Consider the following 135,600-nt stretch of genomic DNA (forward strand, 5'->3'; position numbering starts at 1 on the left):
GTTCCCAGAATAGCCATAGTCTTTTGTTTCTCTGCATTCCTTTTAGTTTTACTCCTTCCTGGCCCCAATTAAGGTGATTTCCAAAACCCTTTCCACCTCGGAAGGTCCGTGCTCTTAACCACTTGGACGGGGCACAGGGTGTCATCCGTAAGCCATACCTAAAGTCCAAGCAGGAGTGAACTGTCACCAAAATCCAGAAGAAGCCCCAGCTATGAACTGGATTAGGTTCAGGCCCTCCAAATCCCAGCTTGATTCTGTCACAACCATTCAGATTCATAGAGAGGTTTCCTGCAAATCTATATCTGGGTGAAGACAAATGATGTTGACCTATATCATTTCTGGGCAGGGTTGCAGATAAATGTTTGGCAGTGACTTTTTTATTCCAGTTTAGGATAACACCTTAAGTTATCTTACTTGTTTGTTTTTGTTTTTTGTTTATCTTCAGTTAGCCCCGAGAACAGTTGAGTTGAACCCTCTGTGGTTTCTTTTTCCCATCTCACGAATGAGTCAAATAATGCCTCCAGGGCCACGGGGGAAGTGTGCCTTAAATTCTGAGAATGCCACTGCTGGGGATAGTTTCAAGCTGCAGTCATCATATCTCAGGTGTTGTAGGCTGCCGCTCATCCCAAATTAGAATTCTGCTATCAATAGAGCATTTGATGCCACCTCACTTTAAATAAGCAGTCAAGGTTAAAACAGGAATCGATGAGCTGCTCTCGTGTTTCCAATAAGTTGGGCCCCACACAGAACTGCACCAGGCTTGGTTCTCACCGCCAAAAGCAGAGAATTCAAGACCTGAATGTGAGTGTCCCTGACAGTTTCCTTTTTTTATTATTTTTCTTTTATTTTTTCAATTAAAATTTTTTTAATTGAAGACTATATAGTTGATTTACAATGTTGTGTTAGTGTTTGGTGCCCAGCAAAGTGATCCAGTCATACGTATACATATATATATATATGTGGAGATATATATATATATAGAGAGAGAGAGAGAGTGTATATACATATATTCTTTTTCAGATACTTTTCCATTATGGTTTATCACAAGATATTGAATATAGTTCCTGTGCTACAGAGTAGGAGCTTATTTATCCATTCTCTACATAATAGTTTGCATCTGCTAATCCCAAACTCCCAGTCCATCCCTCCCCCCCCCACCCCCTTGGTAACCATAAGTCTGTTCTCTGTGTCTGTGAGTGTGTTTCTGTTTTGTAGATAAGTTCATTTGTGTCATATTTTAGATTGCACATGTAAGTGATGTCATATGGTATTTGACTTTCTTTTTCTGACTTACTTCACTTAGTATGATCATCTCTAGGTCCATCCATGTTGCTGCAAATGGCATTATTTCATTATTTTTATATGGCTGAGTAGTATTCTGTTGTATATATATACCACATCTTCTTTATCCATTCATCTTGTTGATGGACATTTAGGTTGTTTCCATGTCTTGGCTGTTGTAAATATTGTGAACATTGGGTGCATGATATTTTTGAGTTATAGTTTTGTGTGACGGTTTCCTTCTGATGGTCTGGTTTTTTGTTTCCATTTTTATAGTTTTACAAGAGGAGTGGGCTTAAAGGAGGGGTAAGGTGGAGATGGAAGGGGCATGTTTTAGACAGCATCAAGGAAAGAAAACAAGCTTGAGACAAGGGGGCGGGGAGAGTGAATTGTGTCACACTTTGTACATTTGAGCTTTCGGAAAGTAGAGAGAATGGATCAGACCAAATAAATCCAAGCTGAGAAGTATTTATAATAAACAATATGTAATGGGTATACACAAATCCACTAATAAAAAACTATGTCTAATAATAATTTCCACCCCGTGCTCTGAAACGGAGGTGATGGGGCAGCAAGGAGCCCAGCCAGGATGCAAGGCGATGGCCATCCTCTCATCTAAGACAGATGCTGTCCCATTAGCCTTTTCACTCACACACGCTCAAGGGCAAAATGTAAAGCTACTTTGAAGCAGGAATGAAAAGATGAGGGAGAGAGAGGACAAGGAAAGATTTCACTGAGATTGGAGCCAAGGCAGAAGCAGTCAGGTCAAGGCAACTGGTCATTGCTGAGTCCAGGAGAGCTCCACCCAGGTAGGAGGGGGACCAGTGCCTCTCACCAACTCAAGAGCTTTCAACATCTGCGTTCCTTCCCTCCTGCAGGAAGAAGTCAACGCTGTTAATAAAGCCCCTTTCTCATCCTACCTTCTCTTTGCTCATTACTAGCATGTTCTGAAAATTTACACAGCAAGGATATAAAAAGGATGTGAGAAAGCAAAATATTTAAAATACAGAGAACGGAACTGTATATTTATTTTTGATATTATAATAGACACTTCTGCAAAGACAGAGGAACAATGGCTTTAAAAGCACGGATGTAAAAGGTTTTCTATAAAAAGAATAGAAATTGTCTAAATATTTTAAAAGAAAAACCAACCACACCATTATTTTATGCACTCCTGTACATGAAGACTTTTCCTGTTATTACTAGCATTTGCATCTGTTTACAAGAGACACATTTTTAGACCCTTTAAACCATTCTTGAGCATCAAGATTGGTCTCAATCTCGTCCTCTACTGAAGAACATTGTCCTTTAGAGAAGTGTCAAGGAGAAAGTGAATGAATCAGTATTTTTATTTGTGGTGGTTAGAAAAAAAATGGGGAAAAAGTAGTAGCCTATTTAGTTTTTTTCTGAATATATTGTTTATATATATGTATAGTTTTTTCTGAATATATTATATATATTTCATCTGTATCTATATATTATATATATAGTTTTTTCTGAATATATTATATATATATGAATATGAATGACATCATCTGCAAATGTAGGAACTACGTAGTATATGCAAAGATCATATTGGATAAAATGTGTAGTTTGCTTTTTCTCTAGAACTTTCCCTGTGTTACTGAATAACTTGTTGTAAACTCTTTTGTGTAAATACAGCATACTTTATTTCCCATTTTCCTGCGGTTGAGCATCTAGGTTGTTTCCAATTTTACTTATTAAGAAGAAAAGTTGGATGAATATCTTTGTAATATATCTCTATTCACAGCAGATGATTTCTTGGGGAAAAATTTCTGCAAATGGAAATAGTGGGTCATAGGCCACAAAAGTTTTTATTCTGGAGGAATTTCAATAGATTCTGCCAACTTTCTGAGAGGGTATATTTTTGCTCCCATCAGCAGTACACGGAACTTCCAAAGATACTCATCTTAAAAGCGAAACGGGGATTGACAAAAATCCAAGAACAAATTTTGAATAGATAATTTCAAAAGGTTTCCATCGGCTAAAAACTCATACTTGTGTTGACATGCTGTGGCGAACCTAAACCAAGCCTGTTGGTCTCACCAACGAGTGCTCTGGGCGGGTCGTGAATCCGTTGCCTCAGATGTGCCCTTGAAGCAGTGAGACGTCACCTTTGTCAAAGTGACAAGGAGTTATTCGCTGGAACGTAGTTTTGGAATCCACAAGACAGAAATACTCTAAGGCCACCGAGATAATTTTAGGAACAGCTAAGCATGCATTTAACCCTCCAAACCCCATTGGGGCTTTACGGAAGCCTTAGGGCTTGCCCCCTTGCTCTACATTAGCCCGTCATTTAGGGGGAAAGCCGTAACTAACTGCCTCAGTCAGGAGTAGGATGTAGCCTCCTGACTCTGGCCTCTTCTTGCTTTTGTCCAAAACTGATGGGATCTTTTCTTTTAGCCCCCAAGCAAAGAACTGACTTGGCCTTAAGCAGGATTTTGCAAAAGCAAGCAAACAAACAAAGAGGTGTGTTCCCTGCATCTGATTAAATTTTGGAACATCTATCTCCCTTCGTCCTGCACCTGCTCCTCTGGGGACCGCTGCAACCACGCCCCCACATGCCCAGTATAGGTCAATAGATATCTTATGCAAAACAAGGCAGAAAGGAGCCATTCTCAGTGCTTTCTGGGAAGACACAATTGTTTCTTTGGAGCACTTTACACTTTTGGGCCAGTGGTCATTTGGCAATCATCTCTGGCAGGCCCAGTTGTCACTCTCGCGCGGGGAGCGCACAGAGAGTTCCAGTGGACTCGGTCAGCTGTGCTCCGAGGTGTGGCCTCAGCATGTCATGGGTGGGCGGTCACTGGTCAGAACTCACCTTCATCGGCACCAAGCAGGAAGCACACCCCCGGGAACCGTGTATACGCTTCATTGAAGCCTTTCAGCCAAGTGATTGGTAAGCGAGAGTTCCAGAAAGCAGGAATGCTAGAGCCACGCTCTGGTCCCTCCCCGACCAAGAACTTGGCTTTCCCGGCCTCCACCAGGGCCCCCCTTTCTCTGAAACCAGAGATTGAGGAGGCAGAAAACAGCCAGAAGCCAGGGCAGGGCCTGAGGGCTTCTGAAGAGAGCAGCTTGGCCAAGGATGAAACCCTCTGCCGAGAGCAATGTGATCTGTTCTTTGGGTGCGAGCAGAGGGCGCCAATAGCCAGAGGAAAGTTCCTCCTCAGGGAAAGAAGAGCCAGACCAAGACTTCAAGGAAGCAGGGCTAGCGAGGAGGACGATTTTAGGCACAGGAATTCCAGGGTCAGGTCAGCAGAGGACCCTTCCCAGGAGGCTTTGCTTGGCGAGGAGGTGGGTGGGCCTGGAGCCGGGGGTAGAGGAGGGGCAGGTGAGGGGCGTGTAGCAGCTGCTGGGACTGGGAGCACTTGGGGAGGGGAGGCAGCAGGTGTGTCGAGGAGGTCTCGGGCTCCCGTGTGTGATCCTGGGTGACCCCCCCTGCACCAGCCCTACAGGGAAACGCAGACTCCGTGTCCTTGGAGGCTTCTGGTACTTTTAGGATGTACGGAGGGGCATGGCGAGGCCAGGCTTCAGGAGGGCTGAGCTGTTTCCTGGATCCACCAGCCTAAACGAGGAACCGAGGAGGAGATCCAGGGCCACAGGAGAGGAAAGAAGCCAGTGGGGGTCAGGGACGGTGGGAGGAGCACACAGGGGGTTTGTTGCCTGGAGCTCCTTGAACAAACGGGCAGGACTTTCGCGTTTCCTGCAGGGGCTGTTTCCAGGGCAGGTTCAGGGTGCCCATCCTGACAGAACCTGCCTCTCGTAATCCTGCTGAATCTGCTTCTCTGGTGTCCGTGTCTTGTGCATGTCCACCACTGGCAGGTTCCAGCTCTTTCTGCCCTGGTGATTTTTCATCCCTTCCTTCAGTGGTGCTTATGGAGGCCCTGTTCGTTGGCAAGGTCCCCGTCTCACGGCATTTACAGCCCAGCAGGAAGCTGAAAAGCGTATACAAATAACTGCAGGGCAGGGCAGAGGGCATCCCTGCCTCAGACAGATGCAAGGAGTCAGATGAGGCCCTGATCTCAGAGATCAGAGCTTCTGAACCTCTGTCCACCTTGGAGCCTGGTCCTCACCAAACAGGGTCCTTGCCTGTGAGTCCTGACCTGCCTCGTGCTGAGTAACTTAAGAGTGGCGTGGCTCCTTTCCAAACGCATACAGCTTTCCTCTTTTCAAGCCGAGCCTGAAGGCCAGTCCCCTTGTTTCACCCTTGGAAAGAAACACCAGACAAGGGAGTCTGCCTGGGGTGTGGACGGGGATGTGATGTAGGTCAGTATCCTAGCTCCCACCCCACCGGGGAGGAAGAGCAGAGGGAGCAGACAGGAGGCCAGCTGTGGTCGATGAATCATCCGGAAAGTGGCAGGCAGCTATTTCTGAGCTAAATGCCATCGGATCTGTCTCCTCACCTTGAGTCCAGTGTCCTGGTCTCCAGAACACTTCCTCTGAGATGAAGCCAGTGGGGGGCAGAGAGCCCCGGGCAGAGGGGAATTGGCCAGCGTGGTTCGTCACTGCTGTTAGCATGGGGGCAGAAGGCCCAGGCCTGGAGGAGGGTGAAGCCCATGGTTCTAGAAGACTCTAAACTCTGCGTCCTGTGAATTTCCCCCTCCCTCCCTTCTTTCCTCCCTCCCTCCCTTCCTCCCTCCCTCCCTTCCTTCCTCCCTCCCTTCCTTCCTCCCTGCTTTGAGTACCTACTACATAAGCCGTACACTATGTTCAGCCCTGGAGATACAACACACCAGAGACATTCCCTCCCGTTAAAATAGTGCCCGATGTGTTCTGAGTGCTTCCCACTGGCCACACACTCTTGTAGTCACTTACCATGTATCAATTCCTTTACTTTTCAAAGCACCATCAGGTACCTGCTATTATTATCTCCATTTTAAAGATGGCTGAGCATGGAGAGATTGAACAACTCGCCCTAATGAAAGCATTTATAAGCAGGACCCCTTTCCATACTGACTCACGATGTTGGAAGGAATTTGTGGGCGCTGGTATGTCCATTTCCCAAGGTGGAAGAGAATGATCATTTCTTGACTTTACCTACCAGGGACCAGACATTGTGTGCTCCCTCTACACCCCTCAACTGTGCTGGCACCTAGCTAGGTCTCTGAAGTCCCAGGAGAGGGAGCCCCAGGCTTCTGCAGGTGTCCACCAAGCAGCACCCCCAGCTGTGCTGGTCTCCCAGGGTGTCTGCCCCCTGCTGTCTGCCCCTGCGCACAGGTCGGCCTAGGATCCACAAAGGAAGCTACCAGACGTCCTCTTCCCACCTCTGTGCCTCCCCCTGTGTTCATCATGATTCCAGCTCTGGGCAGAGCATGACCACAGGGCCAGCTGTTGTCTGGTCACCATGGAGCAGGCGTGGAGGTGCCTGGACGGGATGTGTCTGGAAGACCACTGGTGACATCCAGTGGTCCTGTCTCTTGATGTCCTGTCTGGAGTTATCCAACCTTGACATTCCTCCGTAGAGAAAGAGGAGAAATCCTGTGGAACTGTAATGAGTCTGAGTTTATCCTGGTGATACACATCACTGAAGAAGAGGAGGAAGATGTGAAGATGGGGAGGGCCACCGTCTTGTTTCCTGCACTTGCACTTGGAGTTATTGAAAAAGGTTATCGATTATTCCAGCTGGATCAGGGCAATGAGCTGCCCAATGCATGAGAGTTAATTTCTTTTAACCACTAGCCTTTCTCTCCTGTTGGAAATACCAATGTTTGCTCCACTCTGAAAGCTTCTGAATGCAGCAGACTGACTTATTTGGGTAAAAGTTCATTTCTGGTTCCTGGAACGACTTTAAGTGATTATTTTTAAACAATGGTAACCACAAAAATAATTTGTTACTCTTACTACTTAATACTGTAAAGGACTATAAAATAGTGTTAATATTTCAGAGTGAATTAATTGAAGTGGTGTGTTTTCCGGCTATTGAAAATCTTAGCTGGATTTTAAACTTTTATTATTTATTTTGAACAGTTTAAGTAAAGGTCTCTCACATAACTTACAAATAATATAATTGTTAACAGTATTTTTCAAATCACATGGATTATGACCCATGAATGAAGTATAAAAAAACCACCTTAGTTGACCACAATCAGCATTTTTTTTGCAATGAAAGAACAGAAAATAAGAGAACAAAATGAAGAATAGAATAGAATAGAATAGAATAGAATAGAGGCACCAAAACATGGTAAAAGGTATATTTTATTAAATATTAAAATTAATTAAATGTGTTTGTGTATGTAAAACATATCTTCCCAATTTTTAAAATGATATATAATTTATAAGCTGTAAAATTCTTCCTTTTTACTATACAACTTTATGAACTTTGACAAATGTAAATGTATTTCTGACTTTGTCCAAAAAGTGAGAAAACAACTTAAAGCAAGAGTGTACTTAACAGGAGGTATACACAAAGAATAAGATCCTTTTAAGATCTTTGGAGGTAGTCACAATTGTCTTATCTAAGAAGATAATTTCACACGCCCCAAATTTTAAAGCCAGACAGGATCTTGGAAGCTGTCAATTCAGTGGTTTTCAAAACTTTCTTTTTACAGTGACAACTTTTTAAAAATCAAATCTAACGGGGAACCCCAACAGGTAAAAGTAGTATTGTTTTACACAGAGACCAGGAAACACACTTTGAAAACCCTCTCACGCCCAGATTAGGAAACTGAGGCCAAAACAGGCTGAGTGACCACTCAAGGTTGGCCACTTCAGTTGGCAGGACTGAAGTTCAAACTCAAGCTCTTGGCTGTTGTTCAAGGCATTTTCCATGCTGTCTTTCCCTCAAGAGAATCTTAAATACCACTTAACCCCACCAAAGAGTTTGGAAGCCTTCTTGGAAGAGTGCGGGAGCTCTGTGGTAATTCACATGCCAGCACAGAATAGGCTGGTGAGCCCCGGGGCGGCAGAAATATGAGTCTGCTCAGGAAGGGGGTTTAACAGGTGGTTGGGGCAACACGAATTATTTAGGGAGGCAGGAGCCTGAGTCGAAGCCCAGAGCCGGGAGCCCAGTGCCAGGAGGAAGCCTCCAGAATCTGAGCAGTCAGCCAGACCCTACGTAGCAGCCCCTTCCTGGTGACTCACCCCAGGCTTATCCACCTTTTTGTTCCTAAAGGGTCATGGGTGGGCGCCCACCGCTAGGTTGCAATTGAAATAGAGCCACTTTGTGGTAGGAGAAACTGGCTGTTTCATCTCCATTCTTCTCCTTTCTCTCTTTCACTTCTTTCTCTCTCTCTCTCTCTCTCTCTCTTTTTTTTTTAGCTCTTTATTGGCATATAATTGCTTTATACTCTTGTGCCAGTTTTTGAGGTACACCAAAGTGACTCAGCTGTATTTATACATATATCCCCACGTCCCCTTCCTCCCGCGACTCCCTCCCACCCTCCCTGTCCTGGCCCTCTAAGGCATCACCCATCATCAAGTTTATCTCCCTGTGTTATGCAGGGACTTCCCACGAGCTGTCTGTTTTACATTTGGTAGTGTATATATGTCAATGCTACTCTCTCACTTTGTCCCAGCTTCCCCTTCGCTCCCCCGACCCCGCAACCCCGTGTCATCTTTCTCTTTGGTTTGCAAGTGGGAAGTGGGGAGATGGCAGGGAGGCTGTTGGGGACAGACCGGGGGGTGTAAAACTCAGGTGTGTGGTATGTAAGCTCTGCATCAAAGGCTTGTTACCCTTGTAACTATTCAGTGACCTCCCTTCAGTGATCGGGTAATACTTAGGACACAAAGACCATGTGGTCTTTATGAGCACACCATACCAGGCTGCCGCAAACTGCCATTAAATATCCCACCTCCTCAGCCGCATTGATGAAAAGGAAAAACAAACGAGTGACAAAGAACAGGCTTCAATCAGAACAGCTGCCGTCTCCTGTAGAGCAAGGAAAGGCTTGGCTTTGAGGAGCGAACCACTGTACCCTGCGTTTTTAAAAGATGACAGAGAGATCTGTTGTAAATATGACCTGCAAGGAGTCACCCCAGGTCCCCTTTCAGATAAGTCCCTGTAATACTAAATGTAAGACAGGTGGCTATCCTTCAGTTACTCGCTCACACTCATACCCTCCAAAGAGAAACAGAGGTCAGAGGTCAAATCATCCATCCTCTGGCCCAGATATTATTTATTTATTTATTTATTTTTTAATTTCCTTATTTATTTATTTTATTGGCTGTGTTGGGTCTTTTTTTGCTGTGCGCGGGCTTTCTTTTTAGTTGCGGTGAGTGAGGGCTCCTCTTCGTTGTGGTGCGCGGGCTCCTCATTGCTGTGGCTTCTCTTGTTGTGGAGCACAGGCTCTAGGCGCGTGGGCTTCAGTAGTTGCAGCACATGGGCTCAATAGTTGTGGCTCACAGGCTCTAAAGCACAGGCTCAATAGTTGTGGCACACGGGCTTCGTTGCTCCGTGGCATGTGGGATCTTCCTGGAGCAGGGATCGAACCCGTGTCCCCTGCATTGGCAGGCGGATTCTCAACCACTGCACCACCTACGAAGCCCCCGGATATTATTTATACAGAATTGTTTCCATTGATGTTTCAGGGATGATGTCTCTCTATTTGTTGAAAGAATTATTGGCACCTGTTTTTGGTAATTTGAGATTTAGGTGTTAAGTGGGGAACTTGGTGATTTTCTAGGTATTCCTGAGTTACAACCTAACTCCAGCATAAGTTTTAAATTGTTGGGGGCTTCCCTGGCGGTGCAGTGGTTAGGAATCCGCCTGCCAATGCAGGGGACACAGGTTCGAGCCCTGGTTCAGGACAGGGGTTCAAGCCCTGATCCGGGAAGATCCCACATGCCTCGGAGCAACTAGGCCCATGCGCCGCAGCTGTTGCGCCTGCACTCTAGAGCCCACGAGCCACAACTACCGAAGCTCACATGCCTGGAGCCCATGCTCTGCAACAAGAGAAGCCACCGCAGTGGGAAGCCTGAGCACCACAGGGAAGAGTGGCCCCTGCTCGCCGCAACTAGAGAGAGCCCATGCTCAGCAACGAAGACCCAATGCAGCCAAAAAGTAAAAAAATAAGTAAATTTAATAATAAATAAATAAATAGTTGGAATTCTCAAAAACCAGGACACAGTTAACTTTCTGGAATAATTTTATGTACGTGAGTTTTTAAATGTGTATCCCCTCACACCTACTCCCCAAAACGATGTGTGCTGAGGAGGTATCAGTATTTGTATGGAAAGCGGTGAGGACTCCTGATTTAAAAAGGAGTGGAGGAAGTTTGTTTTTTATTTGGGGGGGGGGCAGGAGGGGTTTTTGTCTTTGCTTTTGTTTTTTTGGTTGGAACACTGGGTGAGGGAGCACCCTAGGCTGATTGAGTTGAATATAGAAGAAAAGAAGCAGCACTCAGTACTTAAAATTAAGGGGAGGAAGTTGAGACTTGTTACCGTGTCTTTAGTAAGCAGAAATTGACAGCCATGAGGAGGTGATGATCTCTCAGGTATCAAGGGGTCCTGGGTATCCTGCAGGGGGAAAAAGGTTTAGGTAACAGTTAAATTAATGACAGGGGTACTTAATAATATTTAATTGTCTTTTTGACTTGTACATACCATTGCGATAAATAGAAAGTAGATACCTAAAAAATAATCAGACAGACATTTATTGGACACTTGGGTTGTGACCTGTGCAGTGGAGTAAGTGTGGACAGTCCAGACAAGCAAAAGCATCATGAACTCTTTCAAAACCACATTCAAATGAAAGGAAGTGGATTACAGATTACTTATGTCTCCCACCTCAGTTGGAATAGTTCTGTGGAATTTTTGTATTTTACATTTATAACGTAAGAGAATAGTATAGCGGTGGTAAGTGGTAAGTGCAGACTTTTGATTCATTCAGGCTTGTATTTAAATCCCTGCTCAGGGACTTTCCTGGTGGTTAAGAATCCACCTGCCAATAGAGGGGACAGGGGTTCGATCCCTGGTCCACATGCCGCGGAGCATCTGAGCCCGCGCCACAGCTAGTGAGGCCAGCACACCTACAGCCCCTGCTCTGCTCTGCAGCAAGAGAAGACACCTCGCTGAGAAGCCCATGCACTGCAACTAAGAGTAGCTCCCGCTGGAGAAAGCCCATCTGCAGCAACAAAGACCCAATGCAGCCAAAAAAAAAAAATTCCTGCTCAGCTTGTTGATATTTTAGTTAACCTGGGATATTTTAGTTAACCTCTCTTAGCCTGTTTCCCCATCTGTAAAACAAGGTAACAATGATCTTACAGAGTTTTTGCCAGTAGAAGATTAAATGATTTATGTAAAACACTTAGCACAGTACTTGATACAAAGTGCTCAGAAAATGGGTACTGTTTTAATGTGACTTTTATTTTAGTTATTGTGTGTATAGTGCACTGTTGATTGATGAACTTGATGAAACAACACAAAGAAATATAATAGGTTAGATTTTGTTTGTTTGTTTTTTTGCTTTAAGTTTGTGCTTAAGTTTTACGAAGAAGGGAATGGGTTAGTGACTTACGGTGGTGTCATCTCTCAGGATCTGGGGACAAGGTATGAGAGGCACATAGCGTGGAGGCTACCACTAGAGGGCTCTGGGGAGACCCTAAAAACCTTTTCTTGGCTATAAGGATGAAGCAGCAACTCTGGGAAGCCCTGGCTTTTTGAAGATACAGGAGCCATTTTATTCATTACGGCTGTTCAAGAGAGCAAGTAATAACAAGAACCCTGCAAGAGCCACTTGTAGGAACCACTTCTGCCAGAGACCTGGGAGCATGCAGGTGGATGTCACCAGAGACAGCTGGTAGGTTCCAGGCTAGGGAAACCCTATAGCTCTAAGATCACTGTGCACCTGTGCAGGGCCACTGAGTTACCCTTATGGAGGATGAGAATGACATCATACAGGAGAACATCAGCTTTGAGACAGGAAACCAGGTAGAGTGGGAGGTTCTGAAACTCCAGGTAAGGACTTAACCAATAATGACAGAACCCACCTTGAATCTGAGCCTTCAGATTCCCAGTGGCCACTGAGACCAAAACTGATAACTGATGGCTGGGCATGTGTGAATGAGATGCCCATAAAGCCCTTGGAGTTCCAGGGCCACACAAGTCCTGTGCATCGTACCTGCAGGAATGATGGCATTATCCTGGGACAAACACCCTGGAGACTGGGTAGTCACTCAGGAATCACCCAGCCAGTGATGCAAGAGGTATGTCATTGCTTTTTATCAAGCATTATTGGTCAGTAGCTTACAGGTGGATCTGAGTGGGAGCAGGGAGACCAGTGCCTGCAGAGGCAAAAGCTGCAGCAAAAACCTGGGATCTGAGCCGAAATGAAGCTTTCCCTGCTTCCTAGGGAGTTTGGCCTCTCCGGACTGGGGCACTGGTGCAGGGGCAGAAATCTCAAGCCTGGGTTTTCTTGTGCCTGCCCTGCTTCCCTGGGCTTGGCATCATCTTCAAAAGAAAAAAGAGCTGTCCACCGGGGTCAGGCAGAAAATGTGCCCTAGGCTCATTCAGAGAAGTTAATGCCAGTGGAGGGAAGCTTTGCTTTTTTCTGACTCTCCCGTAAACCAATCATTCAGGATTTTGCGCAGAGAGGAGGCAACTCTCCATCCAAAGTCGAACAGCTCCCTGTTCAAACTTGTGAACCGCTGAGGCTAAGTTCGGAGGGCCTCCCCTCCTGTGCGCTGGTCGCGGGACAGGGCAGGGGCTGCCGGGGAGCTGCGGGCCGGCCCGTTGCCCGGACCCGAGGCTGCACCCGGGGTCGGGCTCCGAGGGAGGAAGCCGGGCTGCGGGGCTGGGCGGCCCGGGGCGGGGGCGGAGCAGGTGAGCCCGCGGGGTGGGAGCGGGGAGTGCACTTGTACGTGACGTTGGAGTTTGCGGCAACCTCGGAGCGGGAGGCTGTGCGCGCGGGTGTGGAGTGGCTGCGCGGCCGGGGACGATGCGCTCCGCGGGGCGGCCGCCGCAGTGAGCCCCGCGCGGCCACGGGAGCCCGGCTGGCAGCCCGGGAGGCAGGGCCGGGGCGGCCAGCCGCTCGCGCTCCTCCCCGGAGGCGGCCACCGGGCCCGCGAGGCGCGCTCCAGCCGGCCCCAGGATGTAGGCGATCGGCGACCGCGCTCCTGCAGGCGGACGGCTCATCATGAAGAAGCACTCGGCCCGGGTGGCCCCGCTCAGCGCCTGCAACAGTCCGGTCCTGACCCTCACCAAAGTGGAAGGTAACGGCCCGGGGCGGCGGGGCCCGGCGCGGGGTCCCCGTACCCCCTTACCTGTGACCCCTGGGCAGCGCCGCGCTCCTGCGGGGGTGGGGACTCCGCCGCCCGGCTGCCCCGAGATGCTGCGGGGCTGCGGGGACTGCGGGCTGCCCACCCGGCTGCCTCCTTCCCGGGCGCCTCGGCTGCTTCCAGGCCTGTCCTGAGTCCCCTGGGTCTAGAGCATCCCCCCGCCTGCCCCCCCACCCCGGCAGACCAGAGGCGTTGCTCCGCTGCCGGAGGCGGGAGAGGGCTGGCAGCTGAAGACTGAGACATCCCCTCCCCCTGCGCTCTGACCCTTCCCCAGCCCACCAGCCAAGTGATGCCCCGCTCCGTGGCAGGGTCAGCAGGTGAGCGAAAAGCCACCCGCAGCCTGGAAAACGTGTTCTTTCCCCCCCCCCCACTTCGGGGACTTGAGGCAGAGATCAGGAGAAGGAGGAGTCGCCCCCAGCAGCCCCTGAGAGCTGTGCCTTACTCAAACCCAGTGGGCATCCTGCAGGAGGAAAGAGGACCTTGCTGTCCCACGGTGGGAGGGGGAGCAGAGGGAGACAGTCTCAGTCCCCAACTCCTCCCTGCAGGCAGAGGTGGAGTGGCTGAGTCTCCCTAGAGCTGGCCAAGTTGGCCAGGTGGGTGCTGGGAAGGGATCGTCAGCACGGAGAGGAAAGCGGACCCCTCAATTCCAGGCCCTGACGTTTCCTGAACTAAGGAGCCCGGTGCAGAGAGCAAGCCCAGCTTCTGCTGTGCCCCTGGGACTGCAGCCTGGAGCTGGGATCCCTGTTTGATGGTTTGCGAGGACCCTGGGTCCCCTTGAGACTCTTGGTTGTTGCAGTGAAACTGAGAACCAGTGGCAGGAAGACAGAGGCTCGCAGGGCAGTTGTGTGGGCTGTGCTCAGCCAGTCCACCGTAGCCATCCTGCCAGTAGCCATCCTGGTACCACTGCCCCCATCCTAGAGATGGTGACTGCGAGGCCCGGAAAGGTGGATGGACTTGTCCAAGACCTACAGCTAGTCGGTGGGGAAACAGGAGTGGAATCTCCGGCTGGCAGATCCAAAAGCCATGCTTTTCAGAACATCCCTTCGCACTAACTTGCAACTACTTACCTATTTCTCATTTCCTACCTTTAAGAGGTGGATTTTTTTTTCCTTCCCATGGCTGTCTCCTCCCTTTCCCTTCCCAGTCTTAGGAAAGACTTGGCATCCATGACCTACACCTGAATTTAGTGCATGAGCTACCTCTGGGGTGGGGGTGGGGCGTTGCATTTTCGAGCCTTCTCAGGGACTTTGCCCAGATATATATGCAAGTTGGGGATGGGAAGGGTTGGATATTTGTTTGCCTTGGGGAAGCTGGAAGTGTCTGCTCATTCCTGGGCTCTTCATGGGAAGTTGTTCTGCCCTCACGAAGTCAGACAGGTTGGCTCTGCTCTCCAGCGGCAGGGTACCTCCCCTCCCCCTGCCCCGGGGTGGCTCCCGGCCCACCTTAGGCAGGACATGTCCCAGGGGCACTCGGAGTCAGGCTGGGCATGGGTGGCAAGGCCTCCAAGGCTGGGCACTGTGACCTCAGATGTGCTGTAGGAGGCAGGGGGTGACACGCCAGGCACAGCTGCTCCCCTCTAGCCAGGCCTGGGGTTTGCCATCAGGAAGTGAAAATGGGGATACCCTCCCCCAAGTCCTTCAGGGCTACTGCCAGGTGAGCTTTGAGCCGCGTTCACAGGGACTGTAGGCCAGGAGCAAACCACAGGCTTGGTTTCTAAACCAATATTTACATGTAAATGTTTGTGGGTAATGGAAAATGTATTCAACTAAGGATCGGACAGATCAGGGGATCAAGACGGCCCCTGTGCAGTTTGATGTGTGTAAATCATAAACGCCAAGCCTCGGTGTCCTCAGCGGTAGAACAGAACTAAAGTCTACCTCAGCAGAATGTGGGGGATGAATGCAATGAGGTAGGTAGGTAGGTGACAATACCTAGCACGTGCCTGCCACACAGTAGGTGATTAATAAATGTCTGGCAATCCTTCAGTCAGAGACTGTCTCGCACCTTCAGCAAACCTTCTCCTTGCTCTCAAAGAGTGCATGTGTGGGGTGTCTAGAAGTATCTGGAAGCATCTAGAAGCATCTGCAGAGTCCCAGTGATACAAGAACGCCTCCAGCAGCCTTTTTGTATAGGATACCTGTGTATGTGTCAACAAGAGTCTGCAGGGTAGGGCTCATTAAACCTGCCCTGGGTATGCCTAGATGTTCATGTCTCTCTTTCTCTCTGCCTGCTTTTTTTCCCCCTCAGTATTTGTGTTCAATTTGGCTTCGGGTCTATTTTTTGAAACCATTTGCATCTCGCGTGCTTGTTTTAGAAGTGTTGAATCATTCGGTTTTGCCTTGAGTGCACAGGATAAGGTGGTCCCTGCACTGTGCTGTTTCTGTGTGGATGGCAGACAGACTCCAGTGATGGGACGCAGCCCGCAAGGAGTGTTTGTCAGCTCATGTGCGGTGTGTCTTCTGAGGGGAGGCAAGAAGGCACCCGCATGTGGTGCATATAAAACCAAAATAGAAAATACAGGGCTTGGTGGAACTCAAACACGGGACGGTGGACAAGATGACTTCATTTACTCAACAGAGCCCTCCTCCGACCCTGCTCTGCGTCCTTTGTCTGCTTAGCAAAGCCCTGGAAATGCAAAGAGGAGCAGTGCTAGCTTCATCCTCTTAAGGAAGTTTCATTCTAGTGGGAAAGAGACATACAGATAAATAAATTATCCAGTACACCGCAGTCCGTTCTGGTTCAGAGCTGGGGACAGAGTCGTGCAGGGACACTGATAACTGGGTAATCTGAGGAGGAGGAGGAGGAGGAGGAAGCCTTCCTGAGGAAGAAGAGGAGGGCTTCTGATGAGACTTCAGAGGTAGAGGCGTTGCAACTGAAGTGAGAACACTTGTCAGGCAGGGAGGGGAAAGGAGGCTGTTTCAGGCAGAGAGAAGGGCGTGTGCACAGGTCCGGCCACAAAGCGTGAGAAGGAGGCGGCAGCTGGGCCTCCGGTAGGAGTCGAGGCTTGAAAAGGGACTTCCAGCCAAGTTGATAGCACCTGTCCTGTCCGACGGCACGTGTTGTTTTCATATTCCTTTCCTGGCGTCTCCCCCCCGCACTCGGACACTGAATGTTGTGACACGTCTTCAGTGGAGCTGTATTTACTTGGATCGTTTATATTCACAACCAGCTAATTCCTGTTCAGTAAAATACATTCAAGAGGAATTAATGGTTGAGGACAAGACAGTAAATTCCCCCAAGAGGCCGGCCGCGTGTAGAATTGTGGAAAGAATGAGGGCTTTGGAATTAGATGGACCGGGTTTCGGGGCCACCACTCCTGCTGAATCAGGTAACTTTGGCTTAATGATTAGAGCTCTCTGGGAATCAGTTGTTTCCTATGGAAATGAGGGTTACAGTATAACCCTCTCAATAATGAGCGTAGGGAATTCCCTGGAGGTCCAGTGGCTAGAGCTCTCCACTTCCACCGCAGGGGGTGTGGGTTCAGTCCCTGGTTGGGGAACTAAGATCCCACAAGCTGCATGGTGCAGCCAAAAAATAATAATAATACGGAGAGTAATAGTTTTTGCTCATGAGCCTATCAAGATGGCTACAGTCTCTCCCTTCCTTCCAAAGGAAGGAAGCCTTGCTACTGCAGTTTCCAACAGGGATACTGAGACTCAGAGAAGTCGTTCACCCAAGGTCATGCGATGAGGAAGCGAGGGTACCAGGCTCCACATCCGTATCGGCCTGGCACCTTGTAAGGGCTCCGTAAATGTTTGCTCCCGAAGCTCCCGTCACAGTGGGACCTGGAGGTCTGGACCACCGCTGCGGCTCACAGGGCCTGCTGCTGTTGGTATTCTTCGTGCCTCCGTGCCAGGGCGGTCAAAGTCAGCCTGTCTCGGCTGCCCCGGCCTAGGTCTGGGTCCTTTGTTTTTATTAAAGGGATAAGACTGTCATCCTGGGAGACTTGATTATTATATATGTGGATACACAGCCTTGGGGGCCAACCCGAGAGGTGTCTTGTCTTGAGAAGCCCTGGGCCTGAAACCTCAAGGACAAAAATCATTCCTGTGTTGATCCAATATGTTACCTAACATGTGCAAGAGAATGAATGAGATATGACTGGGGACGTGAAGAGAAGCCAGTTATCATCCTTGACCGAACAAGTGAGAAATGTCACAAAGGCACGCAAAGGATGATTGCGTGTTGAAATGCAGTTTTTTTAAATTCCGTGAAAGGAATGTAAAAGAAATCGTGAGTTTCCACAGAGGGCGAGCTCACTTCTGGCTGGGACACAGACGGCCACTCTTGCTACCATTATCCCCAGTTGCCAAAATGACGAACTAAAAGGACATTCTTTCCTGCTGAGCCTGGACTTGGCCTCAGAACCTTTTTCATCACTGAACTCCAGGCGATGACTCTGTATTCATTGGAATTGGTCTTCGGGGAGCATAATTGGGGCACCATGGTAGAAGTCATGCTTCTGCCTTCTGCTTTCGTAGGTAGGAGGTAAGAACACAGGGATCCTGTCACGGACAGTCCCCAGACCAAGGTGCAGAGTTAGGAAAGGGTGGCACTTGGTCTGCTGGGACCAGAGCCTAGGTTATCTAAAGAAGTCAAGGGAGGAAGGGGCCAAGGTCAAGGCTGACCACGGGCAAACATGGAGGCCTCCCGAATGCTGGACTCAAAAGAGTGGACTGAAGCAGGAAGGAAGGGGGAGGCATGGGAGAGAAGGGAGACACCATCTGAGTCTGAGATGCATGGCTGTGATGTTCAGAATCAGCCATGAAGGTGATTTCATTCATCACAATAAATATTTTTAAATAAAGGAATTACAATAGAATCAAAAACACCAAAGTATACCACAGAGTTGAAGTAGGAGGGCAGAAAGGGAGCCGTTAAAGAGGACTCTAAAGATTAAGATGCTGTGACTTCCCTGGTTGCCTAGTGGTTAGGACTCCACGCTTCCACTTCAGGGGGTGCAGTTTCGCTCCCTGGTCGGGGAGCTAAGATCCCTCATGCCTGCCGCATGGCACAGCCCCCCAAAAAATGAAATAAAAAAAATAATAAAGATGAGGATGCCATTGGCAGTCACAGCAAAGGAGACAGGGGACATCAAATTTAGACAAGTTGAAGGCGAGGCTTTGGCAGTGCCTTCGGGTAAGGTGTGGCGTGTAGGAGGCAAGGACCTGGGAGAAAGAGGTGGTGAAGACAAATCAGGGGGGCGATGGCTCCGCGGGGATGAACTGGCTGCCCAGAAGCCTGCCGGCCACAGACGCTGGGGAGATACGGGAGGCAGCGAGGAGGCAGAACCCAGCTCATTCGGCATAATGGAAACCCCAGGAAGGAGACCAAGAAAGAGGAAGCGTGATGGGGGTACCAAATACAGCCAAAGGACGCAGGAGTGTTTTTGGTTCGGTTTGGTTCGGTTTTAGTTTGGTTTTTTTTGGCCGTACCATGCAGCTTGCGGGACCTTAGTTCCCTGCTCGGGGATCGAAGGCTCGGCCTCGGCGGTGAGAGCGCAGCATCCTAACCACTGGACCTCCAGGGAAGCCCCAAAGGATGCAGTCTTGTAGAAACAATTTTAAGTGGGTGCTGGTCCACGAGCCAGATTGCAAGGGGTGAGTGCTTGGTGATGGGGAAGAAAAGCGGGTCAAGGGGTTAGGCAGGGAGAGAGGTGAGGGAAGTTATGCTCTCTTTAGGGGACAGGGGAGAGATCGGGGGAGAGCTGGTGTTTCTGTAAACCGGAGGAAGGAGGCTGGTGCCGGGACAGGTCTGTGGTTGCCCCGGGAGAATGTGATTGAGGTAGCAGAGGCGTAGGGGCCGGGGAAGACAGACCGGACCAGAGAAGGGGTGGTTCAGCAAAGGAGAAGGAAGGAGATACAGAGAAACGTGTGCTGCAGGGGAGGGAGGCTGAGGACCTGAGCTGGTGACTTGGATCTTGTCATGTATGAAGGGGCACCATCTCCCAGGATGGGCATTGAAGGCTCGCAGAGGCGGGAGAGGGTTCGGAGGAGCTGTATGGGAGAGCCAAGAAGAGAGAGAATTCTTGAAAGCCTTTTTGACGAGTGATCCGTTCTCACTGGTTAAGACACCGTGTCACTTGGGGGCAGTGTGTAGGGGACGAACCCCGCGTGGGGGTAGGACGCGGATGGGACGCTTCGTGTCCTGCTCCCCCACCAGCCAATTCACGTGTCGGACGTGTCTCCTCACCTCCTGGAACCCCGAGCTTCTCTTGTCTGAAAAGAAAGGGGATTAGAATAGATCTTCCATCAGCTCTTTCAGCAGCGAAAGTCTGAGTCTAGTACGTAGCTTACTCATTAGCAGAGACTGGTTTATCTGATTAAAACCCTTTACTAGCTCCATTAAAGAGTGGAGCTCTGAGGGAATGAGACCTAGGGCAAGTTAGAAATTTGGCCTCTGTGTGTGTGTGTGTGTGTGTGTGTGTGAGAGCACGGCCCACCCATGATGAGGGTACAAAAAGAGGTCTAGAAAGACCCCGAAGAGGAGCACGCAGCTTCCCAGCTTTGTCTGAGGCTGGCCAGGGTGTTTCCGCAGCAAAGCCTCTGTGTCCCGGATGAGCTCAGCCCATCACCCTCAGCACATGCAGAGGGCCTGCCCTCGGGGAGGACCGAGGCCGAGGAGGACTCCTGTCATACCTTAAGGCCAAGTGCACTTGGGTCCTTGACCACGCAAGCTCAGTCCTGCCTTACAGATGTATGTTACACAACTCCACTGAGAATGGGATGTTTTAGATGACATGCTTTGTGCATCAAGATGAGTTTTATAACCACCCAGGCCCCCAGTTAAAACATCACCCTGTCCGCCTGCTCCCCTTCAAGGGGGAAAGGCTAAACGCACCCCTTCCTTCCTGGGGGGCCGTGTTGCGGGCAGTCTGCCCTCTTGTAACCCCCCTCTCCCAGTGAGACACAGCAGCCTGTCTCAACACATAGAGGTGAGGGCATCCTCACGTCTGATGAAGAGAAACAGCAGGGAAGTGGGGTGCGTACGTGTGTCGGTGTTTGTGTGCGGTCACCCGCAGTGCCGGAATATCCCCAGATCTGTCCCTGGTGAGCACCTGCTGTGTACAGAGGTGTGATGTGCCCAGGCGGGCAGTGGGAACGGTGAGACTTCTGGAGGCTGAACAGGTCACGACTGGCAGGCGTGGGGATTAAAAGTGATCCCCTCCAGCCCAGGTGTCTTCCGACCACAGATCCAAACAGGCCCTTGCTCCCCTCCCACGGGGCCCCTTCCCTCCCCTAAGGCGCAAAGGGCATTATTTCAAGCTTACCCACATCCAGTCACTTTCTCACAAGTCACGTTCGCCTAAGGCTGTGAACATTCCAGAATTGTCTTAAATCCACTGCAAGAGGCGGTGTGATTTGGACCCTGGGAGCTATTCGGGGACCTCTAAGGATGTGAGGAGTGGGGCGGAAAGGCCGGTACAAGAGTCTGTTCACTAGGGTGGTAATGATGGCAGAGGAGTGAACCAAATCTAGACCTGATTCAGACTAGCTCTGCAGCCCTGGGGGAATCTCAGAAAAGCCTCTCTCCATCCCCTACTCCACCCCCCAAAAAGCAGCCTTCATTCACCTCCCAATTCTGTACCCACACCAGGGAAATAATTTGGATTTTTAAAAACGGCTTTGCAGCTGCCATGTTTTCTTCTATCTCTAGAGGCTAATCTCCGGGAATCACAACAAAGGCTTAAGGAATTCAGGGAAGGCAAACAAATACAAGGTAGTACCTGATATTTCTAATCTAGTCATCCACGGCAGTTCTTTCTTTCTTTTTTTAAAAACATATCTTTTATTTTAGAATAGTTTAGATTTACACAAAAGTTGCAGAGATAGTACACGGAGTTCTTAAATACTTCACATCCAGTTTCTTCTATTATTAACATCTTCTATCAGTGGTACGTTTGTCACAATTAATGAACCAACATTGATACATTATTATTAACTAAAGTTCATCCTTTATTCGGATTTCTTTAGCTTTTACCTAATGTCCTTTTTCTGTTCCAGGAGCCTGTGTAGGCCACCACATTACATGTCTCTTTAGTCTTCTCTTGGCTATGACCTGGTAGTTATTTCTTCTTCTAAGAGTTATCACAACAAAACCTCACCTGCAGCTTGTCACCACATCCTGTCTTGCACAGTGACAGCTCTGGGTCCATGCTTCACACCTTCACAAGCAAAGCACACTCCCCTCTGTAACACCCTCAGGTCATTCTGCTCGGGCTGCCATGACAAAGTGCCACAGCCTGGATGACTTAACATTTATTTTCTCACTGTTCTACAGGCTGGAAGTCCAAGATCAAGGTCTGGGCAAATTTGGTTTCTGGTGAGGACTCTCTTCCTGGCTTGTAGACGAGTACCTCCTTGCTGTGTCCTCACTCGGCCTCCCCTCTGTGTGCACACAGAGAAAATAGGAGAATATAAGGCCACCAACCCTTTCAGATCAGGGCCCCACCCTTATGACCTCATTTAACCTTCCTTATGTCCTTAGAGGTGTCATTTGCAAATGCTGCCCCTGGAGGTTATGGTCTTAACATATACATTGAGGGAGGACACAGACACCCAGCTCATGACAGCCCTCATTCCGTGGTGGTGAGTCCCAGCCCAGAGTTTCCATACATACTCAGGATGTTCCAAATTTAAAAGTAGAAACTTGAAGTCCTTCTTCAGTGATTGGCAGTTCTGACTGGGGTGTTCAGCACCATGGCCCTGATCAGCTTCCAAAGGGAAGAATAAGGATGCTCTCCATTCCTCTGGAGGCTTTGGAGTGAGACAGATGCTTGGAACTGCATTCAGCCCCTCTCACTGGTCTTTGGCTTTGGGAGAGTAACTGTCAGACCCTCTGCTGTCCCATCTGCAAAGCAAGGATAGTCACACTCCGTCCACCAACATTAAGACAGGTTTTTCCAAAAAAAGGTATATTATCTCCTGGCAGAGAACATGACATATATACTATGTGTTTAACTGTCATGGGGAATTCCCTGGTGGTCCAGTGGTTAGGACTCTGCGCTTTCATTGCCAAGGGCCCAGGTTTACTTCCCTGGTTGGAGAACTAAGATCCTGCAAGCCACATGATGCAGCCTAGAAAAATAAAAAAAAAAAAAACTGTCACTTGTCTTTTACTTCCCTGTGCCCTCTTCTTCTCCCTTACTCAGAGTCAAGTTTAATTATCTGTGGATTGCATCTTTTCTCAGGGACCAGTGCCAGTCAGGAGCACGGCTGAGGACTCAGCATATGAGTCATGGGAATATTTCTGACCCAAAGTGCAAGAATCCAAACAAATGGTCTGGCAGGTGCAAGTGGACCTCATCGGTCAGGACATATGAAATCAGGATTGCTTTGGGGACACCCAGGGCCCATGGTGCCCTTATACATGTGACAGCCTTTTCTTCCCTTTCCTCCAAACCTAGGCTTGAAAAAACCAATCACACATAAATTCACTGAGCAGGTATTTAATGAGTACATGAGATAAACAAAACCTAAACTGCATTTTTGGGAGATAAATTGCATTTGCAAATGGCCATAAACAAAAGCTTTCTTCCCAGCTCCTGATTTTATAAAAGCTATTTAGTCGGGCGGCCGGGCCCTGAACGATATATGCGTCAGTGATCAATAAATGGGAAAATTATCAAGCCCTCTTCCCCTGGGCAATCCAGAAAAATAAAAGGGTGGGGGCTGTATTCCCAGAGCAGCTGTCAACTGTGTCTTGTTTGGATGGATTTGGAGACGCTGAACCGTCTGTGACGTGGACGCTGTAAGCCCTACCACTTGGACCGAGCAAGCTCTTCTAGGAAAGGGGATGTCTGTCTGTGCCCCAGTAGGCGTCAGTAAATGTTGATTGGCTGAGTGGTCTAAAGCTGTTAACTAGTCCACCCAGGAGAAACAAGAACATATCCACACAAAGACTTATATGTGAGTGTTCACAGCAGCATTTTTCACAGCAGCCAAAAAACTGGAAACTATACCCCTGTCCATCAGCTGATGACCGGATAAACAAAATATGGAAAATCCACGTGGACTCCTGCCCAGCCGTAAAAAGAGTGAACTCCTGATGCATGCTGTGCATGCCATAAAGGGACCCCAAATACAGTATGCTAAGTGAAAGAAGTCAGATGCAAAAGTTTACGAATTAAAAAAAAAATTTTTTTAAGTTTTTTAAAATTAATCTCTTTTTTAGCTGTGCTGGGTCTTCGTTGCTGTGTATGAGCTTTTTTTCCTCTCTAGTTGTGGCGGGTGGGGGCTACTCTTCCTTGCAGCGCACGGACTTCTCATTGCAGTGGCTTCTTGTTGTGGAGCATGGGCTCTAGGGACATGGGCTTCAGTGGTTGTGGCTTGCAGGCTCAGTAGTTGTGGCTCGCGGGCTCAGTAGTTGTGGTGCACGGGCTTAGTTGCTCTGCGGCATGTGGGATCTTCCCAGACAAGGGATTGAAACCGTGTCCCCTGCATTGGCAGGCAGATTCTTAACCCCTGTGCCACCAGGGAAGTCCCAAGTTTACAAATTTATATGAAATATCCAGGGGAGGCAAATCTTGTAGAGGTGGAAAGCAAATTTGTGGTTGCCTGGGATTAGGGGGCAGGGGGAGTGACTACAGATGTGCTTGAGGACTGATTTTGAGGTGACAGAAATGTTCTAGGACTTGGTGGTGATGGTTTCACAATTCTGTAGGTTTACTAAGAATCATGAATTGTACTCCCGAAACAAGTGAATTTTATGGTTATGAAAATTAGGCCTCAAGAAAGCTTTGAAAAATTAACTGTAGAGATCTTATTGATGGACGTGTCGTGGGGAGGTATCTTCTCCTGTTCTCTGCACCGTGATACCTCCTCTGTTTTCAGGAGGCTGGGACCAGGCCAGTCGGTGGGTGGTATTTGAGCCCAGCTCTGGGTCTGTCATCCCTAAGACATGACTCTTGCACTTTCTAAGTGCAAAACTTCCTGGACACTTCTTCAGAGAGTCATCAAGGATCTACTTAAGGTTTCAGGGGACCTCAAAAAAGAAACATTTGTGTTCTCTTGGAAGCTTGGAAGAGCCATGTTGTGGAAACTTGCAGTTGAGAGTGTCAGTGATTTTCCAATTGTTCTTGCTTTCTCATTGGAGAAATGACTTTTACTAAACAAACCTAAAAATCCCCCAATTCATCATTTTCTCAGCAGAAAGCAGTGGACAGCTCATGAGACAGGGCACTTACCTGGGTCCCAGAATGAGTTAGTGACTAAACCAGACCTCCAACTCACCCATTAGAAGCTAGAGTTTCCTTCTGCAGAGCAGACATTGCCTCTAGGTACTGCTTGACCAAAGAGTGCTTATGTTTTATAAATCCCTGGTGGGAGAGAAGTATCAAGTGTGATTTTGCAGGTAGGACTAATACACGGTTTCAGTAAATTGACTCTGAACACAGCTCGGGATGGAAGTTCACGCACAGGTATAGTTATATCTCCGCATGCTGTGGAGAATACACTGTATACAGGAGAACACTCCCCCTACACACACACACACACACACACATCTTTTTCCGAAATGCTCAATGGAAGCATCTCTGGTAATAGAACCGAGAAGAGCCCACCTGTCCCCCAGCACTTCTGAGTGAATTAAGTGGCATAAACAGAGCATTTAGAGGCAACACCGCCAAAGGGAAATGTGTGACTCCACAGTGACTGCATCTGTTCGCACAACCATTGGGCCAAAGTATATAATCTACTTTGCATTGAGCCCGGAACTCTTGGCTCAAGTGCAAGGTTAGGATGGAAAGTTCAAGATCATAAATAGAGGGGTTGTTAGTGGGGAGGGGGTGTTGGTGAATGAGGGTGACAGAAAGAGTATTTCCAGTGTGTAATAGTAGCCCAAGGAGCTGTGGTAGGACACAGCATGAGGCTGACTCAGTACTGTGTTCTTCGAACACTCTGCACTGCCTCTTTCAGGTGTCATACAGGAGTGACATCAAACACAGAGGAAGCATTTGCCTTGTAATTTAGGAGGGGAGAGAAAGTAAACCAAAGTTTCTTGCATGGGAAGATATGAGAGGCTCTTGAGAGGGGATACTGCCACCCTCAGCGTAATTGCTTCTCTCTGAAAACAGCATCAGTTGAACAGCTCATTGAAAATGATCCTGAGAATGACAGGATGCGATGCATTTGCTGGGGCTCAAATAGCAAGGAATGAACGCATCTGCTAACCAAATTCATTATGTCATTCTATATGTACGGTTCAACTAATTGTATCTGTCTGTTATGGACACTGGGGCATGTATAATGTATATTTACTTCCGAGAGAAAGTAAATTCCAAAATCTGAATTTGCTGAAGTCCCTTCTGCCAGCTGGGCAATTTCTCCTGCTGCGTGTCTGACCAAGGCAAGATTGGCTATTGCAGTGGGGCAAGGAGGCGGTGGATTTCAGATCTCACCATCTTCCTCTTCATTCCTGGGACAGACCAAGTGTGTTCCTGACCCTGAACTTTGCTTCTCTTGTCCCTCTGGCTCTCAACCTGCAAGGCACAGCTTCTGCCTTCTGTGACTCTTCTTACTGTGATCACAGCCTGCACTGGTTGCACTCTCTTTAGAATTTGCCTTACAGTCAAAATCTCTCCATTTGTAGTTGTTCTGTAATTCTTTCATAGATCCGTTTGTCACTTCCAGATAGACTGTCCATTCCTCAAGAGCAGGATGTAATCATGTTTTATATTTATTTATTGACAGCCCAAAGTTCTTGGCATAGGGCAGATGGACGCTTCATGGCAACTTCCTAGCGGATTGAGATACTCCTAGGATGCATTGTACTATACGGAGCCCTGTGAGATTTATAAAGTCCACGCTCTTATGCAACAGGTTAAATGACTGCTGGCCGAAAATACAGTATGACCCCAGTTTTGTTCTGTGTGTGTGCGTGCGTGCATGCGTGTTGTACAAAGATACAAAAGACTGGGGAAAATGCAGCGAAATGTCCAGTGATATCTCTGGGTACTAAGATTAATATACAGTGCATTGCTTTTTACTTATGCTATGCAGTGCTTTTCTCAAGATTCTGTAAAGAATATTTTTGGTTTACACGAGGTAGGTTTAGTTTAAAAGAATTATTAGGAGTGAGTGACGTACTGAAATTGGTAAGTGATTATTACTATAGGAGACTCAGTGCGGTGAAACAAAGTTCGCAATGAATTAGGTTTGGATACCTCTGATTCTTTATGGGGGTATTGCAGTGTTTCCCAAAGTGTGTTCCAAGGGACCCTAGTCCTACCATAGGTGTTGCATTTAGATGATGTGGGAAGCACACATTCTCTAGCTGCCTTTTGGAAATCCGCTACATCCATTGCCCCTGAATATTCCTACAGCAAAGGAACCTGTCTCTGACTCACCTAGTGTTTCCCAAACTTTTCTGATTGTGGGATCCTTTTTCCTTATAATACCTGTTAACTGCATTACACTTTGGGAAAGTGCAAGGTGATATTTTGCTTGTGTATTATCAATATTCCCCTGGTCAAATGAGCCAGAGAGGTTGCAAAGTTAGAGAATAACTTCTTTAATCCAAATCTATAGGTGCATTTTAACCGTACAATATTACATGATTTGGTGATTCTTCTCTTTCATTGTAATGGCGACACAGCATCAGCCATTGCTTAATTCTTTAAGCTGCAAAACTTAATTTGGTGTAATGCAAAACTAAATGAGAAAACATGCTGTGAGCCTGAATTTGTTCAGCCTCCTCCAGACTCCATTCTTAAGTGGCCAGTTAGTACCATGAAACTGCATTTCCTTTCTAAGTAGACTTTTTTTTCATCTCCATAATTATCTTTTCAGTGTGAGTTTTTGATAGTTGACGCAGCTTGAAAATTATCCCAGGGAAGGGTTGCCGAGGCTCACCCTGAACGTCAGGGAATCAGTGTATAAATTGAAATATGTGCGCTTCTATCTGAAAATGAATTTGCCGAAAGTCATGGGAATTCGCTGTGAACAAAGTCAAGATGTCCTGGTGGGAGGGTATCAAGAAAAAGGAGAGGAATCTGCCTTCTTTTGCCCCCTCTGCTTCTCCCTGCCCCGCAGCCCATGCCAGAAACAGACAACTTGCTGGAAGCTCACACGTGGACAAGCATTTGGTTTTCCAAGGGCCTTCTGGCTCAGATATATATATATATACACATGAAGAAAAAGAGGAAGAGGGAGATTAAATATTAATAAAGCGGGTAAAGAAGCACAATATAGATGGTGTCAAGGATTTGGGGCCAGTAAAGGACATTATCTCTCCTTGAGCAGCCACGAAGGCTTAGCATTACCTTTGGCTAAAAGAGATAAAACCAGGAAATTCCCTAGCGGTCCAGTGGCTGGGACTCCAGGCTTTCATTGCCGAGGGCCCAGATTCGATCCCTGGTGGGGGAACTAAGATCCCACAAGCAGTGTGGTGCGGCCAAAAAAAAAAAAAAAAAAAAAGGAGAGAGATACAACCAGACCTGGCAATTAATGATAGGAATAGCTAACGTGTATATAATAGGCTACCTTGAATCAGGATTTTTGCCTCATAGAAATGTTATATTCCAGACAGTATGATATACAAAACTTGGTTCCATGGTATTAGAGCTATTTAAATTACTATTACATTTAAACAAAATCCATAGAGTACATTTGACCCCAATATATTTTGCCCGCATCTCCTGTACCCCCACAGTGTATGTCCTCCTTCAGCTAAGTGCCTGGATGAACATATACAAGGCAAGTAGGCTGTCTCCTGGAAATTCGCATCCATCCACGGTCACACCTTATACAAATTACAGCTCTGTTTAAATTTCCATCTGGCTGACCTGCACACAATCATGAATGAAAACCAAACAGTGGAAAATAACGCCTTTTCCGCCTTCTCAGGGTCTGTGGGAACAGCACTGCCGCACGGCCACGCTCTGGGCTGCAGCCCGGTTTCCAGAAGTCACACGGTTCTCGAATGGAGCATCTGAGACCTCTCACAGCACCGGCTGCCGGAGGCTGTGGTTTTTAAGTAACACTTCAGAGTGGGACTGACGGCCATCCGCTGGAAGTCAGTAAGAGCAAATAGAGAAATAAGAGGGACAGAGCCATTTTTGCTCTACATGCAAAAGAAGATGAGACTCTTGGCATCCATGCCCTTAAGGAACAGGCAGGGAGGAGCTTCTCTCCATGTCCTGGCAGCTTTTAGAGGTCAAGGCCTATGACCTCCTCGGGGGGCAATGCCCCGCCCCTGGTACTGCTGCGTGTCAGGTAGCACATCACTCCGTGTGAGCTGACACTTGCTGAAATATTTCAGCCACTCTCTCCTGGAGAAATATTTACCCTTCTCCAGAAGTGCAGGGAGATCACCTGTTGAAGTGCAGATCCTGATGCCAGGGTTCCTGAGATGCTGCATTGCCAGCAAGCTGGGGTGGTCCTGATGCTGCCAGCCCACGAACCATCTTTTGAGGGTCAGGATTCTAAAGGATAAGAAAACCAGTGGCAATGTCTTTAAGTTCTGTTTCAGGAAGCTGCCTTCACGGCCGCATCCCCATCCCCCCCCTCCCCTCTCCAGAGTGGCTGGCCATGACAGCGACAGTGGCGGGTTGGTTGCCCTCTTGCTCCTGCTCATCCGGACTACTGTGAATGTGTGGAGACCCCGGTTAACCATGCCCCTCTCTTCCCCCAGGGGAGGAGCGCCCCCGGGACCCCCCGGGCCCGGCAGAGGCCCAGGCGCCGGCGGGGACCGACACCGGCGGGAGACCGAGCCGTCACTGCTGGAGATGCTCCCGGGCGCAGCTCAAGAAGATCTTCTGGGGTGTGGCGGTGGTGCTGTGCGTGTGCTCCTCCTGGGCCGGTGCCACGCAGCTCGCCAAGCTGACCTTCAGGAAGTTCGATGCTCCCTTCACCCTGACGTGGTTTGCCACCAACTGGAACTTTTTATTCTTCCCATTGTACTATGCGGGGCATGTCTGCAAGTCAGCGGAGAAGCAATCGGTGAAGCAGAGATACAGGTAGGCACCTCTGAGATGCCGGGATGCTGGGATGCTGGGATGCCCGAATGCTGGGATGCCGGCAGGGCACTTGGACTGCTCTCCCGAGCTCTGATACTGCTGGACTACCCTGGCAGTGGATGCCAGGAGGGGCCAGTGGGCATTATGGTGAGAAGTCACCGTGTCACCTCCTGTCTTAGGTTCCAGAATCGGAATTCTCTCCCCTCAGACCTTTCCTCTGCCTCAAGCCCCTCAACCCTAGGAACTCCTTTATATTAGACAGGAGAAGGCAGCATCTTCCAGAGATGGGCTGTGATAGGTCCCCAGAAAGGGTAGAAATGGAGAAACTCTGTAGCTCTGTTATCCCTCCTCAGACTGGGCTGAGGACAGGTCCATGGGGCCCGGTGACTGGGCTGCTTGCTGTAATTTACCTTCCCTCCTGGCGGTGTTCGTGGCGAAGACTTGATTACTCCGTTCCTCTCCAACCCACGCCAGTTCCTCCTTTGGTTATGTGGTTGCGTGGGTCTGAATATCTGGCCGTGTGGCCCTCAAAGTCAAGGCACTGTCTGAGTTTTGTTGACTGGATTTCCTCACACGTAATGTGACCTCCCTTCAAAAGAGGCCAGAAACCCTGACACCAGCCCTTGACCGCAGTGTACAGGAGGGCTCCCCGGACTCCTCGGGAGTTGGAATGGTCATCGTTGGCCCTGGGGGCTCAACTATGCCAGTCCCTGGATCTCATGGTCGCCCAAAGCTGAGGTCCTCCATGGCTATATCAAGGACTCACTGTTGGCCCAGATCACATCTACTCAGAAAAAAAAAAAAAAAACCAGGAAAGAATGCTGGCCAAGGTGACCAGGTAGGCCCTGGGAATATATCTTTCATCAGCCCCAGAAGTGGAAAAAAATTTGAAAGTTGGGGGCTGTTTTACTCTTTCACTACTGCCTTCTTCCCCGCTTTGCCCCCACCCCACCAAACACACACCCTCATACAATCACCACGTCCCGTTTACCATCTGCTTCAAACGTCAGCCCCATTCTGAAAAGTTGCCCTTACAAGGTGCAAGCTAGCTAAAAACATCATAGGGTCCAAGGAGCAAGGAGGTTAGGGAATGGAGGTTACACTCCAATCAGCAATTTTCTCTGAGGTTCTACCATTTTGTCACTGGAAAGTTAGACTTGGACGTGTGAAGGCTCAAACTTTTTTAATGTCCAGAGGGAATTTGGACCGGCTTCTTTAAAAGACAAAGTCGTAAGTTAGAGCACTCTAGTTTCTAGTAGGGGGTGCTGATGGAGCTCGGACTGAGTCACAAGACCAGCGTCACAAGTCCTCTTAGTGGAAAGGACTTGGAGGGGATTCTGAAGACAAGGCATGGGGCCGCCTGGAGCCTGGAACCAGATCCCAGGCCGGGGGCATTGCCAGCATTGACTTGAACCAGTGGCTTCACGGACCAGCCAGAAATCACGCAAGAGGCACTTAATGTACCTGTTCTGAACAGCAGCTAAAAGCAGACTGAAACCAATTGGTTTAGAAACTTTGACAGGGCCCCAGATTGCCCCAAAGGCAAGAGAGAAATAATGGCCTGCTTTTAGTCATGGAGAAAAGCAAGAATTCAGTAGATGATGTATTTAACAGTAAAGTAGCCCTGAGTGTATTCAATTTGTAATTAGGAGTTTGCCTTTCTTTAAACGGAGTAGAATGTTATGCTGCTGCATCTCATAAAGTGAGCTTATGTGCCCTTTCTTGATGGAGAATTACTGGAGGGAAGATGAAATGGTCTTTCCCTGCTTCCTTCAAACATGGCAGCTCAAAGAGGGGCTCCCCTGAGATCAGGACCGGCTACTGCCCTAAACGCATGTCTGCGACCTGCTGCTTACCTTGGGACAAGGCTAGCATTGCTAGCCACTTAGGCACCATTAACTAATTGTGCTGAAACAACACAGAAGGAATGAAGCTCCGTTGGTTAAAAGGTCAAGGAAGGAAAAAATGAAAGTTCATTGAAGCAGATTAAACATAGGAAGACATCACACCTTGATTTCATCTTAGCGTCTTCCTGTAAAAAGTATCTGGGAAGAATCATGAAAGATGATGGTGACTGGTGTGTCAGCTGGAGAACAGTGGAGGGCAGGGGGCAGAACCGTAACTTGATTAGAGAAGCCAGTTAAAACCTTGCCCAATTTCTGTAATAAAGCTTAGCTCACCACTTAAAAAAATTTTTCTGATTGTAAACTGTGTTCTCCCTGTGGCTAAACAGAGCGGCTAATTTACCAACCAATTATTAAGCCACGCGCACCCTTGGAGGAGTGAAGGAACATTCTTTCTCAAAAAGGGGAGAGGAAAATGTTAACATCACAGACTTCACTTAGGAAGTCATGACTGTGTCACAACTCAAACTGGAAGTTCTTTTTTTTTTTTTTTTTTTTTTTTTTGGCTTTTTTTTTTTTAATTGAAGTAGAGTCAATGTACAATATCATATAAGTTACAAGTGTACAGTATAGTGATTCCCAATTTTTGAAAGTTATACTCCGTTTATAGTTATTATAAAATATTGGCTCTGTTCCCCATGTTGTACTATATATCCTTGTAGCGTGTTTTATACCTCATAGTAAAGCCGAATCCCCCTCTGTACCCCAACACCAAAGTAAATCTCGGAGACAGAGTTTTGGGTGAAGTGGAAAAGAAGAGCTTTATTGCTTTGCCAGGCAAAGGGGGTCACAGTGGGCTAATGCCCTCAAAACTGTGTCCCGACCTGGAGGGGGTAGTGAGGCGTTTTATAGCAATAGTTCAAAGAGGAGGGTGTGATCCACTCGTGGACAGTCTTCTGATTGGTTGGTGGTGAGGTCATTGGGAGTCAGCATCATCAGCCTTCTGGTTCCAGCCAGTCTGGGGTCTGTGTGCTTGTGGGCGGCATACAGTTCATCTCTTCCACCTGGTGGGGGTTTCAGTATCTGCAAAACAGCTCAAAGATGTGGTTATGTGTATCCCTTGAGGGGGAGCCAGGACCCTGCTCCAAGGCTGCACTGCTGTTTCTTGACTGGTCTCCCTTGTCTCTGCATCTCCTCCCTTCCCTGATTAGCAACTGTTTGAATCTGCCTTTTGGAGGCTGAATGAAGCCTATTTCCTGTAATCAAGAAATGGGGGACATAGAATGGCTTTTATGCCCAGGAGCCCCACAGGGTCCTGCTGTGTATCCGTAGTTTGTACCTCTTAATCCCCTACTGAATTGGGAGTTCTTTAAACAGACTTGAGGATTCCCAGAAATCAAGGCACACTGAAATCACATCTTCCATGTTTGTGCTTTTATGGAAATGAATGGAGAAGCTCTAGAGTCCACTGAGGAGATGTGTCTCTGGCTGAAAGTGTTTCAGGAGGGAGCTGGGGAGAAAAGGAAAAAGGTAGAGACCGTTTTCAAAGAGGGAAGTGTCGACTTTAGAAAAATGCACATGTGAGAGTTACGATTAAGTTTTAGTTGGGGCAAAATGAGGACTACAGCCCAGACAGCAGCCCAGATAGCTCTGAGAAACTTTTCCAAAGAGACAGGGGGGAAGTGTATATGTGATCTTGGTAAAGAAGGAGTATATGCAATCAAACATATTTTGTTGGGGGTTCTGCCAGTCGCGAGGAGCAGACGTCACCATGTAGGGATTTAGTGCTTTTCTAGATATGAGGAGATGCAAGGGTTGGGCTCATGAAATCAGCTGCTGAAAACATCTAACTATCTGAAGACCTGTTCCTCCCATTTTCCAAAGCACAGAGTGCCTCATTCCTGGTCTCCACCTGAATTCCTTTCAGGGGATGTGGAAGGTCAGCTGCTGCAGCAGCACATGTGATTTCATCCTTGTGATAGAGGTAGATGGCAAGTGCCCGTGGCAAGTGCCAGTTTGTAGTTGACAGACGCTGGACAGATAAGCCAGCTTTTCTTGTGGTTTTCAAAAAGCAATCAGGGAGAAGTCTCTCAGAGCCCTCCCCATCAAGGCTGCTTCCCCAATGTGAAGCTAGAAAAGTCAGCCAGAGCACAGGGAGGAAAGCATATGTTGCCTCGCACAGAGCTCCTCAGATCCTGTGAGTCTCCCGAGATCTTGTTGAAGGGCCGACGATGATTCTGTAGGTCTGGGTGGACCTGAGGTTCTGCTTTCCTAAGGAGTTTCCAGGAGATGCTGGTGCTGCTGGCCCATGGGCTGCCCTTGGACTGTAAAGGCCCTGGAGTTGCTGAGTGTCAGTTTGCTTTGTTTGTTTAACTGGTATTTATTTAGCTCTTTATTGGAATATAATTGCTTTACACTGTTGTGCCAGTTTTGGCTGTACAACAAAGTGAATCAGCTGCATTTATACATATATCCCCATATCCTCTCCCTTCCGTGACTCCTTCCTACCCTCCCTATCCCAGCCCTCTAGGTCATCACCCATCATCAGGTTGATCTCCCTGTGTTACACAGCAGCTTCCCACTAGCTATCTATTTTACATTTGGTCCTAAGAAAACCATAATCCAAAAAGAAACATGTACCACAATGTTCATTGCAGCACTACTTACAATAGCCAGGACATGGAAGCAACCTAAATGCCCATCCACAGATGAATGGCTAAAGAAGATGTGGCACATATATACAATGGAATATTACTCGGCGATAAAAAGGAATGAAGCTGAGATATTTATAGTGAGGTGGATGGACCTAGAGTCTGTCATACAGAGCAAATCAAGCCAGAAAGAGAAAAACAAATACAGTATGCTAACTCATATATACGGAATCTAAAAAAATGGTACTGATGAACCCAGTGACAGGGCAAGAATGAAGATGCATGGTTTTTAAAATGCAGTTGATCTGCACGAGCAAGTAGGAAGCAGGACTCACGTGGAGCTGGCGAGTGACTGGCCTCAGGCCCCAGAGCTGTTTGAGTCCTGGTCCACTGCCACTTGCGCCAGAGGGAAGGCTCCTTGGGCAAGTCTTTTAAGCTCCGGGAGTCTCAGATGCTCATTTGTAAACGGAGGGTGATGACACATGTACCACCTAGCACAAAAGATTGTCATGGAATCAGATGAGACACGTACAAGAGCCCTAAGAGCTGTGAAATGCCATAAAAATGCCAGCAACCACATTGTGACATCCTCTGTGAGGTACAACGCGGCCCAGGCTCAGTTCATCGGCCACCCCTTCCAGGGCTCGAGAGTGGGCTCTTGTCTAACACTCGGAAATGAATTGTCCGAGGAGACACACGCGCTGACAAACCAAGAGACTGTATTGGGAAGGGGCGCCCAGGAGGAGGGCAGCAGGGTGAGGGAGCCCAGGAGGACTGCTCTGCCACGTGGCTCGCAGTCTCAGGTTTTATGGTGATGGGATCCGTTTCCAGGTTGTCTCTGGCCAATCATTCTGACTTAGGGTCCTTTCCGGTGGCGCGCGCATCTCTCCGCCAAGATGGATTCCAGCAAGGAGGATTCTGGGAGGTGGGTAGGACGTGTGGACTGACGTCTCTTTTGACCTTTCCCGTATTCTTCTGGTTGGTGGTGACTTGTTAGTTCCGTGTTCCTTACCAGGATTTCCTGTTGTAAAATAACTTATGCGAATTGTTACTGTCTACTGGCCAGGGTGGGCGATTTCAAATCTGCTTTTCTCCTAACCGTGGCCTGTGTAAACTGCAGGAGTGGGTCTTACAGGGAGTGCCAACCCCTGCAGTGTCTTGCAGGTGTTGCACCTTGCAGAAATCAACTTGCAGGTCTGCTGGCTGCACAGGGCATTCTAGAATGATCAGGGCTTCCCGTGATCAGGCACTGTTGTCAGAAATTAGAGTGTGGATCTGAAAACGTCCCAAGCCCAGCTGTCCTGGGTGTTCAGCCTCAAGCCTGTGGTCTCCCCCAGGGACCATCCCCAAACATCCGGGAGTAAAGCGAGCTCCTCTCTTTCCCTAGACCATCAACACCCACACCTTCACCTTCCCTGTTTCTCATTGACAGCCAGTGGCAGGGATGCCCCGAGGAAGCAGTAGTGTCCAGGACCCAAGGAGGGCTCCTGCCATCGAGATGTGTGTGGGCACTGCAGAAACTGCAGGCATGATCTGAAACGGGGTTCAGTTCCCAGGAGTCTCTGCAAAGCCGGGCACCAGAGGGAGGCACACAGGGGAGGCCATGTCAAGTTCACGGCCCTGGAGAGACAGTCAAGGGCAGGTGTGATGACACACAGTCTCCCAGACTCTCTGACCCTGGGACAGGAAGACAGCGTCTCTGATCCCAGAGGCTGCCAGGGCCAGCAGAAATCAGCCAGAGCAGATCTGGGGCACTTGCAGCCTTGTCAGAAGATCTTCCAGGAATTTCTCCCGGTAGTGACCTCTTTTCATGAGCAAACACTAGAACCTTCTGTCCTCATGCAGCTGCCAGAAAAGTGAACGATACTGTGGTGACGGATGTTTCTCTCTGCCTCTCGTAGTTCCAGGCTTCTGGAAGCTAGCCAGTTGATTCTGCTTCAGAAACGCCCACAGATGGTCTGAGCCAGGGAAGGGGAAAGGGTAGTTTTGATGCCTCCCTTCTGTCTTCAGTCCCACAAGGGCCCGGTGTGAGTTCATAGCTGCACAGACGTACGTGGGATCTTCAAGAGGTCTTGCAGCTGTAACTTTCAAAGTCTAAGGAGCAGAGCAAAGCGGTCACGATCTGGAGGCCTGTTCCTTCTGGAAATGGTTATTGCACATCTTCCCAGGGATCAAATCATAAATGGTCCCTCTTCTCGAGGAGCCCACGGCCCAGTAAGGGAGTCAGATAGCCACAGAGGGTGAGGATGTGCGCAGGGGGCCCGGGTGAGAGGCCCAGGTGCGTGGGTCCTGGGGCAGGTGGAAAGGTTTCCCGGAGGAAATGACCGAGGAGCAGTCTCTCGGAAGATGAACAGATGGTCCTGTAGGTGCTGAATCCTGAACAGGCAGAGTAGCGTGGGGAAAGCACGGGGCTGGGCAGAGAGCACGGTGTATGGAAGCGCTGATCCAGTGCGGGAGGCTGCAGAGGAGCGGGAGGGCAGGCGGGAGCAGACCCCATGACGCCTGCACGCGTGCAGCGAGGTTTGGATTCCGGTGTGAATGTTGGGAGGGGCTGGGGGTGGGGGACAGAGAAGCCATTAGACTGGACCTTTAGCAATACCATCGTCCCTCTGTTGAGGACGGAACAGAGGGCAAGTGGAGGCCAGGCCCGCTGAACAAGCACGGGCTTGATGTCTGCGCGTCGGGATGTCGACCGAAAAAAATGCACAGCCTAGAAGTTGAGAATTACATTTTATTCGGCAGACTTTCTGAGGACTTAAGCCTGGGAGACAGACCCTCAGATTGCTCTGAGGGACTGCTCCCAGGAGGTAAGGGAGGAGCTAGGATATAGAGGAGGTTTTGCAACAAAGACCAGGTAGTTGGAACATCAAAAGATGACTGTTAATTAAAGAAAACCAGATATCTCAAAGTTAAGGAACGTAGGGCTTTTCTGTGTATGGGAAGATGCACTGAAATCATTCCTTTGATACGCACCTCCGCTATCTGGGGCCAGTATGCTGTTCTTTACCACCCTGAGTCCCCTGAGGGTTCAGGGTTGGGGGTGGCTGCAGTGTCTGATGGTTTCATGGTGGGCATCCTGTGTCTATCCTGAGTTCCCTTGGGACTCACCATTGGGCGGCTGTAATGTGACAGCTTGATGACTGTAACATCCTTTGTTTACTGATATGGGAGGCGGCATTTTTCATTCACATGTGGGCACATGTGGGTGACACAGATGCTGTTTCCGACCTTAGGAGCTGACATCTAAGTAGGAGAGAGACCCGTATGAAAAACAGAATGAGGTATAAGGACAAGGTGGGCGAGAGTGGGGGCAGATGGGCTGGGCTGCAGCTTGGGTGCGAAGCCAGGCTGAATAGACAGCGGGACTGCACAGTCAGATGGAGGCCGGGATGTGGAGACCTTCGGGCACTCGGTCAAGGGCCTGGGGCTTTATTCCAACCAGGCAGTGGGAGCCACTGAAAGTTTTTGAATCCAGGATTGATATAATCAGACCTGCTTTCAATAGTAAGAGGCACCGTGCTAATTACATAACTGGTTGCAGAACACATGCCTGTTTCACAACAGAGGGAGAGTGACTCAGTATTTGGGTGTTGTTTGTTTCTTTGTTTTGAGTGTAGACCTTGAAGTCTTCCAAGGTCGGGTCTCTTGCTTTGAATTCTCAGCTGCTTCTTCAGCTAAAAGCAAAAGCTCTTGTGTTGAGGAAAAGCATTTCAGTGATTATTTTCTCACTGAACTCAGGCAATCTGGAAATTGGGGGTGGGGGTGGGGGGGGAATCTCCTGGTACATGTTTTTCACACCTGATGTGAATAGGAAGGCACGGTCAAGGCCGCCCTGATTAGCAATGCCCCAGCACACCCTGCCCTTCTGGTGCTGTTGGGTCTCCTACCTGATGTGAGCTGATGGGGCTCCTTGCTTGCATTTTCTTCCCTGAGCCCTGGGTGTGCTCCGGCCCATCACGGCCATCACCGGTTCTTCTGCAGAGGGTGAGGGTGCTCTGGAAACAAGTCCACGGGGACCCTCCGTTCTAGGAAGGGAGAGAGAGCCTTTCACTCATTCCACAAAATCTACCAAGGGTTTTCTGTGTGTCAGGCAGTATTTTAGGGCCTAGGGAAACAGCAGTGACCCAAGCAGGTGAAAATCCTTGCCTTCGTGGGGCTTACATTTTAGTGGGAAAAGAAACAACAAACAAATAAAATACAGTAGTTCACGGGGGGCTGCATGCTGTGGAGAAAGATGGGGCAGGGCTGGAGTAGGGGTGCTGGGTGGGGAGGCATTGATGGCAGGCTGGGGACCTGTCTGTCTGTCTTCCTGAAGGCGCTTGTAATTATACCAGCATCTCTTTGCCCTGTCCAGACCCAAACTGCTGGACTAGCCCCAGTTACTCACTCATTCATTCATTCTTCATCCATTCCTACAGTAATGTGCACTCGTGACTGTCAGCTCTGACCGTGCCCTGTAGGACCCTACCCTTGAGATGTCCAGAGCCCAAGGGTGAAGTGCCCCCTTGGAGCCCAGGATACAGGAGTACAGTGGCAAGGGTGCCTGAGCAGCTTGGCCTCTGTGGGGTCCAAGAGCCCTGTGTGGCCACCAGCTCCAGGCCCAGGGGTAGAGGAATGTCCTGGGCTCAGACATCCCTTGGCCTTTCCTCTTCCTCCTCACTTGTAGCAGTCTCATTTCCTGTCTTATTTCCAAGAACCAACAACCCAAAAAGCAACACGTTGTGTCCACAGCCCTTGCAAATTGCTGTTGTTGTTTGGTTTTGTAATTGGTTTAGAAGAAATGGGCAAAATATTTGGGAACTGCGGTTTTTCGTTTGTCTTCTGCTTGGTGGTAAATAATGGTAATCATGCATAAACACCTTCAAGGGGAAAGGGGAGGAAGGGATAAGTTAGGAGTTTGGGATTGACATATACACACTACTATATATAAAATAAATAACCAGCAAGGACCTACTGTGTAGCACAGGGAACTCTACTCAATATGTTGTAATAAGCTATAAGGGAAAAGAATCTGAAAAAGAAAAAATCTGTGTATGTGTGTATATAACTGAATCACTTTGCTGTATACCTGAAACTAACATCACATTGTAAATCAACTATGCTTCAATTAAAATAAAATATTTTAAAAAATATCTTCATACCGGGAGATTTTGGTTAGGTTTGCTGTTGATGCAAAGCACCTTCCCCCTACACACACACACACACACACACACACACACACACACACACACGCGCGCGCGCGCGCGCGCGCGCACGCACAAATGCAGCCATCTGAGCCTCTGAACCACAGCCACAGGACGGCCCGTAGTCAATGCTCTGAATCTGACTAGAACGTCACACTGGGCTCCAGGGTCAGCAAAGGCAGAAGAGTGATGGGGCAATTGACAAAGGCTTACATGGTCTCTGCCTGTCTTAAGACAGCATCTGAAATATTCAAGGATGCATCAGTGGAGAAACGAAACACAGAGCATCATTCCTGTGCCCCAGGTGGTGACGCTGACCTCACATATTTATGCCAGGTCCCCGCTCTGTCCTGTCATGTGATATTTGTAGTTTAGGTCACTCGTTTCCCCTTGGATGTCACCCCTGCCCCACCCCCACATCTCAATTCAACAGCCACCGGCCTCACCCCAGGGAAGTTCGGTGACAGCCAGACACAAAGATGAGTCCGGAACATTCAATGAGTGACTTTTCAGCTTTCACTGAGGCAAATAGGAAATATTGTATTAGCTCCTGATCTCCGTTCTCGTACTTCAGCCACCGTTCCACTCCCAGTTACCTGAGGTCTCTGTTCATCCTTGAACACCTGTGAAGGATTTGTCTTTGCCGTGCAGCACTTTAAGGAGGTGATTCTATTTACTCTCGTAATTTCAGAGCGTGTCTAATGCAGCTGCAGCCGTGTGGTTTTCTCATGCAGTTTCACTGAAATTTTGCCAAAGGTCGACTGCAATGCTGCTGTTGGTGGACTTGAAAAATGCCAGCCACTTAAAGAATTGTCATACCAGGGTTCGTATGGCTCCTTGAGGGTCCAGATAGCCTAGGCTGGGCTTTTAACAAGAGATGTAGTAACAGTTTTAGCACCAATCACCAGGGTCCCTGGCAAGACTGGTATTGCCATGTCATAAAAGATGGAGAGCAGAGGATCCCCAGATCCCAGAGGGGGATCCTTCAGCCAGTGGGTCTTGAGGGGCAGTTAACGTTGTACAGGTCAGACGATGGAAAAGGGCTCCTGTGCATAGCGTGCAGGAGGGTGCAGAGAGGAATGAGCAGGTGCGTGTGGGCTACAGGAAGAGGGACGCTGCTGATGGACCAGAAGGCACAGACCCCTGCTCATCCCACCATGTCAAGTCATTTCTTACTTTTTCGTGTGCTTCCTAATCAGAGTTTTAAAACCAGCGAGTCAGCTCACAAGCATGTTGGAATTTTAAAATCTTGCAATTTAGGAAAAAGATACCTGCGTAGAGATCTCAAGGATGAGAAAGGGACTTTGATGATTCTCTAGTCCAAATCATCCGTAGTAATCAAAGAGGCCACAGATGCTTAGAGAAAGGGCTGAGACCTTTGTTTGCTTTAATTCCAGACCTCTCCAGAAATGCTAGCAGGGAAGAAATGGTCAACACTCTTCCTCATAGGAAGGAACACGGAGGCAGTGTCTGGGCAGGATGGACGATGGGGGAAAGAATGGTACTAGCCCAGGCTTGGGGCACTGTGATAAGATGATAAGAAGACGGGCTTGCCATTAGTCAGCTTATGTTTGAAACCCAGCTGTGCCGTCATTTGGCTATATTGCCGTAACTTAGTGATCAAATACTCTAAGCTTCAGTCCTTACCTATAAAATGGAGACCTAATATCAACCTCTGAGGGTTCCAATTGGCATTTCCCTTCTTCCTGGCTCTCCCAGTTTCTACAGAGATCTTGTGTTTGAACGGAACAGAATTAAATATGATAGTGTCTGTAAAGCCCCATACCTTGCTTGGTCCAGAGGTCTCCTGCTCACCTTTGGTTGACTCCAAATGTGCATTCCCAAACTCACACAAACCCTGGCGCCTGCTCTCCGCAGACCGTAAGATGGTAATTATGGCGATGAATGTGCTGGTGTTGGTGGTGATGGTGAAGATGATGATGGTGATGGTGGTGATGGTGATGGAGAACATTCCAACCACGCATGACTGAATCTTTCTCCCCGTGAAGGTTCAGATAAGTCACATAACTGGTGTGGAGCCCACAGCAGAGAGGGCAGCTTCCTGTCTTGTCGTTATTTTGGGCTGTTGGGAAGGGGACATTTCTTGGCAGAGGTGAGCTTTGAGACAGATTTGCCAGGAAAAGAGCAGAGAACTCATGTGGTGCATGCCACGGTCACGTCATTCTAGAACGAGCTGAAAGCGAGACAGAAATGCAAGGTGATTCATGTGTCTAGAAAGGAATGTCCTGTCAAGCTCCTGATGGTCTTTTTGGGTTTTTGAAAGCTGAAAAAGGAAAAGCAGGTGGAAATGCTGGTACTCTGCAGAAAACTAAAGAAGACATTCCTTGTCATGTCGTTTTTCTTCTACGGGCACCACCCTAGCCTTGATTGTATGCAAATCAGAGCTAAATTGGAGCGGCCACCGCTGTCCATGGGAACAGCCATTATAAATGGCTTCCACAGCCCTCACCCCACTTCCTGCCTCATAGAGCATTCGCACACTGACTAGTGTGATGCTCGCCCCAGGCACCAAGGATGCAGAGAGGAGTGAGGCCACGTGATGGAGGGAAGGGACCCCAGGCATTGGAGTCTGGTTGGTCCAGGTTCTCAAATCTACTGCTTACAGATCTGCTCGACTCCAAAGTTTCGCTTCAGCGATCTGATATTGAACAATGGGCCAATGCTGCCTGTTTCCACAGGCTGGCTGCAGGATTTGGAATACTTGTCTGAACTTGGCTGTTGGTTGGCACTGAGTTACGGCACCTCCCGCTGCTGAAGCAGTGATCCCTGTGGTGGTGGTGGTTGCTAATTTACATTCTCTGCCTTAACAGCCTTACTTGCATGTACCGTGTTCCTCTGAGCAATTTCATTTCTGAGCCACAGAACGGAGGGACTTTTGGGCACTTGCATTCTCTCCTACATTATTTCATTGTATCACATTCCACATAGGCCCTCCTCTGCTAGGGAGTTAGGAGCCTGTGGGGAAAGCAATCACTGGAAATTGGTATGCCTGATTTTTTTTGTGTGGGTCTAAATATTATTTACATTCTTTTTTAATATTCTTTTCCATTGTGGTTTATCCCAGGATACTGAGTATAGTTCCCTGTGCTGTACAGGTGGACCTTGTTGTTTATCCATCCTATATATAATAGTTTATATCTGCTGACCCCAGCCTCCCACTCCATCTCCTTGTGTTATGCCTGATTTTTAAAGCAAATTCAAATCCCAGTCTCTTATATAGCCAGTGTCTACACTGAGTGCTTCAGAGAGTCAGCCCTCCCTTCACCAAAACACATTTTTTTTTCTCTTTTGGCCATGCCACACAGCTTGCAGGATCTTAGTTCCCTGACCAGAGATTGAACCCAGGCCCTTGGCAGTGAAAGTGCAGAGTCCTAACCACTGGACCACCAAGGGACTCCCAAAACACATTTTATCTACATCAAGCATGAGCCAGAGCAGACCAGGGCCGCCTCAGGCCAGTCTTCCCCTCCACCCACTATCCAGGTCTGGACCTGAAAGCTTGGCAGGGTGGGAGCGGGGAGTCTCCAGCTGAGGGACCCTGAGAAACTTCAGATGCAATTCCCAGCCTGGCCCATCATGTTCTAAGAGAGACCCCAGCTGTTGGTGGGTCCCCTGTGCCTCAGAGCCCATGAACCTGGCCCTGGCAAGCTCTCTGTCACTGAAAGTGCATATGGGTTTGATGGCCACACCCCGTACCATCTAGTTGAGTTTGTCACAAAAGATGACAAATCTGATTGCCTTCTTGATGTTTGTACAAATTCTATTCTCATGCTTCCTGGATCTTTTAAAATAGAATTATAGTCATTACATTTATCTGCTCAGCAGTTTTCTACTTCAAGTAGACAGAAAACAAAACGATTTATGTGCTTACTGTAACATTTAGGAGCACATCAGGATCCTGTCACACTTTTCTTATCTAAGTGACACTTATGTTGAATGAGTTACTCTCCACCATACATACATTATTCATTTGTAACATAAACTAAATTAAAAGCATTGGAAACTAAAGCTCGCTCATTGCAGGAACATCTCATGAGAACCACTCTATGGAATATTTTGCTGTGTGTTTCTCTGCGGGGGAAACGGAAGTGAATTTTTTCAGTGACGGGCTTTAGCTTCTCCACCTACAGGATGGAGACAGGTTTGTTAATATTTTATTATGGACTAAAGTTGGGGGCATTGGGTCTTTTCAGTGCTTTATTGGTTATTTTTCAAGTGTTTGGTTTTATGAAAGTTGGTATGTTTAAGCCCAGCTCAGAGAAAGCCTTGTTTCTTGATGAAGATGTTTTATCCTGTGTAGGGAGCAGAGGGAATTGACAGGGTGGACTGAGGGGCATGTGGACAAATGCATTTTACAGAATCCTTTTTGGGGGTTTATGAGACTTTGTAAATCTTCCCTGAAGAGGAGGAATGAAGCCGGGTAAGCTTCCTGGCCAAGCCTCCAGCTCTCGGGGGGAGCCAAGCCCCTGGCATTTCTTAGTGCACTGGCACCGTGGAGAACTCTGGAATCATCCTGCCACAGGGATGGGGAAATCCGTGACAAGATCCCTACTCTTCTACCACATTGTGGCGTTGTTGCCAGGAGGGAGTGTCCAGCCATGGACCGCATCTCCCAGCCTCCCTTGGCATCTGCGTTGGGCCAGGGGACTTCCTGCCAAAGTGGTATGTGTCGACCAAGGCAGATCAGGACCAGGCAAACAGTGCCCACCCTCCTCTTCCCTGCTCCACCAGCTGCATGCATGGGCTTCCCAGGTTCCCAAAGTTGGAGGAGCCTCTGGTTCCCAAATGTGATGAGATTTTAAGTAATTGAGGTTAAACTAAAACAAACAGAAGACTCCTCAAAAAGAGCTGTCTCTACTCACTGTCTCCCTTCTTTCTTCCTGGGTTCTTTCTTTTTTTAAAAAAAATATGTATTTATTTGTTTATTTATTTGTTATTTATTTACTTTGGCCACAGTGGGCCTTAGTTGCGGCACGCGGGATATTCGTTGTGGCATGTGGACTTCTTAATTGTGTCATGGGGGCCTCTTAGTTGCAGCATGCATGCAGGATCTAGTTCCCTGACCAAGGATCGAACCCAGCCCCCTGCATTGGGAGCTTGGAGTCTTATCCACTGGACCACCAAGGAAGTCCCCTGGGTTCTTCCCTGAACCCACTACTTTCATCCCCAATACTTGGTGAAAATGGATCATGGCAAAACCACCGGTGATCTGCACATCGCCAGTGTCAGTGATCAAAATCAGCCTTCATCTTCTTCAGCCTGGATGGAGCGGGACCAGTATCCTGTGGTCCTTTTTGAAAGGCGAAGGGTAGAAAGAGCATGATGTGCGTACACTTTTGGCGAAGCAAATCGGAGAACCACCTAGTGGTAAAATACCACCTGTCTACCAACACCATGAATCAGAACTGAACTTCTGTCGTGCTCAGCCTCTGAGATAGGGGGACTGACACAGCAGCCAATATGCTAATTAGTACAATCCCTATCTTTCTACCCCAACCCATAGAGTTGCAGTCCATCTGAAAACCTGTGTCCTCCACCAAGTGCGCTTGGGCATCCTCACTACCCAAAAGCTTCCATGGGGTTTTATTTTTATTCTGAATATATTAAAAATTGTAAAAGTGTACCTGGACAGAAAATGGCAGCCTCCAAGCACAAGGACGGGGTCTCACCTGCGTATCTCCAGCATCGAGCTTCGTGTCTATGTGTACCTTGTAGTACACACAGAATGGATGCTGGTAGGAGGGAGGGCAGGAGGGGGAGGAAGGGATCATCACGTGGGCAGTGTCAGTTTCATCATCCTCACGTTCACGGTCAGAGCGGCTGCTGAGACCAGCGCTCAGAAGGCGCTCTGCTAGGGGGCGGCTCTGGGAGAGACCCTCTATCCTTACAACAAGCCGATCCCCTCCCAGCCAGAATGATACACTGACCCCATTCTGAAAGAGCTCTTTAATGATGAAACAGTCTTAGAAAAAGAAGTGTTTGATTATCAGACATTTTTTTGGAAATTAGGTCTGAAATTAAGACAGTCCAGTTCAGGGGATGCTCCTTTCACTGTCTGATTAAAGCCAGAGTAAAAACCCATCCTCATGAAAGTTCAGTGTGGCATTTTTATTGGCTAGAATTTCACATTCTTTGAAAACTACATGCTCATTGCATCCCAGAACAGAGGAATTGAGAGGATTTGTGTATTCAGGGTCTTAGACGTCTTGCAGACACTTGAACATGCTGTGAGATTTGTGCTTTTACATCTGTTCTGGTTCCTGCTGCTGTTTAACAAGCTACCCCCAAACCTCATGGCGTCAGCACCCCTTTGGTTATGGTCTGTGGGTGCGGAATTCTGACAGAGCACCAGGGATGGGTCTCCCCGGCTCTGCGATGTCACAAGCCTCTACTGGGAAGATTTGCTGGGTGGGGTAACTCAACCCAGCTGGGGCTATAATTCTCTGGGGGGGGGGGAGGTCTCCCCTGCGTGTCTGGTGGTTGATGCTGGCTGTCACCTGCTGCCTTCACTGGGGCTGCCAACCCGAGCGCCTGCACCTGGCGTCTTCGGGTGGCCTGGGCTTCCTCACAGCATGTGGCCCAGGGGAGCCAGACCGCTTTCATGGTGCCTCAGAGCCCCCGTGGCGAGGGTCCAAGGGAAAAGAGGCCTCGTTCCTTTTAGGACCTGGCCTCAGAAGCCACCAGTGACATTTTTCCTGTAGTTATTCTGTCACAACCCCACCCCCCAGTTTCAAGGGGAGCATAGACCCCGCCCCTCAACTGGAGGATGGTGAGATCCCTGGAGGAAGAGTCCATGGAAGGGAAGGTTTTGTGGCCACCACCGCTGGAGAATACACAGCATCTAAAGCCAACGTGGTGCGTGGAGGAGGGTGGTGGACTCACCTGTGTCAGAAAGAAGTGTGTCTGGGCTACAGAAGCAGGTAGGAGCCTTGGGGTGGGGAGGCAGAGGGCGTGGTTCTGGATAAGAATTCTACCAGGGAAGCAGCAGGGCCTCAAGGCACCTCTCTCCCCTGACCTGGGGGAGACGTCAGAACCCTGATATCCTCCTGAGGCCGGTGGGCGTGGCCTGAGCACCTTCCAGCCCATCCGGGCACCTGCATCATCTCCAGGTCAGATTCTGCCCCAGCTTCATCCCAGACTTCCACCGCTGCCTCTGCCGTCTCCCTTCTTTGAGAAGCAGCGCCTTTATCAGTAAAGCAGAAAATAATATCAACCCGGATAGAAGAGGCTAATAAGAGTGATACTAACTGATTTACAGAGGGAAAAACCACTCTGGAACTGACATATTACAAGAGCAGACACATCATGTGTTTACCATGCAAGGATCTCCTTGATACCTTTTTGCATACTGATGTTTTCCCCTGCTGAAGATGTGAATTATTTTTATGCAAGTGATGTAAGGACTGCAGTATTACAGGCCCCTGACAGCATAGGAATTTACAATTTAAGTCACGTCCTTGTATGCACTGAACTGCCAGAAGACCTTGCGTTGGCCAAAATCACACACGGGAAAAAAAGCAGCCGTGTGATGGGTTAAAGCGTGAATAGGAAGTTGCTCCCAGAAGCGGCCAGGACGGCAGAGCAGAGTGTCCTTGTGGCTCTGTGGACTGAGAGCTCTGAGAACTGGGAGCTCTGTTGGCTTCCCTGTGTGCTCAGGTCAGGTGGTAGAGGTTAGGGATAAGGCCAGACAGTGCACCGTCCTGGGAGCCATGGGGGCACAGGAGAGGTGACAGACATGGCAGGGTGCAGTGGTCTCGGAGGAGGGAAAACTACGGCCGAGTCCCAGCCCTGGCGGAGTTTATGGGGCTGCACATCCAGGTGTGGAACCAGGTGGGAGGCGGCACAGGCACTAAGCAGTCAGTTCCAAGGGTAAGGGCATGCGTATAATGGGTGCTGTGTGCTGGAAACGGAAGAGAGAGAGAGAGAGAGAAGGACAGGGGGTGGGAGAAGGGGGAGATGAATAGAACAGTGTCTTTGGGTTTTTTTCTTTTTTTTCTTAATAGTAATCTTTGTTTCCATTGAAGCGTTGGCAAATCTCTTTTTCTTCTTTTTTTGGCCGCGCCAGGCATCATGTAGGGTGTTCCCTGCAGTAGAAGCGTGGAGTCTTAGCCACTGGACCGCCAAGAAGTCCCATGACAATGGTTTTAGACTTTGCTGTTTGATAGGTTGGTTAGTTGGTTGGCCAGTTAATGGGTTTGGTTGATTGGCTGGCTAATTAGTTTTTGGTTTGGGGTGTTTAGCCGAGAATCACTTTCTTCTAATTAAAAAAAAAAAAAAGCACACAGGGAAATGCTGTGTAGAAAACAAGATTCAAGAATCGCTGCTCCTCTATCCCGGGTCACAGTTCCTAGGTGACCTTGACACTTTAGCCGAGGTAGATAATCGCCATCACAGGTGTCCCCAGCAGAGCGACTCAGGCAGACCTGGGTGCTTATTGTCTTGGGGCTGCACCCCTCCCCCACCCCCCCAAATGTGTTCCCTGAATGCGAGGAGTGCAGGGTATTAATTAGGATTCTATGAAATACATAGTGTTTACTCCAGAAATTCTCGGTCCTTAAAGTGTTAACGTGCACTGGGACCTTACCGGTGACATATACGTAACACGGGCTGTCTCCCAACATAGGAAATTATCAAGCCCTATCGAGCCCTTTCTCTACTGAATGTAACACACGTACTACCATTCTAAGAAGCATGTTTTTAAAGATAATTTTTAAAATAATTATTCCAAATAGAAGAAGAAGAAATGGATGGAACTCTTAACTAAAAAGAGATGTAATATGTGGCAGTTGGTAGAAAAGAGCATGTTGTTGAGACAGAAGCAGAGGCAGAGAGCCAAGGGGCTGGGCTGTGGTCCCCAGCAGAGGGAGACCAGAGATGAATCCTGCTTTGTAGAGATGACAGTGCCGGCAAACTCCAGCGGGAACATGCAAAAGTGATGGGATATTCTTGACCACCACTGGATGCCCTGTTGAACTAAGCTTTGGACCTCTGATAAACCTCTGACCTTCTTTAGAGTAATTTCATTGCTCAATGAGTAAAGGAAATAGCTAGAAATGGTGTCATCTGACCAATAAGGAAAAACAATTTAGTGAGTGAGGATTACAGGGACGTAAGAGAAAGTGACCCTGTCATCCTAAAGTTTATGAAGAGGGAAACATATTTGTGGGCGTGCAGAGATCTTAAAATAAGAGATCACTTGAGTTCGACCTTTTGGCCCTATAGGCTAAAAATGGGACTAACCAACCAGATGGAAACTGTATGAAAGAAAGGAGCCCATTTACAAGCTCATCCAAAACAATTTGAAATCCCTAGTAATAAACATAACTTTTATAGGACCTCTATGAAGAAGCCTTCAAAACCCTGGAGACTCAACAACATAAAAACGTCGGTCCTCCCTAGGTTCATTTCTGAGTGTAATGGTACCCCAATTAAAATACCAAAAGGTTTTTTTAGGAAATGGACAAGAAAGCCCTGAGCAGGAAGAGCAGGAAGGGGAACTCGCTGTTCTAGAGGTTAAAATATGGTAGGAGGCTTGAGGGATTAAAGCAGCGTGGTGCTGCCACAAGTTTAGACAGAAGACCAATTAAACGCAACAGAACGTCAGCAAGTAGGCTTAAATATATAAACAACTTCAGTGTATAAAGGTGGTGTCTCATATAGGAGGAGGAAAGGTGAACTACTTAGCAAGTGATTTGGGACAACTGGGAAGCCATCTAGGAAAAAATTAATTTGACTGCTCTCAGCCTAGATAAATTCCAAATGGAATTTAATTGTAAAACCTAAAATTTTATGAGACCTGGATAAAACTTGAGGCTATCTTTTATTACTTTTCTTTTATTACCTTTCTCACTGTGATTCACAGTCTAGAATTCATCCAAAAATATTAATAAATTATAAATTAAACTACATTTTAAAAAAACATTTAAAGACGCGTGTTTGGCCAACAAAATAATAATCACTGTAAGCAAAGTGAAAAAAACAAACTGACAAATTGGGGGAAATGTTTGCAATTCACATAGTAGACAAAGAGTTAATCTTTCTAATAAAGAGCTCTTACAAATCAATATAAAAATGACCAACAACTCGACAGAAAAATGTCCAAAAGATGTGACAAGTAGTTCACAGGAAAGGAAATGAAAATAGTTTATCAGTGTGTGAAAAAATGCTTAATCTCACCCATTATGAGAGAGATGCAAATTAAAAACTGGTAATTTTTTTACCTATAATATTGCCAAAAAAAGATTTGATAATATGCTGTGTTGGCAAAACTGTGAGAAGCAAGTACTTTACTACATTGCTGGTGGGGTATAAATTAGTAAACCTTACATAGGGCAATTTGTATAGTAGTAACTATCAAAATCACAGATACAAAAAAAAAAAAAAATCACAAATACATATCCGCTTTGACCAGGACTTCACTTCTGGGAATTTACATTACAAAGTATATAAGAAAGCCCAGATCATGAAGTATAAACAAGGTAGCATTGCAGCATTGTGTGTAATTAGCTAAAGATTAGAAACAACCTAAAATATCCATCAGTGGGAGACTGGCTAACAAGATTATGGTACAGGATTATAATGGTTGCTCTTCAGCTGTCAGTAAAGAGAGGATGCTTTCGGCCATTGTCAGCTAAAACCACTTCTCACCCTATTTTGACCTATCTTCCACCTTTCTGACCTCAATTCCCATCCTCTACTCTTCCACATTCCATAATATACCATCATAAATGCTGAACGAACATGACATTTGTTTTTAAAGTTTTCACAGGTATTAGTCCTACTTCTGTCTGCCACCGTGGTTGGGAACAGCTATGACTTAAACCGCAAAGATCGATCTGTTTAATGATACCCACTGTAAGTGAAGGGGAGCAGAGTTTGGCCTTCTCACATGCTGTGGTGGGAGGATAAATGGGTACATAATTTTGGAGGTCAACTTGACAATGTCTATTAAAGTTTTAAACGTCCATTAATCCACCGATCCCACTTTGAGAAATTTATCCTGTTGACCCCTGCATATATAAGGTTGCTCACTGTATGTTTTACAGCTTGGTTCCAGGTTTCAGGGTCAATGTTGAATGGCCCCCAGAAAACAGGTCTTAATGCCTACTGCTGTCAGGGGCTCCTCTTCTTACTTTCTATGCAGGCTAGTCTGTGTAGCTATTCTTACCACCACATGACTGATTTTGCAGCAATAAAAGAAATATCAACTGCTGATCAGTCAGTAAAAAAACAGGACCCTGCAGGTAGAAACCAAAGCCTGTTCCCTCAAATGCAGTCATGTCTTCTGTCTTTCAGACCATAGTCTAGAACATTCGTTTCCCAGTGATGCTAATAATTGGATGCCTAAAATGTTAAACGCATCTCATGACTATAGCCAAGAGATTCATCATGAGCCTATTCCATTTAACCTAAATAAGTGAAGAAATTTACTAAAGAAAAACTAACTGGAAAAAAAAATAGTTAAAAAACTGGGGTAAAAAAATATAAGGTTAGTAGAGACAGGGAAACACGGTTATTTCAAAATATACCCCAAATTCTTTGATGTTCCTCCCTTCAAATGGTGGAGGGCTAATTTTCCTCCCCTTCTAATGGATGAAATATGGGGGACATGATGGTGGGTGACTAGATCATCACAGACGTCGTGGCCTCTCCCTTGCTCTCTCTTGGATTGTTTGCTCTGGGGAAGGCCGGCTGCTCTCTGGTGAGTACACTCAGGTAGCCTATAGAGAAGACCCCTTAGTGAGGGACTGAGGCCTCCTGCCAGCCCCTGCTGACGTCTTGACAGCAACTACTAGGGTGAGTCAAAATTTATCCGCACTCTGGCTATAGTATTTAAGTTAACTTTTAGAAAAGACAAATACATCATTTTTCAACATGATCTCCTCGCTTTTCAATACACTTTGTCCATCTGTCAACAAGCTTTCATATTCCCTCATTTAGGGCTTCCTAGGTGGCGCAGTGGTTGGGAGTCTGCCTGCCAATGCGGAGGACATGAGTTCGATCCCTGCTCCAGGAAGATCCCACATGCCGCGGAGCAACTAAGCCCGTGTGCCAAAAAATAAATAAATAAATAAATAAAAAAAGAATTTCATATTCCCTCATTTAAAAATGTTTTAGGCTGAGCTGAGAGCCACGAATGCACCGCTGTCTTCACTTCTTCATCAGAAGTGAATCTTCATCCTTGTAGGGCTGCTTTCAGGGGACCAAACAGGTGAAAGTCTGATGGAGCAAGATCAGGGCTATAGGGAGGATGCTTTAACACCTCAAAATGAAGTTTTTGCAGACTGTCGACAGTGTGGGCAGAAGTGTGCGGACGTGCATTGTCATGCAAGATCACAACACCCTTGGATAGCAGTCCTCTGTGTTTAATCCGAAGTTTAGCCTTCAGCTCTTCAGTAAGCATCTCACTGTAATGAGCACTATTGTTGTTGAACCTTTTTCCTGATAATGTTCCAATACTGGCCCCAAGAGATGTGCTTTTGACACTTGGTATACAATTCCTACTGAAATCTTGTCAATAATAAAAATCTCAAAACTTTGGCAAATGAATAAATAGCAGCTGCATATGCAATGATAAGGAAAGATCTCCAAGAAATATTGTTCAGTGAAAAAGAAAAGTATACCACTATTTGTATTTTTTAATAAAAATAAGGAAAAAAGAATAGTTATTTGTATTTTTATTTGTATTTTTTGAATATTCATTACAGGAAGGATAAGATATAAACTAAAGACTGAGGTTACCTCTTAGTGGGATTGGAACAGAGAAGATAGTTTACAGCATTATGTAGTCAAAGAGAGATACATAGTTTTTTTAATTAAACAAATTTTAAAGTTGAGGGCCACCAAGAACATCAGTATGGACCATCCAGGTGGCTCTCTGATGAGTCCAGAGTTTTTTAAAGGTATTGATATGTACGGAAAATAAGAGAGGCACATAACCAAGGCTGAACGCCAATTTAGGGCAAGAATAACCTCCAGGATGAGCTAAGCCTCATGAAAGATGTCAGGAACAAGGACATTTTTGGTTATTTGCAGCGAAAACATAACAAGAAAGGCTACTGCCACCAGTGCCAGGGGAAGAGGGTAGGCTGCTCCTTGGTGACAGACAGAAAGCAGAATTGCTCCCCTGTGACTCTACTGCTTCTTACATGTAGAACCTTTGAGCCCTGCTTGTACAGGTGATTTGCTCCCGTGTAGCTATCTGGGTTCATTGACTTATGCCAAGATTGGCCTTTGTGGTTTGGGGGTTGTTTTGGGGTGTTTTGTTTTGTGTTAGTTTTTTTTGCTTATTGATCTGGGAGCATGTTGCTTGGCTCAGCCATGTTCCCATGGGCTGGTTTTCTCCTTCTTGCTGTTGGCTCCTTTAAGCCAAAATGAGAGCTAACTTTTTGTATCCTTGAGTAGTATTCACATTCTCCTCTATTCTCAAAACTCATTCTGGAGCTCACTTGAGCTTCCAGCCAGCTGCTAAATCAGTCAAGAATGCTTCCACCAGACTTGCCCTCTGTTCCAGAGGTCACCAGTGGAGGAGATGTGGGCTTCACTCTTTGGGTACCAAACCATTGGAGACAAGCATTGCCATCCTCTCCAATCCAAGAAGGATGACTTTCACATGGAGGAAGGGAAAACAAAGCACAGACTTTACCAAGAAGGAGTTAAAATCTACAAAAGGAAGCAAGGTAGTTGAGGCATGGAGGCTCTCTAGTTGTGGCCCATGTGCTCAGTAGTTGTGGCACACGGGTTTAGTTGCCACACGGTATGTGGGATCTTAGTTCCCTGACCAGGGATTGAACCTGCGTCCCCTGCATTGGAAGGCAGATTCTTAACCAGGGAAGTCCTTATGCCATGGATATTTTTTTTAATTAATTAATTAATTTATTTTATTGGCTGTGTTGTGTCTTTTTTTGCTGTGCGCAGGGCTCAGTTGTGGTGAGTGGGGGCTACTCTTCATTGTGGTGCACGGGCTCCTCATTGCCGTGGCTTCTCTTGTTCCAGAGCACGGGCTCTAGGCGCGTGGGCTTCAGTAGTTGCAGCACATGGGCTCAATAGTTGTGGCACATGGGCTTAGTTGCTCCACAGCATGTGGGATCTTCCTGGAGCAGGGATCGAACCTGTGGCCCCTGCATTGGCAGGTGGATTCTTAACCACTGCGCCACCTAGGAAGCCCTGCCATGGATATTTTATTACCAGAATAAAAATCAAATTGAAAAAGAAGAAAAAAACAATAGGAAAAGGCAATTTAAAAGTGGGCAAAATACATGAACAGATAGCTCACTAAAGAATATATACATAGGGCAAATAAGCATATGAAAAGATTTTCATCATCATACCATCATGGAATTGCACATCAAAACAACAATAAAATACCACTACACACCTATTAAAATAGCTAAAATTCAAAACACCAACAATACCAAATGTTGATGAAGACATGGAGGTACAGGAACTCTCATTTGTTGCTGGTGAAAATGCAAAATAGTATAGCCACTTTGGAAGGCAGTTTGGTGGTTTCTTAAGAAACCAAACATCCTCTTACCGTGTGATCTAGCAATTGCCCTCTTCAGTATTTACCCATAAGATGAAAACTCATGTCTAAGCAACAGTCTTCACAAGGATGTTTGTAACAGCTTTATTCATAATTGCCAAAATATGGAAGCAACCAAGATGTCCTTGAAGGAGCCTTAAATGCATAATGCAATATGAAAGAAACCCATCTAAAAAGGCTGTATACCATGATTCGACTATATGACATTCTGGAAAAGGCAAAACTATATGTAGAGTAAAAAACAGATCAGTGATGGGGGTGGGGAGGGACAGATGGATGATGCTCAGGGGGAGTTTTAGAGCAGTGAAACTACTTTGTATGATACTGTGATGGTGGCTGCATGGCATTATACATTTGTAAAAGTCAAAACCAAAAACAAAACACTGTATAACGCAAAGAGGGAAGCCTAATTTAAACGATAGACTTTAGTTAATAATAATGTGTCAATATTGGTTCATCAGGTGTGACAACCGTACCTCTGATGCAAGATGTTAATAGTAGTGGTAGAGCATGTGGGCGCTCTGTGTGCTTTTCCGCTTCAATTTTCTGTAAACCTAAAACTGCTCTAAAGATATAAGGTCTATCTATTTTTTAAATGTCAAAATTAAAAGTAGAAAAAATATTTGCTTGGGAACTATTCTGAAAATGAAACTAAAATTATGAAAATAAGCCTTTTAAAAATTTAGTTTATAAATGCAACAATGAATTTTTAGAATGAATAAAGAGTGAGTCAGGTAACTTTTGGGGGGTAATGGAAATGTTCTGCCTTGATAGCAGTAATAGTATCATGATTGTACAAATGTATCAAAACTCATGGATTTTTACATGTTAAAATACATCCATCGTGTTGTATGTAAATTATACCTTAGTGAAGAATTTTTTTAAATGAGGTGACTGAGTCGGGGATGTAATTTTTATGACCAAATTGTATGAAAGCACAAAATACCATCCTTCACTGTGTGTTTGACTTTTACTGCATGATTCTAAAGAGAATTATTTTTACAAGAGCTTTATCTGTTTTTTCCAAGTCTCCTTTAAATACTTTAATATTTAGACCATTCTCTTTTAAACCTTCTTTGAAGTCATCATCCTTGTTAAATGTCTCTTCTTTAGTTGCTAACTCTTCTAAATCTGCTGACCTCCATTGGCCGATGGTTTTGTATATGACTCAATCTGTTCTTCAACCTCAGCGCCATGGATTACTGGTTTGTTTTGGTTTGGGTTTGGGGGTAAGTTTGCCATACACTTTGCAATGAATTGCCCTGTGTTTACACTCAGCAAAAGGTGGACAAAGATCTTGAATCAAAGGATGCTAGTGTTGAATGGGGAAAGATACTTGAGTAGGAAATGCTTTTACACTGCATTACAGTTGGTTGACTATAATTCAATAATTACATATTAGGATGATTTTTGCTTTCCTATACAGCTTTGTAATTGCAGATTGCAACCATAAAAGTGTGAGAATGCCTTGGAGAGACAGGATACCTTTTGTTTTTGAAAATAGAAATATCACTTTTATTGACAAGATAGGGCCACAGTGGGCAGCTTCAGAGAACACAAATAAGACAGTCCTAAGACAAGCATGTTAAATTGCAGTAGACAAGTTAGCACTCTTCACCCTCCTCCTCTCCCTCAGCACTATCGGCTCCAACCTCCTCATAACCCTTCTCAAGGGCAGCCATGTCCTCACGGCCTCAGAAAACTCTCCTTCCTCCACACCCTCACCCGCGTACCAGGGAACAAAGGCCCGCTTGGCGTACGTCAGGTCAAACTTGTGGCCCAGGCGAGCCCAGGCCTCAGTGATGGCTGTGGTGTTGCTCAGCACGCACACAGCTCGCTGTGCTTTGGCCAGGTCTCCACTAGGTACCATGGTGGGAGGCTGGTAATTGATGCCAACGTTGAAGCCAGTGGGGCACCAGTCCACAAACTGGATGCTGCACTTGGTCTTGATGGTGGCAGTGGCAGCATTGACATCTTTGGGAACCACGTCGCCACGGCACAACAGGCAGCAAGCCATGTATTTACCATAGCGAGGGTTGCGTTTCACCATCTGGTTGGCTGGCTCAAAGCAAGCATTGGTGATCTCTGCTACAGTAGGCTTTCTCAGCAGAGATGACAGGGGCATATGTGGCCAGAGGGAAGTGGATGCGGGGATAGGGCACCAGGTTGGTCTGGAATTCTGTCAGATCAACATTCAGGGCTCTGTCAAACCTCAGGGAAGCAGTGATGGAGGACACAGTCTGGCTCATGAGGCAGTTAAGATTCATGTAGGTTGGGCGCTCAATATCGAGGTTTCTACGACAGATGTCATAGATGGCCTCAGTGTCTATCCTGAAGGCACAATCAGAGCGCTCCAGGGCGGTGTGGGTAGTGAGGATGGAGTTGTAGGGCTCAGCTACAGCTGCGGAAACCTGAGGGGCTGGGTAAATGGAGAACTGCAGCTTGGACTTCTTGCCATAATTGACAGAGAGACGTTCCACCAGCAGGGAGGTGAACCCAGAACCAGTTCCCCCACCAAAGCTGTGGGAAACCAGGAAGCCCTGAAGACCTGTGCATTGATTGGTCAGGCAGTTTCCGAATTCGGTCCAAGACGAGGTCAATGATCTCCTTGCCAATGGTGTAGTGACCTCGGGCATGGTTATTGGCAGCATCTTCCTTGCCTGTGATGAGCTGCTCAGGATGGAAGCGCTGGTGGTAGGTGCCAGCGCGAACTTCATCAATGACCAAGGGTTCCAGGTCTACAAACACTGCCCTGGGCACATGCTTGCCAGCGTCTGTCTCACTGAAGAAGGTGTTAAGGAGTCATCTCCTCCCCCAAAGGTCTTGTCACTTGGCATCTGGCCATCGGGCTGGCTGCCGTGTTCTAGGCAGTAGAGCTCCCGGCAGGCATTGCCAGTGTGGACACCAGCCTGGCCAACGTGGATGGAGATGTACTCACGCATGACTGAGACGGATAGGGTTCCGTGGGGCTGGAGGAGGTGAGGGGAAGGCCACGAAGACCTCCCACAGACAGACTATCAAGGCGTCTGGAGGAGTAGTCAGGATACATTTTAAAAATCACATAATGTAGCTGAAACCAAGCTGAACTAATGGGTTAAAGAGTGGATGGTCCTATCGGGATTCAAAAAGATATTGACAAGATGGAAATGGTCAGCCTAGACCAGCAAGGGGAGGTTTAACACCCATTACCTTTAATACATCACCTGTTTAAGAGGCTGATTCAAATGTTCGATGTAGATCGCCCTGTGGCTTGTTTCTTCTATGCTTACAAGTCTTAGTTTTAGTTTTTGTCCAGATCAAGGCAAGCCAGTGGCATCAGACAGCTACTTAAGAAGCTAATGTCATTCTTGTCTGGGTTAATTAAATGACACCATCCTGACCGTTGGAGATAAGAGTCAGCCTGCATTCTGCTTATGAGACCACATGGCGTAGTGTGTCCCATTCTGACACATTCTGACACTCTTAGAAGGGTTTTGATAAAATATTGTGTTCAGAAGAAGGTATATGGGATAATTTAGGAGTGGGAGTGGGGGGGGGGGACTAAAGGCCTTTTCATATAAGAATGATTAAGAATATTTATCCTGGACAGAGCAAGACTTTAGGAGAGCCTGATAGCAACCTTCAGACCCTCAACCTGAAAAAGGAGAATTCTAGCATGTTGCTGTAGGACACAGTGACCTCTAAGAGTCCGTCCCCTAGAAATTCTGGTTCCTACCGTTGTGTTCAACCTTCCCTTTAAAAGAACTCATCTCCATTCTGCTTCTTCCTCCAATGCAGTGAATAAACCCTAAACAAAAGCGTATCACTGCCTTTTAGTAGCAAGCTCATCGCTTCCCACCTCCCATTAGCTAATTGAATCCAGCAATAATAAGAGAGAATGAAAGAGGGTTTTTATTCAATCCAAGCTGCTGCATGCATAACTGGGCTGCTAAGTACAGTTCCAGGGTGCTTTTTCCAGGTGTGGGCTGGGGGTGCTCGGGCTCCTCCGGGGCAGGGCTGCTTCAGCATCAAGAAGCTGTCTCCTGATTGATGCTGGCACCCTTGTCTAGGCAGTGTTTTGCTATTTTTATTCTCTGGTGGCTGTGTCTCTGTTAGACAGGCTGCTGTATTCAGTGATACCTTTGTTTTGATGTTGATGCCCTTATGCAGTGAGATCACAGCTTCAACCCAGCGAAATCACATGAATTCAGGCCCCTTTAGTTGAGAGTGGATTTTGACAGAGACTGAACTGTGGTATTTTGAGCTACTCCTGAAGAAAACGTTTGCCGAGTAAATGGATAATGGGAGCAGTGGGGGGAGAGGGGATGTTTTTCCTCTTTGAAGAAAATGAACAGGTTTGTGCATCTGTTTGAAGGATTTCTTACAATTAGTTGGTGTGATAATTAAATAATCTCTCCTGTACATCAGGCTCTTTAGTCCTGGTTACTGTGTCTCAGCAGTTCTCAGAGTTTAGTGTGTTGAGGAATCACCCAGGGAGCTTGTGAAGATGCCGATGCCAAGGCCTTGTGTCTATACGTTCTCATTTCCTCTGCCCATAGTGGCCCCGGGCGCTGAATTTATCGCAGATGTGATTCTGCCCCAGGTGATTCCACAATCTGTGAAACGCTGCTGTGTGGATTCAAAAGCGGAAGTCTGCCCTCTCTGTTCTTTTTCATATGTTCTCACTTAAAGAAAAAACAAAACAAAACTACCGAAAAAGTGAAGTTTGCCTTTGTAATTCAGAGATGAATACAGTGAAAACCATCTGGATTGAAGGTCAGAGTCACTTGGGAGTCTGCTCAGGGTCCCAGAGAGCCCACTGGAGGAAAGCTTCAGTCTTTGATCCCGGTGTCCTCCTCTTGGGGTTTTGAATAGTGAAGGCTAACTAGGCTAGGCTAGCTAGGATAAAATCCTGGTGTTGGAGCTTGGGATAGGAAATGCCAACATCTGAATGCTGTGGGCAATTCACGTAACTTATAGAGCCTCATGTTTTTCACCTATTGAAATGGAAAGACACATAATCTTAACATAGTAAGGCTAATTTATGGAACTAGAGATTATCAATATAAATGAAGTAAGTCAGAAAAAGAAAGACAAATACCTTATGATATCACTTATATGTGGAATCTAAAATATGATACAAATGAACCTATCTACAAAACAGAAACAGACTCATAGACATGGAGTACAGACTTGCGGTTGCCAAGGGGAGGTGGCTGGGAGAGGGATGGAGTGGGAGGTTGGGGTTAGAAGATGGGAACTATTACATATAGGATGGATAAACAACAAGGTCCTACTGTAGAGCACAGGGAACTATATTCAATATCCTGAGATAAACCATAATGGAGAAGAATCTGAAAAAGAATGTATATATGTGTATAACTGAGTCTCTTTGCTGTACAGCAGAAATTAACACAACACTGCAAGTCAACTATACTTCAATTAAAAATTAATTAATTAACATGTCAGTGGGAAGACTAATATGAGGATTAGATGAGTCATTTCGCAGGTGAGCGTCTGGGTTGTGGGAGAAGCCGGAAAACCTTAGTCCCTCCTTTCTCCCTCACTTCCCATCCACCAGGATTATTCATTATCCAGGAGCAGGAATGAGACGCTTGACTGGACTTCTCTGTGCTCGCCTCCCTCAATTGTAGCCTCAGGTATACACAATACAGTGTCCATTAGTGGGAAGAAGTGAAAAATCAAAACATCAATATGGACAAATTTTCTTTCTTTTTACGTGAAGCCAAATGAAGAAAAACAAAGTTTTATGGACCGACGTTCTTTTTCTCTTTAAGATGAAAATAATTTTATTAAGTACAGTTTTGGCTAACACAGTGCCAACCACGCCATCCAGGTTGCCTCTCACACCTTCTTCTGGGCAGGAGAAGGGGGTGTGGCAGGCCTGGCATCCCCTTGGTGGTCCTGCTGGTAGGTGTGAGGTGACATTGTTTGGGGATGCTTGCGCCTCCCCTGAAGGAGATACATGGATAAGGAAATTAAGAAAAACTAAAGGACTTAACTAATGTCCTGTTGCCAACAGGTTGAAGACTCAAATCTGGGTTTATAGGCAAGAAATCCTGTGCCATTATATCCTCATGAGGCTGACATCTCTCCACCCTCTAAGTCTCCCCCAGGACTATTACCTGGCTAGGTACAGAGAAGGCTGTTGGTGGTCAACAGGTATTTACTTGGCACTCAGTATGTGGCAAGCTCTGTGTTGAGTGCGGGCAAAATGATGACTAAGACATAACCTCAACTCTCAAGGTACCCCATAATGGGCTAGTACAGGGACAGACCTGCTGGGGCACTGACTTTGTGTGTATCTGGGTAAGGTATTTATTCTTCTGAGCCTTAGTTTTCTCACCTGTGAGATGGGGCTGACAAGACTTACCGTACGTTGTTGTTTGCTGTGACACTACAAAATAATTTGAGAGTAAAGGCATTAATAAAGAGTGCATGTACTATAGTTATATAAGATGTGTTTTTTGTTTGTTTGTTTGTTTTTGTGCGAGTTAAGTTTTATTTGGGGCAAAATGAGGACTGCAGCCTGGGGAACAGCATCCCAGGTAGCTCTGAGAAACTGTTTCAAAGAGGCGGGGGGAAGATCAGTACATACGTGGTTTCGGTGAAAGGGGAAAACATGTAATCAAGCACGTATTGTTTACAGAAGGTTTCTGCTAGTCTGGTGCAGGCGACTGCTAGTCACGAGGAACAGTCGCCACCATGAAGGATTTTAGTGTTTTTCTAGATATGAGGAGGTACAAGAATTGGGCTCATAAAGTTGGCTCCTGAAAATATCTAACTATCTAAAGACCTGTCCTGCCAGTTTTGCCCAGAGCACAGAGTGCCTCGTTTCAGCTCTCCACCCTGAACGCCTTCCAGGGGGCGTTGGCCGTCAGCAGCTGCAGCAGCACATGATTTCATCTCCGTAGAGGTAGATGGCAGGTGCCAATGGTGGTGCCAATCGTAGTTGACAAGGCCCCCTCGTGATCATAAATTCGACCATGCTTTGAGAAGCATTTCATGACCATTTCATCCCACGGTGCTAGGAAGGCTCATGCCTAGGTCTGGCAAAGATTTCTCTGATAGGCCACTCAATGTGCTATTACTGGGCTAGGTCATTTTAACAAAGGTCAAAAGTCTCTGGACCACCTATATTTCTAGTCTGTTATGGTCCAGGAAAAAATTCCCTCTTATTGCATCTTCCCATGTCTGGAGTTACACTGTTACCAACATTGATGACATTGTATATTTGATCAACTGCTTCAATAAGAAGTTAACACTGTTAACATTTGGGAAAGCCTGGTAAGGCATATAAGAAACTCTTTGTACTATTTTTGCAACTTTTCTCTAAATCTAAAATTAGTTCAAAATAAAATGTTAAAAAAAAAAAAAAAAAAAGCGCACGTAAAAGCCCTAGCCCAGCGTGCCTGGCACGAGGGTTGACACTTGAGAAATGGTGGTGACGGCTGTGGTGGCAGCTTTCGGGTCTGGCTCTTCTTGTAGAAGCGAAGAGCTCCACTTCCTTCCAGGAGAGCTTTTTTTTTATTATTCCCCTCCCTGGTCCTCGGGAGGTCCTCCAGCATCTGGTTTGGGCAGAATCAGGACCCGAACATACCAGATGAAACCTCTCTCCTGCCCATCCCATCAGCACGTTTCCTGTGGGTAAACTGTGACCTGCAGCAGCTTCAGGATGATATGCAGCTGGTTCCAGAATGAAGTTCTGGTTGTGGCCTCAGGGCAGGTACCGAGGCCTAAGCTCTGGTCCCCACCTTCTCCTTCTCACTCCCCCTACCCAGCCCCCAAATGGGGGTTCCTGGAACTCTGTCTGCTTTAGGGAAACAGGACTGCTTGTGTTCTAACATTGTTAGCCAGATAGGGCTGAGTTTTTATTAGGCAAACAGCTGTTTGACTAATGGGTTTGTTTGGCCTTGGAACAAGAGCAGGCTGCTTGCATGTCCAGGTTGTTGCAGTTCTGGGTTATGGTTCGTATTTGGAGCAGGTGTGCCCGTCGTCATGGGGCTCTGCGTTTGGTTACCTTGCTAATGGGATCAAACACACACAGGCAAGATTGCTGATGAAAGAAGAGTGTTGCTATGTACAGTATCTCAAATGATTGACCCTGGTAACCCTGCTCACTGTGCCGGCTGCTGTGGGGCAGGACCAGAGGTGCCCTGTCTGAGAAAGGAAGAGACATGCAGAGGCACAGAGGGAAAATCTGGGGGGCCAGGGATAGGAGTTAGGGAAGATTCGGTTCTGGTGCGAGTGAGAAGCAGGGATGCTTAAAAGAAAAAATCTTAAAGAGTGTCCAAGAGCTAGAAGAATTTTAAAGGAAGACAGACATTTCTAATGAGAATTTGAACTCTTATAAAGAATAGTGATGCAAAAATAAGCCCTCTCTTACACTTCCCTTGTGAAACCTTAAGTAAAAATTATCCCGCTCACTTCTCTGTTCTGGGCTCTGTCACTCGGGGAGGCGGGGAACCAAGAACCCAGAGCTCTAGGTGAGCCTTGGACTCAGCACTAATCTTGGGGACTCGCGCCCCACCCCGAGATTGGGAGCTTCCAGCCTGACAGCCCTGGGGGTCTCAGGGGCTCAGCGATGAAGTGAAGATCCGCCACTTTGACTACATTAAAATTAAGAGTACCTTTCAGAAAAAGGCACCGTACATTGAGAGAAGACATTAGCAACGCAAATTACTGACAAAGGATTAATGTCCTGAGTACAATCCTCCATGCTCCTCTCTGAGCCACACCCCCCGCCACCCAGGTGTCAGCCAGGGACCTTCCACTTTGTCTCCATAAGGACATCACTCCAGCAGCCACCCTCACTCTCTCCTGCTCATCAGTGTTTACCTCTTGGTGGGTCATTGCCATCAGCTAATTATAATGTGGTAGCTCCAAGAATTTATAAAATACCCTTGCCCGGGGCCATCTCGTTAATCTCTCTGAATACAGTAAAACTCACCTGCAGGGCCTCCCTGGTGGTGCAGTGGTTAAGAATCCACTTGCTAATGTAGGGAACACGGGTTTGAGCCCTGATTTGGGAAGATACCACATGCCAGGGAGCAACTAAGTCCACGAGCCACAACTACTGAGCCTGTGTGCTGCAACTAATGAAGCCCGTGTGCCTAGAGCCCGTCTTCTGCAACGAGAAGCCACTGCAAAGAGAAGCCCAAGCATCACAATGAGTAGCCCCCCACTCTCTGCAACTAGAGAAAGCCTGCGCAGCAATGAAGATCCAACCCAACCAATAAAAAAAATTAATTAATTAAAAAAAAAAACTCACCTGCAGAGTAGTCTTTCTTCTTTGTCTCCTTCTCTGACTCTTAAACCCTCACTACCACCGAGAAGCCCTTATCAGAGTTAGACGTGCCAAGTCCAGGGTCATTCTCAGTTCCGGTCTTATTTAACCTCTCATGTGGTCATGCCTCCCTTCCGGAAACACTTTCTTCGCCTGGCTCCTGGGACACCACACTCTCTGTGTCGCCCCCCTGCCACCCTGGCTCTTCCGTCCCATCTGCTTTACTGGTTCCTCGCTCCTCCCTGACCTCTGAATGGTCCAGGGCATCCGAGCCCTGCCCTCTGCCTCCTGCTCCTTCTTCTGAGTCTCTGCCCTTTGTTTCCCTTCTTTTGAGAAGTCTCTCCCCCTGATATCTGCAGAGCTCAGTCAGGTCTCTACTCAGATGTCCTCCCTACGATGAGGCTTTTCCTGACCCCGCAGCTCCCCTCACTCTCTCTCTTTCTCTCTCTCACTCTGCTCTCTTTTTCTCGACAGTACTTAGGAGCATCTGGTCCACTCTTTATTCACACGTGTTTGCTTCTGTCCTCTCTCTTCTAGGATGTATGTTTGCTTTGTTCACTGCCATATCCCAGAACCCAGAATACTGCCTGGCAGAGAATAGAGGCATTTGATTTTTTGTGTTGTTGGTGGCGGGGCGGGGGGGCAGCTATTGTGCCTTCAAGTTTGAAAGATATTTTTACTAGATACAGAATTTTATGTTGACAGTTATTTTTTGCTTTTAGGATCTTAAAGATGTCTCTCCATTGTCTTCTGGCTTGCACAGTTTCTGACAAGAAGCCTGACGTGATTTCTTTGTATGTTTTGTTTTTTCTTAATTTTTATTTTATATTGGCGTATAGTTGATTCACGATATTGTGTTCATTTTTTAAATTGTAGTTAAATACACACAACATTGTTTACCATCTTAACTATTTTTTAAATAAATTTTTTATTAGTTATCTATTTGATACATATTAGCATATATATGCCAATCCCAATCTCCCAATTCATCCCCACCCCCTGCTTTGTGTCTCTATTTCTGCCTTGCAAACCAGATCATCTGTACCATTTTTCTAGTTTCCACGTATATGTGTTAATATACGATGTTTGTTTTTCTCTTTCTGACTTACTTCACTCTGTATGACAGTCTCTAGGTCCATCCACATCTCTATAAATGACCCAATTTCGTTCCTTTTTATGGCTGAGTAATATTCCATTGTATATATGTACCACGTCTTCTTTATCCATTCCTCTGTTGATGGAAACCATTTTTAATTGTACAGTTCAATGGCATTAAGTACTTGACGCTGTTGTACAACCGTCACTGCTGTCTGGCTCCAGAACTCTTCCTCTTCCCAAACCGAAACTCTGTCCGCATTAGGCAAGAGCATCCCATTTCCCCTCTCCCCCAAGCCCCTGGGAACCACCATTCTACTCTCTGTTTCTATGAATTTGATTATTCTAGAGACCCCATACAGTATTCATCTTTTTGTAACTGACGTTTCATTTATTATGTCACTTATTTTGTTTCTTAGCACTATGAGTGATTACCATTATGTCCTCAAGATTCATCACGTTGTATCCTATGTCAGAATCTCCTTCCTTTTTTGAGGTTGAATAATATTCCATTTTGTGTTGATACCACGTTTTGTTTATCTGTTCATCCATTAATACACACTTGGGTTGCTTCCATGTCTTGGCTATTGTGAGTAATGCTGCTATGAACATGGAGGTATAAATCTCTTTGAGACCCTGTTTCAGTTCTTTTGCATATATACCTAGAAGTGGGATTGCTGAATCATATGATAATTCTACTTTTAATTTTTTGAGGAACCATGATACTGTTTAGCATCGTGGCGGCCACACAATTTACATACCACCAAAAGTACACAAGGATTCTAATTTCTTCACATCCCCATCAACACGTTGTTTTCTGCTTTTCTTTTAGCCATTGTAGTTGGATGTAAGGTGATAATTCATTATTGTTTTGGTTTTCAGTTCCCTAATGACTAGCAATTTTGAACATCTTTTCATATACTTTTTGGCCACTGTTTTAAAAATATTTATTTATTTATTTATTTATTTATTTGGCTATGCCCGGTCTTAGTTGCAGCACACAGGATCTTTGTTGCCACGAGAGGGATCTTTTAGTTGTGGCATGTGGGCTCTTAGTTGCAGCATGCATGTGGAGATCTAGTTCCCTGACCAGGGATGGATCCCAGGCCCCCTGCATTGGGAGCGCAGAGTCTTAACCACTGGACTACCAGGGAAGTCCCGCTTGTTGGCCATCTTATATCATCTTTGGAGAAATACCTATTCAAGTCCTTTGCCTATTTTTTAATCAGGTTATTTGGTCTTTTTGTTGTTGCTGTTGAGCGGTGGGAGTTTTGTTAATATATTCTGGATATTAACCCACTATCAGATAATAATCTACAAATATTTTTTCCCATTTCATAGATTGCCTTTTCACTCTGTTGATTGTGTTTTTTGATGCATGAAGTTTTAAACTTTCATGTAATCCTGTTTATCTATGTTTGAATTTGCCTGCGCTTTTGGTGTCACATCCAAGAGATTGTTGCCAAATCCAGTGTCCCAAGGTTTTTCCTGTGTTTTCTTCTAAGAGTTGTATAGTTTTAGGTCTTATGTTTAGATCTTTGATCTGTTTTGAGTTAATGTTTGTGTATGGTGTGAGGTAAGGGTACAAATTCATTCTTTTGCGTGTTGTCTCCCATCACTGCTTGTTGAAGAGACTGTCATTTCCCCCATTGAATAGTCTTGGCACGCTTGTTGAAAATCATTTGATCATATATTCCTATTGGAATCGTCTACGACTCTGTATACTTGCCAGGGTATGGTCAGTAGGATGATAAAAGAGCAGTGGGTCACTATCAATGAAACTTTTTTTAAATTAATTAATTAATTTATCTATTTGTTGCATTGGATGTTCGCTGCTGCATGTGGGCTTTCTCTAGTTTTGATGAGCGGGGGGTACTCTTTGTTGCAGTGTGTGGCCTTCTCATTGCAGTGGCTTCTCTTGTTGTGGAGCACGGGTTCTAGGCACATGGGCTTCAGTAGTTGTGGCATGTGGGCTCTGTAATTGTGGCTCTCAGGCTCTAGAGCGCAGGCTCAGCAATTGTGGCACACGGGCTTGGTTGCTTCTCAGCCTGTGCAATCTTCCTGGACCAGGGATCAAACCCATGTCCCCTGCATTGGCAGGCAGATTCTTAACCACTGCATCAACAGAGCAGTCCATCAATGAAACTTTTCAAAGAAGGTGAGAAATAGGACATAAGGAGTTCTAGAAGCAGAACAACTCACATCAGCTGTAGACTGCAGGATCAGAAAGGTTCAGAAGTAGTATGTCAAGGACATCTTCAGCACTACCTTTGCATACATAGTTGCTGAAGCACTGTTCTACTTATGACCTCTTTATTGGTGGCCCTCCCCTGCACTTGAAGCTGTCCTGAGACACCTGGAGGGTAGGCTGAGGGTGGGGTGCAAGCATTGGCCAATCCAGCCTTCATCAGATGGGCTGTGAAGGAAGTCAGGAGATAGATGTGAGGTTGACCTTGCTGCTCTTAAGATCTCTTCCACCCCTGAAAGTGTGTGTCCTACGGCTTCATCAGAGTTTTATTGCTCTAAAGATGGGTGAAAACGGTGTCACATCTTTCTTAAATCCCATGTGTTTTCCCACCCTCCTCCCTGTTGTAATGGTGACCATTGCTATATAGATTTGCCTTCCCAGTGAAACGTTGCTTGGTTCCGTGTGCGGTTTTGGTGGGACCTAATTGCCTGCCCCTGTTTCTTGTTTCTCTTGCCCAATGCCTGCATCTCTCTGCCAGTTTGGACAGCAAAGACGCTGCCCCTGGTGAGCCATGGGAGTCAGCACAGTACCAGATGGACTTTGAAGTCCTCATAGGATGACTGCAGCCCCTGGAATTTATTAACAAGAAAGGGTTGAGTCTAGACCACATAGTGTGGAGTGACTCTGTGGTCGGCACCTACCAGTGCCTCTCTTGCTCTTCACTCAGCCTCTTCCCTCTGTTCCCCAATCCATTATTTAATCATGTGACCATTATGTTATAATCACCTGAACCTCCTGTGTTCCAGAGATCTGCCGGTATTGGTTCACTCTAGCTGTCCTGTCTGTTTTTCTGTAGATGAAACTCCCTCCTTTAATGCATTGATTTTTTAAATTGAAGTATAATTAATTTATAGTGTTTCAGGTGTACAGCAAATTGATTTGCTTTTTAAGGTTATTGCAAGATATTGAATATAGTTCCCTATGCTATACAGTAGGTCCTTATTGTTTATCTGTTTTACATATAGTAGTGTGCATCTGTTAATCCCAAATTCCTAATTTAGCCCTCCTCCCCACTCTTTGGTAACCGCAAGTTTGTTTTCTACATCTGTGAGTCTATTTCATAGACTTTTATAAATAAGTTCATTTGTGTCATTTTTTAAGATTCTATGTGTAAGTGATATCATATGATATTTGTCTTTCTCCGACATTTCACTACACATAATATTCCCTATGTCCATCCATGTTGCTGCAAATGGCATTGTTTCATTCTTGTTTATGGCTGAATAGTATTCCATTGTATATATGTACCACATCTTCTTTATCCATTCATCTGTCAATGGACATTTAGGTTTTCATGTCTTGGCTATTGTAAATAGTGCTTGGGGTGCATGTTTCTTTTTGAATTAGAGTTTTCATCTTTCCCAGATATGTGCCCAGGAGGGGAATCAGTGCATTGATTGTTATTTGACACATTCCCAAAGCCAGACATCTGACTTCTGCTGCCTCTTTACTTATTTTTCCTACTCCTTGCATAGGCTGTTGCCTACAAGACTTCAGAGTGTCATTGATGGATTCCTTAGACTCATCCTTTATCAGTGATTCCCGGAAGGGCCAACACAGGTGTAAATGAGTCAATTATGTGATACAGATTACAACTCATATAGGATTTTGGGACAGGTCACAGGAAGGCTGGAGGGTCTGGGAAGGCTTTCAGAAGGGTCCCTCCAGTAACCCACGCACACAGTGTGAGGGTTTGAATGGCTCCAGGGGATCCTTAAAGGAACACATGAAACCTTGGTGAAAGGTTGCAAACTCATGAAATGACATCTGGAGCAGTTGGAGGTGTGGGGAAAATAAAGAGCAGTCTGGACAGTCCCTTAGCCCAGGGTGCCAGGAAACAGCTCCTGGAGGCATCCAGGTCTAGGAATAGTGAAGACTGACTAGTCAGAGGGCATTTGAGCCTCTCTTTCTCATCATATACCGTTTAGTAACATTTGTATACAAAATAGGTTGTATGCTAGGACATAGTACTTTGGTTAAAAATTTATTCATATATATTAAAGTCCACTTAAAAAAAGAAAAAGCAGAGATGAAATAAGCAACTTATGATATAGCTCAACTCCTAGCCTTGTCGACAGTAAAATTTTGATAGTTCTCAGGGGAATATTGTTTCTAATTAAAAGTATCTTGTTGGAGCTTCTGGGCTGTTGAGAGAGGCGAGAGTCTTAATAAAGGCTTAGTATGAGCTATGACACAGAGGCATGGTGGAGGCATTAGGAAGATGGGAATAGATACAAAAAAGACATGGTCTGGTATTCCCAGGGAAATTTTGTAGGAAAACAACTACACATAACATGTTGAAAAGAAACCCAAGAAATTCACAAGAGGTGGCACATAATCCCCTGCCAAGTGAGATAACTAGGCAGTCATGATTTCAGGAGAGGGGACAGGTGTGTGAACAAGCCCAGGCGGGGGTGTGAGACCTGGGCGCTCCCCGCTGCCTGTCTGTGATGTCCTGCTCTGTGTGTCTCCAAAGCCAACGGGGAAGAGCCGTCTGAGCCCAGGCAGGTGTGATGGTGCACATGACGTTCGTGGAGGAGGAACTCCCTTTGCCTCTAGACAGCATCTGTCTTGTCCTCACAGACTTTAATCTTCAGTGCTGCAGACTGAGAATTCTGCATTTCACATCTCATTAGTTCAGTACGATTCCAACTGCGTTTCCCTACATTTCTCATTTTATGTCATTCCTAGTTAAGGGAACACAGATGCTTTTTTCAATATTGCAGAGACAGAGGAGCATTTAAAAATCCTATGTAGTAGGATGTGTACGTATATCCTAAATAGATGTACACATACGTATACACACATAGGTACATGGACACATAAATACATAGGTAGACATAGGTGATAGGGAGATAGATGGAAGGATGGATGGCGGATAGATGGACGGACCAATGGACAGTTAGATGGACTGATATATACAGTACTCAAATATATATATCTGAGTATGTGTATATATATTTACATACCTATACATGCATGCATGGATGTAGCAACACACACACACAGAGGTTACTCATGTCTTAATCTCAGTCAGTTTGGCTATGGTATGTTCTCTGACCAAGTCAGCCATCATTGATTCACACTGCAGTCCTATATATGTATATATACATAAACACAAAAGACTGTAGGGTTACCTGACATTTATTTAGCATTTGCTATATGCCAGGTACTCTTCTAAGGACTGTTCCTTTACTGAATAATGTAAACCTAATCAGAGCCCCGTGGAGTCGGTGCCTTGTTTGTCCTCATTTTCCATGTGAGCCTGAGGCACTGGCAGCTTTCATCTCTCAGCTGCCCAAGATGCACATCTATGAAATGAAGAGTCGGAAGCCGAGCTCCGTGGTCTCCGCACAGAGCCCACGCGTACTCATCCCCGAGGTGACGCTGGGGAGGTGGCTACTGGGAGACCTGAACTGGCATTCTCTTACTCGTCCTTCACAGCCAATGAAGTGGAATATTTTTATACAACAGGAATCAGGAACAGTCCTCATACAGACGGTCTAAGTCTCTTCTATTTCAGAAATGCTGAAACACAGCATGTATTCCAGGTTTTCTGGCACGACATAGCCTTGGACTTGAGCTAAGCCCTCCAGGCCTGTCTTTCTCATCCACAGTGAGGCGGGCCACCAGAATCTGCGAGTGCTCAGTGCAGAGCCTCGGGGCACAGGAGACAGTAGGCGGTGGGGCCCTGGGGGGCGGTGGCAGGAGCCCCCAGCATCTCTGTGGGTCTGTCTCCACTTTGCCTGAGGCATGTTACACATAGAATCTGACATCACAGCTTATGGTACGTGTTTTCTAATCAACTCAGTGGACACCCCCGTGAAGGTAGGACCCCTGTCCTCTTCATCTAAATACAGCATTAGGGCCTAGCCCAGCACCGGAGATGAGAGAACCCAAACCCTAACCCTAACCCGAGATGGGAAACGGTTAAAAACATGGTGAAGTGCACAGAGGACCGGGTGGAAGGAGCCGCAGGCCGCCTCATGACAGCTCTCCTTCTGGCAGGATCTTTCTCGAGACGGGTCACTTTCTGTGCCTCTGTTTCTGTTTTAGAATGGCCTCCAGGCCTGCAGGAAGCCAAAAAGGAAACGTATCATGCAGAATAATAGGTAGGAGTTATACTCGAATTAAATGAAAAATGAGGGCACATCTTGCCTTTGATGTTAGCGGACCGCAACGAGGGCCTTGTTATAAATAACACTTGGTGCCCACAAAGGCCGACGTCTGGCCGCTCGTGCCAGCATCCACAGAGAAGGCAAGTGTGAAGCATAATGGGGCCCATGCAGAACTGCCGGGGCAGCTTCAGGGTGTCTCTGCCCCGTGCCGGGCTCTGAACACCGGGGACTTAAAATAGCAATCTCTCAGCTGCTTAAGAAGAAAAGGAGAAAGACCAGAGCCATTCTTACAGGGACGATGCCACCTCCTCTGACATCATCTGGGAGGGGGGAGGGAGGTCTTTACAAAATCCATCAGCACACCCAGTCCAACAAGAGGAAACTAAATGCAGCTGTCAGGACGCTGTGGCTGGGAGGATCCACATGGGGGGGTATAACCGTGGCATGTGTGGATGTTGGGGGCCCCGTCAGTATCTGCTCAGGGAAGAGAAGGTAACTGAGCTTGAACTTGAAAGTGATCCCTTTTTATAAAGTACCCAGTTCAATGCAGTAACGTGTCCCCCATAGTGGGCCTTATACCACCCCTGGATCCAGAGCTTGGTGCAAGCGCCCACCCACCATGGCTGGAGAAGAAGGAAAAGACAGAGGAGCCTGGGTTGGGGCTTGTCTTTCCCCGATCGTTGCTGGTTCTTCTGTAATCATGAGCAAATCACTTCGTCCTCTTTTATCCAGCAGCCTCATCTGCAAAATGGGAGGAGGTTCCTAACACCCGCCTTGTAGTTATTGATGTATTCAACCACTTACTTTTTCATTTTTGCCCCCCAGTTTTATTGAGATGTCATTGACGCATAACTTATTTGTTCCTTCAACAAACATTGATTATTTAGGATGTACCAAGCCCTGTTCCAGTCACTGGTGGTCGCACAGCCAGCAAGACCCAGTGTCTGTCCTCGTGGGGCATGTATGCTGGGGAAGGCAGCAGACAGTAAATACACACGTCCATACACATGCGTATATACATACACGTGCTTCACACATACGCCACATCCAAACACACATACTTATGTACATGATGTATATAAAGATATGTACATGCGTGTATAGTACGTACATTCATGCAATTTCACGTGATGCGGGTCCTCTGGAGGAAATTATTTTAAAAGACTCTGGGCTGATGAGAAGCGTGAAAGTGAGAAGGACCAAAGCAGTGCCGTGTGATGGGGAGCCAGGAGTGGGGGTGAGGGAAATCGCGACCTTGACGGCTGTGGGGAGGAACTCAGGTTTTATTTGAGCTTCGGTGGGAGGCTGGCGTGAGGCTGTAGGAAGAGGAGGGCTTGCAGAGCTCTGTGTGACCACGTCAGCCTTTCCTAGCATGCTACTTTAGAGACCGTGTGTCTAATCCCATTCCCGGTTTTAATGCTGGGGAAATAAAATCCAAGTTGGTTCAGCGACCACCCGAGCCACACAGCCAGAATTGGGACCCACTCTCGCCAGCAGGGTTCTTTCACTGCAGACTCCTGTGGGAATGGCTGGTTCTTCCCCGCCCCCACCCCCACCCCACACTCCTCAAGCCTCCAGCCAATCTGTTCTGCCCTGGCTGGGTTCCCTCCACCCCTAGGGCCACCAGCGTCCCCAGCTCTAGAGCCGCACGCTGCGGCTGCCCAGAGGTGCTCCCCCAGTGTGGACCCAGCCCATCTTTCTGCTGGGGTAAACTGAGGCACCCCAGCCTGGCCGCACTGCCCAGGCAGGCGCTAAGCGGCAGAGAGTTCTCTGGCGTTGCCCTTCCCCGCCAGCTGCTGCAGTCTCCTCCACATCTCCCAGGAATCCCTCCCCAACAGAATGTGGAGGCGCTGACAGAGCCACTGGGCTCCAGGGGTGACCATAGCAAAAGGAAGGAACTGAAAAAGTGATGACCATCTTGCCTTCATTTGTAAGAGAAAGTCCCCTTCAGGCACACCTGTTCCTGGAAAGTCCGTAGAAACCTCTGTGTTTCAAGGGGACACCTTGGGAGAGCTTGTTGTTTAAGGAAATGGGGGGTTTTCAAAACATGATGAGGGGGTCCACCTCCGGCAAATCCCTTGGGAACGTGTAAAGACGCAGAGTCCTAGTTACCACTGACACTTGCTAAATCAGACTTTCTGGGGTCACTCGCTTTGAAAATGGTCTCTGGCCAACCCATTTCCAAATTAGGGTCCTTGGCTTCCGTCACTGAATATTCCAATCTCACCAATCACTGTAATTAACCCAATGAAATATATTAGAAATTGTTACCCCAGAAGTGCTGGATTGTGAGAAAGCTGATAAAAATTAGGATAGGACGCCAAAGAGGCCCCAACAGTTGCAGACGGGCATCTGTCCCGGAAATGGAACCTCCGTTCTCGTAAAGATAGATGCTGTCTGACCCCCACCTTCCCCCTGTCGTAGTGAATTAGTCTCAAGAGGAAGCCAAAGCCCTGGGACCTTAGGCAGGGCTGGCAAACTTTTTCTGAAAAGGACCAGCTCGGGAACAGTGTGGGTTTCTTTGCAACTACTGAACTCTGCCACTGTAGAGCACGTGCAGGCTCGGGGGAGACATGAGCAAATGAGTGTGACTGGGGGTCGGTCACATTTAATTTACAAAACAGGTGTCAGACAGGATTGGCAGTGAGCCCTAATTTACCTTCACCCCCCACGAATTTAAGGTGTTATACCCTGGAGCTAAGTTCCATCTTTAGATCCAAAATATGATTCCCAACAAAGCCCCAGATGTCGAAGGCTGTGCTGATTCTGTTCAGCATGGCCCTACGTGGCCTGCACTGTGAATCACAGGGAGTGGATCACAGCACGTGTGTAACAGATGCTACTATGCCCCGAACAAGAGCCCTGGGAATTGTGCACTAGAGGAACAGGATCTCTGTGGGGGCCAGGGGTCTGTTCACTGCCGTGTGAAGTTGTGTACAAAGGAGGATGATCAGAGTGGTGATGCATCTAGGATGTGGACCTTGGAGGTCCCCAGGCAGCAGGTCAGGAGGACTCCCTGCCACGGAGGAGGTGCCCTGGCTGTGCCATCCAGCTGGGCCCCCACTCGGCACCCATTACTACTGCATCCTTGGAATATGGCTAATTCAACCAAGAACCTGAATGATTGGTGTTCTTTCATTTTCATTAATGTGTATTTAAAAAGCCACATGTGGCTTGGCCACCATATTGTACAGTCTAGCTTTATGAAGAATTTAAAATGCTTAACTTGGACTTCCTAGGTGGCGCAGTGGTTAAGAATCCACCTGCCAATGCAGGGGACACGGGTTCGATCCCTGGTCCAGGAAGATCCCACATGCCGCGGAGCAACTAAGCCCATGTGCCACAACTACTGAGCCTGCGCTCTAGAGCCTGCGAGCCACAAGTACTGAGCCTGTGTGCTGTGACTACTGAAGCCCATGTGCCTAGAGCCCATGCCCCACAACAAGAGAAGCCACAGCACTGAGAAGCCCACGCACCATAATGAGTAGCCCCCGCTCGCAGCAGCTAGAGAAAGCCCATGCGCAGCAACAAAGACCCAACGCAGCCAATTAATTAATTAATTAAAAAAATGGTTAACTTGAAAAGAGTGGGAGAAAGGTATCTCTTCAGTGTTTTCAAATATGTTGAGGTGCAAATATGTTGGTCATGTACCAAGGTGGTCAGACTTCTACTATTTTTTAAATTGCTTTCGAGGGCAAAATTGGAAGTCTCCAAGAAGGCTGGACATTGCTTGTGATGATTGCGAGTACACTGGAAACAGTGGAGCCTAATTTCTTTTATCATTTTTTTTGAAGTATGGTTGATTTATAATATTGTGTTAGTTTCTGCTGTACAGCAAAGTGATTGTTTGTGTGTGTATATATATATATATGTGTGTGTGTGCATATATTCTTCCTCATATTCTTTTCCATTATGGTTTGTCACAGGATATTGAATACAGTTCCCTGTGCTACACAGTAGGACCTTGTTGTTTTTCTGCTTTATTTAGTAGTTTGTATCTGCTAACCCTGGAGCCTACTTTCTTGAGTTCAAATCCTGCTCCACCACTTGGTAGACTGTGGCTCCCATAAACATCAGCTGTGAATGTTAACACTACATTGCTGCTACACAAAGACTCAATAAACAAAGAATGTCTGGGTCTTGGAGCTGTGCAATATTGGACTGGCCTTCCCCTCAGTTCCTAGAGGGTCTGTGAGCTTCCGGAGCTCCAGCCGGGGCTGCTGGAGGTGAAAGAGGGTGGGATGAGAGGCAGGTCACCCCAGATGGCCTCTAAGAGCAGTGATGCTGAAGGCTGAAAGGATCTGAGAGCAGAGAGTAGCCGTAGGTGGGGGCCTACCCAGTGGACCTCCCTGAGGTGGGAGCAGGTGGCAGCAGAGCAGGGTCTGGGAGGAGATGAGCAGAAACAGAGGAGCAACTCAGAATTTCTGGCAAGGATGCTGGGGCCTCCAGCAGAAGAGCTTCTGGCACCTTGTAGGGCAGATCTGCAGAGAGCACTAAGCCAAGGCCAGAGAGCTGCAGGAATAAACAACAAGGCCCTACTGTGCAGCACAGGGCACTATACTCAGTATCCTGGGAGAAACCATAATGGAAAAGAATATGAAAAAGAATGTCTATATGTATAATTGAATCACTTTGCTGTACAGCAGAAATTAACGCAACATTGTAAATTCACACGTAAATCAACTATACTCCAATAAAAATTAATTTAAAAAAATTTTAAAAGCAGACAAAAAAACACCACAACACTGTAAATCAACCACAATAAAATTTTTTTTAAAAAGCTGTAGGAGAGTAATTTGGACCCATATTCCCAGGACTGAGGACCCAAAGAGAAAGCCACCTGCTTTCTTGACGATGAGGGATTAAAGAGGATGCCTCGTACTTGGTGCCAAGGAGATGGTGGCAAAGATGAACCAGTAGGAAAAATAGACCCTCCGTACCATCTGGTCAAAGGAGGAGATTGGACATAAAACTAGGGATACTTGGAAGATATTTTCGGCCAAGTTAAGTTGACCTGCGTTGCATGACATTTGCCGTGTAGCCCAAATCTGTCTGTTTGGTGGATAGCGTGTGCCCTCAAGGACACGGGGATTTCAGTGGCATTTTAATAGCCACCCGTGGTTCTCTGGACTACAGGCAGGGCTGGGGGTGGGGTGGATTGTGTAGCAGAAAACAGAAGAAAGACCCTCTGTCCCAGGGGCTTGACCTCAGAAGGAGGAGTGTCCCGTCCCTGTGGATGAGGGTCGTGCACAGGGGCCAGTGGGCAGCAAAGTCAGCAGAGCAAAGATGGAACGCCTTCCCGCACTTGTTATTTTCTGATTAGGGAGCTTTAGAGCAAAGGCAGCTCACCCAACAGCCATGTTTCGTTTTGTTGTGATTTTGTAAGGAGAAGAGAAGGTTGGGTGAGACATTGAACATGGAGGCCAGCACTTTGTGGTCTAACCAGAATCTCTAGGCAAAGGACACGTCCTTTATACCCAGACACACGGGCCCTCTCAGCCGGTTTTACATCAGTCCTGCGTAGGTGGGAAATGAGTGTCCACACTTAGGGCCCTTTGGTACTCTTCTAAGCTACCCGCTTTGGAGTGGGTTTGTGGTCTAGCCTAAAGTCTCATTAAATGATGATCTCACTTTTCTCTTTTTTTTTAAATTTCTTTTTTATTTTTTGGCTGTGGTGTGCGGCATTTGGGATCTTAGTTCCCTGACCAGGGATTGAACCCGTGCCCCTTGCAGTGGAAGCATGGAGTCTTAACCACTGGACCACCAGGGAAGTCCCTCACTTTTCTAAAGAAGAAACAAAGAAGGGGACTCTCTCTCATCCCCCCGTAGCTCCTTCACTATAGGTTTCTCTTGTTCTTCTCATCACCATCAAGGGACCACGGCCTCCTAAAAAAGCCAGTGATAGGAATTAGAGTGAACAAGAGTTAAGGTTTTAAGTCAATTTTCTGGAAGGCAAAAGACACTGAAGAATGAGAGCAAGAATGACCGAGAAAGGAGTTATTAACTCTAAAAGGAGGACACTGCATCATTTGGGAGAGAGAGGACCAAAGCTAGAATGTTGTCATTTGGGTGTCTTTCTCCTAAGATGACTTCATGCAGGGCTTGCTTGGACTCATGTGGTTTTTAAAAACAGAGATGGAAAGCCAGAGAGGAGAGGAGCAGGAGGCTTCCAGCTTTCGAACCCCTGCTAGACTGGGGGCCTAAGAGCCAGGCAGAGCCAACAGGTCCCAGCAGAGTGGTCGTGGGGCACCCAGAAACTGCAGACAGCGCAGGACGGGGAACAGAGCCCTGGGAGAGCCAAGGCCGGGAGTCTAGTGTGGAAGTGCAGGTGGGCGGGACGTCGGGGAAATGGCCAGGCGGCTCGTTCAGTGGGCCTGGGGGTCGGCTTCCCTTACAGGCTAGGTCTAGAACAGGAAGAAAAGTTGTGGCCCAAGACTTGTCTCCTGGTTGAGAACAACAAAACCCAAAACTGCTAATTTGGGAATTGGTGCCATTTACAGCTGTGTTATCAGAAGTTGCCTGTGCTCCATTATGTAAGTAAGCGATGTGTGTGTATTTCACAGCACGTGGGTTAGACGCTCCTGGACGCGGGGGCACGTCAGGCACCGTTACCCAGTCCATCCTTGCTCTGTTAATAAAGGATGGTGTGCAGCAGCACGGGGCCCATTAACTGGCTCGGTGGTTCTCGTGGCTTGGAGAGGCCTGCTTCTCGCCAGCCTCTGATCCTGACACCGGGGGCAGGAAGAGCCCCACCTTTATCCACCAGGGGCCACTTTCCCTAATAGAACAGATTAGCATTTCAATGGCAAAGAGTCCTCATTTGCTCCCATCCCCTGTCCTTTTAGAGGTGGTTCCTGCTCCCTTTTCAGCTCAAGGCTTCACCCAGAATGAGGATGCCCACTAAATTGCTTTGGGTACCAAAGGGACTCCCTCCTAGACAGCCCGCACTTTTTATTCCTTGTTCCCATTCACCACCTACTTTCAGATGCCTGAGCATATTCGCAGTACAGAGGGGCTATAATTAGAGTAGCTAATGGTGTGTTTTAACCTTTCGACTGAGATTTCATCATTAAATGAGTTCACCCTGTAACTGAAACACGCTTTGCCAGTCTGTTTATTGGAGGCCAATGGAGAAAAGAACAACAAGGGATGAATGAATTGGGAGGTGGGGATACCAAATTGTAGGCTCTAAATATGTGCAGTTTATTGTATGTTAACTGTATCTCAATAAAGGTTCCAAAAAAAGAAGAAAAAAAAAAAGACACAGAGGAGAACCTCAAACTCAAAGAAGAGATAACCTTTACTTAAAAGTTGATAGAGCTCAAAGACACTACACTGCAAGTTGTAAAGATATTTTGGAACATTTCAATAAAACAGATGAGAAACTAAAAAAAAATAAAAAGTAAATGGCCTTTCAGCTTCTTTTACACTGTTTGTCAAAAAAAAAAAAAAAAAAAAGAATAACAAGGGATGCCCTGAGGCCAGGAAGTCACAGCACAGTATTCATGGAGCCTCTTGCTTTCCGAAAGGGGAGTGGGGTGGAACAAGCAGATGGTTGGGTGATGCTGAATTAAAGGCAGAAGGGAAGCAGGGTGACTGGGCCCTAGGCAGCCAGGCTGACTCTCCCCAGACCAGGACAGTCCCTTTACTTTGCATATAGTTATCCGTAGCCTCACTTCTGAGCACTCACCAGGTGCCAGCACAGTGCTGAGCACACGCATGTCTATTGAACAGTCATCCTAGGAGGTAAGTATTATTACCATTTCCTCTTTAAAGGTGGAGACACCGAGGCTCAGAGAGGTGGAATAGCTTGTCAGGTATCACAGGCAGGATTTGAACCCAGCAGAGCCTCCAGATGCTGCCTCGCTGACAGCATCCTCATCCTGTCTGCAACGGCTGGGTCGCTTGGGACACCAAGATGAAGCACCTGCAGATTCTGCATAGCAACTGTGGTCAGGGCCGGATGTCCTCCTGAAGGCAGCAGTCAGCAGGGTCACAGTGGCGACAGCAGAGTGCCTTCCTGGGCTACTGTGTCCTTACGTGAGTTTTATTGGCTGAGTTGCGTACCTCTAAAATACATTTGCTGAAATCCTAACCTCCAGTACCTCGGAATATGACTCTTTTTTGGAGACATGGCCTTTAAAGATATGATTAAGGTACAGTGAGGTCATTAAGGATGCGGCCTAATCCAGTCTGACTGGTGTCCTTATAAGAAAAAGAGATTAGGACACACACACACAGAGGGAAACCATGTGAAGGTAGGGGGAGAAGACGGCTGTCTGCCAGCCAAGGGGGGAGGCCTCAGAAGGAACCAGCCCCGCTGATACCTTGATCTTGGACTTCTAGCCTCCAGAACTGTGAGGACATACATGTCCATTGTCTCAGCCATCCAGCCTATGGTACTTTGTTACAGCAGCCCTCGCAGACTAATACACGTGGTCTGAGGCTTCGGTTTCCTCTTTGTCCCCTGTTGGCAGAGAAGAGAACAGACATAAAGTCAATCTGCATCAATCTTTGGAAAAACAGATTTAATGAGGTGTTAAAACAGACTTTTTTAAAGCCTCAGAACAACAACCAAAAAAATAGCTGATAGTTTAAAATAGGACTTTCAGACACACATCACAGAAGAAGTGTATGCAAACAAAGCAGGCAGCTCAGGTTCTCTCTTGAACCGGAAATGGGTCCGCAATAAGTGGTAAAATAACCCACACCTCTAAGGTGACCTTCAAACTGGCTTGGCCTTTCACTTGGAAAGAGATGCCCTACGTTGTCAGCCCCTGGGAATCCGTCATATCCAGCTTGTGTGAAGACTTGTGTGTACTTTGCCCTGGGATTATAGCTCATTGTGAAGGCCCAACCAACCACTTGCTCATCTATTATGCATCATGTCAAATTACTGTCAGAGCTGCAGCCCTGCCCGGGGAGAAAGGAGCAGGCTGGGGCTGCCAGCTGCGGCTGAGCTAACCAATCTGTCCTTTTCCAAAGCATCCGGTTCCCCGGGTGCAGGGTAGAGAGGAGGATCCCAGCCTCACAGCCCGTGGAGTGAGCTGCCAGGCAGAACAAAGGCCCCTTCCAGCACCTTTTGGCAGTGCTGTGCCCGGGTGTACACAGGCACTCTCTACAGGAAAGAAACAGTCCTAAATTCTTCAGCAGACAGTTTCTGCTGTGCTCGGTTCTGGAGGAAAAAAATAAATGTTCAGAGGACCCACCATACTGATGCACAGTCCCTAACGTTAACCAGGACTGCAGCCTCAGATGCTCATCTGGTCCATAAGCCTGACAACGCACTACAGACCCCTACTGGGCCTTTAATTCACCATCCAGGTGGGATTGGACCTGGTGATGGTCCAGTGAGGGCGATGGTTTCTCCCACCCCTGCCCTTGACCTGGGTCTGACCTCGAAGGAGACCCCCTCCCCATGGTCTAGAATGGAGCCTTCCCAGGGGCCCTCCTGTTGAAGGACTGACTCCACCGCCCTCTCCCATCAGGCTGGCCCATGCCCAAGTGCACGTGACCATAAGGCAAGTCTTGATTTTTGCAGGAACTATTTTGAACACACTTCCTTATGCTTTATCCAGCAGATATTCTTAAAACACAAAGGACAGGTATTTTCTGCTAATTACTGTCATTTTCTCACAAATAACAAACAATAAACAATGATGCAACTCATGGCTAATTAGTAGCCAGGAGTTTAGGTCTACTTGAAGCTTCATTGAAAGCTCTGGGAAATACAAAATAGCACCACGGACCAAAAGGAAATTGGATTGGACCCGTTGTCCCTAAGATAGACCCTAATAATGTGGAGAGTAAATGGATTCCGTAATGTGGGCCACCATTGAAACACAGGCAAATTCCAGAATGCTTGAAAGGGCAGAAACATTTGAAGGCAGACGAATCCAGGCTACCAGGGAACATGGTCCTGAAGGAACAAGCCTCACGACTCTCTAGCAGCAACGATGTGCAGACACTCTGCAGTAGGGCTGTTGATGGGCAGTCAGAAGTGTTGTGCCCGGGCATTACAGCAAGGGAATGGTCCCCTTCAGAACCTGGAATTTTTTAAGAACACAGTCATTATTAGGAGGGTGGCGGTGATTAAAATTAAGAACAGATTTTGGTACAGATACCGCTTTCGGAGCATTTATTGCATGTCAGGAAGCTTTAGACACAATATCTAATGAAATATTTATTGATCATAACTTTTTTGATGGGTATTATTATCCCCATTTTATAGATGACAGATATGAGGCTCAGAGAGGGAGATTAACTTTCCCAAGATCACACAGCTAGGAAGTGATAAGGATTCATACCCAGGTGTGTCTGACTTTTACGTTTGTACAGCACATGTCCACTCCCACCTCTGCTCCTGTTCATATTACACATAAACATTTACCTTGAACTCTTCGTAACCACCAGCCTCCCCCATAAGTTGTTGCTGGAACCATTGGTTCAATTTCAAATAGAATTTGTACACCTGACAAATGTTCGTTGAGCTCCTTCTGTGTTCCTGATTCTGTTCTAGCGGCTTGGAGAATGTGGGAAACTTAGAAGAGAAGACAGGAAGCCTTTCATTGTAACTCTGTCTCCTGTGTTAAAGAATTCAGAAGAATAGGAGGAAAAATTAGAGGCCACCGAAGGCCCAGAATGAGGAGGAGGGGGTGAGTGTGCCTGGCTTCTCTAAACATTGGTGCCCAGGTCACCTGATCCAGATGGTGACATTCTAAGGTATCAACAGAACTAGCAGGTGAGAACATTGACTCGCAGCTCGTGGTCTTTGAGGAGAAAGGAGAGCAGAAGAATAGAGATGGGCAAGGGAAGAAGGAAGACTCCATAAATTCCAACTTGCATGCAAGGTTTGACCCCAGGCGAAGTGCAAGTCTGGATTACAAACAGGATGCTTTGTGAGCCTTTAAATTAACACAATGGTGTTCATAGCAGCTTTATTAACAGTTGCCAAGGTATGAGAGCAACCAGGTGTCCATTGACAGATGAATAGATAAAGAAGATGTGGTACATATACACAATGGAATATTACTCAGCCATAAAAAAGAGTGAAATAATGCCATTTGCAACAACATGGATGGACTTGGAGGGCATTATGCCAAGTGAAATAAGTCAGAGCAGGACAAATACTATATGTCCACTTATATGTGGAATCTAAAAAATACAACAAACTAGTGAATAAAACAAAAAAGAAGCAGACTCACAGATATAGAGAACAAACTAGTGGTTACCAGTGGGGAGAGGGAAGGGTTATTATGAGATTATATGAAATCGTGTGTGTGAAACTTTTGAAAATTGTAAAGCACTATAGAATTTAAAGAATCTTTCATTCAATTAAAAAAAAACAACAACTAAAAAAAATTTAACACAAGTGGTGATCACTAGGCGGACAGCTCACATTCTCCAAGGATATGTTGTCAGTCGAGCACTCTTTCCTTTCGTGGTGAGAACTCCTTAGTGGTAGCTCAGGAGTATATGGTAGACCCTGTATAGCCAAACTTCAGCAAAGCATTTGACCTCATCTTATAAGAAGCTTGAGTGGAGAAACAAAGGTTGAAAGCGAGACATGTACGTGCTGGAATACCTGCCCGCAAAGATGTGTGTCAAATATCGATGTCAACCCAGAGGGAAATTTCTCAGGACCTCTAACTGGGCTTAGTCTGGCGGATATTTTTATATCCAGCAGATATAATTAATGGGGATAATTAGTCTGGAGAAAAGGAACCTCCAAATATTTGATCATCTATCTAAATAGAATAAGTATGAAATTGCTTTTAAGAGGTAGAATTAGGACCACTATGTAGTATTTATATGAAGCTAGATCATACATCAGGATAAAAAGAGAGCATTCACTCAGAGCTCTCCAGAGAGCTCTGGGCTTCAGCAAAAGTAGCGAATTTTGCATTAATAGAGAAAGTAACTAATATTCATGAAGCACCAGCCACATACTCTCTTCATATAACAATAATTCTGAAAATTCTGCTTCCACCCATACTGGATATAAGGAAACAGACTCACAGAGGTTAAATAATTTACACGAGGCACATAGCTAATAAGAGAAGAACGAAATTTCGGCTCCAGGTCTGCCCAACACCCAGATCCGTGTCTACTGGGACATGTTGCCTGGTGAGCCTTCTTAAGGAGGGATTTATGTACCTAAAATCACTAATAATAATAGTAAGAGCTAATGTTCACTGAATGCTTACTTTCTACAGGCACTAATCTCGGCGCCTCATACAAAGCAATCCATTTAACAGCCATATGAGGTGGATATTATTATTATTCCCATTTTACAGATGATGAAGCTGAGGCTCAGAGAGGCTGTGTGACCGCCCCAGGTAACTATCCTACCCAGTACTTGGACTCAGGCAGTCTGGCTCTAGAGCCTGTGCCTTTAACCACAGTTTTTGCTGCCTGTCTGCATTCCCGGCATCAATGAAGGGCCACCACCGTAGAGTGAAAACTTTTGCCCAAGAATGTGAGGCTTCAGTATCTGAATGGGATCATTTACTTTGACTCTAAGCTTAAATTCCATTTCCTTCATTTGCATTGACTTTGGGTTGAAAGACAGTTGTTGAGGCTGGTGTGGGGCAAGACTTTATGTTGCCCACGTGTTCAAGGGCAGTGTCTGTACCACAGGGTAGACTCCCTGTCCCTCAAGCCAGGGCACTGCACCTGTGAAAACCAAAAAGGCAGGAAAACTCACAGCCTTAGGAAGCTGAGATGGTTGAATACCATCTAGAATTTGGTAGTACTGTAATTAAATGCTCAAAATATAAATCATTATACATTTAGTACTTTTCAAGGAAAAAAAAAACATATGACCCTTGCAGTGTAGCAACTATTATTAAAAGTTTCTGAAATGCAGTCAGACTAGTCCCTGTGTCTACTGTGATTTGGTACAAAATGCTAACGACATTTTTAGTCTCTTCTGTTGACAGCATAAGAGATTAGACTCAAGCCTCAAAGTATTTTTCTTAAATTGAAGTCTGTCTTTTTTTTTTTTTGCCCACGTTGTGCGGCATGCAGTATCTTCGTTCCCCTACTGGGGATGGAACCCGCACCCCCTGCATTGGGAGCAAGGGGTCTTAACCACTGACCACCAGGGAAGTCAGGGAAGGAATGAGAAGAGTGGTGAGGATAATATCTAAGGTGTTTTCTACAATGGCAGCTACTTTGGTGATTGTTAAACTCATTTTATCTCATTTAAAGCACCTCCTAGGTCCTCCAAGTTTGCTATTAAAATGCCCATTTTCCTGACGAAGAAATTAAGGATCCCAAAGATGCCACAAGTTTTTTATGACCCCACCAGTACAAGCAATAAAGCAACATTCAATCTTTGTCTCTCTGGCTTCAAAAGTTATTGTTTTATACACTGACCCATGCTGGCCCCTGATCAAGGCAGTAGGAACCAAAGGCTAAAGCATGACCATAGCTGTGGTGCTACCAATATCGAATGTGATTGTTCCCTATGGAGGTCATCAGAAGCCTCTGGCTTCCCCAGTTGTTCGGCGGGAGAATTATAAGCATCACACTACAGTAACTCAGAGGGAGAATGGAGAAGGGGAAAGTATAAGTGTGATAAGCACAGTTCTGTAAGTCAGACATGGTGCCCAGAACCTTGAGGGGCTCATCAGTGGTGCCCGGTGATGACGTTTATTAAGCTTCCACGGGAGAGGACCACCCTCCCTGGGATCCTGGGGGGCGTTTGTCACCAGAACGTCCAGTCAATATGCAGACCACGTTGACGGGAGAACCATCAAGATATGATCTTCAGCTTCAGATGTTCCGCTTGGGAAGAACAGATTCTTCTCCACCCAAGCTTTGAAAAAGCCAAGGGCTGAATACCGTAGCTGTTGTGTGTGAGGGCCTGGAGCGCAGCTTGGGTCGCACATCTAATCCTCCCCAAACGCACACTAATCCCTGTGGCCAGAAGGGCACTAGGCAGCACCCGCCATTCAATCCCGATGGCCGGGGGCGGGGGGAGAGGCGGGGTGCGGAGCTTCTTTCAAATGCGCATGTGCACACAGATCGCCAGAGAACTTGCTCAAATGCAGATTCCGGTCTCCAGAAGAAGGTCTGGGGTGAAGTCTGAGATTCTCCCTTCCTAACAAGCTCCCGGGCAGTGCTGCTGCTGCTTCCGCATGAGGACCACACCACGAGGACCTTGGCTGGAGAGAGCTTGGGGGGAGTTGGGGTACACCAGGAGGAGAAGCGGTTCCCCCACCCCCCCAGCCCCCGCCAAAGAGAGAAGGTTAGCACAGAGCTGACTACGTAGAGGGATTTTTGTCATTACAGAAACCACCATAATTTGTGTTCATTACAGTCAGAGTGTTCTTGCCTTTGGAAAGCTAAAACAACTACAATTGGACCTGGTGATTTTCAAATACAAGTAAAGGCAAAAGGCAAAAACCAGCAGGAGCTGGTGGGGGTCCTTGATGCGTGGAGGACAGAAAAGGAGGGCTGAGCTCTGGGCTGGGATGAGAGTTACAGGGGCGCGCGAGGTTGAGAGTAGCAGCGGGTGATGCCCGGCTGTCCTGGCTCCGTAGCTCGGATTCGTGTGTCTGGGCTTGGCTGCAGGTCTGGTGGCTTGTGTTTGTATGTCTCAGGATGAAGTGGGAGGAGATTTGTGAGGTTTAGCACTCCCTGAGAGTGTTGTTCCGATGCCTGTCTTCTGCCTTTTGTGCTGAGTTTTGACCACTCGGCGCATTTAGAACCATGACAAGCTGAGCAACGGTTGGGACGATTGATCTCTTCCGGGTCTGGCTGAGGACAGCAGGGGAACCATCTGGCTTCTGAGCTGTGGCTTCTTGCATGCCAGTGGGGTCTCCATTCAGGGCTGTCACAGAGAACATGCTCAGGGAAGATTCTGACTCCCTAAGTCATCTGCTTTCTGAACTGTTACCAAGAGATAATGAAAATAATTGTGATGCGCGGCGGAGGCTGAAATAGACTTAGAATGCTGATACTCCCAAATGCCCTGCCTTAGATGGCAAAGGGCCCTGCAAGCTTGCAGTGTGGGACCTGGGCCCCCACTGGGATGGTGTTTTTTTTATATTCTTTTCCATTATGGTTTATTATGGGATATTGAATATTGTTCTCTGTGCTGTACAATAGGACTTTGTTGTTTTCATAGGTTCAGAGTGAAGCGTCCTTGCTGATCAGGGTGGCCCCTGAGAGCAGAGAGGAAGCAGCAGGGCAGACATGACCTATCCTCCTGCTGCCTCACAGACCAGGGCCCTGGACCCAGGCCTCTGCCCCAGGGTGGTACATAGCTTTTTAAGCTGCTAGAATATGAGCCACATAGTCATAGATTATTGACTGTAAACGGATCTTAGAGGTCATTTGAACCGGTCCTGCATTTCACAGATGAAAAAACTGAGGCCTGGAGACACCCAGCTGATTCATTCTTAGATGTGAGACTCCTGCGGCTCCTTATCAGATTCCCAAAAAAGAGCACTTGAGCGAGATCTTGCCTCCAGACACCTGGGCCACCCTTGGGCAGATGGGGGCCACTTTACTTTGGAAATTTACACTTCCGTAGGAAACACAGACTACCTCTCTCACAGCCAGAGCTGGCTGTTCTGCGTGTTTGTAGATGCTCAGTGAACAGAAGGGAACCATAAATGGGAATTGTGGTGAGACAGGAAATAGGAAGGCCCATCAGGAAGCTTCTGGAGTAAACAGGAGCACTGAGGATGACAGTTTCCAGGGTGCAGGCCAAAGTCTAGGAAGAGAGGAAGTGCAGCAGGAACTCGGGTGTCCCCTGCAGTTTTCTCTAAGCTAGAGAACACCCCAAAGCAAGGGCAGCTCTCTCTCAGCCCTCGTTTAATCCTTGAATCTCAGGAAATCGCCAGAGTCTTTTCCAAGGGTTTGCAGTGTGTGTCTACAGTCGATTGTCAGGGCCACGAGTATGTATTCAGACAGTTCCTAGGTTCCAATCTAATTTATTTTTAAAAGGAGCTGCTGGTGTGTGCCCTGGAAATCCATCCAGCTTTGAAAAGGCCAGTGTGTTCGTTTGGATGGAGGCACTTCTGGCTGTGTGTGTGTGAAGGAGAGAGAAACACAGCGGGGGAAACTGCCCTCAAAATCAGCAGACACATAGGCACACACGAGTCTCCTGGTGCCAGGCTTGAAAAGCTTTTCAGTTAATATAAATTAGCTCCATCGAAAACGGCACATTATGGAATTGGCCTTGTCCATCAGACACTTCTGTGCCTGAGATACAACAAAGTTTCATTTCGACTTTTGCATAATTGCTCTCCTTAGTAACAAATCTGAGTTTTCAGCTCCTGTTGAGTTTGTGGCATCTTTGTTTTACTCCGGATTCGAGATCAGGAAAACACAGACTGTTCATGTGACACTGAATCACACAGATCTTTACATCTCTTCAGCTTGAAGGAAGCTGTTTTCTTTTTCAATAAATTTATTTATTTATTTATTTATTTATTTTATTGGCTGTGTTGGGTCTTCCTTGCTGTGCGTGGGCTTTCTTTGTTTAGTTGCAGTGAGCGGGGGCCACTCTTCTTTGTGGTGCGTGGGATCCTCATTGCCGTGGCTTCTCTTGTTGCGGAGCACGGGCTCTAGGAGCGTGGGCTTCAGTAGTTGCAGCACATGGGCTCAATAGTTGTGGCTCACAGACTCCAAAGCACAGGCTCAACAGTTGTAGCACACGGGCTTAGTTGCTCTGCGGCATGTGGGATCTTCCTGGAGCAGGGATTGAACCCGTGTCCTGTGCATTGGCAGGCGGATTCTCAACCAGTGCGCCACCTGGAAAGCCCGGGAGCTGTTTTTTTTTTTTTTAAAGCAAAAAGCCACCAAATAAAGCCAGAGATAGAGCCTTTAGGTTAACTTCCCTGAATTTTTCTTTCTGAAGACAAAGTATGCCCATGGTTTTAAATAGTTTGGGTGCAGCTCCTGAAAATAGCAAAGAGCAGTGCCCACACATCTGCAAAATCAGTTGCAGGGAATATACCCTAAATCCAAATGCCCGTTTCTACACAATCCAGGGACGACGATTCCTGTGGGCAGCACTCCACGCAGGCCCCTTCCACAGTCACTGAGCATGAAAGGGAACCACTGCGACAGGCTGTGCTTGGTTTTCTCATTCTGTCCTGGTCAGTCGAGTGGAGAGCACCTACTCTCTCATGATAAAGGTATTCCACTTTACCTGGTACATCAGCCACCACCAAGATTTCACCAGAGTAAATGCAGAGAGTGGAGAAGTGAATCGGGAGCCCCTGGTTCTACACTCAGCCCTGCTACTAACAAGCTCTGCAACCCTGGACAGAACTCTAAGCTCTGTGCCTGAGCTTCCCTACGTGTAGACAAGGAAGTCAGGTCTCCAACATCCCTGCCAGCACAGATCATCCAGTTTTATGATATCCACTTGCTAAACTTCCTAGCAGTGTAAACATACTGATGTTGCCAAATATGCCTAGATATCAAGAGCTGAGTCATGGTCATTTATTCACCAATTTTTTTTGAGTCAGGAGCTGTCCTAAGTCCTGGCAGGTACAAAGGTGACGAAGGCGCCTTCATCCAGGAAGAGACCAGTAGTCAATTGGAAGAGACATAAATGCAAACAGTAATTATAAAACTCCAGGGAGGCATGAGGGAGCTGATACGGAATATTGAGGGGGCAGATTTGCAGGGTGCTGGGAGGAGCTGGAGGTCGGAGAGGAAGGCCTAGAGGAGGAGATGCCTGGTAGCTCTGTGGAGGGGTTAGCAGTGGAGGGGTGTCTCCGAACTTCTGAAGCCCATGAGAACCAAGTTCAGCCCAGTACAGAGAGATGCCTTGATTCTTAACGAGGCAGGCTGTCCTGGCTGGGTCCTGTGACAGGAGCTCTGAGTTCCTGTGGCCAGCTTTAGAAGACAGACCGTCAGGATAAGATATTGTTCAGTCTCCTCTGAGAAAGGCCCAGGACAGCAGAAGATACGACATGAGTGATAAAGGGACTAAAGTCAGGCTAAAGGTCTTTTGAAATCCCCAAAGCATAATTGAGCTATCGCATTATACCATTGTTGCCTGTCTGTGGGTGGATCTGTGAAACAGCTGTGTGTAATAGCTCACTGTACGTTGCAGTACTCCCTGCAAAGCCTGGGCTTTGAAGACTGCCATTCTGGCTGCTGACCAAATGCCTTTGCCTTTCATTGCGACAGAAGCAGAGAGCACTCTGGTCATTGGTCCAGGCCTCAGTCTCAAGCCTTGGACTTTCCATCACAAAGATGGGAGGCGGGCCGGGACAGAAAGGGAGGGCTGCTCACCCAAGGTCTTCAGGAAATTCGATCAGATTTTTGGAATTTCTGCTGGTCATCTTGCCACATGGATAGAATCCCAGGTCCCTGAAAGGTGATGTGGAAGAACAAAAGCGAGCACACAGGCTCGGTTGTTGAACACGGCTCTTCTCTTTTTGAACAATTATTAGAAAGTTCTTCCTCCCAGTGAGCTAAATGGGCCCCTTTCTCTTCTCCCACTCCAAAGCCCCAAACAAATAGCCCCCCACTGGGAAGAAAGCCAGATCGGCCAGCAAGGGAACACAGGAATCTGCTGTAGCTGTGGGGTCCAGTTCTAGGACTCCGGCGGGCACCATCACATCCCATATCACCCCATCCTTATGAGGTCTAAGCCTCCACTTCTTTTAGATGGCCAAGGAGAGGTCCACAGATCCGCCATGCCTTCTCCACTGTGATAAAAATGCTGCTGGGTTGTGTGTTGTGAAAATGTATTCCTGGTTCAACTCCTGACAGCTCAGTGAAACCCAAAGTGAGTTCTTGCCGAAAGGCAGCAAAATAGATGCAAAATCTCAGCAGCTGTTATTTTCTGGGACCCGTTGATCAAGGGCCAGGTGCTGTTTCCCTCTGCTTTACAGCGGGATGTGCTTCATTAATGCCGTAGATGGACTCTTCCTGAAGCACCGGCCCCATCTCAGCACTCATGACTCTCATTAGGGCCCACCTCCAGCCTGTCTCCTGCCTGCACAGAAGAGGAATCCCATCTTGAAGCAGATGGTCCTGTGATGTCTTCCTGCTACAGGAAACCTTGTGTCCAATCTCACTGGGTTAAGTGGACCACAAGCCAAGGTTCCCAGAGCAGCTTTATTCTGTGTGGCAGATATTTTTGTTTTGTTTTGTTTAATATTTATTATTTATTTATTTATTTGGTTGCTCCAGGTCTTAGTTGCGGCTCATGGGCTCCTTAGTTGCGGCTTGCCGGCTCCTTAGTCGCGGCATGCGAACTCTTAGTTGCGGCATGCAGGATCTAGTTCCCTGACCAGGGATGGAACCTGGGCCCCCTGCACTGGGAGCGTGGAGTCTTAATGTGTGGCAGATATTTGAATGAACTCCCTAGAACAGGCAGAATGGTTTCTGATGTTGAGAGGCTATTTCAAATTGGGAGGAAATGCACAGCAATTCTGGGGGCCCACCCTTCCTAAGTGGCCAGAGGACTTCAGCTGGCACTTTAGTCTCCACGTATAAATGGAAGCTGTTGATCATCCCTGTCTTTGCTGCTTCAGTCTTCACGTTTGGCTGGAACATGGATGTGCTTTGCTATGACCTGACCGGCAGGTTAGCCAGGAGCCCTGTGGACAGGACAAGGCTCAGGGAGCAGGCATGCTCTCTGCATTTTTCAGACACATCTGCTGTTTGATTATGTGTGTGAAAGCAGCTGAGCCCCAAACAGAGAGCAGATTTCGGTAGAGGAGGCTGTGAAAATCCTAGTTAGTGGGACATGTACGCAATCTGTGCCTCTCTGAGACGTGGTTCAGGATCGACCATTCCTGGGGGAAAATCTCAGGAAACAAAACTCTTTGTTAGCAGTGAATGCCCTTCATGTCTCTCAGATCCCTTTCCAAAAAGGTCATCACTTATCTTTTTCTGCCTCTAAATCAGGCATGTGTTTTAGGAACAGACCAATAACAAGATATCAATAGATGATAGATAGATGATAGATAGATAGATAGATAGATAGATAGATAGATAGATAGATATAGATGATAGATAGATAATAGATAGATGATAGATAGAGATGCATGCAGTTTCAGACAGACACAATTCACAATTTCTGGACTCACAGCCAACAGAGCCCTCTACTAGTTGCTCAGAAAACCCACAATGTAGGAAACGAGGCCAATAAAATGATTCAATATTTTTGTTGTGCTGTAAAAGTTAATCTTTTAGATTGTTTTAGGCAAGTCTTAGATTCTAAGATGCAAGGGTACTTGGCTAAGCCTGGGTCTGCTGTGGAAAGGAAGACATGTAACATTAAAACGTACTCGTGGGAAACGCAAACACATTTTCACCTACTTACGAGCAGTAGTGGCTTATGTGGGAAAACCCATTTTACTTAAAACTCCCCCAAAGATGTCTTTAAAATGTTCAAAATAAACTGAAGCCCTAATTCATAGCTTTGGCTAAATGGTCTCTGGTGCTTCTGTCAGCTCTAAATAAATGCAAGTGCAGAAAAAAGGGGGAGAGGATATAGACATTTACCCAGTAGTTCACTACTCATAGCTGGATGCCACTCTGACTTTTGCCTGTTAGAAAGGTTTTATTTTCTAATCTCAGAATCTCAAAGTTGAAAAGCATTCAAGTTTTTGGAGTCCAACTGCCCACTAATGCTGGAGTGAATATCTTCTACAACCACCTTACAACCTGCTCATTGACACTCTGAACGAAGATGGCAGCTGGCACAGGGCTGTATAAATATGCTGTGCTTCTAAGCCATTCTGCCATCTCTCTTCCAGCAAAGTCCTTCAATATGTGCTGAAGTCTAAAGAACTACCCCTTGGGTGAGACATGAGCATCCAAATACACCCCCAGGGTCTGGAACCTACTTCTCTCCACGGCACCTGTCTACTTTACAGTAAAGTTAGGTATCAGATATGCCCTAATTGTGGGAGTCGGTAGTGGATTTTAAACTAACAACTTGGGTCATCGTTAAATCCCCTAACATTCTACTTTGAATGCCGTTATTCTTCAGGAACATTTTCTAAAATGTATAGAAAACTATAAGAATGAAGATATTCATCACTTTTTTATTATAATAGGAAAAACTGGGTGTAATATAGTGTCCAATAATAGGGGACTAGCTGAGACTCTCACAGTATAATCCACCAGCCCCAGTTCTATGCAGAATAGCACAGAATATCCATGCAGGTATCCATGTGGAGTATCACTGCCCCAGAGCTACACAGACAGAACAAAATAATCGAGTAAGTAGAAAACTGTGTAACCACAAGGGAACATTCTCATGAGATTTCATCAGTTAAAAAGCACGATATGGGCTGGCGTGACACAGTGATTACACCTGTGTAAACACATCTGTGGGGGAAAGACCAGAAGGATCATGTCAGTCTGTTGCCAAGCAGTACTTTGGGAATTTTTCCTGTGTCTCTGTGCCTCTGCCTTTCCCCAGACCCCCAGTTACTGCCCTATTGATTTACTATTTTGATTTTTCAGAACCTGTTTTCGTTTCTTCCATTACATTCTTGTACTTCTCCCATTTTCTTATCCCTTTTAAAGTCTTCTGAGCCAGAACCCACATGTTTAACTTTCTTTTGCACATCCAAATGTACTTAAATTTTTTCTTTTTTTTTTTTAATCTTTTATCTTTTTTTTTTTTTTGGCCACGCAGCTTGCATGATCTTAGTTCCCTGACCAGGGATGGAACCTGCACCCCCTGCATTAGAAGCACGGCGTCTTAACCACTGGACCCCTTGGGAAGTCCCATTAAATGACATTTTATCTTAACTGACTGCATGCCTTAAGACCTATGAAATGAAGGAGATCAAAGAGTATCGCTGTGATTATGGTTCTAATTTTGCCATGCCAATAGTTCCAATCATGACTTTTATTTTCAATAAGTACAATTTGTATTTGCAGCCAAAGGGAAGCACAAATTAGTCATTTAATACAATTATTTTTTTTATTTCATACATTATTCAGTCTCTGTTTTTCAGTCTATCTAACTAAGTCCTTGACTGTGTGTGTATACGTCCCTGAAGCAGGATAACATATTCTATCACCATCAATATATACTAACATTATTGCAAGCTTATTTCAGTGCAAGCTGTAGACAGGGATGGTGGGGGTCAAAAACATGGGCTGATGGAATTATTCCGATGATCCTGAGTCACTGAGTAAAAGAAACCAAACACAAAAGAGTACATAATGTACTGTTCCATCTTTATAAAGGGAAAAATAAACAATGGAGACAGAACTCTCCATACTGATTATATTTAAGGGGATAGATAATGACTAGAAGAGGGCACAGGGGAAGCTTTTGGAGTGTTGGTATATATTCTATATCTTGGTAGAGGTGATGTTACATGTATGATTTTACTTTACCAAAATTAAACTGTACATTTAAATCTTTGTGCATGTAAAGACATATATGTTAAACTCCAATTTAAAAAAAAACCCACAAAATAATTCCATTTACAGTATCATCAAAAAGAATAAAATACTTAGGAGTGAACTTAACTAAGGATGTGAAAGACTTGTAATGGAAGACTACAGAACATTCCTGAAAGAAATTGAAGACACAAACAAATGGAAAGACATCCAGTGTTCATGGATGGGAAGACTTAATATTGATATCAATAATACCCAAAATTATCTACAAATTTACTGCAATCCCTATCAAAATCCCCAAAGCATTCTTTTTTCAGAAATAAGAAAATCCATCCTAAAATTCACGTAGAATCTCAAGGGATACCAAATAGCCAAAATGATCTTGGAAAAAAGAGAACAAAATTAGAGGTCTCACACTTCCTGATTACAAAACTTACTAACAGTAATTAAAACTGGCATGAAGTGTGGTACTGGCATGAAGACATATAGACCAACGGAACAGAATAGAGAACCCAGAAATAAACTCTCACATGTGATGTTGACAAGGGTGCCAGGACCATCCAATGGGGAAGGGACAGCCTTTTCTACAAACACCACTAGGAAAACTGGATCTCCACATGCAAAAGAAAGAAGCTGGATCCTAAATTTACACCATACACAAAAATTAACTCAAGATGAATCAGATATCTAAATGTAAGAGATAACAGTGTGAAACTCTTAGGAGAAAGCACAGGGGCTTTATGGCATTGTATTTAGAAATGATCTCTTGGATAAGACACCAAAAACACAGGCAACAAAAGTAAAAATAGATAAGTTGGATTACATCAAAATTTAAAACTCTCGTGCATCAAAGGACACACTCAACAGGGTGAAAAGGCAGCCTATGGAATAGGAAAAAATATTTGCAAATCATATATCTGATAAGAGGTTAATATCCAGAATACATGAAGAACTCCTATAACTCAACAAGAATAATATATTTCTTTTTTTTAAAGAACTTTTATTGAGATACAGTTGACATACAATAAACTGCATATATTTAAAGTCAACAACAACAATAAAAAGAAACAGTGAAAAAAATAAGTAAAGGACTTGAATAGATGTTCTTCAGAGATGATATATAAATGTCCAACAAGCTCATGAAAAGATGCTCAACATCTCTAATCATGACAGAAATGCAAATCAAAACCACAATTAGAGATCACCTTACATCCCTTACAGTGGCTAAAATTAAGTTTTAAATTAAAAACAAAAAAACAAAATCACAAGTGTTGATGAGGATGCAAAAAAATTTGGAACCTTTGTGCGCTTTTGGTGGAATGTAAAATGCTACAACCGCCATGCGAAACAGTGTGAAGATTCCTCAAAAAATTAAACATAGACTTATCATATGAGCCAGTAATTCCACTTCTGGGTATATGTACAAAAGAACTGAAATCAGGGTCTCAAAGGGGTTTGTGTATATCTATGTCCATAGCAGCATTATTCACAATAGCCAAGAGGTAGAAGCAACCCATGTGTCCATCAGTGGATGAATGGATACACAAAACATGATATATACAAAGGAATATTACTCAGCCTTAAACAGAAGGACATTTTGACACACGGCACAACATGGATGAACCTTGAGGGCATTGCGCTAAATGAAATAAGCTAGTCACAAAAGGACAAGTACTGTATGATCCCGCTTATATGAGGTACCTGCAGTAGACAGATTCATAGAGACAAAGTAGAATGGCGATTGCCAGCAGCTGTAGGGAGGGAAGAGTGGGGAATTGTTTAAAGTACTAATAAGTTTCAATTTTGCAACATGAAAAGAATTCTACAAATTGGTTACACAACAATGTGAATGTTTTTAATGCCACTGAACTGTATATTTAAAATTGCTAAGATGGTAACTTTTATGTTATGTGGCTTTTACCATGATTTTTAAATGTTTTTTAAAGAAATAAAGCAAAAAGAGAGAGCACGAAAGACACCATGAGCTTTTGGATCCAAACTTAGCTGCACTTGAGAATCATTGCGAAATTTTAAAAAGTACAGTGCAGTTGCATTTTAATGCAAATTTGCAGTAACAAAATACAGGTGTGACTAATGTTTCATTTATGCATAAAATTTCAAATAATGTGACTCTCTCGAGATTTTAAAAGTTAAACGAGAATCACAGTGTCAACTCGGAGAGGCCAAGGGAACTGTAAATGCTCGGTGGCAGGGTTGACATGAGCTGGCAAAGAGAAACCTGGTGCTACTGTGGGAAAACAAGTCAAGATGTGTAAATGTGGAATTACGGAGTGCCGTCAGGAACGACACCCTCATGTAAACTGCGCCATTCTCTACAGAACCCTAGGCCCCCGCACAGGACGGTATGATTGCATATGTCTAGAGTGCAATCTAAGCGATTCGTATTTTGAAAAGCTCCCTGAGATTTCCAAGACTGATGGTCTATGCATCGTTGTTTGAAAACCAATGGTCCTCCATAAAGGAATAAACACATTCATTCTGTAAAAATAAATGATTTATTAACATATATTACGGGCTAAGCTCTGGGGATATAAGATGAAGCAGAAATATAATGACCACATGGAGCTTACTTTCTAGGGAAGAAGTCAGATAATTAAAAAGCCAGTTACACACACACACACACACACACACACACACACACACACAGCAGTTACAGTAAAGGGTCCTATTCATACGATGAGGTATCCAGGGTATCTTGGGAGCACATATCGGAGCACTTCACTAAAGGGCAATATGAGCTGATACCCAATGGATGGAAAGAAACCAACTAAAGAAGGAGGAAGAGTGTTTCAGGGGAATAGAGAATCCAATGAGACCCAGAACAGAGAAAGAAAGAACACTGAATCCAAGTGGCTGAAGTGAGTTCAAAGTGACTTAATTTCCTCCATTTCGTTTTTTCAGTTTTATTTTTCTGGTGTTTCTTTTAGTTCAATATCGGACCTTCTGGCTTGACCTTCTCGTTTTATCTTTTCTTTCCTTCTCTTTCTCTCTCTCTCCCCCTCTCTCCCTCTCCTCGAGATTAATCTGACTTTATATTCTAACTCTTCTATTAATTTTTTTATTAATTTTTACTGGGGTATAGTTGCTTTCCAATGTTGTGTTAGTTTCTGCTGTATAGCAAAGTTTATCAGCTATACATATACATGTATCCATTCTTTTTTGGATTTCTTCTTATTTAGGTCACCACAGAGCATTGACTAGAGCTCCCTGTGCTTTACAGCAGGTTCTCATTAGTTATCTATTTTATACATAATAGTGTATATATGTCAATCCCAATCTCCCAGTTCATTCCACCCCTACTTCCCCCGGTATCCATATTTTGTTCTCTATATCTATGTCTCTATTTCTCCTCTGCAAATAAGTTCATCTGTACCATTTTTCTAGATTCCACATATAAGCGATATCATACAGTATTTGTTTTTTCCCTTTCTGACTTACTTCACTCTGTATGACGGTCTCTAGTTCCATCCACATCTCTGCAAATGGCACAATTTCGTTCCTTTTTATGGCTGAGTAATATTCCATTGTGTGTATGTACCACATCTTCTTTATCGATTCCTCTGCCGATGGACATTTAGGTTGTTTTCATGTCGTGGCTATTGTAAATAGTGCTGCCATGAACACAGGGGTGCATGTGTCTTTTTGATTTATGGTTTTCTCTGGGGATATGCCCAGGACTATTAACTTTTAAAATTTGGCTACTTGATATTTAATTTGCAAAATTATTGCCATTTTTATAGCCATTTGTTCTTGTGTCATGGACACAATTTCTTCTCATCTCTCTTTAAGGATATTATCTCTTCCCCAACCCCAACTGTTATAAATCCTAGCCATCCTTCAAGGTTCAACTCAAACTCTTATCTTTTATGAGACCTTTTCCAATCAGTCCAACTTCCTTCACTAGATAGGAATTCTATAGCCTTATTATATTCTGTACCACCTAATAGGTACTTTTATTTAAACTTGCATTACTTCCTATTGAGGAATCAGTCTTATTTCCACAATTTTACTGTAATCTTTTCAAGAGGAGGGACTGTTTACTTGTTTTGTATCAGCTACAGTGTCTTGTCTAGAATTGTGACTACAACAAGTGATAAACAGGTGCTTGTTGATTTGAATTAAATGACAAGCCATCCTAATCCCACCAAGCCAGCCTATCCCAGTCAGAGTTCTTCAAAGAGCACCAAGAACAGAAATATTTATTAAATAATATGAGGTAGAACTTACAGCCTTTTATAGTTTTCCCTGTCTCTCAGAGTGTTTCATTCACACCTAATTTGGTAACAATATTTTAGTGACTTGCTTTTATTAAGTCTTCCTGGAAGTTCTCAGTTTAGAGTTCATAGGAGAAACACAGCTTTCATTCCTCAATCGTGCTTCATTGGTTTAGGAAATATTTAAGTGAATAATTCACTTGAAACAACCAGGAACAACTGACACAAGCAGGATTGGAAACAAACACATTGAAATCTTGGCCAACACATGATTCAGTCGGTAGGAACCACAGGGCTTGGGCGTGCTGGGGACTAACATGCCAGCCTCAGGCTTTTATCCTGCCAGGAATGAAGGGCATTACACTGTCACATCAGCCAAGTGCAGATCAGTCAAGAGAGTATCCACGGTCCTCTGTTCTTGGAGAAGAGGTCCCTGGCAGAAATAGATCTGTCCTCATCATCTCTCTTGGGTCCCCTTGTCATCAGGGGTGTATGTGGGCCACCCACTCAAGCTGGCTGATGTGGCTTAGTGCACAGCCTTTGGTCTTCAAATGGCACGAGGCTCACTGGCCCAGAGGCCAATCATTTCGGTCTCCTTAGAACCAAGATCTACCCACCTGGTCTGTCATCCTCTGACCATGAGTCCTCAGAGGGCCAACAGGGCTCTGCGAGGCCCAGAAGTCTTGCCTCTTCCATCTCCAAGGTGATCCTCAGTCTCCTCCCCACTTCCGGTCGGCAGCTTGGGCCATTCGCTACCCAGCCATGTCTGTACCCCACCCACCACTTCTATAGCCCTCACATACTGGGTGAATCACATGTAGATTCTCAGAGGACGTAAGGTGTCCAGTCGACTTCGTATGGCCCCTGTCACAACATGGGTCATTTTTTATAAGAGGGGAAACTTGGAAATCCTCCTTGTGTTATGTTCCCTTAAGCAGGGCAACCTCTAAGTTTGGTTAAAATAGGTTCACATTCATGACAAGAAAGAATACTCATATTTCCTGTTGATCACTCTCAAGGGCCTGCCATCACTGTCTAGCCTCCATCATCAGAGTCGTGAAGGAAGCTGCCCCGGGCCATTGCCCCTGGGGGAAAGAAGGCTGTCTTGTGAGCAGGGGCTGCAGAAAAACCCGTGGAAAATGCAGCTGAACCATTGTTATGAAAATTACAGGGCACACAGAAATATCAATGTGTCAGTGAGATGAAAGTTGCATTCATAGAGAGCCAAAATGGAATCAATTCAGTTGAATTGGTTTCATGCTAAATTTAGTGATTTGACTGTTTTGTATTTACCTGCTGCTGGTTTAGAAGCAACATAAGACTCTTGAGTTCAGCAAATGGTGATGAGTTTTCTGTTTCTTCTGTGGCTTTCCCAGAGTGAAGCATTGAACAAAGGCAGAGTGCATTTTAGATTGATGGGAAGAACAAACAAGATTAAATTCAAAGTCGCCTCAGGTCCCCTTGGACGCTTGTTTTCCACTTTCCTCCGTGCCTGCTGCGTTTTCGTGCTCAGTGGTGTGGGCTGTGGCTCTTCCCCTGCCTGGTGCCTTTGGCTCATTCTTGTTCCATCTTTTCTCCTCCTGACTCCTCACTCGCTGGTACGTGGGCCACACTGGGCCCTGTCTTGAGCCTGGAGAGCGATGGCTGCCTGGGAAACGTGTCCTCGCTCATCCCTCTCCTTGGCCAGGCTCGTGGGGCCCAGAAGAATGATGCTCTCTGTTCCCACCCAGGGCAGCAGGCAGCTGTCTGTAAAGCCAGCCTCTCAGCCCTCTCTCCACATCCTCTGCCCCATGGCCTCCTCTCCCATCTTCTTCTGCCTGGGCAAGGTTGACTTTCTTTTTCTTAAGCAGCTTTTTAAATATCAATGATCCTTCCTCTAAAATCTGGAATGATGGCGTTGGAAAACTTTCTTCCACAGGCATTTCCTCACCTCCTTTTCTCTTAAGATGCTGAGCTCTTGGACCTGCTCATTCCTTCTGTGCTCGCCTATCCAACGGCATGGGGACAGGCCCTTCTACACGGTGACATGACAAACTCTAAAAAGGGCCTCATGGAGAAAATGCATAGGCATTTAACACCATTGATATCATAGCCACAATGTATTAACTGTGCCCGAGAAATGACCACCACTGCCTGATCACAGAGACAATTTCATTTCGGGGCAAATTTTTTAAAAATATGTTTCAGTGAGTTCTCCTCAAGCATCCAGCCCCCTGAGAAGAAAAGGTCTAGAGACGTCCTTCTCTTACTACCCAAGTGGCAGAATCCCTTAGGCAGTCACCATGGAATTGGGGCCTCTTCAGATCAGAGGGTCCCAACGTTACCTTCTGCCAGGACCATCCATTCCAAACCCAACATGGACAGAAGGAATAGTCCTCGACCACCGATCCTTGTGTGACACTTTCTTCAACGGACTAAAGCAGTAGGTTGAAGGGCTTTGATAGAAAGATGTTGATAAAACATAATAATAAATAAAAGGACTCCACCCCTTCCTGCATCTGCCAAAAAAAAAAAAAATACTAATAACTAAATGGGGTAGAGGGTAAAAAATGGTCTGTCTCAACCCGAGAATATAATAACACTGCCTCTCTTTCCTTGTTTTAGGGAATGCTGTCGATTTTTTGGAGACAATGGCTTGACTTTGAAGGTGTTTTTTACCAAGGCAGCACCCTTTGGTGTTCTTTGGACACTCACAAACTACCTGTACTTACATGCAATAAAGAAAATAAACACTACGGATGTCTCCGTATTGTTCTGCTGCAACAAAGCTTTTGTGTTCTTGCTCTCTTGGATCGTTCTAAGGGACAGGTTCATGGGAGTGAGGGTAAGTTCCTTATTCTCTGTCTTCCTCCCTCACTCAGTCATGCCAGCCAAAACCTGCCCATCAGCTTGCTTAGCTCCATGTGCTGGATCGTTAAGCGTAAGCTGCTAACCTCTTTCCTTCTGATTTGCAGCAGAAAAGGAGCCCGGCTCTCGGGGTGCCTTGCAAACCTTCTTGCTTGCGAACCATTCTAGACAAGCGTTCATTAAAGCACCTTTCATTTCAAGCATTTCAACAAGCATTCCCTAAAGTGTGTGCCGGTCGGGGACCGCCCCCCTGGGAGGAGTGATGTCGGGGGTCCTGCAGCCTGGAGCCCTCTGCTAAGACTGCTTAGGAGGTATCTGAAAGCCAGAGGTCCCTACTCACCACACGGATGTGCAGTCTTGGCAGCCCTTTGTCTGGACAGTGTGTTCAGTGCCCAAGTGGGCCGGACACACATATGCTAAGTCCAAACTTTGGAGGGACATGTTCACTCCCTTCAATGCCGGAGCAAAGGAGAATGAAATGATACCTTTTGAATTATCTCTTGTGGTTACATCTGAGACTGTGTAAATTCCCTTAAAACCGAGTCAAATTTAGCTAGTCACATTCCAGAACAGTTGTGTGAAATATGATAAATGTGCTATCAAACATCAGCCGAAATACAGAGGGACTCACCCTGGATAAAGGAACAGGTGACATTTAGCCTTGACCGAATCCAGCTGGCTTCTGCTTATCTCCCTCTGGTGGCCAGGAGCTGCCACTGCCCCATCATCACCCTGTCACAAACAAGGACAAAAAGGATTGACCAGGCAGCTAGTTCTCTTGTGGTCAGAGCGGGTCCCTTACTCTCTCCTGTGCCCTCAAACCATGTGGGTCGGCCCGAAGCTCAGAGTCCTTGTGAAGGATGGTCCCGTTAGAGCAAACCCCGCTGGCACCCAGCAAGGGGCAGACCCCAGGCCCTCTGCTTGTTGTGTCCTGGGTTCATTGTCCTGGGAACAATGACATCACCTTCATGGTGGATTCATGCCCACCAAGTTACTCAAACAGCAGTGGGGATGTGAGTCAACTGTTGAGTCGTATTTTTAGCTTGCAGTAGGGGGAAAATTTGTTTTGAGGCTTCGTGTTAATTTTGGAATAAGAACTCAGTTCACTGTGCTACCACCCAGAAAAGCTTTGAGCAAATAAACCATCGAATACATCTCCACAAGAAATGAGGTATGGCCAGTGGCAGTCTGTCCAACCGCCTGCCTGCCTGGACGCTGAAGATTTGGATGCCCTAGGACCCGCTGTGTCTTTCTTTTGATGCCAAGAGCCAGGAGGATGCATGGAGCATTTTGGGGGGTGTGATTCTGATGTCCAAAGCAAATTCCAGATGAGACTGTTACTGGGAAAAGAGGCTTCAAGGTTCATTCTGCATCTAAGCATAAGAAAGCAGAAAGTTTTTGACGTTAAGAGAAGGAGGTGTGAAAATACTGAGACCCTCTTAGACTCTGTTAAGAGAACAGAATGGCACACTAGATCTTTTCCTTGTTGCTATTCACGGGTAAGAGGGTTTCCCTAGCATCCCTCAGCTGTGATTCAGTCCTGCCTCCCTGGCCACTTGCTCAGCTTGGTCTGTGCTGACCACTGTAGACTGGACAGATTTCCATGTTGAAGCCTTTGGCACAAGGCCAGCACTGAAATGAAGATCCAGGAGCTGGTGTCGGTGATGGAATTTTGTAACCTGTAAAGCACCGCGCAGTTGTGGGTCTCTCTAATAATCATCACTCCTCTTAGAAGTAAGTGACCCGTTCTTTAGGATCGTCCCACTCCAAGTCAAGGTGGAGTACACTCTTCTCATCTTCAAGAGTTCAGAGCGCTAGTAAAATCTGTAAGACTCCAGCAGCTGGCTGCTGTGATTGAAAGGTCCCCCTTGGGAAATGGAGATTTGAGCCCAACATAAGACCTCACCAGTACACAGTTTCTCTGAGACTTCTTTCAGACTGTTGGGGTAGCTGGCACCTTCTACTGGGTCATTGCCAGAGATTGAAGGGAACTGACACTCTTTTCCATCCTGGAGGGCTGAGCACATCAACCTGAGAGTCACACAGACGTAGGGAACAGATGTGTGTGGAACAGGTGACATAGAGGGCCTGTGTTATTAAGGCAGTGACTCAAATCACAAGGGCTGTGGTTCCTGGAAAACATCAGCAGGGCTGGGTCATGCAGACAGACCAGGAAGAAGCAAATGTTTATCTTCTAATGCTGGGAAGATCGTGGCCACATGTGGCATCAGAGGCAAGTGTCCAAGAGGAGCCCACGCTGGCCCCCATGTCACCCCTTGACTCTGCGCTTAGATGTGCTTTTCATGTGTCTCCTGGCTCTCCAGGCTCGAGGATCATAATAGGGGCTGTAGCCCAGAGTCAAGTGATGAGGGTTTGGGTCCACTTTCATAAACTGTTGGACCTTGAGCTAGTTACTTAACATCTCTGAGCTTTAATTACCTCATGTTAAAATAGAATGTTAGGGGACTTCCCTGATGGTCCAGTGGTGAAGACTGCGCTTCCACTGCAGGGGGCGTGGGTTTGATCCCTGGTCAGGGAACTAGACCCTCCCCCCCCAAAAAAAAAAGAATTTAAAACAATAAATAAAATAAAATAGAATGTTAGTACTCATAGAACAGTTTTAAGAATAAAATAAGGTATGCATGCCTGACACATGAAACCCAATAAATGTCATCTTCTCTCAGTGTTGTTATTCTTCTTATTCCTTCTCAATCAGACGGGTTTGGTGGATCTGCCCAGCTCTTTGGTTGACAGTGTCAGAGGCTGACACACACTCAGGGAGGCAGTTTGGTGTAGCAGAAGCAGCAGGAGGACGAGAGCAAGTAGAATTCTAGGGGCAGGAAGTACGGCCCCTCCCAAGCCAAAGCCCACCCAGCTGTGGTCCGCCGCTGGATAAAGGAAGGGTTGACCGGCCGCACCACCTCCAGCCTGCATCTCAGAGGAGATGGCAGATGGGATTCTCAGCTGTTCAGAAACCACCCACTCCCGCTAGAGCATTCAAACCAGGAGGACTGGAGAAGGAGCGAGAAGACAAGCTGAGGGATCGTCCAGGTGGCATCAACCCCAGCAGCACGGTCCCAGGGAGCCTGGACTTTTTCCAAGAGCAGTTCCCATCTCAGCCAGATCCCGGGTGATGTTCTCCGTAATTCCATGCTTTGCAGCCTTTCACATAGGGCCATCCCTGAACGGTAATCCCAGGTGCTGATCCCGACTCCAGCTTCTGTTTGGGAGGCTGTCCCCCGCCCCCTGAGCACAGCCTGGGGGAGGGCACAGGGCACACAGAGCAGGAGCACGGGGGTGGGAGGGTGACAGCCCAAAGGATCTGTAAATTCCTCCAGACTCTCTCGGAGTTGAGAGCAGTCCAGGACTCGGGGGGGAAAGTATTGGGGGAAGTATATGTAAAAATTAGCCTGTTCTTTCCCTTTTTTAGACTGCCTCAAAGCGTACAAATCTAAAATGCATCACAAACGGGCTCTGTGTGGCAGAGGACATGCAGCCCGTCATACCTGAAGCAGGAGTGGGGAGCTGTGCTGGTCTGAGAGGCGGCAGGCTCCACCGAGGGCTGCGCGCCCCTCATTCCTTCGTTGGTGCCTCTTCCCTCTTGGCCTGACGTCTGATGGGGACCAGTGTGGCCATGGGGGGATACAGGCGTATCACTGAGTTTCCGGGGCCCCGAATTCAGAGCCCCAGGGGGCAGCAGGCTATAACCACACAGGCAAGGCCCCCAGTAAGAGGCTGAGTGGTAACCTGCTGGCCTCGGCGGCCCCACACCCATGTTTCTTCCTCTTCTCCAGGTAATTTTTCCCAGCCGAAGCAGAGGTGGCGGCTCTCACTCCTCTTGGTCTCAGACCACTGTCAGCCATCTGTCCAGATCCTCAAGTCCTTGTTCAGTGGGATACATTGGGGGTGGGGGTGACAGGAAAGTGTGAGAAAGGAGGGGCAGGGGAAATAGGGAAATTCACTTGATTGCATCCTGAGACTCGCTGTTCTGCCCCAGCGAGGCCCGGATCTAGAAGATGAGGGCTGTGTGAAATCACAGAACACGCAGGACCGGCCTTTCCTGGAGAGTTCGTCTCAGTACAGGAAACAGGCAGGGAACATTTCCCGATGTAAACTAAGAAACCGGGTATGTTAGGGTGTAAAATGTAAGCTCTGCACTTATTTTTTAAAGAGATCTGCATCTTCAAGGGAACTGCAGGCTTGGGGAAGGGTGTTCAGGCTCTGCCCCCTAGATCCGTAGGGTTATGTTTCAACTCTCTCGGCTATTAGGGGTATTGGACGCAAGGTAAGCCACCAGCTTCCCCTCCAGCACAGTGGCCAGGACCCCAGGCTGCTCAGGGTTTGGGGGCCCAGGAGGATGTTGATGCCCAGAGAGTGTGCCCCGTAATCAGGTGGGTGAAGTCTGTACATGTGGTGGGGACCCCCAAGAGGAGAAGCCCTGGAGGCACGCACGGAGAGAGGGGTAAGCATGGTCCCCTGTGCCCTCTGTTGGAATGAACCCACTGGCCTGGGCTTGGCAGATGTTGGCCGGGAAGCCGATGGCCACCTACACTCTCTATTTCTTGCCCCTTCCGTTCTGCCCAGCACAGCCCAGGCGGAAGCTTGTAGCTGTTTATCATTTAATCAATAGAGAAAAGAGAGTAAGGAGGTCCGACATCTTCAGGGGAAAGTAACCCTTGTTCTCCTTCACTTCCTCAAACGTCATCTTTATGTTTGGAAAGACTCACGTACCTTTGGAGATGCAGCACATCATCTGAAGTGTGGCTGTATTCTTCCCTCTCTCTTCCTTTCTCTCTCCTTCACTTCTTGTTCTAATTAGTTCTCTCCCTCTGTTTACCTGGCTGCCTAGCCAGGTGGAACTGTTGGGCACAGCATCTTTGTACCGTGAGCGTCCTCTGGAGCAGCACCCACACCCCCTGCCCCGCCTGCTTTTTCGCTTGCCCCATGTTCTTCTGGGGGAAGAAAATCGCTTGTTGTCTTGTCTGTTTCTTTCACTTATTGAAGAGTAATACACAGTACATGTAGCATTTGAATGTAAACTATATGCGTTATGTGATAATGAAGGATAAAAGTGAATCACTAAAGCAGAAAGCACAGGTAGACAGAGCACGGCTGGCACTTCTCTAGGAAATGATGAGCACCTGCTCTCTCAAGGGCCTCTACATTTGGTTGGATGTGTCTTTATATGAAAATAGTGTGTGAGGAATGCACAACTCAGACTGCTGAGACCTAACCACTTTACCTCTCAGTAACCTAAATGTGGCAGGTTTCAACCATGCAGGGAACCTCACCTCAGATCTCAGAGTAGCATGGGCAGTGGCTTCTGATGTGAGTCCTACTTTCTGTTTTATATATATATATAAATGCTGACTTTGCAGTTAGACCTGAAATGTGTGTCCCTGCTCTGCCACACACCAGCTCTGTGACTTTGGGCAAGTTACTGAACCTCTCTGAGCCTGTGTCCATGCCTATAAAATGAAATGAATGATATCTACCTCATTTGAGGATGAAATGAGAAAATACACAGAAAACACGTATCCTGTGACCACTCAGTAAATGTTACTACTTGATCTTGTTATAGAGGGCAGAGGTCAATTTTGAACAATCCATAAGAGAGAAAAACTCCCAGTGAATCCGGTAGGCAAAGCTTGTACCGCACACTTTTGTTCTGCCCTCCCCGTGTTTTGCCTACAGCAGCCCCTCCCCACTTGCCACCCAGCGACGTTTACGTAGCTCCAGGACCACCTCTGATTAGATCTGGTGCTTATTCTGGGTGCTGATGCGTTTCTCCTTTGGGAAATGGTATTCCAGGTTAGTTGAGCTCCTGTGCACTCCGACAGTTTTACTTTGCACAGCAGGAATGTGTACGGTCCCTGGAGTGTCCCTTCCACCTGAGAAGTTTGTATGTGGACATGAACGGGATTGGGGGGGGGGGGTTGGGCAGCGTGGGGGTCGGGCCCTGCGGCAGCCAAGGAAAGGAGCTGCAGTGCCAGGGTTAGGACGCTGTCTGTAGCCCAGATTGGCCTGTGACACAAGCTCTCTCCGACGGTCCTACTGCAGGTGTGTGAACTGGGGCCAGGTCTGTGCTGGTCACTGTGCCCTCTGTGATGAGATAGGAGATACAAAAAAGCAGGACCCCGTGAGGTGCTTCCGGCAGGTTGGGCAGGAACGAAGAGGGGGTTGTGACCAGGCCTTGTCATGACCAAATAACCTGCCATCAGGGATTACGACCACCTCCTCCCTGGTTCCCAGGAATCACGTGACTGCCCCCCTCACGTGATGCCGCGCCACGGGCGCCCCCCCTCGCTGCCAACCGTTCCTCCTTCTCGGGTCACACTGGGCTTTGCCGAGCACCCCCTTGCAAGCAGGGACACGTGTTTAGACGGGAGAGCAGCCTCTGCGTGGTCTCCAAAGAAGAACTGAAAAGGCGCCCCCCCGCCGTGGTACCCTCGTGAACATTCCTCCCCCGTGGGCACTGAGGGGGCCCCTGCGGTCCCCTGCCGCTGCCCTGACCACCGTGTCTCCCTTCCGTCCAGATCGTGGCGGCCATCCTCGCCATCGCTGGGATCGTGATGATGACCTACGCGGACGGCTTCCACGGTCACTCCGTCATCGGCATAGCCCTGGTGGTGGGCTCCGCCTCCATGGCCGCCCTCTACAAGGTAGGCGGGGCGGCGGGCTCTCCGGGCTCCCCGGGAGGGCAGGGCAGGCGGCGGTGTGGCCAGCCCCGCGCGTTGGGGGAACAGTTGATGGAGCCCGTGCTTGATGATGAGCCGTGGTTTCCCAGGAGCACCGGGCGCACCGAACCTCGCAGTGCTGAGACACGCAGCCGCTCTTAGCTCTGGCTTTCTAGACCTTTCCGTCGATGGCGGTCCGTGTGCAGCGTTTGGGATGAAACGGGTGGAACCGTGGATCTGCTGGGTCCGATTGGTGACTTCCTTGTTTGGCAAGGACTGGCGAAGGATCAGGGGCTCTAACTGGCTGGCTCGGTGTTTGGTCAGATACTTTCCCACCAGATTGGACATGAACATTTGAATATCTGGTGCAGCTTTGAAATCTTTTATCACGAGGTATCGGAGGCCACCAGCACTCAACATGAATCCATATGCCTTTCAAGCGTTGCCCGTAGACTGAATAAATAAAAGCACAGCTACTATCATACGGGAATTAGAAAATATTTTGGACAAAATGTTGGGAACCGTAAGGAGGTGTGTGCCAACTGCAAGTCCAGGGGAAACAGTTTTTATCCCACACTCATCCTCACTCTCTCCCCTGCTCCACCGTGCCTCCTGGCCACGCTTTCACTTGCCCTTCTCTTTGGATCCACAGTCAACAATGCAAATATTTTCTGGCCTCCAGGTTGGGAAAGTGAACTGGAGGGTTCAGTGAGACGTGAGATTTTTAGCTTTGAGACTTACTGGGCCTTTGCGGATCCAGACAGTTGGACAGAGAACACAAGGAACTGTAGACAGGTCTAAGAAAAGGAACCATTTTTCCAGCACTGGGAGAAACACACTTTGGGCAAGTGGAACATCTGTACCATCTTATCCTTCATCAGCTCGCTGTCCTCGCTGCCCATAGAGAGAGACACATAGGCCATCTTCCTCCTCTGGGACATATCTCACCCAGAGGACGTGATAGTCTAGCCCCACTCTGTGACTCCAAAGCCACTGTCCAGATGCAACCAACATTCAAAGGCCACCCCCCTCTGCTCTCCTCGGTGAGCTGCGTGCTGATGGAAAGCCGAGAGCGGATAGAAACGCAATCCACAGTGAACACAAATATTCCGATTTAGACCTAAACACTTCCATCTGCTCCACTGCCTGATCTCTATCCAGAGAGGCCGGTAGGGGGGAGACTGAAAGCGATGGACTGTATTTCCCTTTCCATGCTTCCTGCCCAGAAATGCCCAGAGATACCTGAGAGAGATGTGGAATGGCTGCAAGAGGAAGAAGGAGGAAAGTAAGAGGGACAAGGCAGAGACTGAAATTGGACCATCAGGTCCGTAACTGCGGACAGTTCAGTAAACACGGGGGCTGGGCAGGGGCTGCTGCCTCTGGGAGCTCAGCTTCCCAGCCTCTCCAGTCACTTCTGTCCCTCTCCTGGCTTTTCATGCATCTGAGATATATACAAACAGGAACAGGTGCAAGAAACCAAAGTCGGGTGTGTTCCGCTAAAACCCATGCCATGTCTGGAATGGGGGTGGTGGGCTGACGCAGAGGTGAGCTGTGAGTGTTCTCTCTCTCCCTTTGATCTATAGGAAATGTCTTTGTAGACAAAGCCCTTTTTCTTGGGGGCAGTGGTTTTCAACCTGTGTTGTTCAAGGTCAGAGATCAATGTTAGCGTCCCTGAGAGGAGTGTGTCATCATGGCAGATACTTCTAATTTAAGTGGCTTCTAATCTGTGTGGCTTCCTCATCTGCAGTGCTCTAAAGCTGGGATGTGGCGTTGTGAATGCAGCACAGAGGAATCAAGCCTAGTGTGAAAACCTGTGGTTTCTGCAGATGCTCTCTGTGTACCTGGAGAGTAACTCTCTGTCATGTTATTACTGGGCATAGGTGAAGCCCACCGCCCTTCCCTGAAGGCCACGTGAGGTAGAATTTGCCTGTCACGTGGCTGTCAGTCCAGCCCCAGCTTGCCAAGTGCACTCGCTTCTCCGTGGCGAGTTGGAGCCCGAGGCGAGCTGTCACCCCTCCTTCTCTGCTCTCTCCGGCAGGTCCTGTTCAAGCTCCTCCTGGGCAGTGCTAAGTTTGGAGAAGCCGCCTTATTTCTGTCCATTTTGGGTGTGTTTAACATCCTCTTCATCAGCTGTATCCCTGTCATCCTCTACTTTACCCGAGTGGAGTACTGGAGCTCTTTCGATGACATTCCATGGGGAAACCTTTGTGGATTTTCAGTCCTCTTATTGAGTAAGTGGCGATCACCCTGTCAAAATCCCCAGAAAGCAAGGACCGAGAGCAGGATCCGGGCAGCCCACGGGGAGTCTTTGGAAACCTGTGCCCTGGAGGAGAAAAGCGAGTCTATTATGATCCTTAAGTTCCTCGTGCGTCTCTAGGTCACTGTGTTGCAGAAAGCAAAGCCTCTGTAATGATGGTACTGGATTCTAATTCCAGGACCTCCGTCGCTGCAGTAGTAGCTGTGGTCATTGGTGCTCTGGATAGGGAACTAGTGGCCCAGCATGCTGTGTGTTATCTACTAATAATAGTACATGCCTTCTAGGGCTGGTAAGAAGTTGGTAAATCTGTACATGCAGAGCCCTTAGATCACTGCCTGATACTGTGCAGTAAATACTGTCACTTATCATGTTTAGAGCCATCATCACCATCATCACCGTTAGTTGCTGTAAGACTGGTCCTAAACAGGAAAGCAACCAAGGAGGTGCCTCATTCCGTTTCCTTCTAAAAATGTACGTCCCAGTCCTCCTAGTCATACTTATCCCAGAATCATTGCCAGAGAAAGAGAAAAGCCAAGTTAGTAGGTTAAGTAGAATAGCCCCCGTCCTCTTTTCTAGTGCCTTCTCTCTGGTTACCTTTTCCAAGTGTCTTTCCCCTTCTTCAAGGCTCAGGGAAGAGAGGAGAGCTGAGTAAGCAGGATGTTTGGCCCTGATCCCCCAGTCCTGGAGCCCTTGCAAGAACCCTGAGTTGGCTGAGTCAGAGTAAAGGGCAAAACGCCTATGACTCCAGCCTCCTCAGGGAAGCTGGGGTGCGACAGACCAGGGGAAAGCCCAGGGCCAGGTGTGAATAACACCCATTTTTCTAATTCTTCATTTCAGCATTCAATATTGTATTAAATTTTGGAATTGCTGTTACATATCCCACTCTGATGTCTCTTGGAATCGTCCTCAGTGTACCTGTGAATGCAGGTAAGCCTATAATGGCTTTCTGTATCTGCCTGTAAACACACACACACACACACGCATTCACAAATGCGCTCGTGTGCACACATGCTCACATATATTCTTGCTGTGCCTGGTATAGCATGCATGTTTAACCTTCTGTATAGAAAGAAAACATTTGAGTAAAACGTTGGTGTTTGTGACACATGCAGTGGTTTCTCCAGAGTGGATTGATTTCCACGTACCACACCAACATACAGAAAGTCTAAAGCCATCTCAATTCGAACTGGCGTGGGGATCACAGATGAATATCATTAATACTATTAATAAGTATAGACAAATATGGAGCAGAACAAGTTTTTCAATTTCTGTAAGTGGCTTTCTAGAAGAGAACGTTAGCTCAGGGTATGGCAGGGCTGACACAGAGGCACGTCTACAGACTGCGGAAGCGTGAACACTGTTCCCCAAGTCCCAGAAGAGAGCCCTTCCCCCAGCTGCTCAGGACCTGGCTTTGTTTTCCACTGGGGACTGGCCAACACACTCAGTCGGCAGCTCTTCCAAACCTGCCATCACCTGCCCCTCACCTTCTTCCTCTACCTGGCTCATTCTGCTGTGAATTTTAGATTTTCTTCCAGAATCTGCCCCACCCCTCTAGCCTCGCACCCAGCCTCCCTGTAGAATCTCTTTGTGAATCACTTCCCCCCAGGGCATTCACCCCCTGGGGCCTTGCACAGCTCCTGCCAAAGCCGACCCGCCCATTCCCGGCAATTAGAGGACTAGTCCCCCAGGGAATGGCAACCCCTTTTCCTGTTCTGTCGGGTGTTGGTAAGCCCAGAAGCATAGGCAAAGCCGCTCTCAACTTCCTGAACCTCTTCCTGGTGTCCCGTCCCTCACGTTCTGTATGTGCCTCACCCTGGCCTCAGACTCCGTGGGCCCAGCGCGACCCTGCCCAGAGGGAGGATGGTGGTCCCCACACATCACCTCTCTGGGCCTCCGCTTGTCCCCTAAAAGTGAAGGTCATCCCTACGCCATCGCCTTGGTTGACATGAGAACCCCATGAAATGATCTATGAGGCGGCACTTCCAAGGGCAGGAAGCCCCTGAGCTCCCCGAGAGCGGATAAAAAAGTGGTCCAGCTTGTCAGTTTCCACACACCACAGGCCTCTGAAAACTAACTCATCGACTTACCCCTACTGTATCCTAGTGTGTCTTTATAATCACGCAGTGTTCTTATTTCAAGGAGGCATATTCCACACGGCCCTGGTATAGAAGCTACTGACCATATCATACAGTACGTATCATACATTTGACCATATTATACAGCCAGGTGTGAGAGAGGTTACTCAGAATCCTCTTACCACTTAGCTGCAACATAAGAGAGTCAGTAATGTGTCAGAGGATCACATTCAATTCTCCAGGGCAGGAGGGAAGCAGAGGAGTCGGCTGTTACCCGACCAGTCGGAGCCCCTGCTGGGCTTTCTGACTTTCCCTGACAACCTCCCTAGTGCAGCTCGTGTGACTTGCTAAATGACTGTCCCCGTCTGTGAATTAACAGGCTGTTCTACCAATATTAAAAATCAAAGTGTTTCTGAATTAGAGTGAGATAAATGAGGCATTTTAATTCCACAAAAGGGCTACTAACAAAGTGTTTTTCTCAGGTTTAACTTTTACCTCTCTGCCCACCCTCCAGACAGAGGTGAGAGTCAGGTGCAGGGGGAAGAAGAGGGACAGGAAAATGCAGAGGGACACGAGGGGGAATGACAGAGCAGCCCCGTCACGCAGCGAGCAGGGTGGGGGACCGCTGTCCAGCACATCGGGTTTCCAAAGCTGCGCACGCACGTCAGAAAACCCTCTTTCGCAAAAAGAGAGAAAACAAAAGCAGTCTGGTTCTCCCTTGTGCGGAGGCGGGCTCCACACTTGCTTTGTTTGGTTCAGTTCAGAGAGAAAGAAAGCAAAAAGAAAAAGAAAAGAAAACCAACATGTGAAACGCTTTCGACCTTTGGCTGTGAAGAGAGTGTTGATCTGGGTCTGTATGAACTGACATGAATCCTGTTCTCATTTTGTCCCCTCGCCTGATGTGTCAGGAATGAGTCTCTGGGACCTTTAATAAACTTTCACAGTCGGTGATGACACAGGTGGCGTTAGAGCCTCACACTAATAATACCTTGGGGTGGAACAGAAGTTTGTATTTATTATCCTCAGAAAACCAGGGCAAGTTTGGTCTTCAGAACCGGTATTATATCTATAATGCTTTTAAGTTATAAAAATAAAGTATGTCACTGTGGAAAATGTGAGACGTACCGAGAGTATAAAGAAAGCGATAACGTTGTAATTATCCTGCCACCCAAGAGGCAGCCACAGTTCACATTGGTGTATATATATATACACACATATCTCCAGCTGCCCCCGGTGTTCTGTTTTGTCTCACACAAAGCAGTGTGTCGGAACTAAGGTGCCAGGTCAGTTTGGGAAAGTGAAACAGTGCAAGGTCTCACAGCAGAGGCCCCACCCAGCCTCTGCCCACCTGGTCAAGGGAGAACAGCTTCCGGCCCCGCAGAGAAGGGCAGCCAAGGCCCTAGCCCGGCCGGGGCCCCCACCTCCTGATCGCCCAGGCCTGACCGCCCCCCAGGTAACCCGCGTTCTCCGTCTCCCGCAGTGGTCGACCACTACACCAGTAAGATCGTCTTCAACGGGGTCCGGGTCATCGCCATCATCATCGTCGGCCTGGGCTTCCTCCTCCTGCTCCTGCCCGAGGAGTGGGACGTCTGGTTGATTAAGCTGCTCACCCGCCTCAAAGTGAGGAAGAAGGAGGAGGCGGCCGAGGGCGGCGCCGACCTGGGCTTGGGGCCTCAGCACAAGAGCAGAAGGGCCCGGCCCTCCTTCGCGCGCTGATGGTCTGCTCTGGAACTTTGCGGGGACCGCTCACGTGGGTGATTTGGAATCTTTTCCTGACAGGGGGAGCCTCGGTTTGGTGAGGTGTACATACCTGTACAGTTTTGGTAATCTGCGGTAAGTTATATGGTATTTATTGGCATGTCCAACTTGCTTGCACTTTTTTCACATCAGACCTTTCACTTAAGGGTACCAATTCAACACGGGAGAGAGAAGAACCACCTCTCTGCTCTTTTTCAATGAATGTAAAGCAGCATAAAATGATCCTTGCCTAGATTGTTTGGGATGACAGATGTTCTTGACAAGGCAGGGCCGATGTTTTGACTCTTTGCAACTGAAAATTACATTGCACACTGTGATTATTTTTCAGCTATGGTAGGTCATATTTTGTTTTATACCAGAGCTGTACTCTTAATTTTAAGGGATTTCAATGAACCAAAAGATCACTCTGAGTTAATTTGGATAAATGGATTGCTGGATGGATGAGTGGATGGGATGTGAAGAGCTGACGCAGAAAAGGATAATCGACTTGGAAAACCATCGACTCTGGCTAATCTGGGGGTGGCGATTGGAGGGGGACAGGACCGAGCCAGGTGACAGAAAGGGAAGGTTAAGTTCCAGCCCCAGCTGGCTTGTTCTCACGTGTCTGTGTAAGATCATGCAAGAGAAATTACAGTGCCTTCTACAGAATTTTCGTCTTTACCTATGTGAAGCGAGGTGACATTCTTAGTCACTGGCGCCGTCTTACCACTTAGATGTAGAAATCTTTAGAAACAAATAAAATACTATATATATGTGTGTGTGTGTGTGTACACAAATGGCAAAGCTGATGACCAGTGTAGGAGAACACGGGTCATGGTGTGCATATAAGGTAGACTCCACAGAAGAGGAATCTCTGGTTGCTTTTACTTCCTGACCAAGACCGAAAAATTATTTACTGAATCTGCAAACCTTTTTATGAAACTTTTAAGCACCAGGCTGTTTACTTCCACAGTTTAGGTCTGCCAGAAAATTCTATCTGTGATAGATCTGTAAAGAGGGACAAGGGGGTTAGAGTTTACTATTTTTGAAGTTTACATTGTTACATAATGAAATGGAAACCTTATTTTGAAATGCCTGTCATAACCCAATGGTGCGCTCTGTAACCATGGAGTCTTTTGTTTCCTAGGGGAAAGGGGCATTCATGACCTGAACTTTTTAAGCAAATTATTATTCTCAGTTTCCATTACCTGTTTGGCCAAACAGATTAATAAATGATTTAAAAAAGAAGCACTTAGTACTGTCTTGGTGGCAACTTTGTTCCTTTCCCACTAGGCTAGATCTGACTTTCCGGCCCCCTCACCTCATACTCTTCTCCCAGCAAGCCCCATCCTCCGGCACCTACAAGGCACATAAAGCCATTCAGCCATCTCAAGGCAAGAAGGTTCTTATTGCAGACAGAGTTGACGCTCACAAAAAAGAAATGCAGGAGAAAGAGCAGGCCTCGAAGGAAACGTCTCCAGGCAGCATTTCCCTCCAGGCAGCATTTCCCTCCCGCCCTCCTCGCGTGTGCTGCCTCCTCTCCTTGGGTGCTGCCCTCGGCGCAGCGCTCGTGTTGCTCTGTCTCCCTTTCCTGTGCAGCCCGGCCCTCAGCTCGCGTACACGTGAGCCTCGGAGTGGCAGCCTCAGGCCCTAAACTGACTTGGTCTTCCAGCGCCGCTCCCACCGCTGACTTCTGCCGCGGGTGCCCTGACCTGGTCAGGCGCTAGAGGGAATGTGAGGGAACGTGTACATCACCGCCCCAGGCAGGTGCGGCCAGGGGCTCTCATCCTCTGGCCACAAGGGGCCGTGTTCTCTAAGAGGGTGTGTGAACGGAGAGGAGAGGACAGCCTCTTTAGGACATCCTGTCCCTCCGCCCACACCGAGAGCTTCCACACGCCACCTGCCGCTTGCTGCGTAGGGTCGGGTCCTGGAGTGCGTAGCCGTCCAGGGCACAGGGCCCCTGCCTGTGTCTCCCGTGTGTGCTGTGAGCCCAGGGTGGAGCCCGAGCCCGTCGCCTCCGCGCCTGTCGGGGCTCCCAACCCCTCGAGTCACCCCAAGGAGCCAAACAGACATTTCCTTTGTAAGCCATAACCTGAAAAACTGGGAAACCCTACTCCAGAGCAGATTTACCTTATTCGCTCATGGGCATAACAGACTCTGAAGACCCAAAGAAACTGAGAGGAGGAACTCAGAGAGATATCTGTACATCTATGATCATAGCAGCAGTATTCACAGTAGTCAAGAGGTGGAAGCAACCCAGGTGTCCATCAGTGGATGAATGGATACACAACATGGGGTAGATACATACAATGGAATAGTATTCACCCTTAGCAAGGAATGAGATTCTGACACAGGCTGCAACACGGATGAAGCCTGAAGACACACTAAGTGAAATAAGCCAGTCACAGAGGACAAATATTAGCTGATTCCACTCATATGAGGTACCTAGGGTAGTCAGACTCAGGGACAGAAAGTAGGCTGGTGGTTATTGGGTGCTGGGAATGAGGCGTTGTTGTTCAGTGGGTATAGAGTTTCAGTTTTGTAAGATAAGTTCTGAAGGTCAATGGTGGTGATGGTTGCACAGCCGTGTGAATGTACTTAATGCCACTGAACTGTACACTTAGAAATGGTCCAAATGGTAAATTTTACGTTATGGATACTTTACTCCAATAAAAAAGACTATGAAGGGTAAAGTATGTGAAATAAAAAGGTTAAAACTTTCAGGAGAGGTTGATGCTCCTTCCAGGACCTTATAAGCATGAGTTGGTGTGGGGGCCGGGGGATTTGAGAGATTTCTTTCCAGGAAGGAATGTAAACCACCACTGCTCTCACTCCCCCTGCCCCCACCACGCAGATTTCAAGAACTGGGACGAGCTGTGACAAACCAGGAAGGGACCCATGAATACGGAATCTCGGGAAGGGGTTCCTCCTGATGGAACCATGGGGTGGCTTTGGGAAGCAGGCTCTATTTTTTCCTCTCCCTGGGGGATTGTCTGCCCTCTAGAGGCCAGTCTGGAAAGCAATTAAATTTTTCTATTTTTGCTCCTTTAAGGAATAAAAGTGAAACAAAGACAGAAGGTACAAAGAGGATATGGGGTCTCTGCTGCCCCAGCCCGCCCCTCTCAGAATGTGGACGTTTGGGGCCCGAGGGTGAGCAGCCGGCCCCCCTGCCACACCGAGTCAGGGCTGTCTCTAGGAACCCACCGACCCTGAGCTTCTCCTTACTTGGGCGGTCAAGGATAAAGCAAAACCAGAGACAGGAAGTTGTGGTCAGAGACCTACCTCCCTATCGAACAGGGGTGTTTCCAAATCTAGCCAACAATGCATAACATGGAGTTCTTTATCTTCAATTTTGAAAATAAATGATTTGTTCTAAAATTAGAACATAGTCGTAGTTTCACGACTCTACAAATATGCTAACATTTGATACATTGTACACTTCAAATGGGTGACTTTTATGGTATGTGAAGTATTGATATATCTCAGTCAAGTGGTTTAATGAATAAATAAATTGTTGCCTCACAAAATGACTTAAAATTCCTCTGCCAAAATCTTACGAGTAGAAAGGACATTTGTTAGGTTGTTGACTTGGTTTTGGCTGCTCAGCATCTGATCCCTGTTGCAAATAGCATCTCCCTACTGTTGCAGGAGCTGAAGGGAACAGTGTCTCCATCTCATACCCTAGCATCCAGGGGGAGAGAGGGAGGGTGTGAACTGGACTTGGCCAGTGGGCTGCAGTGTCGCAGGACTTGGCCAGACCCCAAGAATCAGCCCAAGAAGGCCATGCTGACCAGCTAGTCCCTAAGGTCCCTGCCATGGCTCTGGCCTCCTCACGCCATAGAGGTTCGAGTTCCTCCCTTTTCCAAACAGATCCTGCAGACGCATACAGTCCCAAAGAGCCTTCCAAAGAATTCTCTTCTGTTTAAGACAGCAAGACGCCATTGCTGTTGCTTGAGTCCAAGAACTCTGAATGATATGTGAGAGAAAACTGGAATGTTCAAAAAAAAGTTCATTTGGAGATTTGTTTGTTTGTTTTTACTTTCTGATACTCACACTTTTTGAATCTGGGCTCATTATGGCCTAGCAGGACTCTGTGGTTAAACTTCTTGAAAGAATGGATGAGAATGATTTATAAGAAATACACCCATGATATGTAAATAAAGAGGGTTTAAAAGTTCTTCACAGTGCTTAAAATATGTTAAAAAAATTTTTTTAATACTATTTTCCCTTACATATTTTTTCATGTATTCAGCATTGTCAAAATCTTGAGAAAGTCACTTTTCTTGAGTTAAAATAGTAGTAAACTTCAGCTAAAGTAAATCTCTACATTATCAAAAAATGTGGAATTACTAGAATCATAACAAATGAGGTTTTATGTAATGTAATGTATTATAATGTATTGTAAATTTTAACTCACAACAAAAAATTGGAATTTTTTCTCCTATTGAAAAAGGAATAGGTTTCCTGTAAAAAATGAGAACTAGCCATCAAGCCACAAGCCAGCAAGAAGTGCATGTGTACCCACCGCAGCAGTGGCAGTAACAGCAGTGGCCTCTGATACAGGAGAGCGAGTCCAGAGGGAACCCCACGCCCGGCAAGCTCACCAAGAGGGGCTGGAGGGAGCCCCCAGGCTCTTCCTCTCTAAGGGTGACAGGCACCCCATAGAAGAAGCTCTTTGCCATTTAAAAAAAAAAGATTAGAGGGACTTAAAAACCTCCAGATGGAAATTTCAGGAGTCCCTATTGTTTATTCCCCATTGGAAACATAAGACCTGCCGGGCCCCCTAATGCGTTCAGTTTGTTAGGAATCTCAGCAACTAGGGAGAGACAAGGGTTAAAGGGCCCTGCTTCTGCCCACATACAGCAGTACCTATGAGGAAATTTGGGTATAAATAAAGAAAAGCTGTTAGTATATCACTATGGTGTTCTTTTTTCATCATATACCTATATATCAGGGATTAGAGTTTGATGTTTTTTATGCCCCTGGCCACCCTTTTATGGCACCTCCACTAGTGGGCACTGTAAACTCGATTACACCAAGTAGATGTACTTATTCAACCAGTGTTCCCTCCCTTTCCCTGTTACCTGATTTCATCCTCATAGTGAGAAAATTGCATTTATGATATTCCTTCCTTTATAATCTGGAGTGTACAGAGCAGGCAGCCTTGTGGGGATGCTGGTAGCCTAGCACTTTTCAAGGATTTCACAAATGTCTATACTTTGTAGATACCTCTGCTGAATGGTACTGCACCAGACGCTGGATTTCCTAGAGGACCTCATGTGCGAGTGTGTGTTGCATGCATTTGCCACATTTACTGTGGACATTTGGTTAGCACATCTTTCCCACCAATTGGGCTATTTTTTTTAAGTGAATCATTCATGCTAACTAATCACCACATAATAATCACTAATTTTTTAAATGATACCATTTAGAGTTAGACATACACTTATCCAACTACAACTTGGTGGTTTTCTTTAATCCCTTCTCCCTTGCAGTCAACATTTAGGGTGGACCTGGTGTTTTTCTCCAAAGCTTAATTTTTTAAAATCAAATCTTTCCGTTAATTTAAAGTCCAAAGCACATTTGGACATTTAGAGGCCCCTAGATCTGGCTTTCCTGAGGGCATTATTGCATCAAAAGCTTTTAACACATTACTTTTGTCTAGATTTTCTTATATTTCCTGATCACATTTAATTTCCTGTCTTTTTTTTTTAAGCAGAGAGATGGTGCTAAGTTACTGTTTAGCAGTCTCAACTACTTTTCTGAATTCTCTGTCAGATCCTTTGCTTTCTCTTACCAATGACCACTTAGTAAGATGAAATTCTAGTGAATTCTAGGTTTTTATCTGTTGCAGAGTATTCTGCTTGGTGTTTCTCAGAAATTAAGAGAATAATCCATGTTCTGCAAGCCCTTCCCATACAAATGCTGTTAGAATTTTAGATGCCAGGAGGTCCCTTAAGAAAACATTTGACCAGGACTTCTGAGTACAAGATGAATGAAAAGATTTTGAGGCCAGGGACAATAGAGGGCCATCTGCTTCTTAAATGTCAACTGCTGAAATCAATCATACTACACAAAATGCAATGAAACTTGGTCCCCAGGTTGTCAAGGATATGTTTGTGAAAGTAACTTACAATCTGCAGAATGTTCTATGGCTCTATTAAGTAATTATCAAGGGATGTGCCCAAGGCCATATGTCTGGGAGAGGCCAAGCAGATTGCCCTGTCCCCAGGCCCTGTCTGTGTGGAGACTGCACAAAGGCAAAGGCTCTTAGGACAAGCTTCTCAGCTGAGTGATTTTTGTCTCCTGGGACTTTGAAAGATTTCAATTAGCATGAAAGCTCTGTAGGCTGGAAGTTTTCTACAAATACCATTATGCCTATAAGTTCCCTTCTGCTATGTCTTTCTAATTAAAGTCAATGGTAGGTTTTTTTGTCCTATCTCCAAATATGATCACTCCACCTAATAATAGCAGACTATATGTTCTTCTTCAGTACACATGGTCCATTGTCCAAGAGAGACCACATGTTGGGCACAAAACAAGTCTCCATACATTTAAAAGATTGAATTCATACAAACTATCCTTTCTGACCACAGTGGAATGAAACTAGAAATCAATAAGAGAAGGAAACTGGAAAACTCACAAATTTGTGGAAATTAAACAACACATTCCCAAGCAACCAATGGATTGAAGAAGAAATCACAAAGAAAATTAGCAAATACTGAGAGAAAAATTAAAACAAAACCCTTCCATACCAAAACTTATGGGATGCAGCAGAGGCAGTATGCAGAGGGGAATTTATAGCTGCGCATGCATACATTTAAAAAAGAAAAAAGATCTCAGATCAATAACCTAACTTTACATCTTGGGGAAGAATAAAAAGAAGAGCAAACTAAACCCAAAGCTAATAGAAGGAAGGAATAATAAAGATTAGAGTGGAAATAAATAAAATAGAGAATAGAAAAACAATAGAATCAATAAAACCAACCAAACAAAAATAAAACATTCTAAAGATCAGTAGCATTGACAGATCTTTAGCTAGACTGACAAAGAAAAGAGAGAGAGAGAAGACTCAAATAACTAAAATCAGAAATGACAGTGGGGACATTACTACTGACCATACAGAAATAAAAAGGATTATAACAAAATACTGTGAACAATTGTGTACCAATAAATTAGATAACCAACCATATGCAAAAGAATGAAGTTCCTTACACCACATATAAATATTAAAGCAGATTAGAAACCTAAATATAAGAGCAAAAACCTTAATACTCTTAGAAGAAAAGACAAATTCCTAGAAACACACAATTACCTACACTGACTCAAAATTAAATAGAAAATCTCAAGAGACGTATAAGAAGTAAAGAGAGTGAATCAGTAATCAAAGACCTCTCAACAAAGAAAAGTCCAGGGACAGATGGTTTCACAGTTGAATTCTACCAAACATTTGAAGAATACTGATCCTTCCCAAACTCTTCCTAAAAATAAACAAGATAAGAAAAATGCCCTAACTTTTTCTGTGAGGCCAGCATTACTCTGATACCAAAGCCCAGGTAAAGATATCACAAGAACAGAAAATTACAGACCAACATCCCCTATGAATATTGATGCAAAAATCCTCACAATATACTAGTGAATCATACAAGGATATGTCAACACAAGAAAAGCAATCAGTGTCATATACCACATTAATAGAACAAAGGAGAAAAACCCAGATGATCATCCCAATTGATTCAGAAAAAGAATTTTACAAAATCCAACACCCTTTCATGATTAAAAAAAAAAACACACACACACTAAGAAAACAGGATAGAAGGGAACTTCCTCAACATAATAAAGGACACTTATGAAAAACTTGTGGCTAACATCATACCCAATGGTGAAAGACTGAAAACTTTCTTCCTAAGAGGGTGAATAAGACAAAGATGCCTGTCTTTACCACTGCTACTCAACACTGGAATGGAATTTCAAGCCAAAGCAATTAGACAAGAAAAAAGAAAAGGCATCCAAACTGGAAAGGAAAAATTTAAACTATCTCTATTTTCAGATGACATGATCCTATATTCAGAAAATCCTAAAGAATTCACAGAAAAGGTACTAGAGCTAATAAACTAATTCAACAAAGTTGCAGGGTACAAGATCAACTCACAAAAATCAGTTATGCTCTGTATATCTGCAATAAACAATCCAAGAGAGAAATTTAGAAAGCAAAAAAATTCTATTTACAATAGCACCCAAAGAATAAAATACCTAGGAATCAGTTTAACCAAGAAAAAAAAAAAAAGTAAAGAGACCTAAATAAATGGAAAGATGTCCTATGTTCATGGATTGGAAAACTTAACATGTTTAAGATATTGGAACTATCCAAAGTGATATACAGATTCAAGCCAAACCCTAACAGAATTCCAACAGCTGTTTTTGCAGAATTGGAAAAACTGATCTTCAAATTCTTATGGAATTCTGAGAGATAGCTACTAAAACAATCTTGAAAAAGAAGAACAAAATCAGAGGACTCACACCTCCTGATTTCAAAACTTATTTCAAAGCTATAGTAATTAAAACAGTGTGGTACTGGCATGAGGACTGACAAATAGACCAATGCAATAGAAATGAGATTCAGAAATAAACCCATATATCTATGGTCAATTGATTTTTGACAAGCATGCCCAGTACACTCAATGAGGAAAGATCAATCTCTGTATCAAATTGTGCTGGGACGACTAGATCTTCACATGTAAAAGAATGAAGTTCAAACCCTACCTTATGCCATATACAAAAATTAACTCAGAATGGATCAGAAACCTAAATAAAAGAGCAAAAAACTCTTAAAACTCTTGGAAGATAAGATGTGAGTAAATCTTCATGACTTGACTTTGGCAATGATACCATAAGCATAAGAAACAAAAGAAAATATAGTAAGTTGGACTTCATCAAAATTAAGAATTTTGTGCATCAAAGTACATTATCAAGGAAGTAAAAAATACAACCAACAGAATGGGAGAAAATATTTGAAAATCATATATCTGATAAGGGTTTAATAATAAGAATATATAAAAACTTCTAATGCTCAACAATAAAAAGGCAAACAATCCATTAAAAATAAGCAAACTTGAATAAACATTTTTCCAATGAAGATATGCAAATGGCCAATAAGCACATGAGAAAATGTTTGACATTACTAATTATTAGGGAAAAGCAAGTCAAAACCACAATAAGATACCATTTCATACCTACTAGGATGGTTATAATAATTATATATATATAATTTTTTTTAACAGAAAACAAAAAGTGTTGGTGAGGATGTGGGGAAATTGGAACTCTTATACATTGCTGGTGGGAATGTAAAATGGTACAACTGCTGTGGAAAAGTTTCCCAGTTCCCCAAAAAGCTAAACATAGAATTACCATACGAACCAGCAATTCCACTCCTAGGTATAGACCCCAAAGAATCAAAAACAGGAATTTGAAAAGATATTTATAAACCAATGTTTACTACAACATTATTCACACCAGCCAAAAGGTAGAAACAATCCAAGTGCCCATCAAAAGATGAATGGATAAACAAAATAACATATAGACATACAAAGAAATATTATTCAGCCATAAAAGTTATGAAGTTCTGATGCATGCTACAACATGGATAAATCTGGGAAATATTATGCTAAGTGAAATAAGCCAGTCACAAAAGGGCAAATACTGTATGATTCTACTTTTACAAGGTGACAAGGAACCTATAATATTAGGTACCCCATATACTTACTGTCATAGACTTAGAAAGTAGATTAGAGATTACCAGGGTCCAAGAGGGAGAGAAGGAAATGGGGAGTTATTGCTTAATGGGTACAGAATTTCCGTTTGGAGTGAAAAGTTTTGGAAATGCATTGTGGCAATGGTTACACAGAAGTTTGAATGTAATTAATGACACTGATGTGTATGGTTAAAGTTGCAAATTTTATGTTACATTTATTTTACCACAGTTTTTTTTAAAAATCCATGAGCTATGGATGGAGACAAAATAGAATGTGGTAAGTACTACATCGATCATATATCCAAGGGACTGGAACTAATGGCCTAGGAAAGAAAGAGCCCGGGAAGACTTTACAGACGATGTACCACTTAAGTGAGCGTTCTCAAGGTGAATAAAGTGGGAGAGGAGTACTAAAAACAGACAAAAGAATAATATTTACGACAGAAGATGATGCTCGAGAGATACACAGGACACAATCGTGAGTACTAACCCTCTCAAATATCCACCGTTTCCTGACTGATACATAAGCTGACTGTGACTAAAAGAGCTTATGCCAAAAATACCACTGGGGAGGTGTCCCTCCTTCACAAAGCACCCTGATGGAACTCTAGAGGGGAGCAGGCAGCAAACATCTGTGTAAAAGTTTACAAAGAGCAGAGCCGGGGCGATCATACACTGTCAGAGCGGGTGGAAGCAGGCTGGGAATCCCATGTGGGACTATACCCGGGCGCCATGCTCATAAAATCAGCTAATGGATTTGAGAGCGGCCACTTTCAACACAGAGATGCGACCAGATCAATCAAGCAAGCAAAGAATCAATAAGGAGGGCACTTCGGTTCCCCCACCAAGGTCTGGCAGAGACAGTTCTGATGCAAAGTCAGCAAGCAGAAAAGTCAACTAAAAATAGAAACTCTTTTAACTTTTATGGGAACTCGGAAGTATATACTACATGGATGATTTTATTAACATTAGAATTAATAATAGATGTTTGCAGGAAACACTACATATTTCCAAACAACTCAACCATAGGGAATCCTAAGACTCTTTTAGGCTGTTGCCAGGTTATTTTATACTTCACTTATGATGAAGAAATCGATTCTAAAAATTCTGTGTATCTGAAAGAGCATATTTACTCTTTCATCTGTACTAGTCTGTCACTCTCGTGTATGAATCTGGGACTTGTTCTAAACATTTAATACTAAAAACTAGAAACTAAAGTGACTTCTTCAGCATCTGTGCTGTTTTGCTATAGTGCATTACTTCTGAGGTTCTATTAATTAAATTCAATATTTGACACTGTTCCAGCTTTACAACAACAAGAAAATTCAGCAATCATTATACTCAATGGCTTGCAGTTTCTGTCCAGTCTGCAACAGGCCTCCGAGCACCTCCTGGAGCCGGGAGCGCAGAAAAGATTCTTTAGATCTGCTTTGGGTTCATGTCTACAGCTGTTAGTTCACTATCTTGGTCCCTGGAAAACTACCTATGGAGTCACTTTTTTGAGGCAAAGCACATCACCTCCAGAAAGGCCTTCTTGAAATTCAAAGTCAGAATCGGGAAAGAGCCATAGGATTTTCAGAAACGGGTGGATGACAGGGCAGTTCACATGAATGAAAAAGCGGGAAGAGAGGCAGAATGTTAGGGGCAAGATCTGGGAACAGCAAATAGCTCAGGTAAAGAGATGTAGGGGAGTGGGAGGAGATAAAGTCAGAAAACAGGCTAAGTCCTATTGTGAGGGTCTCCAGTGCCATACTGGGATATCAGGGCATTTGTTGGTCAGCAACAGAAAGCCACTAGAACTGGTTAAGCAGAAGAGGGGCATGATTAAATCTTATTTGTGCCAACCCATCATCCCAGCCTGTTGATGGCCTTGAGTCTTTCATTAACACTATGAGCTACTCCTCCATCCCCAGACCCCGTGTAGGTTTGATAAGCATCCTTGATTATGCTTCTCTAATTCCACTATGAAATATATACAAGTCATAACCCTAGTCATAACACTAAAGGTGACCTCAAGGGATTACTCAGATTCTTTGGGCTATGCTTTTTCAACCATGTTAACACTCACATATAGCAGCATCTAATCCACAGTTCTCAAAAGTAATAGGAGATATTATTTTTTAAGTTCATCTAAGCAATACAGATATTATTAATTGCTTATTTCAGTACACATGATTTACACTCATCTTTTCTTAAGATTTCTTCTATATGGACCATTTTTAAAGTCTTTATTGAATTTGTTGCAATATTGCTTCTGTTTCATGTTTTGGTTTTTTGAGGCATGTGGGATCTTAGCTCCCTAACCAGGGATCGAACCCACACCCCCTGCATTGGAAGACTAAGTCTTAACTACTGGACCACCAGGGAAGTCCCTACACTCATTATCTTATTTAAACCTTTCACCAGCCCTCTGAGATGAAACTATTGAAACCTACTGGGCATTCTTTTAAACTGCAAAGTCTTTCCTGTCCCAGGACACGAAACAAAAACACGAAACACTTGACTCTCAACCTTAAATTGACTGGTCTTCAATCAATCTCCAAAAAAGTATGGATTTTATCAAATAGATCTTTCATAAACCCTTTGGTCAACTGTAACTCCTTTGATATCTATCTGGTTAATATAAAGAGTTGTAGAATTTGCAAGATCAATTAGAAACTTCATTATTGTTTGTGTTTATTGAGACTAACTGGAAACTTTCAAGCTGGCACACGGGAATAATGGAATAGAGTTTCAACTTAGCCAAGAAGCATGATTTTTATCTCAGTAGACCTGAATTTCCTGAAAATTTTAAAAGAATCTAACAGTGCCAGCAGGAGCCCTTAGTTGCCTAGGTAATAAAGCAGGTTTCCATGGAAACCCATTGGTCTGTATCAAAGAAACGCTTTGAATTTTAATGGGATGAAAGAGCATCATCTAAGAAACGACCAAATAGTTATTGCTACCTGAACTATTTTTGGTGGTGACAGCCTTTTATGTTCATATTTGTTAATAGCGGTGGTGGTTTTTGCCAGAAAAACAAGCTTTAGATAAGCAAATAATTGTAATAGCTAATACTGTCTCCTTTCCTCTGTACACCACGAGAGTTTCAATCCCCACGTTTTGACATTTATTGAAGAAAAGGTTGATTTCCTAATCTCGTTATACTCTTGCATAAATGTGATGAGTTAAGGTATGAAACTTTTCTTCCCATTGTCTCACCAATGAGGACAGTAACTGGGCCCATAGCCAGGCTGTCCGCCTATGATCTTTCTTCTAAGTACACGAGACTACGAGTGTAATGAAGGCCTGGGGTCCGTTTCAGAATATGCCTTCTGTTTACCTAGAAGCGTCTTCAGAGTGCTCTGCTCCCGGCTCAGGGGATGTCCAGGGAACCTGTTAACTGAAAGCTTGTCTAGCATGGCATTGATGACTGTTCCTTAAAAGCTAATTAACAAGGCGGTAGAGCATCAGCTAAAGATTTCCTTGCAGACTTGCTGCAATTCACAGCAAGTAGGCGTAGAGAGGTGAGTGACTTGCCAAGAATCATGTAGCTAGTAAATGGCAATCCAGAGTCTGAATCCCTAAGTTCAGTTATAGAAAATGGGAGACACTGGCTTGTGTGAGGCTCTGGGGAGAGGCCATGTGACTTGGTAGGAGCATAATCTCTCGTGTTTGGTTTTCAGTTTGCTATCTAAACCAGGGGTCCCCAACCCTGTTAGGAACCGGGCCTCACAGCAGGAGGTGAGCAGCAGGCAAGTCAGCAAAGCTTCATCTGCTGCTCCCCACTGCGCCCCATCGCTTGCATTACCGCCTGAAGCAGGCTACGCCCTCCCACCCCCAAACATCCGTGGAAAAATTGTCTTCCACGAAACTGGTCCCTGGTGCCAAAAAGGTTGGGGACCACTGATCTAAACTAGCTGGGCTTTGAGTGACAGGCCTTACAGTGTGCAAAGATGACCAGGCTTAAGGGTGGAGAAGTGAGTTGGGAAGTATCAACAGATTGAACGTCACTACACGAGGACAGCAGGAATTGCTAATTAAGGCTCACCGACCGATCTTCCAATAGGCAGAGTGCTTTGGGGACTAAGGCCACCCTGTTTGGAATTAAGTTTTACTTTTATCATATTAGTCTGGGCACAGAAGCTTTTTGTTAAAGAGATCTAAGAGTCTACCATCCTTTGCCCCCCCCCCCCCGCTTATCCTCGTCTCTTCTAGTTTCCTTATTGTCATATTTTAAATAGCATGTTTATATGAGCATTTTAACTTTAATTCAGGTTTAGAGAATATAGATTGACTTCCCCCCACGTTAATGATAATGTGATTGAGTATTTACTTTGTGCAGAGTGTTTTTATCTGTACATTTTATATACTTAAACTATATACATACACACAAACACACACCGTTTTATCCTTACAGTAACTGAGGTTGAATTCCCTGGTGGTCCAGCAGTTAGGACTCCAAGCTTTCACTGCCAAGGGCCCGGGTTCAATCCCTGGTCTGGGAACTAAGATGATCCTGCAAGCTGAGTGGCACAGCCGAGGGAAAAAAAATAACTGAGGTAAGTGGTATTAACATCCTCATTTTACAGATGAGGAAACTCAGAGATAAAAGTTGAATAACTTACCTAACATGATACAACCAGTAAGTCGTGAGCTGTGATGTGAAGTAAGGCAACTTGGCTACTTCACACTAAGCCTTTATTCTGTTAGCTCCCTATTCCCTATTCCCCCCTCCCCATCCCTGCTTGCATTCCCTTCATCCCCTTAATTTAATTTCATTATGATCTTTATTTTTTTAATAGTTTTTTGATGTGGACCATTTTTAAAGTCCTTATTCAAGTTGTTACAATATTGCTTCTGTTTCATGTCTTGGTTTTTTAGCCCTGAGGCATGTGGGATCTTAGTTCCCCGGCCAGGGATTGAACCCACACCCTCCGAACTGGAAGGCTAAGTCTCAACCAGTGGACCACCGGGGAAGTCCATATTATGATTTTTAAATGAATAGTTAGTATTTAGATTATTGTGGTTATACCAATCTTGTTAATTGCTGAGCCAAGTAATATGCTACTTCCATATATCTTTTCTTTTCTCTTCTTCCTTTTTACTGAGGCTTGATACTAGCCCTTTTAGGGAGTATGAAATTCTACCTACCTATTGTTATTTTTTTTCTCCAATGTGCCAGTGTTTCTGCCACATGCATATTAATAGTTGTATGTGTCTATTTCCTGAGAACACCTTCCTTCCTTCCTTCTGCTATGATACCTATTGGTTGCTCTCTGCAAAGATTTCATTGAGAGATTTCCCTTTATGTCAGAGATCCTCTTTCCTGGATGCTGTGTCTTGTCTTTCTTTTAATTTCTCGTTTTAATGGAAGGTATTCTCCATAACTTCTTTTTTTATATGCACATTCTTTTTTACATTGTTTTCCATTGTGGTTTATCACAGGACTCCATAGCTTCTTACACGAGAGTATATGACAAGTATTTGAAAACCTGAAAATGCCTCTATCCTGACCTCACATTTGATTGATAGTTTAGCTGGCTCTCAAATTCTAAGCTGCAAACAATTTTCCCTCAGAATTTTGAAGGCATTTGATTTGCTGTCATCTGGCTTCTAATGCCACTTTTGAGAAACACAAAGCCATTTTGATTGCTAGTAATTCGTAAGTAATTGCTATTTAGTTTCTAGAAGTTTCCAGGGGCTTCTCTGGTGTTCTGAACTGTCACAATAACATGTCTCAGTTTGAGTCTCTTCCACACCTTTTGCTAGGCAGATGGTGAGCCTTTTCAACCTACAGTCTTGCGTCCTCTGGTTCTGGGAAATTTGCTCCCCTCTCTTTTCTCTCTTTCTTGAACTATTAATAGGATGTTGGATTTAGCGGACTGATCTACTAATTTGCTTTCTCTTACGTTCCATCTTATTCTTATATTGTTTGTCTTTCAGGAAGATTATATCAAATTCTTTTATTTCTTCAGCTGAAGTAACAAAGACCTAAAGTCATGCTTTCAGCAAGATAGGAGTTTAAATATCTCTATTATGCAAAAGTCTAAAGGTAGGCTGCCCAAGTGTTGAAATGACAGCTCTACTCTATGAAGGGGTCCTGTCAGACTCCTTTTAGGCCCAAATTTGTGTTATGGATCATGACAGTTATTTTTTTTAGGAAATTTTCCATAGTTGCAGAAAAATACTTTTACTCACATGTCAAGAATTAGTCACATAGCTATATCTATATCTGAGTTGGAGTATCCACTCCAACTTAAACAATTTGAACCCTCTTGTCACCTATAACTACATTGTCTAATATGGTAGCTACTACCTACATGTGGCCACTGACCACTTGAAATGTGATTAGTGCAGATTAAGATGTGTTTTAAGTTAAAATACACATGGGATTTAAAAGACTTAGTATGAAAAAAAGGAAAGTCAAATATTTTAGGTTGATTACAGGATAAAATGATAATATTTTAAATACAGTGGATTAAAAGAAACATTATTATAATTAATTTCACCTGTTTCTATTTTAGTCTTTTAATGTGGCTACTAGAAAATTTTAAATTACATGTGTGGCTTGCCTTATATTTCTATGGGTAATGCCGCTCTATAAAATGGGAATAACAGAGCACCTACCTCAATGGGCAGAAAGATTAAACAAGATCATAAGTGCAAAATGTTTTGCCCAGTGCCTGACAGAGAGCAAATACTCAGAAAAAGGGAAACAAATGAGTTAGTAATGTAGTATTTCATTGACTCTAACACCTCCATTTTTGTTCCTGCATTTTCACACCTTGGACACTCGGATGCATCGTACAGTGGATGGCATTGAAAAGTTGCCAGGCCCAGTCATAGCACCGTTGTCACGGCCTGTGTGCACATGCGTCAAAAGCACTAGCATCCATACTTGCAGAGTGAGTGTCCGCGGCCTAGAAGACAGTCTAGGAGATCAGAAGGGGGCACTCTTAACCTCTAAGAATCAAACTGTTAAGGAGACAGGTGGTGGTGGGGGCGAGGGGTCACTCGGAAGTGTTTAAGCAACGTTCCCAAAATAGGAGTGAAGAGCAGGCTCCTTGTACCTAATTACAAAGTTGGCTGAATTGTTCAGCACCAATGGCTTTCGGCTCCTAGTGGACCTGGAAAGATAAGTGGAGGGGAGGGGAGAAGATAAGGTAAGAGGACTTGCTCCAAGGGCCTAATGACACAGATGATAAGACTGGTGGGAAAACACAGACATTGGTGCCTGAATCAAAAAGTCATTCTGAGGCCTGGAACTCGAAATGTAATGAAGTTTCACGAATACTTTAATTTCTGCTTTTATTTTCCTTCTTCTGTTTGTATTACTGTGATATGATTTTTTAAAAATTCATGCCTAAATATGTCTAAATAGGTATTAATAAGTTTAAGATAAGAATCTTAGGTAAAGCAAAAGCATTGTGAGGGACTTCCTTGGTGGCACAGTGGTTAAGAATCCACCTGCCAATGCAGGGGACATGTGTTTGACCCCTGGTCCGGGAAGATCCCACATGCCATGGAGCAACTAAGTCCATGCGCCGCAACTACTGAGCCTGCACTCTAGAACCCGTGAGCCACAACTATGGAGCCTGCATTCTGCAACTACTGAGCCCATGCGCCTAAAGCTTGTGCTCCACGACAAGAAAAGCCACCACTATGAGAATCCTGAGCACCACAACGAAGAGTAGCCCCTGCTCTCCACAACTAAAGAAAGCCCACACGCAGCAGTGAAGACCCAATGCAGCCAAAAATAAATAAATTAATTTAAAAAAAAAAACTTAAAAAGCACTGTGTTATAGTTTAAATGGCAGTGCTTTTTCCTTTCTTAGGAGTACATAAAACAACATGGCAAATTGTAATTAATGCACCTTAGATTTGATGAAACATAGTATTATTCCCGTTAAAGGACTTCTAAGTCCAAGATCAAGTGACCTCTAAAATATAGTAATACTAATAACACTTATCTGTTTCCTTTTCCTATAACACTTATCTAGCATACTGTATATAGAACTTATTTTTTATGTTTATTGCTTATGGTCTCCCTGCTAGAATGCACATTCCATAGAGCAGGAATTTGCATCTATATTGTTCTCTGATGTCTTCCAAGCCCCTAAGACAGTGCCTGGCACACAGTAAATTCTCAATAAACATTTGTTGAGTGAATGAATGAATGAAATCTTTCTGTGTGCTAACTGCTTTGCTTGGATTATTCCACTTAATGCTCACAAGAAACATGAGTAGATATTACAATCATCCACATTTTCATATGAGGAAACCCATGATATAAAAGTTCAGAAATCCGTCCAAGGTCACACAGCTTGACATCACTGTTGGGGGTGGGGGGCTAGGATTCTGGCTCTGAACCTACACTCTTATTTAGTAAACTTTGCTGCTTCTACCACTGCTGGTGTTTCCCTTCTTGATTTAACTCCTATTCTGGGATGCTCCTGCTGTACTTGGTGCATGCCTCTATCTTAGCTCTTATTAGTCTTTATTAGAGGAGGGTATGGCCCATGTCCTCCACAAGGCTGAGCATCTCAAGGGCCAAGATGTATCCTTATTCATCTTTATATTCCCAAGGCCAACCACAGTGCCTGGTACTGTGCAGGTTATGTAAGTACAGAGCAAGAAGCATGAAAGAAGGGTCAAAGGTTCCCAACTGGCAGCTGAAGTACCAGTGGAACTGATGAAAAGGAACAGCTTAGAAAGAGAAGCTGTTCTGGAGAAAGAATACTATGAGTTCCGGTTTTGAACTTACTGGAGCGATGGAAGGACAAACAAATGGAGATAGCCATCAGGGACTTGGAAAGAGAAAACTGGCACAAGGGTTCTTTTAGGACTAAAACATAGACTTGCAAGTCTTTTTGAAAGAAGTGCTAACTGAAGCTCTGGGAGTGAATCAGCTCACCAAGGAAAACAATGCAAAGAAAAGAAAAAGGGGAAAAAAAGGCAACATCTTGGAGCGTACCTACAGTTAACAGGAGGAAAAAGACAAGGAGTCAGAACAGAGATCTAAAAGAAATTCAGAAGGATCTCTGCAACAACAAAAAAGTCAAAGGAATCTTTCTCGTTTGTGTCCCTGAGTAGGTGTCTGTGATGACTGCTTTGTAAAAGTACAGATTATAAATAAAAGTCTGTGGGCAGCAACAGAAAAACAACACATACGTTTCTCAGTGCTACTGGGTCTGTCTGGCCCTGCCCACCACTGGTTTGGGAGCTACCTAGTTCAGACTGGAGAACACCCACCCACAGGAAGCTTCTCTTGATGGCACCATGCCATGTCTTCCACCTCTTCACACTGTCTTCTCTTCGCCTCCTCTCTCCTCCATAGGTTGGAGATTACATCCCCTTTGTGTCAAAACAGCACATCTGAAGTCATCTTATGGCACCCACAGCCTTTTATTTGCCCCTAGTCTTCAAGGTTTTGTCAGGTGAATTCAGCCTCTGAAACTTTTATCCTGTATTATTGTTGTTGTTATTATTATTATTTTACCATATCAACACCTCAAAATTTCCCTCTTCTAGGTGTTTTTGCTCTGTTGGCTAGACCACAGAGCTCCTTGAGACTAAGCAGGGGTCGGGGAAATAAACAGGCGTCAATAAATTATTACAATTGTAATAGCGTAACTCTCTTTGGTAATACTCTCCGTGTCTGTGCCCTAGGCCTACCATGGACCAGTAGGAATTGCTTAGTTGCCCAAGTGGCAGTTAGCACTAAAGACCACTGATTTTTGACCTAGAAGAGCACATAAGATGGTAAATCCATTAAAAACTTAGTAATCACACTATAAATATTCTGAATGACCATTATTTTTACCTTTCTGTGAATCAAACATACTAAAGATGACCTTTCTCAGGCCAACTACTCTACTTTATTTAAAAATTATGACATATAGCATTCGTATATGTCATAATAAGAATTCATTCTTATTCATAGAAGAGTGTATGATATATCTGTACAGCTTAAAGAATAATTATAAAACAAACACTCTGTTTGAGAAACAGAACATTGTCAGCCCCTCAGAAACCCTCCCTGATCACATGCTATTTCTCTTAATAGTTTTACTACTTATTGTATATATCCTTAACAGTAGAGTTGAGTTTTGCATTTTTGAACTTTGGATAAGTAAAAACACATGGTATCTATTCCTTGGTTGACTTGCTTCTTTCACTCAATATTGAGATTCATCATGTTATTATAAATGGCTATAGTTATTCATTTTCATTGGTGCATTATATTTTACTATATGACCACATCATAATTTATCCATTCTATTGTTGATGTAAGTTTGGGTTGTATGCTGTTTTTAGCTATTACAAAGATGCACATATACAAGAGATCCTGAATAGAACTGCTGAGTCATAGTGAATGCTTAGCTTCAACTTTACCAAAGCCACAGTTTTCCAAAGTGATTGTATCAATTTACACTACCATTTGTATATGAGGATTCTCCTTGCTTCATCCTTCTTAAAACCTGTTGTCAGACTTTATTCTTTAGTCAGGTGGGTGTATCTAAGTCACAGTATGGCACTGTGATTTTCATGTTCATTTCTGTGGTTACTAATAAGGATGTGCATATTTTCTATTGGTCATTTGTATTTCCTCTTTGGTGCTGTGCCTACTAAAGTCTTTTGCCTATTTTTAACATTAGGTCATCTATCTTTTATTGACTTGTAGGTGTTCTGGGTACTAATTCCTTGTTATATCCTTTGCAAACTTCTTCTCCCTTATTGTAACTTTCCCACTCACTTTATGGTATTATTTGGTAAACAGAAGTCCTTAATTTTAATGCAGTTGAATTTATTGATCTTTTCCTTTATGGCTAAAAAAATTATTCTCAATCCTAAAGTTATAAAATCATTCTTCCATACAGGTCCAAGTGATTTATCTGAAATCCTTGGAGCCAGATGTGTTCTGGAATACAGACTTTTTTGGATGTTGGAAAGGTACCATGTAACATACAACGTATACTATGTAACAAGAACTGGGACAGTACCTATAAAAAAAAAATCAATGTTTCTACAGCAAAACATGTAGTCAACTAAGTAATATAGAAATAATGACTATCATGTCACTAAGTCACATCTTTCACCAAATCAGTTCTAAAGAGTTTGGTGTTTCAAGGTTTTGGGATTTTGTAATTAGTACAAAAGTTATGGTAGCCTCACACAATAAAAATGGAATTATTTCCAGGTCTGGAGGAACCCTCTGGTGGAGCCATGGACCTGGAATTTGTGTGTGAACATTCTTTACTACTGATTCAAATTACTTAATGGTTTGGGGCTCTTCATATTTTCTTCTCTTGAGTCAGCTCATTGTTTTTCTTGAGATTTCTACAATCATCTAAATTTTGTTTTAAATTGTTTATAAGATGTTCTGTTTTGATTTCTAAAGTATAGCTTTCATCACTGATAGAGGCTGTTAACATCTCTCCTTTTATTGCTCAATACTATTAAATATTTGTCAATTTCATCAGTCTTTTCCAAAAAAAAAAAAAATCAACTTTTGTATTTTTAAAATCTACTGTATGCAGCGGTATGCTAGTAAATTCACTCAACATAACAAAACAAAACACTACCTTGTTTGCTGGTTTCCATAGTGTGAAGATTCCCATCAAGCAATTTCCATTGGCTGGCAATTGGTAACTTGACAATTTCAAGCTAGCAGTTTGATACTATTGACCATGGAATTGGGAAGAGGTGTGCTTAGTTGTCTTCTCAGCCAGCACAGGCAGTGTCTGGCACACCACTACTTTTATTTCCCATTTCATTCATTTCTGCTCTTTATTTCCCTCCTAATTTCCTTAATTTTGCTCTCCTTTTTATAACTTCTTGAAAGAAGATGTTTAGCTAAAGACCTTTCAGCCTCTTTTCTAATATACTTACTTAAGGCTAAAAATTTCCCTCTAAGTGCTGCATTAACTTTATTCCACAGGTGTTGCTATTGTATTTTCTTGTTCTGTTCCAAATATTTTCTCATTACTATTATGACTCTTTGGCTATGGGTTATATGGACTTGTTTTTATAGTTCTTTATTGATTTCTAGCTTAACTTCATTGTGCTCAAAAAAATGTGCTGAATGATGTCAATCTTTAAAATTTGTTGAGAGTTGCTTTACAGCTAGTTATGTGGTTGATTTTGGAAATATATCATGTTTGCTTTCCAAAAAATATATGTTCTGAGTTTGGTTTCGTTTTTCTGTGTACATTCATTAGGTCAAGTTTGTACATCATGTTATTCAAATGTTCTATATCCTTTCTGATTTTTCTTTTGCTCCTTTTAACACTCACTGTGAAAGGCTTGTTAAAATCACCCAATACGGCCATATATTTTTCTCTATAATTTTGTCAAGTTTCACCTTATATATTTCATATATATTTATCAAGTACATAAAAAGTTACAATTTTAAATATATTTCTTTTTTCAACTCAGAAGTCATTTGAAACTCTTTCCATCCTTTTTACATCTCATTAGTCATACTTAAAGATACTACCTTTGCATAAACTGCCTTTGATAGATATAGTGTAAAAGAAACAATAGCCCTGGTAAAGCTACAGCAATCCACTTATTAGACTCCATTAACTATTACAGAAATACTTCCCATATTGTAGAACATATGTTTGGTGGTACTTAGCTTCACATAGCCAACCTGAAAACCTGCATATGTTGAATTTAGAAAGAATCAAAAACCAACACTAAGCGCAGAGATGTAAACTGCTTATGAGCTTTATAAGCACGTCAGCAGGACTAGATGATGGAGCAGATGAATCTGTAAGAGAACTAGACCACTGACAGACCTTTATCCATATATGTGCTTTCAAATAAAGATTCTGCTGTGAGATATTCACTCATATATAAAAAATGACATCATTTCAAAATATCTGGAGCAGCACTTTCTGTTCCTTTTAAAAATACTGTGGCGTTTACGGAGTAAAAAAAAAAAGCCACATGTAAAATTAAAACAGTAACACAAGTATTAATTTTACCCACTCTCCTGACCAATTTGTATTACCTTCGGCAAATTTCAGATCCAAGTCCAAGGATCTGAGCTGTTAACTCTAATCAGCCTCACATTTTAATCCCACGAACTATCAGATCTCAGCAGACTGGAACTTTGCTTTCATATTCTCTCACTAGATGTCCCCAAATACCAACTAAAAGGCTCTTTTCCACCTACAGAAGAAAGCCGCAAGGGTTCAAGCAAGGGAAAGGTGATA

At 45.6% G+C, this 135,600-nt stretch overlaps 1 protein-coding gene and 1 pseudogene across 2 annotated transcripts; one reads left to right on the forward strand and one right to left on the reverse strand.

Annotated features, from left to right (window-relative positions):
- The first annotated feature begins 12,833 nt into the window (after window positions 1–12,833).
- On the forward strand, window positions 12,834–114,104 carry SLC35F3 (solute carrier family 35 member F3). 2 transcript variants are annotated; one of them, XM_057735433.1, is made up of 7 exons: window positions 12,834–13,448; window positions 29,145–29,469; window positions 99,656–99,875; window positions 106,435–106,560; window positions 108,614–108,806; window positions 109,670–109,759; window positions 112,388–114,104. In XM_057735433.1, exons 1-7 carry the CDS (start codon window positions 13,373–13,375, stop codon window positions 112,621–112,623), a joined length of 1,266 nt encoding a protein of 421 aa, XP_057591416.1. In that variant the 5' UTR covers window positions 12,834–13,372; the 3' UTR covers window positions 112,624–114,104. The 2 variants fall into 2 exon arrangements, with proteins under 2 accessions (XP_057591416.1, XP_057591417.1); XM_057735434.1 differs by lacking the exon at window positions 109,670–109,759.
- Window positions 55,318–56,661, reverse strand: LOC130853315 (tubulin alpha-1C chain-like; annotated as a pseudogene).
- Window positions 114,105–135,600: the final 21,496 nt, after the last annotated feature.

Source organism: Hippopotamus amphibius, chromosome 5 (genome assembly GCF_030028045.1).
Source record: "Hippopotamus amphibius kiboko isolate mHipAmp2 chromosome 5, mHipAmp2.hap2, whole genome shotgun sequence".
NCBI lineage: Eukaryota > Metazoa > Chordata > Mammalia > Artiodactyla > Hippopotamidae > Hippopotamus > Hippopotamus amphibius.

Coding starts and splice junctions, on each gene's coding strand:
- SLC35F3 (XM_057735433.1), top strand. CDS start 13,373: ATGAAGAAGCACTCGGCCCGGGTGGCCCCGCTCAGCGCCTGCAACAGT. Junction 29,470..99,655: donor TCGGTGAAGCAGAGATACAG/GTAGGCACCTCT, acceptor TCCTTGTTTTAG/GGAATGCTGTCGATTTTTTG. Junction 99,876..106,434: donor ACAGGTTCATGGGAGTGAGG/GTAAGTTCCTTA, acceptor CCTTCCGTCCAG/ATCGTGGCGGCCATCCTCGC.